Source organism: Chelonia mydas, chromosome 3 (assembly GCF_015237465.2).
Source record: "Chelonia mydas isolate rCheMyd1 chromosome 3, rCheMyd1.pri.v2, whole genome shotgun sequence".
In the NCBI taxonomy this organism is placed as follows: Eukaryota; Metazoa; Chordata; order Testudines; family Cheloniidae; genus Chelonia; species Chelonia mydas.
In genome coordinates, this window is record NC_057851.1 from 113,456,479 (window position 1) to 113,600,657 (window position 144,179).

General features: G+C 42.6%; 1 protein-coding gene across 4 annotated transcripts; it reads right to left on the reverse strand.

Annotated features, from left to right (window-relative positions):
- Window positions 1-1,166: 1,166 nt before the first annotated feature.
- Window positions 1,167-96,020, reverse strand: CNKSR3 (CNKSR family member 3). Of its 4 annotated transcripts, XM_037895016.2 has the most exons (15): window positions 95,749-95,990; window positions 63,420-63,497; window positions 51,447-51,610; window positions 38,355-38,557; window positions 36,896-36,983; window positions 28,554-28,595; window positions 26,555-26,674; window positions 24,782-24,841; window positions 17,792-17,860; window positions 16,851-16,997; window positions 7,887-8,011; window positions 6,259-6,282; window positions 5,197-5,405; window positions 4,645-4,734; window positions 1,167-2,756 (listed from the first exon to the last, which is right to left on the reverse strand). In XM_037895016.2, the coding sequence occupies exons 1-15, from the start codon at window positions 95,798-95,800 to the stop codon at window positions 2,458-2,460; spliced, it is 1,770 nt and encodes a 589-aa protein (XP_037750944.1). In that variant the 5' UTR covers window positions 95,801-95,990; the 3' UTR covers window positions 1,167-2,457. The 4 variants fall into 4 exon arrangements, with proteins under 4 accessions (XP_037750944.1, XP_037750946.1, XP_037750945.1 ...); XM_037895018.2 differs by lacking the exon at window positions 63,420-63,497 and having other exon boundaries at window positions 95,749-96,020; XM_037895017.2 differs by lacking the exon at window positions 6,259-6,282 and having other exon boundaries at window positions 95,749-95,988.
- Window positions 96,021-144,179: the final 48,159 nt, after the last annotated feature.

The window sequence follows — 144,179 nt, forward strand, 5'->3', positions numbered from 1 at the left end:
CAATATCATTTGTTTTTTATTAAAAAGTCTGAAGCTATGTTTTATATGTAGTAAAGGGCAAGATCAAAAGTTTAGTTTTGCTTTGCAGCCTAACTTTAAAGAAAAGGCAGAGAGGAGGAAGAGGGAATAGCTGGGAGACAGATTTTTAGATTTCTAACATGGTTTGTTGGACAGGTGTGGAAGTGACCAAAGACTTGTTATAACAGTGTTCAAAATATAGGGATGCTAACTGGCCATATCAGATCAGCACAAAAGCTGCAACAGAGTAAACTAAACTTAAGATCCAAACTAGGGTTAAGAACCATTCTCAAGCACAATTTAAAGCCAGTGTAGATTAAGCTGTAATGACTACCGAAGTTTTAAACTACTTTGGCTAAATTAGAGCAAGCTTTTCTCACTATTCTTGTTAGACCGAGTGTGGCTTCCAGAGAATCAGACTGGATGAGCTATCACTGCTAGACCCAGGAGGGGTCAAGTGTTCTCGGGAGGCAAAAAGCAGTACATATCTCTGATTCCACCCATCTGAACACATGTACAACCCTGTTCACAAATGTGTGCTTCTACAGACATCTTTAAGCCTATCAAAGGCAAGCAGAACTTGTATACTATGAATTACACTGAATTTAACAGCAGTTGTTGAATTGGACCACAGTTCAACAGCAGCCAGCCTAGCCTGTGTGCACAGGGCTGGACTATGTTGTCAGTGGCTTCTGACACACAGTGTTCATTGCCTAGATCTATTTATACCAGAGCAGTTTCTGCACTCGGCTCCGCCCCATCCACACAGATGGAACTCAGTTGGCCTTGTCTGCACTACCAATTCTGTCATGCTGGAGGAGAGTAGTGCCATAGTGCACTCACTATTATAATGTGGTATGGTCATATCTATGAAGATGGGGCCAAACTGTGTTATAACCGTGTTATAGAATGGGGTTACAGCTCTAGGGACAAATTCCACCCTCGTACAAATCACCATTGAAGTCAGAGTTGCACTAGCTTACCAGAGAGCTAAATTTAACCACCTGGTCTCTAGAGGGCCATAACAGAGTTCCATAACATTTTCGTAACATCAGCTTGGTCACATCTACATAGGCAAAACCATGCTATGTCATAACATAGTCAGGGCAGTGCCCCAACATGCTAAAATCCACAGTACAGACAAAGACTTTAAAAACTGTTAAACTGTTTTTCTTTTCTTTAATGTAGATGGAACACAGGAGACTGTCATTACTGCAAGATCACCCAATGCAGCATTTGGCAGTTGATGGAATGGAGAACATGACAGTATTTGTTTTTTGGCACTGGTTAATTAGTGCACAGTGCTGTAGATAGGAATGTACAAACTACATCTGGTTAAGAATAAAAAAAATATACAGCTATATTTAACACTTAAATTAAACACTTTTTTGCATACTAACAACCTCTTGTACATTCAGTTTTAAACAAAGATTCTTTAATAACCATAATTTTACAAGCTTTTTCCCCCTTCCCAAAAACCAGCTGCTGCTTGAGACTTTTAAAGGTGAAAAACTGGAGCTACATTTAAAAATAGCCAGGTGTCTTACTACTGTAATGTATCACAGCATATTTTTCTTTCTGAAAACACAGATCTATCCGTTCAAAAATTGAACCACTGTAGAGGTTCCATAAAACCAGCAGGGTTTGTTTTTATATGGATACTTTGGTTAACAGCAAATCATTCTTAAACAATGAAGGAAAGAAATCATTTCTTTTACCACCTCTAGAGATGCACTTCCTTGGCATGTTGTAGCAATCCACATCTTTATGGATGAGCACTGCAGCAAGTCAGAGAACACTAGTTTGCCTGTACTGAGATCTCAATAACTGGATTATAAACCAGGTTTAATATATTCCTAACACAGTTCTCTGGTTATCACAGAGAAGAAGCTACCTTTATTCCTTACAAAGTTAAAGCTGCAGCAGTACTTGCCACAACCCCACATTATTATACAAAATAGATGTTTCCCCTCTTGCCTTTCTGGTCAGGAGAACAGCTCTGGATTTTTGCTGAGCCCTACGTTTTCGGCAACCCAGTAGGTTGCGCAGCATCAGAGCATTTTAGCAAATGAAGTGCCACTGGACCTCATTGTAATGCAACGATTGCTTCTGCACAGGTCATACGGATTTCAGATCAGACGTGACCTCTGATTCATTGGAGCCTTACTTGTTTCCAGAGGAATGAATTCCCTCAACTTTGGGGCAGGAAAAAGAAACTAGATCTTTATCCCACTTCCATCTCACGTTATCCAATCCTCTCTGTTCCAGTACATTAGAGCCATCAAAAAATCACACACAAAAAAGGGCAGGTGTGTACAACTCTCCAGGAATAGATCAACACACCAGTCACTATGTAATACTGTAGCTGAAAAGCAAGAAGTCTGACTGAGAAACAAAGGCACTTGGTAACAGAAGATGAGAACACATTCCATTAAACGATCAGTGAGTCAACAGTTTAAGTCTTGTGATCCAACTGACCAGTAGTGAGGGCTCTGTGGAGGAAGATTTTGTGGGTGATGTAACAGAGAGTTTTTTAGCTCCTTCCTCCTGGAAAGGGATGGTTGCACTGTTATGAAGATCTGTATTCACAAAGCACCTGCTGCCTCTAATGTAGTCTGCGCCCCTCACTAACTGCCTGTCAGCCACTGGCCTTGCAAAATGCTGCTGCGAGGAGGAACTTTCTTCAATGATTGGGGGTATCCTCTCATTACTGAAGTACCTGCAGAGGACATCTTCACCTGCAGTAAAACAGAAGGTGGAAATCATGTAGTTTTTGCCTCTACAATTCATTATTAAGTAACCATCTTGCTTTTTTATACCTATTGAGAGGATCTCAAGGCATGATACAAATACCAATTAAGGCACAAAGTGTGCTTATGGGGTGAATAATTATTATTTGCATTTTACAGATGGGTAAATTGCGGTCCATAGAGGTTTCAAGTGACTTTCCCATGTTTAGACATGAAGTCAGTGACAGAACCTAGGAGTGCTGGCATCCAACCACCTGCCCTATCTGCGCACACTTAGCCAATAAAAGTGTGGCAAGGTTATTCAATACCCAAAACAAAATAAAATTGATAAGCACGGAACAGTGTTTGAAGGTTAAGTGGAAGACTCAAACACGACAAACCTGCTGTAAAGCAACATTTCACATGAGTTAAAACCATGATGATGCATGTTTGGTGAATGAAAACATTGTTTTCATACTGTTGAACGACAAGTTGAACACGCACCTACTCCTGTCTTGCTGTAACCCTCTTAAAGCCACAATATTCTGTCTGGACACTGGAAATCAAGTATTTTGAAAATATAAATTTAAGCTCTTTATTTCTGATTGCACATTTATATTGTACTAACAGTTCAGGTACATTTAAAAACCTCCTAAAATCTAAACAAAAAGCAGCCCTGCCACCTGCTGATCATTCTGTTGGATTGGCTAATTAGTCAGTTTTCAGCATTTTGCAAACCTCAAAGGAGCTTCTCTATATTGCAATGACCTTTCTCGGAAATGCACATAGTCTTCTGTAACTGACTTCAAGAACACGCAACAATAGTCATCCTGTCTGCTTTCCTATTCTGCACAGGTTCTTATACAACCCCATCACTTTAGTACCTGAACTTCAGAGAAACAATATGAACCAGAAGCTAGTATCCAACACCATCATACTAAGTTTCTCTGCCATTCTGTGCATGCTGCTCTAGAATCCCTCACCTCCTAATTGACCTCCAAATTGCCACGCAGGTCAAGCGCTCATGCATAATCGCTAATCAGTTTTGCCAGCACGAGTACATGTTAAAAGAAATTTGATTTTCTCCTGGCTTCATTTAAAAAAAAAAAAATTGTTCAAATGGGACCATGTCCCATTAGCAACAAAAAACCTGGGTCCAAAATTTTAGAAGAGTGATGACCCAATTTTGTTTTGGATTTCTTACCTTCACGTTTGCTGAAGCTTAAATTGGCACTTCTGGAGGAAGTGCTTCTTGTCTGTCTGACAATGATGCACTGTCTCTCGTGAGATAAGCATTGTCTATAGCATTCCTGGTTTTCTCTCCCTTTCCTTTCGCCTGGTCTCCTCTCCCTGCAATCACTTGGCTAAATCGTGCCCCTCATCCCAACCACTTTCTAAGAGCGTCAAGCTTCTAGTGCTGGACACTAGCAGTAGTTGTAGTGGGGATAATTCCTGGAAAGCTCTGCTTCGAGCTTGCTTCAAAACCAGTCCCTACTTCAGATTGAACAAACATAAAAGCTCCGATCAAGAAACAGCTTAGTCCTCAACATTCACGGGACAGATGTGGGAGGGACGCGAAGGGTTTGTGGGAAATGGAACAGCCGTTAGTAGAAAGCAGAAACAAATACAAGTACAGATCTGCCCTAATCAGTCCAACCCATCTCAGATGCTTAAGTCAACTGCAAGACAGAACAACAAAGGTTTTGGTCTCAATGCAAACTAAGCCTGAGTTGTCCAACCACGACCTCGTGTTATTAATACTTAAAGCATAAAACAGTGACATCAGCGCTGAACATCTGATCTGCAAACAGCAATCCTTTATTCCTAAATTTAAGATTTTCTTCTCCCAATTCATCTCCTGATTGAAGGAAGTTTTTGTTTGTTTTAATAGTCTTGCCTTTTCTTCCTTGTGCTCGGGGCCTCAAGAAAGGATCTGCAGCTCCCAGCCAGCTCCCATCTGCAGGCATTGACAGAGGGCGAGGTTTTCCTAAGGGCAACATGGAGAAGGTTATAAGAGGAATGTACTGTTAAGTTTAGGAGAACATTATCTCATCTCCATTTATCTCATCACAGTGTTGTGGGAACAAATTATTTCAAGATAATTTTTGCTTTTAAAACAAGGAAGCATTATGAGGAGATCTGACAGCCACACAAAATGCTTATCTCCAACTCTACTAAAACTGACCACCAAAAGTTACAACCAATGCACAAACGGTAAACCAAAATCTGATCTCATCCAGCTGGGCTTTGATGCCAGTCATTAAAATAATGAACAGGGTTTAATTTTTAGTGAAATGAATAAGTGGATTCAAACTTAGAATTTTGTTGTTTGTTTTCCTCAGATTACCTTTAAAATTCAGCGAGCAGTTCTCACACTCTCACAAAAAATCCACACCCACCCAAGAATTTAAATCTTGAATAGCAACAATAAAAAGAGGCATGAACTCACCATAAGACTGTGTTTTTTCTCTCATCTTTGTTGGCAGTATATTTGCTTCCATGGGATATCCAGGCAACTGATCAGAATCAGCAATAGTAAACCTTCGCCTTCGGCTTTCCTGATCGAGGAAAGAATTAGGAGACTCTGCGCCCTTGGAGCCAGGTAATGGCTGCTTAGGTTTATTACCTCCTCCATAAACGAGACACTCCTTCTCATCCCTGAAAGGACATTTGCCTCAATTAGCAATGTGAAAGGTAATTTATACTGCAGTCATGAGCCCAGAATGATCATTCTAGCTCAGAGGTGGGCAAACTACGGCCCGCGTGCCACATCCGGCCCGAGGGACCATCCTGCCCAGCCCCTGAGCTCCTGGCCGGGGAGGCTAGTCCCCGGCCCCTCCGCCAGTGTCCCCCCTCCCCCGCAGCCTGAGCGTGCTGCGCCACGCCGCCAGCACAGCAGTGTGGCTGGCTCCGGCATGGTAAGGGGGCGGAGAGTCCCAGGGCGGCAGTCAGGGGCCAGGGAGCGGCGGGGTTGGATAGGCATAGGAGTCCCAGGGGGCCTCTCAGGGGTGTGGATAGGGGTTGGGGCAGTCAGGGGACAGGGAGAAGGGGGGGTTGGAAAGAGGTTGGGGTCCCGGGGGGCAAGAAAGAGGTTGGGGTCCCGGGGGGCAGTCGGGGGCAGGGGTCCCAGGAGGGGGCAGTCAGGGGACAAGGAGCGGGGGCTTGGATGGGTCAAGGATTCTGAGGGGGGCAGTCAGGCGGCGGGAAGTGGGAGGGGGCAGATAGGGGGTGGGGGCCAGGCTGTTTGGGGAAGCACAGCCTTCCCTACCTGGCCCTCCATATAGTTTTGCAACCCCGATGTGGCCCTCAGGGTTGCAAAGTACTTTGGATACTGTGGTTCTCTAGTGAATGCATTAAAAATTCTTTGAAGGGAAAAGTGCAGGTTAAAATAATGATGTTCTTAATTTTTTTTCAGTTTTGGGTGCATATCCCTATTTGGGAGGTTTGGCATTTCAGTCATTACAAATGATATTAGCCAAATGGGAATATATCACCTTCCCTGCCCACTTACCAAAGTATGATTCTCTTAGAGTTTCTAATTATAAAAAAAAAAAAAAAAATACTCCAATTAGATTTTCACATGTTCTAGGGTGGTTTCTGCATGAACTTCCCTTCCTAGAGTGACCATATGTTCATGAAAACCAGAAGCACCTGTTTAATTCTAAAAAAACACACACACACCACCCCACAACCGTGATCTGACCCACTTTTTACACCCACTATAATATGATTATCTGAAGGAGCTGGCAACCAGCTGAGCCATGAAACGGACAGCAGGCTCTGAGTATATATGCACCTTAGGGCCCCCCCCCATCCTCACTCATATAATTCCAGGCCTATCCAGGCCTCTATGAGGCCCAAGAGACACATGTACAGTCATATCTATGGGAATTCAGAGACAGAGCCACACAGAACTGAAGCGAGTGTCTAGCCTACAAGAGCTCAGGTATGTCACCACCATATGCAAGAGGCAACTGAGACAGGCTGGGCAAATGCCCATGGTTCTCTTCACGCTAAGGGTGGGAGGAGAGAAATGACAACGGCAGACAAAATATAAAAGGAAGCGGGCACCCTCTCTCCTGCTTCCAGCTGCCAAAAGCTTCCCACGTTTACTTCCTTCAGGGAACAAAACCAACATACAACTATCTACTGCCTTTCCCTGCCCCGTCCAGGAGGGGTGTCCAAGTTTTATAAACCCCCACCCCCTAACTCCAACTCTATCCCTACACACACTTATTCAAGGTGCACACAGTTGGGCATAGATTTGCTATTCTGGTCCTAAAAAACCTTAAAAGGGCTTTTTAAAAGCACTGCAGAGCCTCATAGTAAAAACTGTTTAAAAATGCTAGTTAAAGCATATCTAGTCTGACAAATTTTAGCACTGAAGACCAATGTTTTAAAAACCTGAGTATCTCAGTTAGGTTGCTAAATACATATTTATTTACATTTATGTTTCGTATTTATGGACAAGTCACCTGACTTTCAGAAGTGCTCAGCACCCAGCACCTTCTCAGAAGTATTACCATGGGAGGGGAGACTAGGTAGGTCAGATCACCAATGATTTGGGAACAGCCTAAAGCTAGCATGATCTCAACCACCTGATATCTCTCTCTCTCTCCCCTCATGTGACTAAGTCTGAATTTTATTATGGATTGAGATCCTCAAAGACAAAGACACAGCCTGCCAACTGATTCTTTTACTCTGCCTAGAGTACTCCTGAGTTTTAGGGTTCTTTGTGTCTAACAAATTTAAAACCGGTTGTGTTCAATCATAAAATTCTTCCAAGTAGTTATTGAAGCTGATCAGAACAGAACATCGGAAAAAAGTATGTCATGAAAAGGATTAAGTATGGCTATTTTTGCTACTCAGTGGTTTTTCATATGCCAGAATAACACCCATTAAAGTTTTCTGGGCAACTCTGCTCTATGTAGCACACAGTGATTTTCTAAAACTGTACACAACTGTTTTCTCCAACAATAAGAAGTACTTAGTGGCTTATGCATTTACTAAGCCCAGAGAAAATCTGCAAGATCTGCAATTTCCTCAAGATAATTTGCACTGAGTTTTGCAGGCAAGCCAGCATAGAGAAGTCTGATAAAAAGGAACTTTTTGTTCAGTAGTGCATGCTTATCTGCATACCGAGGAGAATATGGAACAGCTGGTGGTGGAGGTATATAGAGGTCCAGGATGGCTGGCTTCTCTTTCTTCATCGAGGTATCCATGGTGCTTTCTGGTGACTGAGTTGTAGTTGGTGGAGGACTGGTCTGAAATTAAAGCAATATAATACCTGTAAGATATTTTTGAAATTATCTTCTCCAGCATCTCCTACCACCCACCAGAAGAAGCCAATCCTATAATCAGAGAGTTACCATATTTTACACTGTGGAACTCACTGTCGAAATAGACTATTCAATGTGTATATGAGACTATAGAAGTTATTGCTGATGTAGGGACCGTGACGGATGTCTTCAGTATGCTGAAGAAATATAATTTCATTCAACCCATTGGCATGGTTGAACAATTTACTTTATGTCTAAAGGGCATGGATGAGAACAAGATATCAGACAATGTAGGTAACACTGTTAGGGTAGAGGAAGAAAAGCATGGAATATTTTTGCCCCACTATTTGGAAGGTTTGCCCTGCCACCTCTTACTCAGTTTCACAACCTCCTAGTTCAGCAGAGAATATAAGGAGTGTTTTTATCTTTCCTTAGCAAGGAGATTGTGTCCTTTACTTTCGAATGAAGATCTTTCCACAGCTATCCATTGTTTTGTCACCTTGTGGGTAGATCACTAGTACCCAGTTTACATAAAGCTACAGCTTGAAACCCATTTGGAAGTTGCTCGTGCACCAAGCGCTTGCTCATTTATCAGGTTGTATTTCCCAAAGGGATAAATATAAAAGCTGCACCAATTGATTTCTCTGAAGTTTCAGATTGATCTAGAAAGCCAACAAATGGTTTGACTTCTGACTACCACAGAGATCACCTCTCCTTCTTTGTGATACCACAGCAAGAAAAGGTTACTTACTGTAACTGAGTTTTTGAGATGTGATGCAGACATCTATTCCATGTAAGCAAGTGCGCACCCAGCATGCTGGAGACAGACACTCTTGCCTAGCAGTACCCATAAAGGGGTGGGACTTGAGCCTCATGACTGTGGCCCCAAGCCTGGCTTTGTGAGGCAGCACCACCCTAGCCCCCCTCAGTTCCTTCATACCAAAAGCCCATGAGGAGATGCAGATGCAGATTGGACAGAGGGAGGGTTGTGGAATACATATCTGCATCATGAAAAATCAGTTGCCATAAGTAACCGTTTCTTCTTCTTCGAGTAGATGCCAACATGTAATCTACATAGGCAGCTCACAAGCAGTACCCCAATCTGGAGGCGGGCTCGAAGTCTACTGAAATAGGGATCGCAGGACTGCCCTTCTGAGGTGTGCATCCGCTCCGGAAGATGTGATAATAGCATAATGGTCTGTAAACATACCTATGAGTGACTACTAGGCTGCCCTACAAGTGTCCAGTCTGGAAAATGGTCACTGAGGAACGCTATCGATGTCACTTGCGCTCTCGTGGAGAGAGCCCGTACCTGCTGAGATGGCATCGGCTTTGCTTCGTCAGACAGTGTTGATACAGGATATTATCAGTCTAGAGATGGTTTGTGCAGAACTACTTTCCCCTTCATGCGGTGCGCATATGACATAAAATGGTTTAGTCCTGTCTAGATAAAAGGCTAGACATCACCTGATGTCCAGACTATGGAGGCGCTGTTCCTCGGGGGAAGAGTGCAGTTTAGGGAAAAAACACAGGTAAATACCATCGGCTGATTCAGATGAAAGAGACCACCTTGGATAAAAAAAAAACTTTGGGCGTGGTCACAGCGTTACCTTGCCCTTCAAGAACTGAGCATAAGGCAACTCCGCTATTAGGGCCTGCGACTCTCACGTCCTTCTTGCGAAGCGAAGGCTAACGGGAACACAGTTTTCTGAGACAGGAGGGGAAGTGGGTATGGTGCAAGGGGCTCAAATGGAGAGCCCATCAGAGCCGAATGAACCATGTTTAGGTCCAACAAGGGAATTGGCTCTTGGACCAAAGGACGCAAGTGGAGAAGCCCCTCAGAAATCTCATTACCATGGCATTAGAAGAAAAAAAAAATTCCCTTGAATAGGGAGGATGAAACACTGATATTGCTGCCAAATGCATTCTTAGTGAACTGAGCACAGGGACGATTTCTGAAGATGTAACGGGTACTCTAAGTAGTCCTGGATGAAAGCCCCTGTTGTTCAAGTTCCATGGGCCAAGGACCACACCAAGAACCTCTTCCATTTCGCTAAGTAGGCCGTCCGAGTGCAGGACTTCCTCCTACTTTTGAGTAGATTTGTTGGACAGCCTCCGAACACTGCTCTTCCTCTTCATTCATCCATGCCACAGCCATTGCATAATATGCAGGAAGCTGATCACAGGATGCAGGGTCTAGCTGTGGTTCTGAGTGACAAGGGTCAGGATGGAGACAGTGTGGAAGTTGAACAACAGAGCAAGGAGATCTGAGAACCAGCACGGTCTCAGCTGTGCTGGAGCAATGAGGATGAACTTGGCCCAATCCACCTTAAGCTTGAGGATGGACCTGAGGAATGACCAGAATAGGTGTAATGGCGTACAGAAGAGTTGACCACCAGCTGCAGTGGAAGATATTTGTGAGAGTGCCTCTGCTGAGGACCTGTCAAGAGCAGAATAGTAGACACTTTCTGTTTTCCCTTCTCACAAAACAGGTAGATCACGGGGATGCCCCATGTTGCAAAGATGACCTGGAAGACACTCTCCTTCAGAGATCACTCATGACTCAGGGAAAAAACCCTGTTGAGGTGGTCCACAAGACAACAACAACTTTGCACCCCCAACAAGTGGACTGCTACCGTAGTGATGTCTCCAATACAAAATTGTCACAAGTTGATCCCTAGAGGAAGAGTAACACGGAATGCACTTCCCCTTATTTGTTCACATATTACATCGCGATGGTTTCGTCGGTGAGTATGTGAACCACTGAGTTTCTGATGTGGTCCTGGAAGTCACAACATGTATTGTAGATGGCCCAAAATTTCCAACATGTTATGGAGTGAGACTTCCTATCCTGACCACAGACCCTGCACCCTCAATGAGTCCAGATGTCCATCCCTTCCTCCCCAAATCCAGAAGGGAACCACTGACTTGGTTGGCAATGGCCGAGTGAAGGAGACTCCTTAGCACACATGGTGTGGGGACTCCCACCAGCACAAGGAATCTAGGACTACTGAAAGACAGCAAACCAACCTATCCAGAGTATGAAAAGCAGGGCAGTAAACCATCCTGAGCCACATCTGAAGAGGGCGAAGGCACAGCCTGACAAACTGGACCACTTGCATGCAAGCGGACACATGACCCAACAGGCTCAGACACAAGCGGACTGTCATGGAGGGCTGAGATTTTAGACTAAGTCAGAGCCGTTGAAATGCCTGGAAGCAGTTGGCTGGCAGGAACACCCTCGACCTCATAAAATCTAACTTGATTTCTTGAGTAGAACCAAGGTTGACTTTGTGGTGTTTAAAATGAGTCCCAGACGGTCAAGCAAACACTATGTGGTGTCGATGTGGGCTAGAACCTCCTCTCTGGAGCCACCCATCAGTAACCAGTCATCGAGGTACAGGAAATTGTGGATTCCCTTTCTCCTGAGATATGCCATGATCACCACCATGCATTTGGTGAAGACTCAAGGGGAAGAAGAGACCCCAAACGGGAAAACCATATACAGAAAGTAACATTCTCCTACCACAAAACAGAGAAACCTCCTGTGGCTCCATAGAATTACCACATGAACATAAGCGTCCTGAAGATCCAAAGCAGCGTACCAGTTGTTTTGAGACAGCACGGGAAGGATAGCCAATAGAATGGCCATGTGGAATCTCATGTACTTGATTAATTTGTTGAGGCCGCGAAGGTCAAAAATAGGTCTCTCATCCTGCCCTTCGGTTTCAGCATCAGGAAATACTGGGAGAAAGAGCTGTGGCCCAGTGTTTCTGCAGAACTTCCTCTATTGCTCCTAATGTCAACAGAGCTGACCTACTTGATGAGCAGTGTCTTGTGAGAGGGATCCCTGAAGAGGGATGGAGGGTTTGGGGATGAAGGTGGGGGTGGAAAGAGAGCAAGGAGAGGAACAGGATTGTAGCCTGATCTGACCGTGTCTAGGACCCTGCTGTCGGAGGTAATCGAGTCCCAAGAGAGGGCAGAGTAATGACTGGGCCATTGCTCTGGACTAAGGAGTCAAAATAGGTGCTTAGCCAGCACCAAGGGAGTGTGTGTGGACTGTCCAAAGCCTGAGACCAACTGCTTCCTCTGCGTCCCACTGTTTCAGAGGGAAAGGTTGCAAAAAGGATTGCTGCAGGCGATAATGTTGTTGTTGCTGCTGCACCCCTATAGTGGTGTTTTTGTGCAAACAGCATGTAAACTCCCAAGGACCGCAAGGTAGCCCTGGAAACCTTAAAGGAGTGTAGAGTGTCATTGTCTTATCCAAGAACAAAACAAGACTCGGCTGTCAAAAAGCAAGTCCTTGATGGTCTGCTGGACTTCCAAACCAATCCCAGAGTTCTGCACCCAGGAAGCCCATCTCATAGTTACTGCCGAGGCCATGACCAGGTGTCCATAATGTCAAAGGCAGACTGCAAAGACATTTTGGCCACCAAGCAGCCTTCCACAACAAACGCACGAACTTCCTCATGCAAGACATTGGGCAACTGGTCTTTGACTTTAGATATGGCTGTTCAACTGAGGAATCATACTTGGACAGCAAAGCTTGTTGATTAGCAATCCTCATCTGTAGGGATGAGGAGGTATAGATCTTACTGCCCAAAAGATCCAACCGCTCCGAGTCTCTGCCATTGAGTGTTGTGACAAAGATCCTGCTCTACCTTGGTGGGTCTTGTGCTTACTGGCAGATTTGCTCGCCTTGGAGCTTCACAGCAGTCCTCAGCCTGGCCGTTTTTCTGAACCCACAGTCCAGGTCAAGTCCTCCTATGTCTGACCAGGAGTTGGGAGGTTTGGGGGGAACCCGGGCCTGCCCTCTACTCTGGGTTCCAGCCCAGGGCCCTGTGGAATGCAGATGTCTAGAGTGCCTCCTGGAACAGCTGTGTGACAGCTACAACTCCCTGGGCTACTTCCCCATAGCCTCCTCCCAACACCTTCTTTATCCTTACCATAGGACCTTCCTCCTGGTGTCTGATAATGCTTGTACACCTCAGTCCTCCAACAGTCCGTGTTCTCACTCTCAGCTCCTAGTGCCTCTTGCTCCCAGATCCTCACACGCACACCACAAACTGAAGTAAGCTCCTTTTTAAAACCCAGATGCCCTGATTAGCCTGCCTTAATTGAGTCTAGCAGCTTCTTGATTGGCTGCAGGTGTTCTAATCAGCCTGTCTTAATCGTCTCCAGAAGGTTCCTGATTGTTCTGGAACTTTCCCTGTTACCTTACCCAGGGAAAAGGGACCTACTTAGCCTGGGGCTAATATATTTGCCTTCTATTACTCTCCTATAGCCATTTGGCCCGACCCTGTCACAGTGTAGACTTAAACCTACCCTGCCTGGCCCAGTTGTTTACTGCCATTATGATCAGGGAATTCAGGGCCAGGCGGAAACAGAACCCCTCAAATCATGGGAACAAAATAGCACTTTTCCATATACTAAGCCACCAGCAGTACCAAGGCCGGTGTACTCCAGAGGTCGCTGGCTCGAGGAGTGCATCATTAATTGGGAGGGCCACTCTCACAGGGACATTGGGCTATAGAATATCTACTAGTTTGTGTGTGTTCTCTTTGAGAAACTCTGCTTGTATGTCAAGGGATTCGGCTACACAGCATAAAAGGTCCCAATGCACATTAAAGTCCTCCAGAACCAAACAGCACAGCATAGTCCGGCAATGAGAATGAGGGTCTTGGCTGAGTGCAAACCAGCTCTTACTCCCAGGAAGGCATACCCGAGAGGGAGGACTTTGGAGATTCTACTGGGAGGAAGACTGCCAATGCCTAGGCTTGCAGCTGATCCGCCGTCACCATTGTTGACCTGGCAGGGGATTTCGGCTTTGAACAGGACAAGGAATGGGATCACTGGGAATGAGGAGCATCCCGCTGAGTCCAAGGAGGTCACTGATATGGATAGGACATTGGTGGCCAGTAGGAGCACGGACAGGGAAATTCTTCCCAGCCTGGGAACATGCCAACTCTGAGAACCATACTGGTCCACTGGCGGACCTCGGAGCTCATCACATGATGCAGAACAAGAAGATGACGACACTTCCTCAGAATCAGAAAAGCCGCAAGATCTCAGAGACATGGGAGAAGCGATGCTCAAGGGAGCCAACAGGCAGTCCGATTCATCCATCACCCAGAACGAGATGGAATTCGTGCCCTCGATGAAGGCCGAGCATGTTGGTGCTGCAGGCAGTGTTGGTCCCGGTGCAAACACTGGTACCGGAGCACCCAAGCGTGTCAACATTGAGGGTGATGAGAGCCACTATGGGAGCATCTGTAGTGTTGAATGTAGCAGGGCCGAAGATGGTCCCAGTGCCAAGGTCCCCCGTACCGATTCTGATCGGGGTGCTGGAACAATTTGCGTAATGAAAGTGCTGAGAGCCATTGAACCAAACTGCAAACTCTCGAAATAATGGAAACTTCAAGCCGAGGTGTGTGGCAGCACCCCTAGTTCCAGCACCAGCTCTCTCCCCATCATGGGGAGGGGAGGGTCTGGATGTGGTTCTGACAGACATGAGGATTCAGAGGGGATATAGGTGATGCAGCCCTGGGAGGTCCTGGACCAAAAGGCAGAATAGGTCCACAGCTGCCTGGTATGCCTACGAAATGGACACTGTGGGTACCAGCACTCCCTCGTCAGTACTGGCCTCAATGGACACCCAGAGGCCGGAACCAGACCAGATGGTACAGGGTTTCTGCCCTTCCCTCTTGGTACCAGAGAAGGGTCAGAGGCACCAATGCCATCCCACATGACAGAAATGATGCCGGGCCAGACTGCTCTTTTCTGGGGGAGGCAGAAGAGTCGCCCCGCAACCTAGAGCTGTCCCAATTGGTCTTATGAGATCTCTTCGTTGGCACTGATGATGGAGAAAGGCTCCTCTGCCTCTTCGGAGAGGCACTTGCCCTGTAACAAGAGGTGGCAGTACTTTCCACACCCAAGAATGATCTTCAGCCCAAGGAGGGCCTCAGTACCGGAACAGGCTACATGGCCTGTTTGTGGAGGTGCTGCTTGATGTGAAAGTCCCACGCCACTTGAGTCCACTTCTTGAATGATCTACAGATTGCACAATGCTCTTTTGCTGAGACAAAGCAAAACGCTTCATGTAGGGGGCATTGCTGGGGATCACCCCTCCACACAAAGGACAGTGTTCAAACCTCGGTAAGGGCTTCACCAGGGACACAATTGAGCAATTAACACCATCTACTGACTAACTAAAATAAACTAGGCTAAGACTTAATGCGAGGTTGAGAGTCTACAACCACACAGAGCTCTGACTCCAGCCAATGGCAATGAGAAGGAACTGAGCGGGGAGTGGAGGAGGTCAGAGGGGCAGCACCTCATACAGCTGGGGAGGAACCACAGACATGACCACCACCCCTCTACAGGTACTTCTAGGCAAAAGTCTCCAGCTCCAGCGTGCTGGGCACAGACACACCTAAATGGAATAAACGTCTGCATCTATACAAGAAGAACTGTGATCAGCTGATGCACTCAAGCTAACAAGCCCTGGTTTAACAAGACAGGCTGCGGGAGGGGCCAGACAGTCTCAGAATCTCCTAAGCTTTGAAGAAAACTTCTCTCCCTGTGGTCTGCCAGACCCTGGATTTGATGTCCTTCAGGGGAAGCTTCAAATTCTCTTTTTTCTCTTGCAGGGGAGAGGGAGTATGAGGAGGAAGACTATCTTCTTATAACCTGTCATCATAGCACTCAAGTTCCTGGAATGGAGGGTGTGTCCAAGAGAAAATGGTGTGTGTGGATGCAGGAGGGTTAGTTTTGGACACTGGGGCAGAGTTTTTATATTGGATAGATTTATTAGTATTTTGTATATGCACCCAGATCTTTGGATGGTCACATTTTAAATGACTCTGTACTATAAATAGTGTCCACATTGTAAACCATGTAAAATAATGATGCTCAAAGAGCACAGGTGTAAGATGATAGTCTCATTCATAAGTAGCAAGGAATTCAGATTTACAGCTTTCTGGAGCATGCATGCACATACACACACCCCTCAAGCACTCCAGATAGCCATCTGTACACTTTGCTGAGAAAAAAGTACCCCCATAGCTATAGAGATCTTGTGCCAGAACAGAGGCTGGAACAAAGGACAAAATGGTACCTGTAGTCATAGGTAATTTATTAGATTAGAATGTAATTAATTGTATCTTCCTGGAGCTGTTAAACAAATTGCTTTCTGCTATAACATGCTGTCTTCCAAAACTAGTCTTTGAAGTTATTAGAACCCCTGTTCCTCCCCTACCCGTTACCCCTCCTCTGGCTTTCCCAACGTCCAAATTATGCTTACATATGTCATTTGACCACGTACACAAAACAAACAAGAAGCTCACACCCTTTTCTTTCAGTGCTTGAACTACTTTTCCCTCTCCAGACTAAAATGGAAGCATACATTGGATAACATTGGTTTGGAGAACTTATACGAGATTATCTTTGCTGAATAAACTAATCTCGGTATTTATTGTTTATTTACAAAATTCATCAGGGCAGATTATCAGCCTTTCAGCCTCAAATGGCCTTTTTTCTAAAATCAGTGCCTTGAAAACTTGGATTATGAAAGCCAACATTAAATACTCTTATTCTTTTGGAATGTTAGATGAGATTTGGCTAAAGAAAGGACCCCTTCTCATTTTAATTTTGATCCAAAAGGGACAGCCACTGCACAACGAACACCCCCAAAACTCCACAGATATATGGTCACATTGGCTGTTGATGTCAGATATTAAAATAATAAATTATCTTGGGGGGGATTGCGAAGTAATTCATATCCAACTATTAACGTATGAACACAACTCTTCCAACAGCGTATCACCTGTACAAGCGGTGGTTTCCAGCGTAGGTTCTTCAGTGGGGCCGGAGTAAAATTAAAAGAGCCTGTAGGACGTTTCTTAAGTAGCAGTTTAACTCCAGCAGGATTCTCTCGCAACTTTCCCACAAGGTTTTTTAGTTGCCATCCCACCTTAAAAAGAAGAAAAGGTACCTCTTGCATGCATTCAGAATGAATGGAATATAACTAGGTCAGACTGTTTCTCTCAAACAAAACAAACAATAGAAGAAACCCACTGAAGCAGCTGTAAAGGGTACAAAACTTGAAACGCTAAATTTTTTTCTTTTTTAGTAGGTCTCTCAAAAATGTATCACAATTATTTCAAGTGCATGTCCATTTGTGATAGGTCAGGCTCCGGAGTTCAGCATGGGCTTATGCATTTGCTCAACTCTGAACACATGAGTAGTCACACTGAATTACTCCAATATAATTATACCTGATATTTAATACCACTGAGTTCTAGGGGTCTGCTCTTGTGTGTGAAGTTAAATGCAAACGTGACTGTTTATGGGACAGGGAACTAAAATGAGGGGGGAGAGGGAGAATCCCTCAACTCTCCGAGGGGCAAAAAGGTATTTGCCAAAAAAATTTCTTTAAAAAATACCAACTTTTTATTAACGTAACATACACAAATTCAACATTTCACTTTGAACATAGGCCCTAAGTAAGAAATCATTTTATCCAAAAATATTGCAAGGATTTATTGAAAAACAATGTGTGATAAAAATCAAATCTTTCAAGTATTTCAGTAGAAGAAATTACTTCTACATTAAAGTGAAACCATTTTTACACACATTGCAATAAGGACACACAAAAAAACCCCCTAAATATAACAAAACTTGTTACCCAGTTATCATCTAGGAGGGAAAAGTCTTGCAGAACAAGCAAGGCTTAGGAAAAGGTTGATAGGGTTTTTGATTACTTACTACAGTCTGATGATTAACCTGGATCACCTCATCACCAGCATGAATCTTTTGAGATCGATCAGCGGGGGACTACAGAGAAATAAATAACAGGCATGTGTTTCAATAGGCTTTCCCTTTTTCTAAAAAGAAAAAAAAAAAACACCACAGAAAACCAAAAACAACCCTGCTCTTTTATGCCAAAACTCAGATTGTGAAAGTAATATTTAAAGCAGCAGCAGAGCTAATATGTGTATATATAAACTATATTTATACACAGAACTGTCAAGTGTGTATTATGTCCCCAGTACCCATGTGGTTTGAAAACTCATAGCGATCAGGGGAGGTCCCGGAAGACTCGGAAAAGGCTAATGTAGTGCCCATCTTTAAAAAAGGAAACGAGGAGGATGTGGGGAACTACAGACCAGTCAGCCTCACCTCAGTCCTTGGAAAAATCATGGAGCAGGTCCTCAAGGAATCAATTCTGAAGCACTTAGAGGAGAGGAAAGTGATCAGGAACAGTCAGCATGGATTCACCAAGGGCAAGTCATGCCTGACTAACCTAATTGCCTTCTGTGATGAGATAACTGGCTTTGTGCATGAAGGGAAAGCAGTGGATGTATTATTCCTTGACTTTAGCAAAGCTTTTGATACAGTCTCCCACAGTATTCTTGCTAGCAAGTTAAAGAAGTATGGGCTGGATGAATGGACTATAAGGTGGATAGAAAGCTGGCTAGATCAGGGGTCAGCAACCGGCGGCATGCGAGCTGATTTTTAGTGGCACTCTGCTGTCAGCCAGGGTCCTGGCCGCCAGCCCCGCTCAGCCCACTGCTGGCCTGGATGGACGGAACCCCGGGCCGGCAGCGGGCTGAGTGGTGCCGGCGGCCGGCACCCTGGTTGGCAGGGGCCGGAGGAGGGAACCCCAGACTGGCAGCGGGCTGAATGGCTCAGCACACTGCCGGTCTGGGGTTCCATCTGCCACCTGTACTGCCAGTCTGGGGTTCTGTCCGCCAGCCCCGCTCAGCCTGCTGCCGGCCCAGGGTTCCCTCCATCCAAGCTGGCAGCAGGACCCCAGACTGGCAGCGCGGGCAGCAGACAGAACCCCAGACCAGCAGGGAACCGAGCCCCGGCCGGCCGGAATCCCGTCTGCCACCTGGAGGGAATTTTCTGACAAAATGGTTTTTCATTGGAAAATATCAATTAATCAAAACGGAACTTTTTTGCAGGACTTCATCAGTTTTGTCAGAACTGTCACCGGGAACAGTTTCTCAGGTCTAGGATGTAATTCCTGGTCTAAATCAGAACTTCAAGTCCCTGCTCTGCCTGATTCGGACCAGACACTTGAAATAAATCAGTCTCCCACATCTCAGCATATGGCCGTTTTGTGATCTCAGTCTCTCCTGTTGGATCTGTTCAGCTTTGTATAAATAAATACTCAGCTTCAACAATTTAGCAATTGAGACATTCCCCCTCCCCACCTCCCAGACTCCAGAATAGCCCATGGGTTAGGGCACTCAGCTGGGATGTGGCAGACTGACGTTCAAGTGTCAGGTCCAAATTGGGCAGAGCAGGGACTTGAATTTGTTTGTCCCATGTTCCAAGTGAGTGCCCTAACCAGTGGGCTATTCAAGGAGAAGCACACAGACATGCTCTCTCTTTTTGGGAAAATCCTTGAAAAAAAGATCTCAGTTTGGTCCCAATGTGGATCAGGAACACATCTGAAACCTCTAAATTTTTCACAAGACAGGAAAACACCAAGCTTTAATTAATATACACCCATCTGTGCCAGTTCCTTATCCTAGCCTCACACCCAGAACACCCCCAAGACACACCAGTCATCTCAGATACTTCAATTTGGATGTTCTAGAGTCTGTGTTAGCTAACAGCAGATCAGATAGTTATCATCAATAGCAACATAAACCTAAGTAAAGAAAAAGTGGCAATTAATAAGTGCTAAGAAAATCCAGGAACAGGAGCTAAAATGAGCATCACAAATTGTTTGGTTCTACAGGGATGGAATAGTCAGCTGCATTGCAAAGAGTTTTTAACTTTGTGCTATTTTAAATTTGGTTTAAAAACAAAATGTTTACACAAACTACACTGAATAAAAGGTTTTAGAAGAGAAAACAGCTTTGAAGTGGATAATAAAAGATTAAACATATCCTATTAAGAAACAATATGGGCACTGTTAGTTATTTATGTTGCTACTTGTTATAACTGAATCTAAACACAATAACGTGGTTTCATTTAGTGTGTTCACTAAAAGCCTTAAGTCTCAAAGACTGAAGATATATGACAGAAAAGTAACGAGTACAGCTGGGGCCATTTCATTTTTCCCCTCACTGCTTACTAATCTAAATGAAAGCTGCAAGTTTTAATTTAAGTCCCTAATTTAGTCATTTAATCCAAATGTCTGCATCAAGAAAATAAGAAAATTATATTTAAGTAACAGGACAACATTATGTGTGCGCATGATGTGTACTGAGAGATATAGGTGTTAAAAAACAGCAACATTTAAAAATTAATTTCCTCCCAAAACAGACAACATGCTCAGCTAGACATTAACAAGCAGCTGTTAAACATGTAAATATTTACTCTGAGTTATCTAAAGCTGGTGCCATGCACAGGTTACTGCTACAGTTATTTAAAAAATATTCCTGCTACCATAACAACATATCAACTCTGATGAAGCCTTGGCAACACTGGCAGAACAGAGATACACTAACAGACGTGTCCACAGCGCAATTCACACAGGGAGGGCTACTCACCATAGCAAAAGCCTCACTCTCTCCCCACAAACAACAATATGGATAGGAGGACAATATCCCTGAGCTACTGAAGAACTGAAAGCCTGGATGGAAGTTTCTCTCTCATCACCACCAGACCTTCAAAACTCAAGTAATATCTTGTAATAGTGGGACACTATAGGAGTAAATTGTGCAATGAGGAAGATGCTGTACATGTGACAGAGGCTCCAGCTACTATGAGTAACCACATTTCTTTGCAAAAAGAAAAGGAGTACTTGTGGCACCTTAAGGTGCCACAAGTACTTCTTTTCTTTTTGCGAATACAGACTAACACGGCTGCTACTCTGACACATTCCTTTGCTATCCTCTTGCTTCTTCATCAAGGAAATGCCTGTTTGGAGGGGTGAATACTGTCCAAACCAAGGCTAACGGCATCTTTTGGGCTGTGATTATGCTTGCAGAAAACATTCTGGGGGGGCCCACACAGGTCAGTTCTGGATCTGACACTATTCAATATCTTCATTCATGACTTGGATAATGGAGTGGACAGCAGACTTACAAAACCTGTGGAAGATATTAAGGGGTTGCAAGCACTTTGGAAAACAGGATTATATTTCAAAACTACCTTGACAAATTAGAGAATTGGTCTGACACTGAATTCAATTAGATGAAATTCAAAAAAAATTGCAAAGTACTATATTTAGGAAGGAAAGAAATCAAATGAACACCTACAAAATGGGGAATAACTGGCTAGGTGCAGTACTGCTGAAAAGGATCCGGAGTTATAGTGGATCACAAAATGGAATGAGTGTCAATAATGAGATGCAGTAGGGAAAAAGAACATCTCAGAATATTAGCCTAACAGGAGCATCACATGTAAGAGTCAGGCGGTAATTATCTCACTCTACTCAGCACTGGAGAGGCCTCAGCTGGAGTACTGTGTCCAGTTCTGGGTGCCACACTTCAGGAAAGATGTGGATAAACGGGAGGGAGTCCAGACAAGAGCAACAAAAATAAGAGATTTAGAAAACCTGACCAGTAAGGAAAGGTTAAAAAACTATGCCTGCTTAGTCTTGAGAAAAGAATACTGACGGGGGACCGGATAACAGTCTCCAATATGTTACGGGCTGTTATAAAAAGGATGGGGATCAATTGTTCTCCAAATCCACTGCAGGTAGGACAAGTAATGGGCTTAATCTGCAGCCAGGAAGATTTCATTTTTTTTTTTCTAATAGCTAATCTAACTGTAAGGGAAATTAAGTTCTGGAACAGACTTCCAAGGGAGGTTGTGGAATCCCCATCACTGGAGATTTTTAAGAACAGGTTAGACAAAAGAGGTGTCAGGTATGGCCTAGGTTTTTGCTTGGTTCTGCCTCAGTGCAGGGGGCTGGACTTGATGACCTCTCAAAGTCCTTTCCAGCCCTATATTTCTGTGATTCCTGATTCATTAAGCAGTGAGCACTGAATTCAGAGTATCCTACAGGATGATCAACAGTCTGCTTGAGAGATCTCAGATAGTACATATATAGCCAGTTTCAGCTCACAAGGCAGCTATTCCACTCCTATGGAGAGCATGGAAGAAAGTGGAAAGTTTTGTTTTGGCCAGTGTGTTCTCATGCAACACAGGAAATCACGAACAGGCAGGAAGATCTTGGAAATCCTGTCAACTGACTGAAATTAGACAGTGTATTGCTTTCCTGGAACCATTCAGTGTGGTTGGTGCAGTACTAGAGTTCTGATAACAGCCACCTGGCAAAGGTTTCATTCACATATGTTAAAAGTAATTTTTTGAGAGCTAAATAAAATGCAGATACTACTACTTTTGTCAGAAAGGTAGTTTGTAGCCGAATATAAACTAGATCTTTTGTCATCAGAAAGAAGGGGGAAAAGAGTCTAATTATTGCTAGTAGATCTCTCACTTTCATCTCCTAGTTGATGTTATTTCTCCAAGGAGAATGCGGTTTCCCTAAGAGAAGAACTGATACTTACAGATTCACCTGGGTTCAGAGTTTTGGTTTATGGTTGCAGCAGAGTCTCACTCAGAGCTTTCAGCCTGTGTTTCAACTACCTATACAACTTAATGGTGACCAAAGTTACAATCTTTCACATCTATCAAATGTTGACATTGCTGCACAGTAGACTCAGTCTTTCAGCCTATGGTGAACAAGTTATGCCAAATAACCCAGTAAGATTAAGAGTTGGCAGATATAAAAGATTACAGTTTTCATGATAAATGGTAAGTACAGATTTCCACCCACTCCTCCCTAATCACTATAACTTAGCAAGGGTTCAGAAGGAATCACCAGTCCTTTTTCTAACTAGAAAAGATCACACAAGCTGCACTTCACAGGTTCTTCCTTTCAGCAACCACACCATCCACGTAGATATAGTCCTACTATTATTATCTATTTGGATTATAGTAGCACCTAGGAGCCACAGTCATTTACCAAAACCCTATTGTGTTAGGCACTGTACAAGCACACAATAAATAGGCAGCAGTCTCAGCACACCAGAGGACTAGTATCTAGACGGCAACATCCTAAACCCAAGAGAGGAAAAAAAAAAAAAAAAAAACTTTTTGTGAACTTAGCTGCTGTTACTTTGCCACTGAGAAGCACATAGTTTATTCCTGGTCTAAACTACCCTCTCTGATCTCCTTTGGTAAAGAGAAGTTGTCCTAATAAGAGCAAAGTATGGAAGAGCATATTTGTTCAGCAAGCATTTGTTTACACAAGACACCATAAAAACTTTGTAACTGAACAATAATTTCTAGTAATTCCGTAAGGCAAATATTCTAAAGCCAATGGTATTTTGAACATCGACCTCAACTCCTGTTTTCCGACAGTGGCCAATGCCATGTGCCCCAGAGGGAACGAACAGAACAGGTAATCACCAAGTGATCCATCCCCTGTCGCCCATTCTCAGCTTCTGGCTTTCCTGCTTGAGCGAGTGGAATCTAGGTTCTGCTAGATGAGAGTGATGGGCAAAAGCTACGTGGAGTTCAGTGATTCCAGGAGTTGAAGCAGCAGGGTCACCAGTTATCCAGTACTCCTTTAGGAATGCCTCACTGTCTGTCAACCAACAAGAACTGTGGCTTTCCTGTAGCTGTGTGTGGGGGGGGCGGGGGGGGGGGATGTTCCATTTTGTGCCCTCTTTAAGAAGGCTGATGAACCTGATGTTTGCAGGTATCCTGTGAACCACTTTTCCTGTGGTTTCTGAGTAGCTGTTCGCATAGGCCTTCCTCAAGTTCCAACACAGCCTTGGTAGCAATGTGATTAGGGGGACTTGGAGAGCAACGTCTATGACAACAGGAGGGTGCTCGCTATGCATAAAATTGTCAAGGACAGTTCGTTCCACAACTAGAGGCCATGTGTTCTGGCCACAGAACACAAACCACATGTCCAGCAAGTAGACTTGCCTCCGTCCGGCAAAACAGAAGGTTTCTTGCTACTTGGAATTGAACAGTAGATGCCTGTCTTGATTCGAAGCCCATTCAAAAAGTTGTTCATCTTAAGTATCATTGTCTCGTAACCCCAAGATTTATGATGGCTCTTGAGGTCTCCAACACATATTAAAGAGTGGTGGTGATTCAGTAAAACCTGCGTGGTACAGGAGACATTTGGTGGCTTATAGATGTTGGGGATGTCACAACGAGAGTCGGTGAGTTTGCGGACATATGGTGAAGAGTTCAAGACCATGCAGCAGATTTTCCAGAGCTTGTCTCACAAATGTTGCCAGTTCGTGTTTTGGAGGGTGTTGGCTCCCCACTAAATGTTATTCTGTAATGTTACATGTTTTGATGCTTTTTCATTATACAATAAGTCTCTCTCTTGTTAAGTGCTTTGGCATAACCAACACTGTCAACATGGCAACCGAACAGCAGTCCATGGCCTCACAGTCTAAAAAGCAACTCAAGTGACAATCCAGTGAAATGGCCCTTCTTAGGACCATCACCGAAAGAGAAACATAGGATCATACCTAGATGTATGCCACCACAATGTAGAAGGCTGCCTCCTACAAAATGTGACTATTTGACCAAGCTATTATATCAACAGAAGATCGATACCCTTGTGTTATTCTATTAAAACATACATATATGCATAATCTTTATAAATCCAGGATAAACCAATGGTGTATCACACAAAAGTTGCTCGCAATAGGATTTTGCGATCCATACATGGCAGAAACAAAAAGCCTCAACATACTTTCATCCAGAATAGTTTAAATTAAAAATACATCTACTTCAAATTGAATTAGACGTACTCACATTTTCTGTAGTTCCAGTAATTACATGCAATCCATCATAAGTTGATTTGATATACATTCCCTAATGTGGGGGGAGGGAAGGGGAGAAGAAATTGAAAATAGGTCAAATTTAAGAAAGGCAGTGCCAAGAATAAAAACTTGCATACTAATTATGTAACAGGTTAAGCAACATCTTACAACAAACTTAAAACTCATTCTGTGCAAAAAACATCAAATATATGAAAATTCATGGACTCACATTTGTAACTAGTGTGATCTAGTATCAAAGTACTAAATGTTCCTCTTTTCCTGAATTCTTGGGCACTCAGTACATATAAGTTAAAGAGATCGGAATTTTATACTTGACCCTTTGCAGATGATCTTTAAAATATTTATTTTTAAATCATGTAACTTAACTTCTTTATAGCCTTGACTATCCTGGAGAATTTTAGATAAGTCATTTAGAGTCCCTTGCATGCCAAGCACCTCCTCACAAGTTTGCTACAAATATTCTACAGACAAGCAAGCTCAAATAATCCCTGTTCTTAATGCTAGCCATCTTGTAACATTACAGTGTTGGCGTAAACCAGGAGCACAGGCAAACCATGCGCTAGCACCACTTTACTATACTACTGGGTGTGGATGCAAGGATAAATGCTAATGAAATAGGTCTGAGCGTGTGGATTCTTAACATACCATCTACAAATGGGCTAATACTCACATTTTAATTACACATAGTAGACTTCTGTATCAATTTCCATATAGATAACATAGGTAGTTTTCCTTCCTGATACGCTGTTTTGAAGCTTACTTACCATGCTGTGCTTTTCAGCTATGCAGTGCCATTCAAGTGCTAAGTGCAATTTATGTGCCAGAAATTACTATCCACCACTTAGAAGCGTGAACACAACATTTTTCTTTCTTGATTTTCTTCTCCATTTGCAAAGATTTATCCTCCCTTCCCTCCTCCTCCTCCTCCGCTGTCCCCCCATTTCTTGCAGAGCACAAGCTATCATTCAGCGAATTCCCTTATTTGATACCCAAACCGCACTGAAGAAGTTGCCATAGTTCTGGAACATGGTTAGTTCATTTGTGTCCCTTCCGTTAGCCCTGCAATAATGTAGCTCAAAACACTGTAGGTTCTCATAACAGCACCCATGTTTTTTAAAAACTGATCAACAAAAGATATTTCTCACTTCTTCATAGTTTTAAGAGTAAGTTAAATAATTTCAGATAAATATTTCAGTTTCCTTTAAGGCATTTAAATGTGAACCACCTCCACTCCAGCCAGAAAGGTCCCATCTCCAATTTTTTGTAAACACCATTCAATGGAACATCCAACCCGACCAACCATATTCAGCCCATGGTCAAAGGTTTACCACAGACCCCTGCTAAAAACAAACGTCAAATACGCCCCACATCCAACCAAAACTACAGATCAAAAAAAAAAAAAAGTCACAAAAAACAGTATAGATAAAAAAAATCCTTCAGAAACTCTCTATGTACAGTTGATTTAGGTGACCAGCGAAGGTAAGGGACCACTTTGTTCACCTCCATCGAGGAATCCCACCAATAGCCAGGTGTACTCAGCATACTACCACCTCAAAAATGCCTTAAACACAGACAAGGGACTGATCCTGCAGACAGTTTTGCCCATGAGTCTAGTTAGTCCCACGCTGAATCCTTACTGATTTTAATGGGAGTAAACAATGCACGTAGGCGTAACAGCTTGCAGGGCCAGGCACTAACAATGCAGACATAGTAACCACAGAAGCAGACACAGCTGAGTTCTTACCAGGCCTTCCCCAGGTTTAATGTTGGTTAAATGAACCTCCTCCAGACATGCACTCTGGCTCATCAACGGATCTGTAGTTGATCTGATCATCTTGTCACAAATTCCATTTAAAATCTTGGACTGAAAATGAACAAAAATTCATTAGGAAAGCCACATTCTAGAATTCCTCCCCACACTAATTTCTCAATAAAGCAGAAGTTATTTAATTATAAAATCTGGCCCACTAAGAAAGCTTGATAGAACTGGTAGCAGAATACGAGACCATTCAGACAATTCTCCTTTATGGCCTTGTCTACCCTAGGCTTCTGGGGTAAAAATCTGCCACTTCTGCTACCACCAGTGACAAGGCATGTTGGGACAAGATGCCGCTACAGTTGCCTGGAAAAAAAGGCAACAACGACACCACCACACTCTTGCAAAAATTTAGTCTATATTTTTTTGGAATTTTTATTTTTAAATCCCAAACATTTGACTACCTTTAGTGCCAACAGCTGCCAACAGTTATTTAGATCTGCTTTAAGAAGGGTTATGCAGGATGGTGCTAAAGAAGCCAATGGCAACTGGTGAGTACTCTACACCAAGCTTTTCAGTAGGTAGGCATTTAACAAGTAAGTATTTTAGCAGTTATCTCCTTTGTGCCAGTTGCTGGAATCCTTACAAACTTAAATTTCCTTGTTACAAAAATATATCCAATCCCAACCCAATACCATTTCTAAGGACACATTCTGACCTTAAACACATGTAACTCGGACTAAGGAAGCCAGTGAAAGTCAGGCTTATGTATCAGAAGGGAGTAATTTGTCTTTTACGTTCTAAAAGTTTCGAACAGGCAAAATGACTGTTTAATCAGAGAAAACGTGATGGTCAAAACATCTATTTTCTTCCCACACACTCAAATTTACATTACACACCTCATTGTTTAAATTCATATCAAGACACAAAATACAATGTATTTAAGTTAAAGTTGTTTTCAACAGTTAAGAAAAAAAAAAAGAGGCCCTAAAATCTTCAGGATAGCATTTATTTGTAATTGGCTGCGAAACTGGAAGGTAGCTCACCTGAGAAAGTAAATATCTCCAAGTGCCCTTGGGACTTCTCACTCAGTGGAGACATATGTAATTAAGGGGCTGCAGCCTTGTATAAAGATACCTCTATCTAATTTACCGTGGGCACACGGTAAATTATTCTCAAGGTTTTTTATTCTAAACCAGATTTATAGAACTGAAGTAATGTAATTTAAATAAAATCGAAACAATGCCCAAGTATGAATACGAGGAACTGCTAAAACAAGGGAATTCCAAACAACAGTACGTATATGGAATGGGGTGTGGAAAAATGAGAAACTGAAAACTCCTATTTGCTTGGTTTCCTTATTTATGGACACAATTATTTTTAGCTATTGTGCTACTGAATGCCTAAGCATCTATCAGCAAACGGAAGGCCTTATCAAAGAACACAGCCTGGCTCATGTCAAAAGCAGGAAGCGATGATTAACTGTTACAAAATATTAAAAGTATTTCATTACATCCCACTGTTGGTCACAAGGTTGCTTCAAAATGATTTTGAAAACTTAGAGCTTTCAGAATGAAGTATAATTAGACATAGATCTTTCTAGTTCCATAGGCAGGACAGTGTCTTTACAGGGACCACAGCAAAGTACATTATCTATTAAATAAAGTGCTATATCCCACGCTGCGGATCATGGACATTTTGCTTTACATTCCTTCCCCTCCCCTAAAAACTGAGCCAGACATTGGACTTGAAGAAATACCTATGGAATAAAACCTTAAGGATCATCTACTGTATATAGCAGTGCTAATTTATACATCATTAAAAATTCACCATTATCCCTTCTGAAAGAATAATGAATGATAAAAACAGCCTGCAATGGGGTTTTGCTTACATGGTATATTTCAGCTTTGTCAGTCTGAGTAATCAAGAAGTCATTGAAATAAATGGGAATACAAATAACTAGGTCGTAACTGAAATGCATACTTACTACATGTAGAACTTTATCTTCCATTTCAGCCACAGTGCAATCCTAAAAAGAGAAAACAAGCACTAAATTAACAGAACTGTGTAAACAGACTAGGTTGCAAAATACTGAAATGCAGCTACCTCTGACCTCAAGCAAAAAGGGTAGTATCTTTGGAGCAGGGATTAATCAGACATCTGCTTCGCCTTCTAGGCATGAAATGTACCATTGAACAACAATTTTCTGACACCTGATCTAAAAGGCAATACAGACCTTCAAAATGTTAAAAGAATACAAGCCTTCAGTTACTGCAGAAGAATTTTCCAGGAAAAATGAGTTATGCACAAATAAAGATGGACTTTGTTAAGGTAAACCATACAAGCTTGTTTTAGATACTACAAATACTGAGCCAGCTATTACTGTATTCATCATTTCAAAATGGATAAAAAAAACCACGGGTTAAAAATAGCTTCAGAAGTGCTTTTAAAATATGCTATTGATGACATTCACAAAGGCAAGGGAATGGCACACAAAGCATTATTTACACAGCTCAGGTACAAAAGACTTTGAACTGAAAAGAGTTCATTTAGTAGATTACAGAAGAGACCATTGTTCTCTGAAAAAAAACAGCAAAACTGGAACACACCAATACATTCCCAGGTAAAAAGAAGGAGGTGGGGAAGGGAGGGTAAACTACAGGTACGGTTGTAAATATTTATTAATTACTTAAGAAACCCCCACTAAGACTTTTCTCAAAAATAACAAAACGTTAGAAAATACAAAGTTAAGGTTATATTTGGGGGAAAAAACCTAAACATTACAAAGATCACTTTAACAATATTAACTTTGACCCATATCGCACCAGAGTTCCAAGCTGCACAACTGTCACACCTCATCGTAAAAGATTGAGACATTTTAACGAAGAGATTTCATGAAGAAGGATTTGCTGAACACAAAGTATTCACAGTCTGCATAAATCTTTAAGTCTACTTACTTTATATAGTTTGCCAAAGAACTTAGCACACAACTTGGGTTTTGTACATAAACGTACATGTTATGGAAGCGTGAGCTCAATATCCTGAGTCCTTAGCATTAAGTTTATTTTTGGCCTGGTTCTTAAGGGAGTTAGAGCCACTGCATATGTATCTATACCAAGTCTGACCACACTTTTACATTTGATGCTCCATATGCTTTTGAGACGTGTCCTGAAAATTGCTCCAAAGGCAGTCACTTTTAGCGAACAGACAGTAACCTCACTTTTTCTGGTGACAGTGTAGTCGTATGAGGAAAAAAAGAAGAGTAGCTTGCTATACTAATGTAAAGAGAGATGTACTTTGCTTTAAGTGCTCCAATAGAAAATAATATATCAACAAGAGTAAGGTACTAGAAGACCTTTTAGATCACTTCTCAATTTTCAGTCACTGAAGTAATGACAACGTTTCCACGTAGGATTGTCTTTTTGTTGTTCTCTGGACAGCCATACAAGGACAGAATAGTGTGGTGACTAAAGCCATGTCTACACTACAAAACTCATGTTGACTCAAGTTATGTTAGCATACAGATGCCACGGTTGGTACATCGCTTGTGCCCATGCATACTTGGCTCCTTGTGTCAGCAGTTTACGTGCTCACCAGGAGCGCTTGTATTGATGCAGAGTGCGGTGCACCACGGGTAGGTATCTCACTGCGCAACTCGCCACCATCCAGCACACTATCTTTTGGGAAGTTTTGGCAATGCATGATGGGGCTGAAATGAGTCACGCAGGGGTGACTGGAAGCATGGGGTGAATGTCCCATTTTGCAACTGTCTCCATCCCATGATGTTATCTGTATCCCATAATGTTCATGCTTTTTTTTTTTTTAAAGAAAAAAAATCCCACAAACACACATGGCCTCCTCTCTCCACCATTCCCGAAAGAAGCATGGAGCCTGCACTATTATCACAAGCATTGCAAGTACAGCTTGCACGATCCTGAAACATTTCCAGAGCTACAAGAACCACCAAATGAAGTGGGGAAACACGACAATTCCTTAGAGGACAGACTGCTGTGGGACATAGTAAGAATCAATTCAAGGTTGTTAGCAGCATTCAGGGACCACCTGCAGACGGTGGAGTGTTGCTTCTGGGCCCGAGAAACAAGCACTGACTTGTGGAATAGCATCATAATGCAGGTTTGGTATGATGAACAATGGCTGCAGAACTTTCAGATGAGCAAGGCCACATTGCCTACAGACAGCCCCCCAACCTGAAGCAAATACTCACCAACAACCACATACCACACAACAGAACCACTAACCCAGGAACCTGTCCTTGCAACAAAGCCCGTTGCCAACTGTGCCCACATATCTATTCAGGGGACACCATCACAGGGCCTAATAACATCAGCCACACTATCAGAGGCTCGTTCACCTGCACATCCACCAATGTGATATATGCCATCATGTGCCAGCAATGCCCCTCTGCCATGTACATTGGCCAAACTGGACAGTCTCTACGTAAAAGAATAAATGGACACAAATCAGATGTCAAGAATTATAACATTCATAAACCAGTCGGAGAACACTTCAGTCTCTCTGGTCACGCAATCACAGACATGAAGGTCGCTATCTTACAACAAAAAAACTTCAAATCCAGACTCCAGCGAGAAACTGCTGAATTGGAATTCATTTGCAAATTGGATACTATTAATTTAGGCTTAAATAGAGACTGGGAGTGGCTAAGTCATTATGCAAGGTAGCCTATTTCCCCTTGTTTTTTCCTACTCCCCCCCCCCCCCCCCCCCGACGTTCTGGTTAAACTTGCATTTATGCTGGAAATGGCCCACCTTGATTGTCATGCACATTGTGGGGAGAGTGGTCAGTTTGGATGAGCTATTGCCAGCAGGAGAGTGAGTTTGTGTGTGTGTGTGGGGGGGGGGGGTGAGAAAACCTGGATTTGTGCTGGAAATGGCCCACCTTGATTATCATACACATTATAGGGAGAGTGGTTACTTTGGATGGGCTATTACCAGCAGGAGAGTGAGTTTGTGGGGGGGGGGGGGGGGGGGGCGGCGGAGGGTGAGAAAACCTGGATTTGTGCTGGAAATGGCCCAACTTGATGATCACTTTAGATAAGCTATTACCAGCAGGAGAGTGGGGTGGGAGGAGGTATTGTTTCATGGTCTCTGTGTGTATATAATGTCTTCTGCAGTTTCCACAGTATGCATCCGATGAAGTGAGCTGTAGCTCATGAAAGCTCATGCTCAAATAAATTGGTTAGTCTCTAAGGTGCCACAAGTACTCCTTTTCTTTTTGCGAATACAGACTAACTCTGTTACTCTGATTCCTGGATCTGTGCAGTGATCTTTATCCAGCCCTCCTGCACAGGGATACCAAAATGAGAGCTGCACGGACAGTGCAGAAGTGAGTGGCAATTGCACTGTGGAAACTTGCAATGCCAGATTGCTACCGGTCAGTCAGCAATCAATTTGGAGTAAGGAAATTCACCATGAGGGCTGTTGTGAGGCAAGTATGCAGGGCCAGTGTGTAGGACTGTGACGACTCTCAGCAACGTACAGGACATAGCAGATAGATTTGCAGCAGTGCTGCTCCTGAATTGCAGTGCGATAGATGGCTTGCATCTCTCTGTTTTGGCATCAGACCACTTTGCCATTCAGTACACCGAACAGGAAGGGCTACTTTTCTGTAGTTATGCAAGCACAGGTGAATCACCGGGGACGCTTCACTGACATCAGTGTGAGCTCGTCAGGGAAGATGCATGACACTCACATCTTTAAGAACACAGGACTGTTGTGAAAGCTACAAGATTTTCTTTCCTGATCAGCAGTTTACCATTGGAAATGTTGAAATGCCAAAACATGATCCTGGGGGACCCAGCCTACCCTTTGCTCCCCTGGCTCATGAAGGCATATACGTCCACCTTGACAGCACCAAGGAACAATTCAACCACTGGCTCAGCAGATGCAGAATGACAGTTGAATTAACTTTTGGTGGTTTGAAGGGTCGCTGGCATTATTTACTTACAAGATTGGACCTCAGTGAGAAAAACATCTCAATGATTATAGCTGCCTGCTGTGTGCTGCATAATATACGTGAAGCAAAGAGGGGAAGTTTCCATCAGGCTGCAGGGCAGAGGTGGAGGAGCTGTCATCTGAATTTGAACAGTCAGACACAAGGGCTATTAGAAGAGCTCAGTGCAGAGCTATATTGCTCTGGGAGGCTTTGAAAGACCATTTTAACACTGAGCAAGAACAGGGTGTCTTGTTGTAGTGTGTTCTACCTGGCTCTGCAGGAGTCGTGTGGTGATCACTGTACATGTAGGAATACAACATTGTCAATGCACCTATTAATTTTGTTTTTGAATCATCTCATGAGTTATGTGGCACTTAGCAATAATAGGTAACTGGTTGCTATCAGAACTGCTGATCACTTGGCAGCATACGTTGTGAACTAATAAAGATGAATTGTGTTCCAAAAATCACAATCAGTGCAAAAAAAAAAACCTCACAATTTTAAAACAATACATTAAAAAACTTAAAATTTAATAAACAGAATGTATGAAGGGGAAAGAACACTGATGCCCATTTCAGCTACACATACACCAACCGTGGCTGTCACAGGAATGTTTAGCTATGATTCTCTTTAATGTCCCTTGGGTGGCATGGCAGGGGTAGTGCAGTGGCCCCTGATGCCACACGGAATGTTGGGGGAATGGGAGGGGTATAGGGAGGTCCGGATATTGAGTTCTCAGTGGGCTGCAGAGGGAGGTGAGCCCAGGACTGTTGAACCTGCAGGTCCACCACAGTCTGCAGCCTCTGTGTTTGCTGCCTGAGAAGCCTCATTATGTCTTTGTGCATCTCCCTCTCCTTTTCCCGCTGGAGCTCTCTCTTCTCCACTCTTTCCTTCTCCAGGCTGGCCACAATATTCATCCTCCAGGCCTTGTGCTCGCAGTCTGATGCGGCAGTGGCTTGCAGGATCTCACTGAACATGTCATCCTGAGTCCTCTTCTTTCTCCGCTTTATCTGGCTCAGGCATTCTGCACGTGTGGAAGGCGGTGTGAAGGCCGCAATGGCAACAGCTGAAGATAAAAACACTGAGGTACCTTTGTCAGCGTATTCACAACAGAAAGGGAAACTTGCTCCCTTGCAGTTGTAAACACAACATTCTCACTTCTGCTTGGGATAGTTTGTGCACGGCGCTAGTCACAGCACCAGCCATGGTGAGTATGGCCCGCCAGGGGTTGGGGGAAATGGAGCGAATTGCTTGGTTGCATGATTCCAGTCGTGTAGAGCAATGGCACTGAATATTCGCACCATTTTCCATAGGTAGTGGTGATTCATATGTAAGCTGATCTCTCACTCCTGAGGGTTACAAAGGCAGAGACCCCACAGTTGCTGCGGTGTCCTAAAGCTGCCCGAGTCCATACGCTGCTAGCCTGTTATCGCTCAGCATCATAGGAAAGTGCCCTACCACAGAGGACGAAATAAGGCTGCCAACCCTAAAAACCTTCAGGAGGGGATTGCCGAGTACTTCAATGAAAGTTTCATGGAGATCTCTCAGGAAGATTCAAGGGACACCCCTGTATACATAAACAAACTACTCTGTGAGGCCCCTGCCTAACTCCAGAGAGGAATGAAAAGCAAATAGCAACTCTACGTCTCATGGTTGTACCACTACCTCTTCTAGCATGAGTAAATTAATGAAAAAAGTCAAAAGATGTGTTCTGCCATCCCTGTAATTGAAAATTTATCTAAACACTTACCTGAGGTTCCTTTCCCTGCACTGGACTCGCCGGTGATCCACTGGTGAGACTGTGGCATCACCAAAAAGAGGTCTGACTTGCTGCGCAACTGGATTCCAGGTTGTCTGACCCCATACTCCTCCCCCTCATCCACCTCCTTGCTGTTCACAGCAGGGGCCTGTGACTTGGTGGGCTCCTCAGAGGTATCCACAATGCTGTGGGGAGCTGGGGGTCCTCCACCGACTATGGCTTCCATCTCTTTGTAAAAGTGGCACATCTGCAAGTCAGCACCAGATCGATTGTTGGCCTCCCTGGTCTTCTGGTACACCTGCTGCAGTTCCTGGACTTTCACACTGCATGGCTGCTGGTCCCCATCATACCGGTTCTTCTGCATCCCCTGAGCCATCTGCTCATAGACATCAACATTTCTAGGCTGGTTCAGAGCTGTGCCTGGACAGCCTCTTCTTCCCACAGGCCCAGGAGATCCAGTATCTCCTGTCTACTCCAAGCCAGAGTGCTTCTGGAGCATGTAGCCAGCACGGGCAGCTGCACTCAACAGTGGAGAGCTGCTAGGTGTGCTCATCAAGTTGGACAATCGAGAAAAGGAATTTCAAAAATGCACTGGGCTTTAAAGAGAAGGGGGCTTCCAGTCTCGGTCTCTGTGATGCCTGCAAAGTAGAGTTCATAATGGTGACCTGAGAGGTCAGCGTGGGGCATTGTAGATAGCTGCTGGAGGACACTTAGGCTCAACGTAAGTAATTCAGTGTCTACACTTGCTCTGTGTCACTCAGGGAGGTAGTGTTACTATGTTGGCATAACAGGGTGCTTATGTAAGTGGGAAACCAATTTAAAGTGAAGACACATGCACAACTAGGTTGATGTAAACTGTCTTGTGTCAACCTAACTTTCTAATGTAGACCAGGCCTAACTAAGCCCTTCCTTATTTGGTTTTGTTTTAAGTGTAACTTAAGTTAGAAAGTTTGGAAAAAACTTAGTTGTGAGAGGTTTTTTGAGAAAACTACCAGGTGCTCCGAAGGGCTGTCTCTTAAGTAATTGATAGAAATATACAACTTTGACTCCAGTATAAAGTTGCTTGTTTTTTTAATAAGAATTTCCTTTGGGTATTTGAACAACATATAATAACTAATCAGTGAGTCCCTGTGAACCATGCAAGCTGTGTAGGAATTAAGTCTTGTCAGTGACTAATCTTGCTTTAACCATGTTACTAAAATTCATGTTCTAAACATGACCCTCAAACTGCAGATTTGATAGGGCAGATGGACCCATGTCTCCATCCCTTCCTCCCCCACCAAACACAACCACAATCCCAATTCCCAATTATTTCAATTTGAGTTGGCCTGCTTAGTACACATGATCCAACACTGATTGCTCCCATGGTTAGAAACAATTCTAAAAGCAGCAGCATCTCATTAATTTCCATACACTGGTTAAAAAGGGAGGCTTGTGAACATGTCGGGGAGCAGAGGTAGATTGAGAAGCCTTGAATGGTCATCTGCAAATGCACTGTTAAAAGTTAGCTAGCTACAGGGTTATGTGCAGAATGCCCCACAGCAAGGATAAGAAGGGTGTGGAGCAATTAAGCAATAAATCCTGTTTGGGTCCCTGTTTCCTGCTTTTAATAGGACACTCCAGCATGAATCATTTGAGGTCACCTGCAAGAGCACAGAGTTACCCCAAAAGGGGAGAAGCAATTAACTCATTTTCTTTCAATATACTGTATATATGGTTTTGAGAAGTTTCTGAAAATGACATAGCTTTTTCCTCACACACGAAGTGCACAAGTTCATGCCACAGATTTCATCCCACCTACAAAAAAACCCCCACAATAAAATCCCCAACACACACCACTTACCTGACCACCTTCTACAAGGGAGTTCCATGCTCCAGCAGGCATCAGTGGGAGCTGCATATCACAGTATGGTACGTACTGAGGCATCGAAGGAGAGTGGGAGCCAGCCACTCTGACCCCAGCTATACCCAAAGCATGAAATGAGTTGGTCTGCTGAAAGTCACTTACATGCCAAATGACCCTCTAGCCATTACAATTTTGGCCAACCACAGCTAATAGTTAATTTTTAATAAAACATTGTGGAAGTCAGCCTGGTGGAAACAGAAATGTGAGGGAAAGGCAGCTCTTCCAGTCACCTGTTGCAGTCCACACCCAGCAGCTACTGCTCTCTTCCAGGGTATAAATTTGAGTTGCTATTGTATTTATTAAAACAAGTTACCAACGTTGATTCTAACTGGAGTTAAAAAAACAGCTTTCAGGTTTTCAAATTCAAAGCAGCTATTCCAGGGCCAAACCCAACTCTTAAAGTTAGTGAAAACACTAATGGACTTTAAAATGGGAGACACCTAGCTCAACACTGCTGAAAAGTTTTGAAATTAACTAAACAAAAATCTCAACTGCAGGAGAACAGAGTGACCAAAGTTGGTAGCAGACAGCATGCACCTGCTCATTATCACGTGTATGATACTCCAGCATATGTTTTCCTCATTAACAAGTTGCACATAACTAGCACACAGTTACTTCCCCAGCCACCCACCTTCCTTCCTTTTTGGAGAGGTGAGAAGAAAAGCGGGGAGGAGGGAAAAAGTCAACTGACCTTCTGAACTGTGGTAGTGAGATCCAAGCAGAGCTGAATGATTCTGTTCTTTGTCGCTGAAAAGTCAGCAATCCCTGTAAATGGGGCCCTGTAACAAGACAAAATCCCCTTAGAATGAAAAGCCCTCTCGGCTTCCAACTCTGGCTGTTAATGGGCACAGCACATAGATTTACACAGTTGCAGGTCAGATAGCAAACCTGAGACGTGCTGGAACTATCACGTTAACACAGTAAAAATGTAATCTGAATAACCGTAGCTGCAGTAAATAGACTAAAGTGCCTTTTAACACAAGTGCACCAATATGGTGAGCAACAAACTACCCTTATAACAAGTGTATTCTTTATCATAAAAAATATCTCAGCCAACATCAGCCTCTGTAATGGCTTGCTTTCCTCTAAGAGGTAAATCTGAACAGCTGCTAACCTTTCAGCACTGTTTACAAAGGACTCAAGTCTAGCTCAGTGATTATACCCTCCCTTAAAGGAGACCGCTTTAGAGAGCTGTTGAGGGGGCACCTCAGCCCCACCTGCTACTTTATGAGGGGCAGGGAGAGAAGGGAAAGAGTTCCAAAACACTGACTGGGCTCAAAGTTCGATAAGTCAGCCATCTTGCTGCTGGGGCTAGCAGACAGGAAAGTTGGTGGGGGCTGGCAGTGACGGGAGGAAAGGACCAAGCAAGAAGAGCAAGCTACTGCCAGGGAACACCACCTGACAGTGACAGGAGGGCCATTCATGGGATAACAGCTCTTCCTCCCCATGATCTCCTTCTGACTTCCCTCCCCACAAGCTGGGTCCCTAGGAAAGCTGGCAACATGCGAGAGAATTTACAGTCATCTCTTATCCTGTCCCAGCATCACTGCTTGGACACTATCTGCTCAGCTGCCTGTCTGTTTCCGCAGCAGCTGTCACAGAGCAACCCTAGCCCGTGTAAGGAAAAGCAAAGGAGTCTTTCTTGCTGCCTGTCTTTTTCCAGGCCCCTGAAGCACACATTTGGGAAAGGAGCAAATTCAGTCAAAAATTAAAGCCACGTTAACAAATGCCTGTTTTTTAGACAATCATTTTGTGTGAGGGGGTGGAGCAGAAAGTTGCATCTGTATAAGGGGGCGGGGAGAATGGGGAATTTTCTTTAAAGCCCTGTCTGAACTAGGGAAATTTGAGGGAGGGTGGGGGGGGGGGGGAGAGAGAGTTTCCCATCACTGTAAACACTGGTCAAATCCATTGGATTTTAGCAGTATCATCACCCCATGCCCTGCAGCCACCAACAGCCTGGCAATTCAACTTGCTAATTACCGACATCCTAAGATTTAAATAAAGTGGTGGTCTGGGTGGGAACAGAGACATTTACATCCAGACTTCACTCTAGAAGCTGCCTTTGGAAGCCGAAAACATTCATTTCACTAACACAAGTGACCATATGGATTTTTTTTTTTTTTTTTTAAATGAGAGTACCAATCTCATACCTGTCCAACCATGCTAGCAAGGCCTTAGCAGCGCCAATGAGCTCCACCACTGAGGTGAGGAATTCATTGGGGGGTTTGTGTGAGGTTTTTCCATCATAATTCGAATTTTTCCTCCGGCTGCTGATGTAATTCTGCAGGTTGTTGGAAGAAGATCGCAGTTTGAGAACCAAGTTCTTCATATTGTCTGTTTCAAGGCCATAATTCTACAAAAAAAAGATTTTTTTTAAATAGTTTTGTAAGTCAATATAGAGATCCCATCTAAGTCTGTTTTGTGGTGCAATCAGCTATTTGGGATGGAAGATCCAGAGTACTGCTTATAATTACTCTCTCAACAAAAGAAAAATTGTTTGGGAAAAAAAAGCAACTTGATTGAACCAGACACCATTGGACAACCTGCTATGTGAAATGCAGTCTCTGATCTATATTAGGCATTTGAAAGTATGCTATTAATCCCAGTTATCCTCAGTGCTCTTAACTCCTAGACAATGCAGGAAGTCCCCAAATCCTGTTGTGGGTGTGTAGGTAACTGGTTTGGAAAGCAGGTGTAGGTGCTGTCCCAGATGCAAGGACTTGAAAAGCAGTCCATAGATTTCTGAACATTCAGATGCAGCAGGGTTCCACTTCCAGCTGCAGAACGCCACGGAGACAAAAGCTACCTGACTGAAGGCCTGACTTTACTATGTGACAAACCTCATCAATTTCCACTAAAGTCACTGGGAGTTGAGGGAACTCAGAATCTCAGAATATTAGGGCCCAAAATCCCATCACATCACTTGATTCTTAATGGAACACAGCAGCGTTGATTTCACTTTTCTCCCATTAAAGAGAATGGAAGTCTGGCTGCTCCCAGTACTATGGTGGAAAACCAGAAGCAGCATAGCTATGTTCCACTCACAACAAAAAAGAGGGGGAAGTTTGAACCTGCTGAGGGACAAAAGCTGAACTACCAGGCAACAGATAGGATTAAATATTTACACTAGGGTTTTGACTGTGAAATTATAACACTTCTGAGGTAAGTGTTCCCCTACTAGGAAAGGGCATTTATTTGCAAGTGTATGGACAGCATCAACACTATGCATAGCAGTGAAAATTGCCTTTGAAGTCCCTTCCCCCCATCCCAAAAAGGTAAAACCTATGGAATACTAGATCACTCAGGAGAGTGATAATACACAGAGAACCTGTAACATCTAGGTCGCGAGTTCAAATGCACCCAAGTCACTAGTAACAAAAATTAGAATCCAGTTGGCTTACGCAAAATCAGTTTGTCTCAGTCCAAATGTCAGTCACAAAACCCATGCTGTATCTGTTCTGTAGACAACAGAGGTTAAGGCCAACATTTTCAAATGTGATTAATAATTTGGGATGCCTCACTGGAGACATCTTAAAGAAGCTTGATTTTCAGAGGGCAGATAGGTCCCTCAGCACTTTCTGAAAAATAAAGTCCCTTTTTCAGGCTGAGCACCGAAAAACAGGGGTACCCAAAATCACTAGTCATGTTTGAAAAAGCTTGGCCCTAGTCTTTAGGGTCTTATCTGTACTTGAGATCTTTGTGAAATTCTCCCATCACTGCTATTGCCCAGATGAATTTCCACCATCCCTAGCAATGGCAGAAGCCCTAGCACAGACTAGCTATGCTCGGAGTTGGAGCTACACTAATGCCAGGGCAACACTGGAATTTACAAAAACCTCTGTTTAGACATAGCCCAAGGGCACCACTCTAGCACAAAGATCACTTAGAAAGAAAAACAAAACAAAACAAAAAAAACTACACTGCAATTCAAGAAATTATTACAGAGACATGATGGGCTAGAACACGTGCTAGGAATGGGGAAAGCCTTCTGATGATTTTCAACTGCACTTTGTATCTATACTGATTTGTAAGAGATGAGAGACAACAAACCACTTGTCCCCATACAAATCTCATGCCGCCGCCGCCTCCTTCCCCTCCCCTCAATCACAGCATTTCTCCCGGAAGCCCCCTTATGGCCTTCAAAAACACCTCTTCCCACTCCATTAAGCTTACATGATCCGTGACCCAGCTTTACTGGCAATATTCCTGATGTAGGATCTCTTATGCAGATTGTTGTGCTCCACTCTACTCAAGTTTCATGTACTCCCTGGCTTTCCTGGTCAAATGTGCATAATGAAGTCTGGGATACCTTGGACTGAAAAAGCTGTAGCACAAGTGACAGGGAACTTTTTATTTATTTATTTTATTTTAAAAGAACCCCCCCCCCCCCCCAAAAAAAAAAAAAAAAAAAAAAAAAGCCTATAGAACTCCCCCCAAGAATCCACGAAGCTAAAACATACTGGCATTTTTCAGCCACCAAATTGCCTTTAAAACTACCTCCCAGTTCTGGCCACAGTCCAGCGGGTATACACTGCAAAAGTCTACTAGAGCACTTGACAAGGGAGCACATGGTATCTAGAGTACAGCTAGAGAGGTGTTGCTGAGATGAGAGAGGATGTGGTCTAAGAAACAACACCCTTCCAACAGCAGAGGATATCCTTAAGTTTTCAGTCATCCTAGAGCAGGAAAATTTCTGGCTTTAATAATAAAAGTCTGAGCATTACATTCTGTAGCCATATAAAAACTTGCCACCTTTCGATTTAAAGTAAAACAAAAACAAGAGACGATCATTTTGATGAGTTTCTTGCAGCCAAGTTTTTTCATCCTCTTACACGATGCTGCAATATTATTTGTTTTTGGTGTGCTGCTTCCTTACCACCAGCTCTGAGTGCCAAGCCAGTTCCTGCAGCCACAAGAACGTGAAAATAGCAGCGTGCTAGAAGAGTATAAAAGCCTAATTACTCTGGCAAGGGGAGAGGGCAAACAGAATATCCCTTCACTCGGGACTGAAAACATTATAGGTCCTTTTAACCCACAAGGAGAGCAACTTACTCAAACAAGTTATTAGAACCACTCGATAAAGAGCTGTGATCCTTTCAGATGAGGCAGGGTGAGGGACAACTGCAGAATTCCCAAGGCCTGAGTTTCAAGCACTCAGGCATGCACTCATATGCATAAAAATGAGAATGCAACTGCATGCCTAATTAGTGCAAGCAATTATCACCATTGCATGCGAAGAAGTTACTCACTTTGTGCAGCAACAATGGTTCTTCGAGATGTGCAACCCTACTAGTGCCCCATTGTAGGCGTGTCTGCTTCCCTGCGCTGCTTATCGGAGAACTTTGGTATCAGTGTCTGTTGGGCCTATGCTGCGCCATGAAACTAGTTAGTGCGTGTGGGCTAACTGTCCTCACTGCCTTCTCTACCACAGTTAAAGAAGTACTCCAAAGTAGAGGGGAGGAGGGCGGGTTGTGGAACACTCACAGGGACACACATCTTGAACCACCATCATTACTGAACAAGGTGAGTAATAACTTCTTAGGGACACTCCTCGATGGATGCTCCATTGTAGGTGACTACCAAGCTGCACCCCTTTTGGAGGGTTGGGACTTCGGAGTTGAGTCAGTCACAGATGACAGTACAGTGAAGCCAAAGATGGCATCAGAGGTGGAGTCCCCAGTGACCTCTGAAAGTGTGAGCGGACACCCACATCACCACTCTGCAGATCTCTGCAATAGGGACATCCTTAAAGAAGGTGACAGATGAGGAGATCAATCTTGTGGAATGTGTATGGAGAGAGTCTGGAGGGGGTCATGTTACGAATTTGGTAGCACTGTCTGATGCAATTCGAGACCCACTTAGAGTGTCTTTGGGCTGATATTGCTGAACCCTTTGATCTTTCCGCCATGGAGAGGAATAGTTTAGGGGACTTCCTGAAGCTTTGTGTCCTATTGAGGTAGAATGCAAGGGCTCTCCTAACATCTAAGGTATGCAGTATGGCTTCCCTATTGTCTCGGTGAGGCTTGGAGTAGAAGATGGAAAGGTGGATAGACTGATTCATATGAAATGAGGATGTTATCTTAGGAATGAACTTTGGATGCGACCCGAGCGTAACCTTGCCTGGGAAGAATACTGTGTAAGGGCGATGCACCATCAAAGCTGCTATCTCCCCTATTCTTCTAGCCGAGGTGATTGCTATCAGAAAGGCCGTTTTCACCGATAGGTATGTCAGTGAACCGGTAGCCATAGGCTCAAAGGGGGGCCTGGTCAGCCTTTTCAGTACCAGGTCTAGGTTCCATGAGGGGTAGAAAGTCAAAGTTGAGGGAAGAGGTTAGTTATACCCTTAACGAACCTTTTGGTCATTGGATGCGATAGTACTGAGTATCCCTCTATGGGTCGGAGAAACATTGTGATGGCTGCTAAGTGGACCCTGAGAGAGCTCAGGGATAACCCCAATTTTTAAGGGTCAGAGCATATTCCAGAATATGTGGAAGAGTTGCTGACACTGGAAAGATTTGTTAAGACATGCACCAAATCTGAAACCACCTTCGCAGGTAACTGCTTTGCGTGAAGGACTTTCTACTGTGTTACAGAACTTCTTGCACTTCCCTTCAGCATGACCTTTCTAGGTGCTGGAACCATGTAGGAGCCATGCTTTGGAGGCAGAGAATCCCCAAGTTGGGATGTATGCTTTGTCCTGTGAGAGGAGGTGCAGAGAGTTCAGAAGGGAGATCAGCAAGCACATTATGAGCTGCATCAGGTAAGGGTACCGGGTCTGTCTTGGCCAAGTAGGAGCAAATCAGGATTATGTGAGCTCCATCCCTCTACCTTTAGCAGGATCTTCAGCAGAAGGGGAAATGGAAGGAAAGCGTAAAGAAGGTCCTTGTCCCAGGGAGAAGGAGAGGATCTCACAGAGAGTGCTGTCCCATCTCCACCCTGGAGTAGTATCTTGGATACTTCTTGTTCTGGTAAGTGGCAAACAGGTCTGTGAACTGTGTTCCCCACTGTGAGAACAAGTTGTGAAGAACTGACAGATGCATCTCTAATTTGTGATCATGCAGAAATTTGCCAGTGAGGTTTGTCCGCTATCGAGTTCTGCGAGCCCGGGAGGTAAGCTGCGGCAAGGTGACATGAGAGCTACACCAGTTCCATAGCCTCATCGTGTCCGTGCATAGAGGGGGTGACCTCGCCCCTTCCTGGCGGTTCACATAATACATGCAGGCTATGTTGTCCATTAGGATCTTCATATGTGATCCTGCTCTCAGCGGGAGGAAATGGGCGCAGGCGTTCCTGACAACTCTCAATTCAAGGAGATTGATATGTAAGAATATCTCCACAGGTGACCATTTGCTTTGCATTGCATGGCTGTTTAGATCCGCGCTCCATCCTCTGAGCAATACATCGGTGATAAGGAGCGACGATGGTGACACCTGTAAGAAGGGAATCCCTTTGCATGCATTGGCTGGGTTCTTCCACCAGGCCAGGCAGTTTTTGATCCTGGTAGGTAGTGACAGGGTTTGTTCATACTGTCTCTATTCAGCCTGTAAACTGAACTGAACCATAGCTGTAGGCATCGCATGTGGAGTCGGGCATCCGGTATCACAGCTGTGCTCGCACCAGATGCCCCGGGAGTTGGAGGCAGAGTCTGGCTGGTATTTGAGGTTTGTACTGAGCTGGATCTATGAGTAACACCAGGGACAGGAACCTGTCTTGAGGTAGGAAGGCTTTGGTGTTGAGCTGAAGGCCCAGACCTGTGAACAAGCATATCATGAAGTCGGTGGCTTGACAAGCCTCCTGGAGCAACTAGGCTCTGAGGAGACAATCATCCAGATAAGTGTAGATCATTATCTCTTGTAAGTGTAGATGAGTGGCTACCACTGAAAGAACTGTGAAAAATACTCTCAGGGCTAATCAAAGTCTGAAGGGGAGGACTCTGTATTAGTAATGGTCATGTTCCAGAATAAATCTGAGAAATCGTCTGTAAGCCAGTAATATTGAAATATGAAAGTAGGCATCCTGCAGGCTGAAAACCAGTCTCCCTGTTCCAATGATGGACTAATCATTGATAAACTGACCATCTTGAACTTCTGATCCTCAAAAAACTTGTTGAGAGCTCTGATGCCCAGGATAGGTCTCCAACCTCCCTTCCTTTTGTGTATTGGGAAGTAAAGACAGCAGAACTCCTTGCCTTGTAGATGCTGAGGTACCTGTTCTATAGCTCCTAACTGTAGGAGTTGACCTACCTCCTGACATAGTAGACTCTTATGAAAAGGGTTCCTGAAGAGGCAGGGGAAGGGTGTTGTGGGGGTGTAGAAAGGTGAACTGGATGGAGTACCTGGAACTGATACTCTCTAGGACCTATCTGTCCCACATTATTTACTGTGGAACGCTGCCAAACAGTGGTCAAATGGGTGCATGGTCAGAGACAGTAGTAGGGAGTGGTCTTGTGATGCCTCGACCCGCCTGTCAAAAGTGGTATTTAGGGCAGGTGGTTGGACGAACACTGAAGAGCAGAAGGTTTAAGGCAGCCTAGGAATACAATTTCCTATCAAGGACATCGAGGCACTTCCAGTCTCTGTCATAGGGTGCTCCCCCTAGAACGATGTTGTTGTTATCACAGCATCCACCACAATGGAACTGGGTGGTGGGTAGGAGAAAAAACTGATTCCTTTGTGGGGATATAATATTTCTTCTCTACCCACTTGCACATTGGGGCTATTGATGCCAGGGTTTGGCACACCGTTTTAGCCAGTTCTAAGATCGCCTTATTGATGGGGAGGCTGATTTTTTTAAGAGGACAAAAAGTGGAGGATGACAATGAGCTGGTGGTGCATGTCTGATCTCCTCCAATGGTACGTGGAGGGTATCTGCTACTCTTTTCCCCTGCTCCTGAAACAGGTGGAAGTCATCTGCCATGGATGGTGATGCAGGCATGACCACTTCATCCAGAAAGAGGAGATATGGCTTTCGGTGTTATCTCCTCCTCCTCCATATCCCCTTCTTGCTCCTCTGTCTCTTGAGGCTCTGAAACCTTCGATGCTGTGGCTGAGGGAGCGTGCCTGGAGGGTTGTAGGTGATGCTTGAAGCTCATGAGGCAGGCTGTCAGTGTGCCACCCAGCAGTCCCAGTATGGCCACTGTGGTGCCATAGGGCCTGATGGACTTGCCCACTGGTGGCTGTACCAAGATGGTGGTGGTGCCATCTGCTGGTACATTCCCAGACCCTACTGACAGTAGGTCCATATGGCACTCGAGAGGAGTACTGCAATATGCCGTCCGGTTCACTATCCAATCCCTCACTTGATAGTGGGGGAGGGCATGGCATGATTGAAGAGACATACCCGTGCCCAGCAATGGCTTGGTGCCATGAACTCAGTATCGAGGGGCAGAGAGTTGGGTGCCTCCATCATGCCTAGATCACCAGCTTGATGGAATTCTACTGGTACCGAGTGTCCCGGTATTGGGCGAGATGGAGACCTTGCCTGTACTGGTCTCTCCAGTGCCTGGTAGGCTATTATCGCTGGCATTACCAATGTCAGCACACATACCAGGAGCATTTTAGGGCATTTGCCCTTATTTCTCAGTATCGAAGATTCGGTGTCCATGCCCAGAGGGTCCATGGGCCTACAGCAGTACCAGATACCGATGGTCACTGTGAGGCATGGGTGCTGAATTGTAGTCTCGGTGTTGGCAGTGCCGAGGATACCAAGTGAGATGGCAATCACTTTCAGCTATCCCGGTTCTCGCTGAGGGAACTCCTCTCAGAGGTTTAAAAAAAAGTGGGGAGTCCCTGGACCATTTCTTAGACCCCCTATCCTTCAAAGTCTAAGATTGAGGGGAAGACTCATGCTCATCGGAGAGCTGCTTCCATAAAGATGATTTTTGGAGGTGCTCTCTGTCCTAGTGGGATCTCAGGTGGAGCTGATGGCAGAGGGAACACTTCTGCTGGATGTGGCCCTCGCCGAGGCAGTAGATGCACTGGGATTGCTTGTCCATGCCTGGGATTGCCTTGTTGCAAGTGCGGCACTTCTCGAAGCCCAGAGAGCCAGGCATAACCTTGTGTGGGAAATGTCTTCCCCCTCCCCCTTGCAACAGAGGTTGACAAAAGAACAGAGTCCTTTCTTCTTTTCAGTTTGGTTTGTTGTTTTTTAAAAAGGCATGGCCAAATAAAATGGAACAAGGAAAGAAACAAAAGAGGCTTCAAGGGAAGCTAAATTTTAGCAAAATAAGAATGTTAACGATCCACAAACATACAGCAATGGCTCCATCTCTAGCTAGGGGTGGAGCTAGCTTGAAAAGCAACTGAGTACAACGACAGTGCATGTGTGAGCCCGATGGACGCTGCTACCAAAGTTCTCTGATCAGCAGCGCAGGGACACAGCCATACCTACAGTGCAGCACCCACAGAGACTCAACTCGAAGAACCACCAGCTACTGCACAACTGTTTGAAAGAAAATCACCCTCTCATACAGGTTTTATGGGAAAATGAGTGTTTCCAAATTGGATTTAATTCTGTTCCATGCTATCCGAGTTCCCATTCTGCACCTAATACCATGGGATCTGAACACCTACGTTATTTTGATGCTTGATCTCCCTCCAATTACTTCTTTGATTTAATCAGACCTTCTTTCATGTGAATTAATGTTTTTAATCTTCAAAATGTTTTACAAATATCAGTCAGTCAATCTTCAACACCGCCAGGAGCTGGCTAAATATAATCCACTTCATTTTAGTTTCTCCATCTTTAAGAACAGATTAAGTGACTCACCAGAGGCCACCAAAGGAGTTAGAGTCAGGATTAGAATCCAGGAATTGCTGGTTCCCAGTCCCATGCTCCAGTCATGCCTCCCCTCCCTATTTATACCAAGTATCAGTCGCTGATGTTTGGCAGGTAGCTGAAGCCCCAAAAATTTAGCTTTTTGCTTTAAAAAAAAGAAGTTTAATACAACCCGACATTAATGTTTTAACTGTTTATTATTTCAAGAAAAAAGTTGTGTTGCTTATGTATATGGAAACTGTTTTCTAGTTCAATACATCAACAAACTTCATTTTTCATCAACACACACAAAGAAGTGGGCCCTTGGGAGCACATTATGTCAAACATACCTATCTGATTATTCATTAATTTGGGAAGACACATGTAAGGGTACAGTTTAAATAACACACCTCAAAGTGCGTCTACTTCCCCCACTCCGCCACCAAACCACGTTATAGTTTACAGAGACAACAGTCTGCTAAACACTACACTGATCTGACAACTACTTGAGTTAAGGTAACTGATATAGAAGTAGATGACATTTAAAAAAATATTTTCAACTGGAGACTTCTTAATAAAGTGGTGGGGGGGGGAGGGAAAGAGGGCAAAAGATCCAAAGAAGTATAAATTCTGAATATACATTGATTCCAATTTCCTTCAGCCTCAAAATGGTAAAGTGAATATAGTGCTGGGGTAAGTTGCGGGCTTGAAACCTCCACAAACTTAAGTTATAAATTTATATACATGGACAGTTACAGCACAAGCACAGCAGCGTACACTTAACCTAAAACAAAGATTGCTATTCATCCTGGTATTTTTGGTTCATAGAATCATAGAATATCAGGGTTGGAAGGGACCTCAGGAGGTCATCTAGTACAACCCCCTGCTCAAAGTAGGACCAATCCCCAACTAAATCTTCCCAGCCAGGGCTTTGTCAAGCCTGACCTTCATCTTTAATTTTTCAGGTCAATTCTGCAAGAACTACTTATATGTTGTCACTTTGCATTGGAATCCTCTAAAATGCCATCGTGATACAACTTGATCTGGTGGTCTTGTGAAAAACTGATCAGATCATGCATGTCACATGATGCTGAAGACGACGACACGCCAAATATAGTTACATTGTACTGCACCACACTGGTACAACATCACAAGCATTGCTACAGCATGAGGGAGGAGTTTGCCCTATCAGGCAAAACTAACAAAGGCAGATCCACCACACCGAGATCCCTCAACTCTAAGGTAGAGAAAAAAAACCAGCTGCATCTTTCTACCATGGTTGAAGATCTAGTCTGCACTGTAACATATATAGGAGTATTATAAGCTACAGGAGAATTTGGGACCTAATCCCAAGAGCAAACTAAAGATGAAGCTATTATTTCCCATTAATGCCTGCACTGTTCTTCATTCACTGAACCTATGCCAAAGTCTAGTCATATCCTCGGCAAGATGTTCCACAAGTTTACCACCTTTCCAGGTGATTTTTGCACAATTCTCCTTCATGGTGACATCTTAACTTTTAAATTTGTGCCACCGTTTCTGTGGTTTAACTGGAATTTAAAAAGCAACTGTATGTCCCTTTAAAATTTCAATCAACTAAAGTGTCTGCTCCCCACTTTAATGTATGGAAAGCCAGAGATACTCAATTTGATTTTTTTAAAATCATTTTCTGACAGAACACCCTTTTAATCCAAGGTTTAAAAAAAAAAGTTTTTTCTGCCCCATCTACCTGTTGAGAAGGGTATTTTAGGCAGGCTCAAAAGCAACAGACATACATGCTCAGAGGGGAGCCCCTCACCCTTTTCCTCAGAGCACACACTTGCCTGTTGTCTCTTCAGTTACAGTACTGCTGCAGGTGTTCTTGATAAACACCCGTCTGAAAAGGCTAGGGGGAGGATATACAATCAAAACACAAAAAACTGATTTTGCACAATGAACTGTCAAATGAACAACGTAAACAAACAGAAAAAATAGATCTACTCTAATTTTCACTTATACTATCTTAGGGGTGGTGTACTACAGCAACAGACAACATTTACAGATGGAAGTTATTTTCAAGTTGACAGTGTCCTTTTAATATCATTAGATCTCATCCTTCAATGTGGTCCTCCTTTAGATTTTCTTTGATGTCCTTTCCAAAATGACATCTTAGCCTCAGACTCTCCTGTATTCAGTGGCTGGATGGGCCTAGAAAAATCTCAGAGATTGACAATCTGGCGACCATTTAAGGAGAAAGATGCTTCAAAGGCAACTTTCCTTTCTTTCTTTTGGGGTCACAGGAGTTCTTGTGGTATGCAGTGGAACCAGAGGACACTCTTGAAAGAGGTCGAGAAAAAAAAACCATGCTAGGCAGGACTGGGGGAAAAGAGCAATCTTTTATAAAGGCTCAGAATGGGAAAAAAAGCACCAAGATCCTGACAAGGCCATGTTGTGGGGTATAAGCCCAGTTGCATTTACTATGTGCCAGGTCACGTAGGAGTAGATCGTGGGAGGTGGAAGAAGTCTTCATAAACGTATGCTTCTAACAGTAATTATGGATTGTTTTTTGGCTTTTTAATTCGGGGGTTAGGGGGGAAAAAAGTCACTTCAACACAAAATACCAGAATGCATTAATGCATAAAACTGTATCTGAAGGACCTTGGGATGGTAAGGGGGGGGGGGGGGAGGAGGAGGAAGAGGAGGAGACCTTCTCCCTCATATGAAAAGTGAAAGCGCTAGCAAAGCCATGAAAAGCTGACTTACATCCAAACATGAAGCAGAAACATTGGAGCACAAAATTAAGGCTGATTTGATACAATAATGCCTTTCCTAAAACTCAAAAAAGAAATTAAGGTGACGACAAAAGACACAGCTAAAACACAGGAACACCTCCCCCCAAAACTCCCTCTACCCAAAAAAAGAACAAGGACATTTTAGTTACAGCATATGAACTCTGTCTAATGCATTAACTTGAACTGTACTACACAAAAGTATTTCCAGAAATGGGTCTGAGGTCAAAACTTTTGTCTACAAAGGAAATTAGGAGGAAATTGTAGGAGATAAAACAGCTTTAGGTTCTGGCAGTCATCCAGCTTTGTTTTATTCTCATATTATAATAGTAAGGAAAAAATGCCTTAGGGTGGCTGCCACATCCATTATTTCACTCAGGCCAATATACAGTACATTTGTTAATTCACCAGACTCTCTCCCTTGCCTGACACACTATACCCCACCCCCACAGCATGAGTTATGTTTCAGTTCTTCCGTTAAGTGAAGATTAACGTTAAAAAATATTGATATACAAAAATATTTAGGAAAAAAGCCTTTGCTATTGTACAAATGTTTTGGCTGAAGTATTTGAACAAAATATTTATAAATTCTGTTGATGAAACACAGTTGCTTTGTTATAGGATATCCCGTTTGTCGTTGGTTTAATCGAGTACAAATGATCTCTGTACCATCTTTCTGAAACAAGAATAGCACATTTCACATGGAGTAAAAGCTCTGTCCATTTTAAGAAGAATACACTCAGTGCAGCAAACGTTACATAATGAATGGAATGTAGGCCAGTAATGGCAAAAGAATTGCTGAGCATTCTTTCCCACCATTCTCAGTGATGTAATTGTATATATTTCTGGCTCTAGCTCATAGCATTACATCAAACACGTACTCAAAGTGTGTCCAAATCATGGCTTTTAAATAAACTGTATCTGTAATACTGTACCACCAATACAGACAGCAATTTATGCATTCATTCCAGAGCAGGTCTACATTTAAAACCCATACATACAATAATACAAAGGGAAGGAGGGAAACAGCTGAAATTTCAGATACAATGATTTTTTTTTTTTTTAATAGTCCTACCATCAAAATATTCCTTAAATCATTTTTAAAAGGTCTTTTTATAAATTATCTACAAGAGTACAGAGTTCTATAGTTTTGCTAGTTTATGGAGAAGAGATGTGGCTAGCCTAATCCAGTTTGTATCAACAATTATTAACAACTGCCATTTCCACAATGTCATTTTTTATGACCAATGCACTGTACTTGACAGTTATTTTCTCGGTAATGTGTACAGTGACAGGAACCATGTGATTTTACCTTAGTGCCACTCAAATAACTTCATTCTTCAAATGTAACCCATAATTTAGTACAGGGGTTCTCAAACTGGGGGTTGGGACCCCTTAGCGGGTCGTGAAGTTATTACATGGGGGAGGTCGCGAGCTGTCAGCCTCTACCCCAAACCTCACTTTGCATCCAGCATTTATAATGGTGTTAAATATGTAAAAAAAAAAATTAGTTTATAATGGGGGTCGCACTCAGGCTTGCTGTGTGAAAGGGATTACCAGTAAAAAAGTTTGAGAACCAGGGATTTAGTATGTTAACAGGCGGGAAAAATATGCAAACACTTCTGAGATGGCACTGATTTGAATTAAAGAATCTGCTACTGTTTCATTTTCAACACAGTAAGTTTCTTAAACCACCTGTATGTTCACTGAATAACTGACCAGTGCACAGAGAAGATCCACCGCCTCCAGAACCAGTTCCTGGTGTCCAATTCGTGAGATACCCAACTCTTCAAGATCTTGATGTGAAATCTGTAACAGCTGTTCACCATTTATCTTCTCCCGTTCAAATTTGGGGACATACTGCTGCAGGCAATCATCCAAGCCTACCAAGAGCGTGAAAGACAAGCCAATTAGATTTTTTGTTTTATTGTAAACAGCACAAAGAAATGCTGTCACCAATATATGTAGCATTAGATTATCAAGCAAACACCACCTTACATCAGGTTGCATATTGGCAAAAATGGGAACAGGTGCACCAAACAGTCTGGTCTGCAAAACAGATACATGTCTAACTTGGAACATACTCTCAATTGAGTGCACGCTCCAGGAGTGTGCCCAAGTAGATATACTCCCCTTCATTTCAGATTAGTGGAGGACTGCACTCCTTATTGGGGTATTTTCAGCTGGGGAACAAGGCCTGCTGCAACTGGTGTTCCGTCCACCCTGAATCGGTTATTAGGATTGACCCAAGACCCTTACAGAAGAACACAGCAAGTAACAATCTATACTATTTAGCAGCCAAGATAAGCTATGTGCTTTATAGGAAGCAAGAAAAATCAAGGCCTGTCATACTTTGAAAAAAGTTCAGTTTAAAAAACAGAAACACCATGCTGAAAGGAAGGGAAGCAATATAAAGTCAAAGTAATCAAGATGTTTGACATGTCTCAATATTTCCATGATTTATAGGAGACAAATTGCATTTACTATCATTCCCTGAATCATCCATTCCCCATTGCAAAAGTTGAAGGCCCAAAGTCAACACGAAATCTAGTTAGCTTTGTTTTTATATTTAAAAAGAAAATATTTAAAAGTAGTTCCAGGTACAACACCTGCTATCTGAGTTCCCTTGTTGATTTTTACAATTATAATTTTCCTAGTTTTACAAAAATAAATAAATTCCATCTCTTGTTGCTACATGCAAGATCTTTAAAAACAGAGGAAACTGACTATGACAAGGAACTAATGAAAATCAACTATACATCGTGGAATCAAATGAAGAAAAAAAATCTCTTCTCTAATGCCTTACAATTATAACAATCTTAGATGCTAGTTGTAAGAATAGAAGGTAAAAAAAATATTCGAACAGAAGTGTTTTTAAAGTTGATGGGGTCCTCTTAATGTCCTTCTCCAATTTGTAGACATAATTAAACAGAATAAAGGAAAACAAATCACCCTGATTCAGTCAGCTTTATATAGATGCATTGGTGTGACTGACAAAATACACGGCTAGACACATGAGAACTACATATTTGAAATATAGCCCATATATATGACAATTGTATAACATATACTGTAACTGTTGACAAGAATGTATCAATATGTTTTCAAGAGTTTAGTGTTAATATTTATTTTTCCTTCTTCATGGAGATTGGCGTGGGGGTTCCACACATCACCAATGGAAACAGTAATAATATCCTGAACTAAAAGGAACGAGGAAAGATGAGAGTACGGAGTACACTCATCAACTTGCGACAGGTGACAAAAAACCAAGTGTTCCAGACACATTGGCTTGCCACACCCATATCTGTGAGAAAATGAAAGATGACTTTGCAAGTCAAATGCAATGTGTTCATACAACAGCAGCAAAGTGTAAAGTGACTACTGCCGTACAATTTCTAGCCACAGGATCCTTGCAGATTGCAAGCTCTTGTGGGCTGGAACTTGTTTAATGCACTCAACGTGCTCTGATGGCACCCTACCAGCAATGAACAGCAGCAATGGGCACCACTGAGATTAGGCAGTCTGTCCCCTTCCAAGAACTGTGCATGCTTAGTTGTTGTGATATGTCAAACCTTGAGTGGATGTACTCACACACATGACTATTGACATACATATGCTTAAAAAAAAAAAATCAAGCTGTTTTGTGCTGCCAACACTGCATTAGTGCCCAGATGCAAGTTGGCTGAGCACAAATTTCCCAGTGCTCTGTCTCCTATTAAAATTGCCGTCTATTTTGGCGAGTTCTTGAGGGTTCTGAAAATTGAGTCCAGTGTTTGCTTTCTCCCGTGTGTGCCAAATTCCCCTTTGGGGTATGCAAACTATTTTCCCAGAAAATCTGGCTTTCATTGTTTAAAATATTCAAATCTAGATTTAAACAAATCTAAACCAAGGCTAATATACAGTACACATATTTGGCATTCCCCATTTTTAATGCTTGTCCTGTAGACCACTGTTTCCCATCACTTCCCATTGGAAGCCCATAGTTTCCATTACAAATTGTACAGACACCTCAAGCAACTAAATTTTACTTGGATTGCTAAAAAATTTTCTTCAAAATTTCTTGGACACAATATTCGTGTTCCTAGTATCTGTCCTGGGTGCTGACCCAGTTTTCTTGACGGATTCTTTGGCTTTATAATATAAATGAACTCTACACAAAGACACCAGACACATTAATGTGCACATCCCCATGAGAAATAGAATTGTGCCTTTCAGTTTCCTTAGGGCTTTTCCTTATTCACATTTTCCTCCTCTTGAATATATATCATCACTCAACATCTATTTCTGAAAATACGTATTTAAAAGAAAGATCCTGTGCTTTTCACAATAACCCTTAAGAACAATACTTTCATGGTCACTACACGAGAATATTTGTAAACTGAAATAATGCTACCAAGTTATATGGCTATTAATCCAAAACAGTGAACCCCAAGGCACAAGGATTGTTCATGGAGGGAAACACGCTTAAGACCCAAGTCATGAAAAGGTAATAATTTTTATGAAAAATCAGAAAACGAAGACCTTGAAACCCAAACACTTTTATAGCAAGTTTTCACACTGATTTTTTTTTTTTCCTTTTTTGCACTAAGGAACATGTGTGAGATTTTTTATATTTTAATTGAGATTGCAAGCAGATTTATAGTCTATTGTTTAATTTTCCATAGTGTGAATGAAATATTTATGTATGGTATGTAAGCCAAAAGAGCTCATGTTCCCATAATAGGGCAAAAGAAATTTCAGACAAACTCATGTAAATCTGGTTAACAAAAGAATTTGGAAAACATCTTCAAAAACAGCACTCAGATGCATCATGTGATGGGAATCTTGCTATATCAGCAACATTCCATCTCCTCCAACCATCTGAAATGTTCCAGATTCTATCAGCTTTATATACGTAGTTTGTGCAATGCAGAGATTCTCTTATACACTTCAGTTTTCTCCATCTGCAGAACCTGGATGCTTCAGAGAACTTGGATTTTTCAGAAAGCTTAGTTCTTCAGATATTTTTTCGATGCAGGGCACTTCAAAATGAATACAATATTCTATCTCCTGCTTTCCAGTTCAGTTTCAGCAGATTTACACAATGGACAGTAGCATCAAAGCTACACAGAATACACGTGGTTCTAGAAGGAAGGGCAAAACATTACCTGTACGGTATGTGGCAAGGCAACTTTATAAAAAAAAGGTAGACTAGCTTATGGCAAATTAATGAATCATTCAGTATCACATCCAGGGCCAGATTCTGATCTCAGTCACACTAAATAGTTAACTCCATTGATTTCAATGAGTTACTCTAAATGTACACCCCTGTAATCTAGAAAAAATGTAGCCCATTTGGAAAAGCAAGCTAGTTTTCTTCAGTGTAACTAGACCTCCTCTTGCATCTCATAAAATCCAATTCAGAATATGAAGTTGGAAAGAGTCTATATTCAATGTTATAAACCCACTTCAAATATGTCTCTAGAACAGTGGTCCCTAAACTGTGGGGCGCACCACCATGGGGGGGCGGGGAAATGGAGAAACATTCAGGGGGCACGCAGTAGGGTCTGGTTCAGCTACCATGGGGGACAAGGGGGCACGTGATGGGGTGTCAGCCTCCATAGGAAGTGGGGCGCATGCAACAGGGCCCAGGTTAGCCCCAGCCCAACTCTGGGCCAGGGCACAACTCCACCCCCAGCTACAGTTCCACTCTACCCACTGCTCCAACAGCTGGCCAGTTCTGTCGTCATCCCCAGTTCAGCCCCCAGCTCTACCTTCAGCCCAAGCTCCTCTGCTGAGCCAGCTGTGCATTAATGGAGAGGGGCAGACAGCTTCCATTATTGGGCAGAGGGGGGGAATGAGACAGGAAAAGTATGGGCACCACTGCTCTAGAACCTCAAGTAGCACTCAGCGAGGTAGGGATATGGAAAAAGGGATTATAATAGATAATGATTATATGTGATATAGCTTTATAATGTGTACTAAAAACCAAAGAGGCTACACATAAGAGCTAACCTCTTTTCCAGTTATTTAAAAAAAAAAAATCCTAGTCAGGTTCATGTTACTAATATCCTGAAAACCCTCCAAGGAATCCTAAAGTATCTATTTAAAATGTACAAATCTTTCCCCTTACTTTTGGGAGGTGTGGGGATGTGCAACAGATGCTCAGAACAGTCTAGACTCTCTTGTCTACAATAGCCCTTCATCACCACTCAAACCATCCCAGGAGTTACTTGATATTCTGTATCCATGCAAGAAAATTAGGACAATATTTGAGTCTACAGATTCATACTGATACCAGTCATTAGACGATTATAGCTAGTTTCCAGTCTCAATTTGTCATGATTAAGGAGATCATTCTGAATCATAAAAAGAAACCTAGAGAACTATTAAAAGGAAAATATAAAGTTGGGTCCCAGCCTTAGCCAACAGTTCACTGTGCACAGGGAATTAAAATTTCCACTATTTAAAAGACCAGACACTCAGCAATGAAATGATAAATTTGATTCTAGGAATATTGGAGGACAAAAAGGTTTATCAACACAACATAAACACATATATATGCAACAGTGATTTGTTTTGCTTAATCTGTATGCTGGGCCGATATCAGACAATTTAATTAGGACATAGCATGGAAACGGACTGAAAACTTAGAAACTTGTACCTAGTTTCCCTTCTGTAAAACAAATTATCTGATATGCTAAAGCTGTTAACATTAATATAGCATCTGGCTGTAAAAGAATAGCTGAACTCTAGTGCTAACTGGAGAAACCAATTAAGCGGACACCTAACACTTTGAATAGCATTTTAGGTCTCATGTTGACTGCCAAAGCCTTATCTGTTTCCTTGTCACTTTCAAGCAAACATTCTGAGGTTGTAAAAATCTGACCTTCATAACTGAGGATATTACAGTCTTACTCTGCTCCATTACTTCAGCATTTACTGCAGCACTGACACCTACCATTGGGAAACCACCCCTGGAGGGGGAAGAATCTCTCTCAATCCAATCCTCTACTGGTTTTAAAGAAGGTCACTCCTTGGCTAAGAGCCTCACTTATCCCATGTTTTGGTGATACCGTAGTGTTGGTTTCTTATATTTGATATTATGTTTTCATTAATCATCATCATTTAACCCCATTAATTCATTTTAACAACTCCAGGACTGAAAGGAATGGAAGTTGTAGAGGTTATAGGGACCATGTGGCATCATTAAGATAGGTGGGGGTGACAGAGTAGGGAAGCAGCAAGTAGGCTTAGGGGCACCATAGCAGGTAGATGGAAAAGGGAACAGGACCTAGAAAAGCTGCAAGCCAGCTCTGTGAAGCTACAGAAGCAGCTCAAACTGAAGTAGCTGAGTGCCATAGGGTTGAAGAGATATATTAGAGGGAGGTACAACAGAGCCAGCTCAGAAGAGAGTCAGCTGGCTCTAACAGAGGCAGGCTGCAGCACAGTGGAAGTGCTATGTTAGGGCCCTACCAAATTCATGATTGGATTTTAGTCAATTTCATGGCAATAGGATTTTAAAAAACATAAATTTCATGGATTTCAACTATTTATATCTGAAATTTCACAGTGTTGTAATTGTAGTGGTTCTGACCCAAAAGGAAGTTGTGGCGGAGGGGTGGGGGTGTCCCTCAAGGTTATTGTGTGGGGGAGGGGGGTGCGATACTGCTACCCTTACTTCTGCCTTGCTGTTGGTGGCAGGGCTGCCTTCAGAGATGAGCAGCTAGAGAGCGGCGGCTGCTGGCCGGAAGCCCAGCTCTGAAGGCGGCGCTGCCAGCAGCAGCAGCAGCACAGAAGAAAGGATGGCACGGTATGGTATTGCCACCCTTACTTCTGTGCTGGTGCAGGCAATGCACTGCCTTCAGAGCTGGGCGCCTGGCCACTAACCGCTGCTCTCTGGCCAGTCAGCTCTGAAGTCAGTGAAGAAGTAAGGGTGGCAATACTGTGATCCCTGCCCCTCCCCGCTACTTCCTTTTGGGTCAGGACTCCCAATTTGAGAAATGCTGTATAGAGTAGGGTAAAAGCACAAAAAAGACCAGATTTCATGGTCCATGACGCATTTTTCATGGTCATGAATTTGGTAGGACCCTAGTTATGGAGTGATATCACTGACACCATTAGCCCCATGCAACCCAGGGAATGATGCAGCCACAGAGGTCTTCAGCAAACCAAAAAGTTCCTTTGACAGGATTTTTGTTTTGTTTTTGAAGGAGCAAGATAAAATTAATTTCAGTGTTAATTCATGTTCCCTCCCCATCCCACCCCACCCGCAAATCACAGTTAGCAATAGGTATTCAGCACCTGCTTCTGGGTATTTCTAAATTGTTATATTTGATTTTCCATTCATCTTGAATTATCTAAAATATTCTCTCTCACTTTGAGTATCATCAGATTATACCATTTCTTAGAGGGCTTCTTGGATTTGCTAAAAGAAGATACAAGCTTCCAGGAGATCTTTGAAAAAATTTCTAGCACAGGGGTCAGCAACCTTCGGCATGTGGCCGCTCAGGGTAATCCGCTGGCGGGCCGCGACACATTTTGTTTACATTGTCCGTCCGCAGGCACAGCCCCCCCGCAGCTCCCAGTAGCCGCGGTTCGCTGTTCCCGGCTAATGGAGGCTGTGGGAAGCAGCGACCAGCACAGCCCTGCAGCCCGCGCCGCTTCTTGTGGCTCCCATTGGCTGTGAACTGTGAATTGCAGCCACTGGGAGCTGCAACGGGCTATGCCTGTAGAAGGTCAACATAAACAAAATGTCTCACGGCCCGCCAGCGGATTACCCTGATGGGCCGCATGCTGAAGGTTGCCGACCCTTGTTCTAGCATATCAGGCAGAATAAACAAACCTCTTTCAATGTGTGCTTCGGCCGTACATGTAAATTGCCCCACTGTCAGTCATGGCACAGTCATTATCTCATCCTAAGTATCACATTACAAAAAAGCCAGGAAAAAAAGAATCCATAATAGACTCTCTGCTGCATAAAAATAACTTTTATAAAACTCCTACACCTTACATGGTCAAGTTTACTTATGGGCATATTAGCTCCTCCAAATTTTTGTCAAATCATTTAAGTAGGTCTTGGTGATGCAAACAAAGGTCTGGTGCTGTATGATTACGTCTGGGTTTACCGGCTACTGACATTGCAGAGAACAGCATGACCTGGTGTATGGGTTCTTTCTTCTCTCTCCTTGTCATTCAGAGATGGGATTGGAAGGATTGCCAGTGTTTGCCTGCCAGTTTGGCCACACCTAGGAGAATGCCTCCCTTCTCATTTCCTCAAGCAGATCACAACAGGGATAGGAGAGGTATCCAATCTTCAGCTTTGCTAATGGACACCTACTGTGCCACTAGATCCCAGTGCACACCTTGTGCAACCATCGTTTTCCCTGTATATGATGGATATTGTATTGTACATAAAAATATTTGACCTGAAAATACACCAGACCCTCGCTAGAACTCGGGATTTGGGATCCATGCACGGTACCGCGTTATAGCAGGGACCGCGTTAAAATGAATTGCAATTAAAGTAATTAAATTTGGGATCCATGGCCGCTGCTGTATTATTTGCGAATTTGCACTATATAGACACGTGTTCTAGCGAGGGTCTGGTGTACTATTTATTAAAGTTTGCCCAGAAATTAAATCCATATAGTTCACATTCACCCATAACTCTATTACAAGGTAAAACCAAAAGCTTTATATATAACAGGGTGGCCAAATTTACCGACCCTCTGAGCCGCATGCGACAATCTTCAGAAATTCAAGAGCCAGAGCACGCCTGCCGGGGGTCCAGCCCCATTGCAGCTGGAGCCCCGAGACAGCCCCCATCCCCACTGGCAAAAGCCAGAAGCGACGTGGGGGGGGGGGGAGGAGGAAGGTGAGCAGGGGGTCACGTGCCTCCCCCAGATTTTTGTCAGGGTTTGCTGGCCCCGCTTAGTTAAAGGATACCACCGGGCCCCCTCCTTGCATGGCAGCTCCAGCAGCTGGCAAGCTGGGAGCTGCAGCAGTAGGGAGAGGTACTGCTTTTGCTGCTGCCTCTCCCCATGGAGCTAAAGCAGTGGCCCCTCCTTACAGCTGCCAGCTGTTTGCCGATGTGTCTCCACACAGAGCTAACACCTGGGAGCTGCAGGGAGGGGTCACTGGGGGGGGGAGGGGCTCAAGCTGTTGGGGGGGGTGAGCCTTTAAATTGTGCCCCCCACCCCCACCACACACACACTCAGCAGGCACAGTCATCTCTGGCAGAAGCCCCTAGCCCCACCAGCCTGCTGCAGGGTAGAAGCCCTGAGTCTCCCCCTCCCCGCAGTCTGGTAAGCGAAGAATTGGGGGGGGGGGGGGGAACACGGTATGTGGGGCTCCGCAAGCCGCACTTTAACTGTAAAAGAGCCGCAAGCAGCTTGCGGTTTGGCCACCCCTGAAAACTTACCACCTTGACCAGCACTGGCATACTTGTCATTTTGAATTAATTGAATGGCTATCCAGACTGAATTACCCCTCACCCCTTAGACTGCATCTATACCAAGCAGGTTTAGCCACCACCGTAGCAAGAATGCATGGGCCCTGTCTACACTGGTGCTCCAACCACTGCTACAACTGGTGGAGCAGCATCTGTGGTAGTGAAACAGTTAGAGGCAGTCTTTCTGGATAGTATGCATTAGCAGGGAAACTGCCATTCCTATGTCCCATGCTGTACCTATAGGGCTGATTTACAGGTTTGACGATGCAGAGCCTTAGGCAAATATCAACTTTTTTGTTGTTGTAAAAAAGAAACTATTTACCCTTGTCATAGCTTTGTTATTTAAAAGAACTAAATACATGAATATTTACCACCACAGAGGCATAAGATCCTTCCATAATCTCAAATAATTTATTAAAAAATGAAAAGGGCTAAAGGTTTAATATTGAACTGTAGCATGACAATTTAAATGAGAAAAATACAGCCACAGTTTCATACTCCAGTGAAAAAGGCTAGCTAACATCAGGCCCTGTAAATAATGCTACGAAAACCAGACAGGGGTGAACTGCACAGCTGTTCATGCAGGTTTTAATCCAGGTTGCGATATAGACAGCAAGCAGCAATGCACTCTGGGATTTATAGGTCTAGATTGAAGCAGGATTTCTAAATGCAGGAGTTTTCACCAGCAAGACAAACATGTAATCAATAGAGGCAGACAGTATCAGAGCACAACATTGTACTGAGTGAAAGACATCCCATGGGAGAAATGATGATTTAAAGACCTGCGGCCCATTCCCAGGGAAATCTTGGCTAAAGCTCAACCAAAATTCATTTTTAAAATTGCTCACTTTCAGAGAAATCTTAGACATAACAAAAGAAAGATCCAGGGCTCCAATAATGTTATCTTCAGCTAGAGTTATAAGTCATTGCCATTATTTTCCATAGGGATTTTTCTGTTATTTATGGCCTAGGTTTAAGATTTAGAATTACAAGCAAAATAGAAAAACCACCAAAACCTGGAAAGCTATATAAATAGAAAAATGAACTGTACTGTCACATCAGTGTTTAAAAAAAAAAGGTAATGATGTAACTTAATTTGGCTTTAACCTGAATGACTTAATAAAAACATTTGGCACGAAGATATGGATTAAGAGCCAACCATGAACCTTCGTCACACCCGACACTGAAAAATAGGTTATAACACCTCCACAAATGTAATAGTACGAGATCTAAAGTGCAGCTGTGTACATTTGCAAGAAACCAAAATACAAACCAAAATATAAAAAAACAAAATATAACCATTGGCTATACACTGAAAATACAGACATTGCTAGCAGAGAGAGATTCATTGTAGTACACACCCATATATCTCAAGGGCTTCAGAAGCCAAAAAACCTGTCAATTGCATGCATCCTGCATAAAGATCATCCCCAATCATTATATCTGCACATGCTGGCTTGTTTTGGTTTTATTTAGCATGTGCATACACAGAGAAAGAGACATACATGCTTCCCAGTATGAGAAAGCAAGGACTTCTAAAAGCAATGCTATGCTATTCATCTTATTCCTCAGCCCAATCAGTTTAACACGTACTGTGGGTAACATTTGGACTTGATCCAGGAATTATTGGGTGAAATGGCCTGTATTATGCAGAAGATCAAACTAGATTATAATAATGAACCCTTCTGGCCTTAAAAATCTATTAATCTGTATTACACACATTTATAAGACTGTATTTACCTGTTTACAAGTTGTACACAGTGACACTGAAAGATGGCCAGAGTTACCTACATTAAATGGTCATTTTTCATGAGACAGGTCATTTGTTCACAATGCAACTTAGTCACATAAAAGCAAACAAAGCGGCACGACATATCATTGCGGTAGGAACATCAAGAGCATCAGACTTGTGCATTATGCAGGAAGAGAACCAAAGAAAACTCTACAAGTTGCTCAGTTCCTTCCCACCTCTCTCTCTCTCCCCCTCCTTTTGAGGTTTGAAGGCAGCTAGCAAGGATAGCATAATCTTGGGGATATGCATGATTTCCCTCACTACAGTAATTCGTTTAACACAAGTACAGACAAAATTGTCAAGGTTAGTTGAATAATATTAAGCACCTGAATGCACCATACTTTAGGTACCTATTATGTGGCCTAATTTTCAAAGCATCTGGTCACCCACCCATAGCCTTTGTCTCAGGAAAAGTGGATGCATTAGGTTGGGCTTAGTTAACACATGCTAACTAAAGCTGACCTAACTTCAACCTTTTTCCTAGTGCAGTTGTAGGAAAGTTTAGGTCAGGATTAGCTAGCACATATTAATTGACTTAAAGTTAGCCACTTTTCCTAGTCAAGACAAAACCACTGACTTCACCTTTGAATAGCAGGTCACTTCAATAGCTTTAGGCACCACGGTCGAAACTGGCTCAATGAGGTAGAAAAGATGAGCACACCCCTGTTTAAGGATTTACCACTCAAACTTTAGTACCCAGACTCTTCCCTGAGATACTGAACACTCAACTTGTAACAGGCAGAAGCACAGGAATTACAAACAAGGCCCACATCCAGGTCTCAGACTGCTGGCAGCTCTTCAATGCTAACTCCTCACTAATTCCAACCTCCACCAAAACCGGGGTAATTGACTAGAGCAGTGGTGCCCAAACTTTTCCTGTCGCACCCCTCCACCCCACCCGACTCCACCCTCCATTATTGCACAGCAGGGGAGGTTGGGCTGATGGCAGAGCTAGGAACTGAACTGGGGATGGGGGAGGAGCTGGGGTTAAAAGGTGGAGCTGTACTAGATGGCACTTCCTTCCCACCAACCCAGGCCCCACCACACGCCTCCCCTCCCCCCCAGTTTGGGGAACCACTGGACTAGATAGAGTCAGAAGCAATATCTAAGCATGTAGTAACACACACGTACACAAACACGTGCACATGACATGAGGAAACAAAATGCAAGTGTTTGCATCAAGGTTTAAATTTCACTGGACGAGGAGGAGGCGGCTTTATGAATATACATTCTTGGGCTGAGTCACTTAACAGCCAGCTCTGGCATTTGTCTGATCTGCTACATATGGCTAAATCTTAACCTTTCCACACATTAACAAGTTTAGTTCAGCAAACTTAATAAATCAGATGAAAGCAAAGTGTGTCCACATGTTCACGGCAGACACCTGGCATTTTTATTTTCAACAAAAACCACTTACAAAAGCCAACTTTCACCAAATACATTCAATATACATTAAAATAAAGTATACCTGCACTGCATAGACTGCCTGGGCTTGCCTCATAACCAACACCACAAAGCGGCATTGCTGACAGCATTATACATGGCTCTGTAGATTAAAAAACAAAAATAAAAAACAAAACCATATTTGTGGCAAGATACAATTCACCTGCATCCCTAACTAGTGTACAGAGTGAACGAGACAAAAATCAAATGAATGGGCACATATCCTAGCCCTAATAACGCATTTCCAGACTTTTTATTTAACTGACATACAATACTGTTTAGATAGCCGTGGGTGATATAAACCCAACTGCAGCACTGTTGGCAATACCCAAACATTTCTCCACAGAAAAGGCGGACGGTGGGGGGAGGCAGAGCTCAAGGGAAAGGGGAGACTATGTCTTCTAAAGAAAGAAGCATCCCTTTCCATTTTTTTGTAAACATAATTAAATGTAGTGTTTAAATAAGTCATCATAACCAGTGCCACTGACATGGATATACTGCCATCAAGTCAAAAATGTGACCCAGATCTGGTTACATTCTGTATCTTTCCCCAGTTCATTATCACTGTATTTAATAACAAGCCACTCATTTCCCCAGAAAAACAAAAACGAGAACTATCCATACACACATTCATTACACCCTACAAAATTTTCTGTATGCTGAATACCAGGTTTAGGAGAAGAACTTGTTAACAGTTTCAGCCAAGCTCTTCCAACAGTAATCATCTGAAGTAATTGTTGTGATGTAGCCTACTGTTTATCACAGCCTATTAGTGAAATCACCTGGCTGAACGAAAACACATGGCTGGGAAACTGTCCGCAAATAAATCGCTTTTAACATGGTGACAGAACAATTATCAAAAGCAATTTTATGCATGTGTGTTTTAAAGGGGAGGCAAAACAGAAATCTTCTATTAAAAGATATGCCAGAAGTAATATAGATAACAATCTTATAGATATATCTAACAAGACCTTACAGATTGTGCCATGACCAGCAACACCCAGTCAGAACAATTACCAAAATCCTGCTTCAAGACTGGTAACAGATCTCTTAAGAAAAGTTGCATTGATTTAACTATGGCCTTGTCTACACAGAAAAATTATACAAGTTTAACTAAAGAAAATTATTTTAGTCAACTCAGTGCAACTTGTGCATTTAGACTAAACCACACAGGAGTTCTCTCCAAACCCACATACCTCCTCAGTTTAATGTGGTATATAGACTGATTTTAACCTCAAAGGACCCTTCCAGTTTACCTTAAATACAAGGCACAGTCAACAAGGCTACAAGTCCCAGTGCACTACTTTCAACATGGCTGACAAGAGCATGATCTTCTCTACTGGCTTCAGCAACATAATGCATGATCTTGATTAACTACATTTGAGTTTTAGCTTTTTTACTCACTGAACCATTCAGTAACAGAGATCCCTTTTCGTAGATCTCCTCCTATATCAGGACCGCAACCCTATTCTCCAAGTTTTTTTTATTTTGGAAACTGCCAGGAAGAACTCTGCTCCACAGAGGGCTTGAAAACTCAGTTATCCAGGAAGAAGAGAAGTTTTCCCCAACTGAGTGGGGTCAAAGAGCCACTGGATCCTCCCCTAGCAGCTGGATGCAAAAAACAGAAGCTTGTGCACAGGAATAGAGTGGCATGAGCATCATTTCTGAGTTAAGGCTGAGTCTAGACTAGAAAAATAGCTTGCATTTTAAGACGTGTTAGTTAACACATTTTAACTAAGTTTTAAACTGACAATTACCCCTAGTCTACAGAGATGACAATCTCACTCTGAGAATTTTAAGGAAGTTTATGAAAAAAATAGGGAGGAATTAGGGAGGTTACTTGGAAATTGACCCCGCCCACCCCTGACTGTAGAGTGACTATCTGAAAGGAGGCAAGCCACAGGCTATGTTCTTAGTGCCCATGTGGACCCTGCTGGTGCACTCTAAGTACCTATAGCGCATTAACATAGTCCAAGTAGGCTAGGCTGGTTAATCCAGGAGCACCTCAACCCATTCATAATTACCACAGCTTGCCTCTTACATCCCCTCACTGCACAGTCTGCGCATGTGCAACAAGGGCAGTGGGGAAAGAATGTCCACCCCCACCCCCTTCCCCGGCTGTGGCGCTACTTGCTATATTCATCGGACACAAGCGGTAGTGAGCGACACCCATTTTTATACATATAAAAATGTGTGCATGCTTGCAAAATTTGTAGATTTAAAGCCTTAACTAGTCATATCATAATTACACGTAAAAATTGGGAGGATTATGTAAAGTTAGGGAGGACTGGCATTTGCGTACAGTGTAAAAAGGGTGAGCAGCGTTTAAAAAGTGTTAATTGGTCATAGGCAACCCTAGACTCTTCCCCGTGAAACAGGGATAATTTCCAATAGCGCAAATGGCAGCTCTGCCTAGCTACACTAGGGCTTTGTATAGGCGCTACTATAGTGGAGGCTGGCCATTGATGGCTGTAACTGGGGATAGCCCCTGGTATACACAAGGCCTTTGTTTCCCTTTTCATACCATTTAGGACTTTGTGGAGAGTGCATAGCATGCTTAACCACATGCGTTCTTCTGTATAATATCTAGTAACAATTAGCTGAGGCAGAGACCACCAGTGGGAAAATCATTCATTTCTTTTGCAGGTAGGTGGCAGCAACATGAGGTTAGACCAAGTTGTTGCTTCCAATTTCAGGTTGAGCATTCTGGTCAGTCAACTCACCCAAGACCTTCTAAGCACATATGAGCAGCTCATCCAGTTTCCCTCATCTGAACCAGGGTTTTTGGATCTCCTGGGCTGCTGAAGGTTCCAGGAAACTTACGAGGAATTTTCCTAGGCTATTCAGTGGTGCTGACTACCCCGACATCAGCTTAAAGCTCCATGGACAAATAGTTAGTGCAGTAACATTCACAATTTTTCTGAACTCTATAACCAGATTTCAAGTCCATCCCATATATATCCCTATATGTCAGAGTCCATTATACATAGCCCACGTTGTACAATATGAAGCACCTTGTCACTGAGTGAACATTTCCCAGAATTCTAAGCAGTGGATCCACAACAACTGGGGACGATAGTAGCCACCAGTGCCAAGCAAGCAAGATCCAACAACACTGGAAGACATTCCCTCAGCCACCAGCAGTCACTATGTCACAAAGAAATCTGTAAGAAGATGTCACTGCAACCACCAGATACGGAAGTTTGGCTAAACTAAAACCACACACAGAGAATTCAGTTTTCCTCAGATTTTGCCAGCTCACAACCATACTGAATTCAACCTTTTCACACCACTCAGTTTTATCATATGCACAAGGCTCAAAAGAGAACTCTCCCCCCTCAAGAGTGGTCTTGAAATATTTCATCATTTCACTTTCAAAAATGAGCTCAAAATACTGTTCCTACTTAGAAAGGTTTCAGAGGGGTAGCCGTGTTAGTCTGTATCAGCAAAAACAACGAAGAGTACTTGCGGCACACTAGAGATTAACAAATTTATTTGGGCATAAGCTTTCGTGGGCTAGAACCCACTTCATCAGATGCATGGAGTGAAAAATACAGTAAGCAGGTTTGTTCCAACTTAGAAAATTACTCCCATGGTTATGAAAACCAGAGCATTTTTTTTTTTTAATGGAAAACAGATTTCTACAAAACAAACAATAGGCTTTGGTTTCCTGTAGTGACTATCACATTGAAGCCTTATCCGCAGTAAGAACGGTAGGCCCTGTAATTCAAGTGGTGGAAAGTGCACACAGAGCTCAGGCCTTTTTAATCTCTGTGTTACCACCACCATAAGTGCTGTTGACAGAGTAGTGCCTAATTCAAGTCTACACTGTGGACTACACCATTGTCGCCATCACCTGAGGTGAATGCTAAGTCATACAACAGTGTCACATTCTTCAAGATAATATAAAACAATTGGCTAGATATCAGATGCATGTTATGCACTATATACAATCATGCAGCCTCATACCTTAGATTCCCAAGTTACTGGGAGAATAGGTCAGTCAGGACACTGAAGTGGCATTCAGCCTGCCTTTAGCTTGCACTAAAGAGAGATGGATCATCATTTTTATGCCTCATCATCAGAGAGAAGTTCTTCAAAAGAGCCCATCTCTCTCCCTGCTCCAAGTGCTCTGATTTTACACTGAAAAGGCAAAAAGACCAAGTGACATTTTAAACAAAACCTGCTAAGAGAGGCAATGAAAACACATTTAGCACCACCCTGCCCTATTTTAATTCTCCTAGCTCATCTTATTGTGAAAGTAAAGCTCTTGAGTAAATCACTATGGGCTTGGCTACACTTGCGAGTTACAGTGCAATAAAGGAGCCCCAGGCGCACTAGCTCACTACCTGTCCACACTGGCAAGGCACGGAGAGCGCTCTGACTCAGTGGCTACAGCGCTGCTGGTACTCCACCTCAGGGAGTACAATAACGTTTGCTGCGCCCCCGCTGGAGTGCCACAGCACCAGTGTGAACAAGGTGTTGCATTACTGCCCTCTGATCTCCGGAAACATCCCATAATCCCCTTAAGTCAAGTGGCCACTCTTGTCATTGTTTTGGAATTGCTCCAGGAATGCGGATATGCCCTTCGAAAGCTCCGTTTCTGACAGCCCGCTGCTGATCTGCTCCAAGACAAAGCAAGTCATTAGTGTGGAATGCTGTGAGAGAGAGAGAGAGAGAGAGAGGTGGGAGTCTCCTGCTGTCTGAACTTACAACACAGCATGTTGACATGCTCTCAGCTCCCCAAAAACCCACTCCCTCTCTCCCCACATACACACACACTCCCTGCCACACTCCACCCACCCCCCCGCATTTGAAAACCAAGTTGCAGCCACTCGCATGCTGGGATAGCTGCCCACAATGCACCGCTCCCAATGCCGCTGCAAGTGCGACAGATGTGGCCACACCAGTGCGCTTGAAGCGGTCAGTGTGGACAGACTGCAGCCCTTTCCCTACTGCACTCTACGAAGGCTGGTTTAACTCAAAGCGCTCTACATCTGCAAGTGTAGCCATGCCCTACAAATACAGCCACAGACTGAAACACTAGGAGCAGGAGAGGGGTGAATCTTCCTATACAGCTTAATGGTATGTTCTCATCAAAACACACAGTTGTAACAATGTAAGTGTTAATACTACCTTTTAAAACAACCTTGTAACACCTACTTTGAGTCATCACCATACTATTAATGCAAGGGAAGGCTTGCCACAGTTTTCAATCAATGCATGCATATTATATCTCTCTCTCTCTCACACAGAGTTGGTGTCTAGTCAGTTCCTTTGTGTCTCTGTACAGTCAGTCTGTTTTTCATCTGCTGAAGAGACCTTTATGCAAACAGGATTTTTTTAATCTTTATTTTAAAGGGGTGCTTTTTTAGAAACTGGAATTTTTTGTATAGTGATTTTAACATTTTAATTGGCAGTGTCTCTAAGATTTTGTGCAAACACAGAATTCTCAATTACACACATGTTCGAGGGGATACAGTATCCTATAAATGGTTGTTAGGATAATCCCGGGGGTGGAGGGCACGGCAGGCATTGTGTATTTTTGTGGTATACAATACCAAGTACAATGGGGCCCTGATCCTGACTGTAGTCACTTGCCACTACTGCAACCTCAACATTAAGTACGAATAATAATAGTTGTTCTGCTTATTCTAATGTTGCAGCAGTCACCAAAAGATCATCTATTAACTTAACAGAGACAAGGTGGGTGAGGTAGTATCTTTTATTGGACCAACTTCTGTGGGTGGGAGAGAAGCTTTCTATTAACTTAATCACTGCAGCAACAGGCAGCGTTTTCGTCGCTTTTCTCAAATCTAACTGCTCTCCTCAGTCTGCTTGACTTGTAATTTAATACAGAACCATCTTTTAAGGACCAATTATTGCTGGAAGCCCCTCCAGCTATTTAACTTTGAGGACATGGATAACTACCAATCAGAATATGGCTTAAGCACACAGAAGTTTTTACATAGTCATGTTTACACATCTGTTAATAGCATTAACAGAATTCTACATTTTCATATCTTAGTGCTATAATGTTAGAGAAAGAGTAAGGAGGAGGAGGGGCAGCACTGCACTGCACTGCACAGAAGTAGTTCATCCCAAAGGTAAGAACGAGACAGAGCTAGCATAGGCCAATCAGCACTGAAAACAAGAAAGGGGTCTGGTACTTCGCCAAGTTTTCTATCCAATCCTCCATCCTCTACCTATTTCTAGAGTCACTTAAAAGAAAAAACTTGTTTCTCTTTCCGTTTCTTATAAAATTGTTCTTCTAGTTGTTTAATGACTAGGGGTTTTTAGTGTCATTCATAATTTTCTATTTGATTTAGCCTTCTATTGGTGCTCAGAGGTCCTACATTGTCCATTAAGAGGTATCCCAAAATACTGAGTTGCATGTACAGTCCTAAGCAGAAGTGTGACTTGAGGGGAGCAGTACCCCAGCACAATGTAAGAACTACTGCAGGTTGTATAACAACGTTCTTTTATATAAAAAAAGATACACAATTCCATAAGAAATCCAATGCAGAGTGATCCTGGATCAAAAATAGCAAGACACAGGGAGAATGGAAGGTAGACAGGTGGGAAAAGGAGAACTATGTTGCATGTTTACTATTCTAAAACACTTATAGCTTTGTTAGTTCTCTTTTTTGTAACAAGCCTAGCTGCCTTTAACTCTCCCTAACAAAACAGTATTGTACCTCTAACACATTTTCTAGGTTGAAAACCATGTTGCTAGAATGATATATTAAGCTCTCCCCTTCCCCCAATCTTTTATAGGAGTAATATTCACGTCTATCACAGAGTGGTTTTATTAGTGCTACTAACTCAAAACAAGTAAAAGGCTATAAAATCCCTAGCAAAGTTAGAGTGTTGGTTTTGGGGGGTTTTAACCTTGCAAACTACACATCACTTTTTAAAAGGTTGCATCTGTTCTGGATAAAGTCTGTATAAAACTAAAAGGCATGGAAACTTATGGTGACTGATGTATCCGCTAATCAAAAGATATTAAGTTTGATCCAGAAATGTTGCGAACTTTGTGAATTCAAACAATATGGAAAGATTTAATTTTGACAACAAACTCACAGACTGGACGGTTTCCTCATTACCCATTTGTCTAAGCTAAGCATTGGAGGGCCTTATATTTTCAATCTACCCAAAAAGATGAAGAACCCAACATAACTAAAATCTAGGATTTATTTTTGGATGGTCACCTGTACGTAGGTGTGATCTATTAAAATTTCCAGCCTATGTTCATATTTTCAGTGTTCCAAATCATGCAAAATTGCTCATCATGCCAAATGGCGCGCATGTACCAATATAAACTCAAAGAAGTACTTTGGTGCAAGCATACATGTTATTTTGGGAGAGGAGAATTTAAAACCAAATAGAACTTCAAGGTTAGAGGACTAAAGTCACTTTGACATTTAGCAGGTTTCAAGACTCTTACTTCATATTTAGCACATGAATTACAAGATTATTGATTTTTATGTAATGATTTCTGGACACTGATCACTGAACAGCTTTGTTCTCCCATGCACTTACATGCCCTATAGTGGCCTTCTTTATATCAAGCTAATCTTTACCTTTATTTGTGAAAGGTCAGGATTTCTAGGGATTTTTAGTGGCAGTTTTAAAAAGACAGGAATATTTTTGCGAGATGCCAAACCGACAGCTCTGGAAAATGAAGCCTCTACCCACAGAACAGCAACAAAGCAGCAGTAACATATGCATCCCCAAGCTAGAGAGAGTGCCACTAGGAGCATCATTCAGTCGCCACTCCCACTTGGCCTCTCTTGGCCTCCTTCTGGCAGGTTCAGTAAGGGTATCAGTTGCGATGCTGGTTTCTGCAAAGTGGATCCCATTCATTAGAAAGGTGACATAGTACTAACTGGTTTAATAGTTGTCATCATAACAGCTACACATAATAATGAATTTGGCCACTCCCGACTGGGGGATGATGAAAAACTCAGTCCATACCAGGAGTTCCCAAACCAGGTTCACTCCATGAACCACTGCTGCTCCACAGAGCACTTGCTGGCCACGTGGTATTCATCCTCCCTTGTTCTTTCTACACTGTCTGGGTTCTTCACTGCGAAGAGCTTTGAAAACAACCAGGATGCAGCCAAGCTGGCTCCTAACTATGTAAGAGCAAAGGAGAGAGGGAACAGGAACTACTGCTTCAATGACAGGAATGCCAGTAGACAAGGAAATAAGATAACTGGGCAGTTTATTCAATAGAACAGGGGGAAAAGATGAAAGCTAGATATCTAGAGGGAAGCATAGGGAAGAGGGTGAGGATGAGGACAAAAGGGAAGCACGTGAGGAAAAAGAGGATTAGTAGACAGATGTATGCAGGAACAAGGCGGAACGACATTAAGAGCAAAAGTAGGCTGTGTAAGACTTTCAAAAATCATATTGCATTGAAGTTTGATAAAATGCATTACTTCCCTCATCTTATTTTTCCTCATTAGCAATTGATTTGATTGCCAGACATAGCATGATCAGGAATGGAAAAAGAAGCTGCCCACAAGACAAAATGAAAATTTGTATAACATATTGCCAGATCACTCTATCCATGTACAATCCCTTTAACTCATTGTTTTCTCCCTCAATGGAAATCCTACCTCTCCCACATCAAACAAGTATGAAATTTTCCCCCCATCCCAGAAGTTTACAATTCTAAGTTTAATGGCATTAGAATCAACCAGTACTTGTGAGTATGCAGGAATTAAATCTCTCCAATTACCATTTTTCCTCTCTCAACTTCCATCCTGCACCTTCTTTGCATGTGTGAATTTAGTGCTTGTAAAAGACACTGGACTGACAGCCCAAGCAAACCAAAGTCTTCCATTTACTCACATACAGTGGGGCAGTGCACGCTTCACTATACTCTAACCCGAAGGGACCGATTCTAGGATGGAGAAGATAGGTCAGCTTCCAACCCATTCAAATCCTTCACTGCTTACTCCTGGGGGAATTCTGTGTCAAAAAATTAAAAATTCTGTGCACAGTATTTTAAAATTCTGCATATTTTATTTGACAAAACAACACAATATAATCACTCTGGTTTCAAGTATTTCGGTAATTTATTTAAACTACAATACAATGGATGGAGAAACGGAGTGGGGATCAAACCCCTTGCCTAACGGTAATGTAGCTAAGTTTGACCCTTTATTTCTAGTTATTAGTCAACAAATATATGCAGCCCTATGCTCAGTGTTACAATATAGGCAACTGAAGAGCAAATGAGGGCTGGGGGATCAAACTCACAATTTATACTGGCTACTAACCATCTCCAGAAAGGTCAGTAGCAAACAGTTCAGAGAGTACATTTTAAGGGGAAATTTTTTCAGTCCAAAAATCTAGACCAGTTCTAATCACTAAAGCACTATAAGCATTTATAAGCCCATACTTTCTTTTACACTTGTTTTATAGTCCTGGGGGAATTCACAAAAATAATGGGAATAATTCACTAAGCAGGCAGGCTGCTACATTCTGCTCTACCTGAGGGGACAGAGCCTGCCCCCCACTTAACTGCTCAGAAACACTCTGAAGCCCTGCCCCTTCACACCGAGCATGCTGCCATAGCAAGCGAGAGGGACAGAGTGTCTGTCTGTCTGTCTGTCTCTCACACACACACACAACTGCCCAGCCCTCCCCACCCCAGCGGTGATTTACGTCTCTACCAGCTAAGCCAGGTGCTCAAACCAACATGCCTGCACTGCCAGGGAGGGGCGCGTGACCGCTCTTGTAGCTTTCCTTTGCTTCTCTGTCAAAAGTCATTTTTCTGTGGGGAAGCAAAAAAAATCTGCAGGGGACATGAATTTTGCGCATGAACAGTGATGCAAAATTCCCCCAGGAGTAACCGCTTTGCTGAGACGCCCAACAAGTGAGCAATTAATGCCAACTGTGGCAATGGCTTTTGTGATATGAATACCTGGTCACGGACAAATGGACTGAAACCAACCAACCAATTCCACTTAGGTCAGTCAGAAAGACATCTGTGACAGCTTCTAGTCACAGATTATGCATCCTATTTACACAACCTCTAGCCATCTAGTCGTCCTTTCTTACCATTGCTAATAGGAGAACTTTTACTCAAGACAGAGTCATTAATTTCCTTTAAGAAAGGGAAAAAAAAAAAAAAAAGAGACGAAGTGTGCAATTCAGTCGCTTACAGTGTCAGTACTCTTTGGTATAAAAACATATGGGTTATTGAAAAACAAAAACAAAAGTTCCCTTTGAAGCACGCTTCTGAGGGATTTACCTTCATGGCTGGTCAACAAATACTTTAATATTTTAGGCTCCAGTTACACGGCCCAGAGAAATTAGGTCAACCCCTTTCTTCCAGAAAGGGACATGTTTATTGATACACATTGGCAAACGTAGCTAGGGACCTTGCTGATCTTTAAAAAAATAAATAAATAGTAAGTTTATACAGGTCAAGCCCAAATTTATTTTGTTTTAAAACTGTGTTAGTATACTGTGTGTTACTTGTTTGTATTTCTCATACATCAGGTTTGTGTGCTCGGTAACTTAATGTGGTTACTGCGGTGCAGCAAACCCTGCTCTAAGGCCTTCACCTAAAACATGCAATTAAGAGCTCACTCTGTTCAAAAGGGTACGGATTTTTGTGGTTTAAGGAGTAGTTCATTAGTCACAACAGCTCCTTTCCCGAACTCCAGTAATTAAGGCTCTGATGTCTTGTTCCCACAGTGGAAGCAGGAGGCAGTTTTGCAACATTTACTCTTTGCCCCATTTCTTCTTGGGAGCCATCTCCTCTCATGCTACCATGTGGAACTGATCTAGTTGATGCAACAAGGTCTATTACTTTGTGTATGCACAGATGAATAAAGTACATATGTGGGAATCCGCCACAACTATTGTTACATCCATGAGCTAGTCAAAGAATAATACGCAGTAAGCCAAAAGCCGCTAAAGTTGACAGATAACCAGCCTTTGAGATAGTAATCTAGGAGATTACTACAAAACGTCATGAAACATTTATGAGTAGCAAGCCTAGAATCTAGTTGTCACCAGATGTTTTGTTTATGCCGCTCCTATGAAGGATCACTAGCTATCAACAGTTGCTAATCACTTAAATATGGCAGAGCAAGACTTATGAAAACAAAATTAAAATACTGTTTGAACTCCCAAATTAAAAACAAATTGTGGATACATTCCTTACGACAAAGAGACAAAGGTTTTCACTTACTAAGACCAGCATTCTGACTCCAGTGGAGGGTTATTATTTGTATTACCGTAATGTCTAGGAATCCCACTCATGGACCAAGACCCATTGTGCAAGGTTCTGTACAGACACAGAACAAGAAGATGGTACCTGCTGTCCCAAAGAGGTTACTATCGAAGGCTACGTCTACACTAGAAACTTCAAAGCACTGCCGCAGGAGCGCTCCTGCAGCAGCGCTTTGAAGTATGAGTGTGGTCATGCGCGAGAGCGCTCTCCCAGCGCTCGTGGTAATCCATCTCAACAAGGGGAATAGCTCCAAGCGCTGGGACAGGGCTCCCAGCGCTCGGAGCCTGTCCACACGAGCGCTTTAAAGCGCTCAAAATTGCTGCGCTCAGTGGGGTGATATTTCACACCCCTGAGCCAGAAAGTTAGAGCGCTATAAAATGTAAGCATAGACAAGACCAAAGCAGAAGACAAGAGACAACAGGTGGAGATAGACTGAGGAGTACAAGGAAACAAAGGCAACATTGGTCAGCAACAAAGGCAGTGGTCTCAACACACCAGTGGCCTAACCATTGTCAAGTTATTTGTAGGCATCACAGCAGGAGAGTTTTAAGGAGATTTTTGGAGAACGAGTTAGTTTTGCAGCTATTTATGAGGCACTTCTCCTAAGCATGAGGGGCAGCGCACGGCAGAAAGCACCAAGGACTTCTTGCTTGTTTTTAAAAAAAAAAAAAAAAAAAAAAAAAAATTGAGCAACAGTGGCTGGCATCATTGGCTGATCAGACAAAGGAGTCAACATCTCAATAATGAAAGACAGATAAGGAGGGAGGGAATAGGCTGTAAAGGGCCTTGAAAAAAATGGAGAAGTAGCTCCTGTTTGATGTGATAGAGAAGGGGAGCCAGGGATGCACGAAAGGGGTGACATGGTCAAAGCGATGGGCTAGGAAAATGATCTTTGCAGCAAAGCACGTTTTTCCTGCACAGGTGATATCACAAACCCTATACTAATTAACACAGAAACCAGTCTTCAGTCATCCCACTACTACAGACTCTCTCGTTTTGCAAAACCTGGTTAAAACATGGTTCACAGTTTTCAGTTTAGTCTTGTGGCACAGATTGAACCAAACTGTGTTCCCAGATTATGCTAGAAACTTAAATCTCAGCAGGGAAGTAAGAGGAACTGAAGTGTTTGAGTATCAGAGGGGTAGCCGTGTTAGTCTGGATCTGTAAAAGTGGCAAAGAGTCCTGTGGCACCTTACAGACTAACAGACGTATTGGAGCATAAGCTTTCGTGGGTGAAGTGTTTGAGTATTTTGCTTTGAAGTGTATTTGCAGTTTTAAGTCTACAGAGACACAATATGATTTTGGATATTGAAGTGTACTTTTATTTTAAGCATTTTAGCTTATTTTTAAAAACTGTACTTAAAAAGAAATAATGTCAAAGGGAAGTCATGAGTCTCTGTGCTGTGGAGTTTTGACAACTACCATCCCTCTGTAGAATCCAGGTCTGCACTTCCAAAGCTATTTCTTCAAAACATCCCTTTATGTAGATGCTTAATGCATGGAATAGCTATAAAACTGGACCTTTACAAATCATAAATAAGTTATAGCCACAAGCAACTCCTTCCTTAGGGGCCCTGTGAAGCACAGAGCCCCCACTCTGCCCTCAACACAGAACAGGTTATTATTCCAAGTTCATCTCTTTTCTGGGGGTTGCCTTTAGTGTTAACTTGAACAACAAAACAATCATGAGCCTAAATTTCTTCCTGAGTCAGGCTTGTTCCTAGGATTTCTCCCTGCAGGACCCCTCTGTCAAGCTCCCTAAATCCTCTGCAGCAGAGACAGACCTCAACTTCAGCCAAATTTGAGATTTAACAAGAGCCACCTGCCACTGGGTCAACAAAAATTGCTCTGTAGCTGACTCCAAGCCCTCCATCAATGAGTCCAAGCCCTCCATCAATATGCAAGGTTCTAGAACCTGCCATGCTGTTACCGGTCTATTTACATTTTACCATGCTGGAAAAGCATATTAAACCACACCACAACACTGCAATAGTTTATGTCGACAAAAGCAAAATGGCATGGTGCAATATAGTATATTGATAAGTTTGAGATGCTAAAACATGTAGTATGTGATGTTACACCCCATATTCTTAATAGAAATATGGTTATGATATGAATACGGCATAACTAAGATATACTTTATGCAAGATGGCTCATGTAAGGTATCACTGGAAAGGTTATGATTTACTGAATGTGATTATCCAATTCGTATGCATGTATCATTTCTGTATCTAAAAAGTTAGGAATATTGACTATGTAACAACTACAACTGTGTGTGTACTTGCAGAAACACCCATCAGACAGTAGGACAATAGAACTCTGAAGATACTAATCTCCCACCTTCTCAAGGTGCTTCCTGGAATGCTGCATTGACACTACAAGGTCAGGTGATAACGTCACCTGATGAAAAATACCCCCTTGGATTCTGCTGGTATTTTCCCACTCTACGGGGGATGGGGATCAAACAAAGGATTTCCGCCTTTTCCTTTTTAAGGGCTGGGGAGGGGGCTGATCTGGATTCTTATGCATTGCATATCCAAGAAGGAGGACTGCTGAAAGCAACTGAAAGGAAAGGTAGGGGTGAGTCCAGACTGAGACAGGGGTCCAGTCTGTTTGAAGAAATAACTGGAATATTAAGCTACTGAAACTCTGAAACTTACCTAAAATAATATTTAGGGTGAGAAAATACATTTTGTAACCTGTTTCTTTGGTGAATCAAGCTTAGTTTGTGTGTTTTGTTTTATTTGCTTGGTAATCTGCTTTACTCTGTTTGCTATCCCTTATAATCACTTAAAATCTGTCTTTTGTAGTTAAACAAATGTATTTCTTGTTTATAACATAACCCAGTTTGTGTAATCCATATCGGATAGCGGGGCGGGGGGGCCAAGAAGCTGTGCATCTCTCTCTTCACATCGAGGGAGAGGGTGAATTTTTATGCGTTTACGCTGTGCAGATCTTTCTAAACAGCGCAATACAATATACCTTTGGGTCTGCACTCCAAGGGAGGTGGGCACCTGAGTGCTGGAGCAAGTCCCTTAAGTGGAGTCTTCCCAGAGCTGATCTCAGTGTCGGTGTCTTTCTGCAGCTGGGTGTAGCCCTGCCTGTGTGTGTGCTAGAGAAGGCTTAAGAGCCTGGGTCATCAACATAGGGTAAAAGCGGCCCAGGATGGCAGAACAGGTGAGCTCAATGGTATCCCAGTACATCAGGAGGCACCTTAAAGGGGGACAACCCCTCACAGTATGATTTAGCATCTACAGCATTAGAAATTTGATTTACTAGAATGCCGTGTTTGATTCTGAGATCAAACACGATCTGTACAAATCTTTCCTCATTCCCATATTTTTATAGTTGCTTTAAAGAATTACCTACCTATCCTTTAATTATTCCATGTCATAAAGCCAAGGTGAGGCACACACTGATTGTTACTTCCCAATATGGCCAAAGAACTTGCCTGCATACAAGCACATGTGCAATGCTGTTAACTGTAAGAAAGTTGACTAGTAGCATTGTGACTTTTATATGTTTAAAACACCAATTCATATCAAATATTTGGAAGCCTGGTCAATTTTACTTATGTGATCTGTACTTACTGTTGTACTCAAACATTCTGTAGCACCAGTTCATGCTTAAACATGTTATTTTGGCAACATTTATCATAAGAGTATTTTTTTTAGTGGTGTGTGTTCTAGAGTCAGTGGGAGGCCAAAGTTTGCAGAAAATAGTCACTCAAACACACACAAGGCAATCTGAAAAGGGCCAATCCTGCAAGATGCTGAGCACCTCTTGGGAATGCTCTCAAGGTAAGTGGAGGTTTCAGAAGTTAGCAATTTTGTATGAGAGCACAGCGGTTTTAAGCAATTTATACTGAAAAGCAGAATTAATTTTGGTAAAGCTGCAGCAGGTGTTTAGCAGAATTTACCAACTGTTAATATGCCGTAATTTCAACACATTTAATCCTTGGAAACCTGACAGTGATACTGACCAAGAAGAATTTAGTTGAATGTACAACATATACAGATAGGTCTGAGACACATGGACAGTCAATTCATCATCCAGCATTTCCTGCAGTAACCAAGTTCTATTAACTAAAGTATAACTAAGTTATCAGAAAAGTTCAGGATCTGGAAAGTAAATATTTATGTGAATGACTACTGAACAAAAGGCCCCGAGCATGTCAGGCATGTGACTTGTCTACCGAGAGCTGGAATTCCTCTCCAATTAGACTGACTTGGGATTTGTGCAGGACAAATTCTTACTGAGCTAAAACCTCTGCCATTTAAAAAAGAGTGGCCAATGTTACTACAATCACTATCTGATGCTTAGATACCAAGTTGAGAAGAGCCTTAGAAATTAGAAATACAAGATTTGCATCACTTTTAAAACAGGTGGATTAAGAATATAAGAGTGTTCTCTAATAGGATACATTTTAAAACTACTTTTTAAAGCATACAACTGAAGGTATTTCACTGACTATATGTTTTTATCATGTCCAGGGATAACCATGTTGCAACTAGTTCCACTTCTATGGCCAATTCTGTAGAACAAGCATGATTTTAGATATATCAGGGATTAAAATTAAACTCTGAAGGGGGTCCAAAGAATACCATCAAGGTGAAATGGAAAGCATTCAGAAAGTACACTAATACACTTTAGAATTAACAGAAACTTGATAGCACAAGATACCTGACATCATCTCTGTATAGTAGGTCACCCTTGAATCTATTCAGCAGCTGCTTTCCTGCCTTCTTACAGGCCAACTTGAGGTCTATCAATTAGTAATATTTCATCAGTCCTACGCGCAGTCAGGCTAAGTTCTTTCCACTCAACATTACCTGGTTGGCTTGGACAAAATGTCACTCCTTATATACAGTATTATGGCAGCACCTAGAGGTCTAACACAAAGAAGAAGGAGGGTCCAGTGGTTAGGATGGTAGCCAGAGACTTAGGAGAGCCAGGTTCCACTTCCTCCTTTGCCAAAGCTGCTATAGGCACCAACTCCGTGGGTGCTCCAGGGCAGGAGCACCCACGGGGAAAAATTGGTGGGTGCTCTGCACCCACCGGCAGCTCCCCGCCCCGCCCGAGCTCACCTCCACTTCTCCTCCTCCCCTGAGCACTTGCAGCTCCACTTTTCCCCCTAGCTCCCAGCACTTGCTGCGCGAAACAGTTGTTTCGCAGCAGCAAGTGCTGGGAGGGAGTGGGGAGGAGGGGGAACGCAGCGCACGGGGAAGAGGCGGGGCCAGGGCAGGAATTTGGGGGAAGGGGTCAGGATGGGGGGCAGGGGCAAGCACCCACTGGCGCCTGGAAAAGTTGGCACCTGTGCCTAGAGCAAGTTGCTTAGTTTCTCTGTCCCTCAGTTCCCTAGCTCTAAAATGAGGGCAATAGTCTTTCCCCAACTCACAGGGATATTGTCAGGATAAATACATTAAAGATTGTGAGGTGCTCACATGCTATAGTAATGAGGGACCATATAAATACCTACAATAGGATCTTGGCACTGTGCAAACACACAGATGACAGACACTGGCCCTGCCCCCAAGGAGTTTGTTTGCAGAGTCTTTTTAAATCGTTACCTACTTTTTGGTGGGTTTACACACACACACACACACACTAAACAATATGCCTCATATGCCAGCATCTCACCATTCACAGACAGATCATGCACATGCATATGCTCTAGTGGGTTACCACTGATTTCTGTGATGTCCTAACCACTTTCCCAGACAAGACAGTAACAAGTATGAAAACCTCTCTCAAATATGACTAACAACAGGTCCTCACATCTTAGTGGCCTTAAGGTCAAAGGGCATACGCTATGCCACCACAGGCACCACCCACCACCCCCCTCTCCCTGCCAGGCGAGTATCTGTGCCATACTCAGAGCAGGGGCCTTTTATGTACTTGGCATTACTGTGGCCCTCCTCTCCCCCCCCACCCGCACTTATTTGCTTCCCCCACCCCCAACAATGGATGAGCCTCATCACCCAGGACAGAATGACATCATATGCACTCTTAAATACAGTCAGATTACAGTTGATCATTAATCAGTGCCAGAAAGGAGAGGGGGGAAATTAAAAATATTCTTTTAGCTTTATTCATGTGTAGGTACCACCGAGGGAAGCTTCACTTCAGTGAGTCGCACAAAATACCTTCCAAAGATTAACCTGTGGACTTGGTTTTCAAAATTATTATATTTTGATTATATACGGAGTTTGTTAATTTTTTTATATATATTTACATATACTTAATTCATTATTTCATCCAATGTTAATTAGATCTCATTAAAAGATACCCAATTGTTATTAAACACAAATATTTTAAGTCAGTCTTTTTACATCTAGCTGAGCATTCATCACAGGTGAAAGTATGCATCTGAGGGGGAGAGAGAATATATGCGTGTGAGTGAGCAGACTACAACAATACATCATGTCTTATTTCTTCTTTCCTCTAAAGTCCCTCTCTTATTTTCTTTAGGAATTTTTAAAAGTTCTGTTTGTGGTTTGTTATTATCACTTTAAAATTGACTTTTAACTACTACTATCTAGAGATTGAGCAACAGAAATTTTGTACTGGGGGTTTGGGAGGGGAAAGAGGGAAGTTAAGCAGTCAACAGATACAGTTCCTTAAAATCATTCTGAAAAAAGTTACCAGGTGAGCAAACTAATGGGTCAGTAGCACTGGTGAGCTCTTAAGTCACCTTTGAAAATTCCATCTTTCATGTGTTTCATATTGTTGGTAAATGTATTAGCAATGCAGTTTTTTGATCTTTATGTTGTTAGTTTGGGGCAGACAACAATTTTTTCAAATTTTATATCTTAACATTTTATAGTTAAGGTAATGGTTTGGGGAAAGCGTAACTCCTTTTTCTCCTGAATATTTTTGGTAACAATCTCACATCAGAATTCAGATTTGTGCTTTTCACTGTGCTCTCGCTTGCTCTCCCCAGTTCATAAGCTGCCTCAGCCAAGCACCATCCTCTCATCTTCCAAAAGGGGTCTCCCTGTATTGTTCCCACATTCTTAAGGCATGTCTGAACTTGTTCCTTCTTGCCTTCTGGAGTTTCTCGGGGGGGAGTCCTATACAGAAATCTTATAGTTCCATGTGCCAAAGTAAATACTTTAAAATGAGGATATTATTGAGCAGACATTGTCAAGTTATCCATTCAGATATGCACTCCACCACAGTACCTCTTTTTGGGCAACGTGACAGTAGCCAACTTTCAAACTAACTTTTCAAGATGCTGGCTGATGCTGCAATACTACCTCTCTCCAGAAACAGACTAATTTAACAAAAGGTCCATACCAGCCACTCAAGAGTGGTGATTAGCAAACGAGAAGAGAGAATGCTAATCTGATATGTTTAAAATGGGAGTAAAATGTTATGTCTGTGAGTCACAACATATGCACACACTGAACAACAATGGCAGCAACAGGAGTATCTTGGACAAGTGTTTAGCAGTGGAGGGCAGAGACCCTTTTGGGCTCCATAACCAACTGCCCTGTGCCCCAACTAACAGTGCCCCCAGACTGCTAATGCAACTTCAATCATCTAATGAGAGCCCTCTCTTGAAGGAGCCGCCTCACTGGCCTACTGTTGTCACAAGACAGTAGGGATGGGATGGGGGGTCAGCCACACTCTTAGGCCTGCCCCTGCAGACCCAAGCTGGCTGGGAAAGCGGAGCTGACATGTCCTTTAAACAAGCACAAGCTTCTGTCCTCGCAGGGCAAGATTTACCCTCATGCAAGAAGGGGAGGGGATGCATTGTGGAGCTGTTATATAAAAGGCTGATTGAAGTGAAGAAAATTTCACTCCTGTAGCATGGAGGTGGGTTTTCTGGGTGGCACAGCAGGAGGAGAATACAGGAACAAAATCCTATCCATTAATATTAGTGGTATGGCAACCCAGTCGTTACCCATTTTGTGCATGAAAGAGACAGAGGAATCAGGATCACGCTAGCATGGGTGCATGTTCTGCAATCTAATTCAATGGGAGGATCTGCCCCGTACCCTTGATGTACACCAAATTAAGAGTTTTTAATGGGATTCTTTCCATTGATCAAGCAGCAACTGTAACGATGCTCGTTCTGGTAGGACCCAACTGAGGGGGCCAATTCAGGACAAATTGCTTAAAGCAGGGCAGTTACAGCCCAAGGCTGGGGTTTCTATGCACACCAAGGCAAACCAAACCAGCCAAACACAGAAGACTTTGGTTTTACCCCTCTGGCTAACTACAAGTCACACAACCAATTCCCTTAGACACTCCAGTTTCCCAGTATCACCACCAGTGCCACTCGTTATGGGGACAAATGGTTGTGAAAACCAATACCCCAGTAAAAGAAAAAATGGTTCTCTTGATCCCAAAGGACCAAGCCCCAGACCCAGGTCAATATACAAGTTAGATCTTACCCATAAATCACGCTGTTGCCAATCCTTTAGAATCTAAAGGTTTAGTCATAAAAGGAAAAAGATATAGATGAGAGCTAGAATTGGTTAAATGGAATCAATTACATACAGTAATGGCAAAGTTCTTGGATCAGGCTTGCAGCAGTGACAGAATAAACTGCAGGTTCAAATTAAGTCTCTGGAGTACATCCACAGCTGGGATGGGTCCTTCCATCCTTGGTTCAAAGCTTCAGTGTAGCAAAGTTCTTCCAGAGGTATGAAGCAGGATTGAAGACAAGATGGAGGAGCCGCAGCAGCTTTTTAATAGTCTCTTGCCATGTAGTCTCTGCTTTCTTTGTTCCAAAGATAAGCTGTCCATCACATGGCATGGAAAAACCTCAGAGTTCTGTCCATAGGCATGTCCCTGCATATCTTGCTGAGTCACAAGGCGTGTCCGCCTTCTCTCAATGGGTCAGTTGTATAGCTGATGGTCCTTAATGGTTCATCAAACTGAGAGCTGACATCAACTTGTCTGGGGTGTCACCCAGAAGCATAGCATAAGTTTGAAATACAGGCAGTATAGAGCCAATATTCATAACTTCAACTACAAAAATGATACACACATATAGCATAATCATAATCAGCAAACCATAACGTTGTCTCAGACACCTCATTTGATCCCCTTTATATAAGATTTGGTGCCACTACAGGACCTTGGTTGCAACAATGATCTATACGGTCCCAGGTTATGTCAATAATGTCACACCCCCAATGCAAAATTGATGCAGGAAGGGATGACACAAACATCACTGACTGCATCCCAAGAGCTCCCCATCCTTGTTTCTGTCTTACTACGGCTAGTATTGGGTTAGAAGCCGTATCAGTGTATAACAGAAATGGTTTATCAAAGTCATGTTCAATAACATGAGTGAATCTCTTTACAAACTCAAGGTAAAACTTGGTTAGAACAATAGTGGATTGGATCTGCTTTTGCAGCATGGTTCCTGTATGTCTCATGTGATCTTGCCAAGAGCTAAAGAACTTAGCTACTTTATTCATACAAGCTCTGGCAAACGTGTGGAACCTAAGTAACATCAAGTCAATGTAGATATTAATGTTGTCCATAGTATAGGAACCTTGGCAGTTAGCCATAAAAGCAATATGGCAGTGTGCCTCAGTTTCCCTTTTCATACAGCACATCAGGTCTGGAGTGTCTTTTCCCTTTGAAGATGCACTGATAGCAACAGTGCTTTCAGGCACCAGTTTAGGTCCAGCTAACTGCAGGTATAAACAAAGCACTAAGAAGGATCAATCACTGATGTGCCAATGGGAGAAAACCATCTTCATGTAAAGGGATTTATGAGTAATTACACTGACACATACCCTGCTGTTTGGTGCAGTAGGATAGTACACATTACTCCACAGCCTGATTCAGTACACAGCTAAGTGAACCATACAAGTGTAGTTTTAGCCATTGTCAAATCACTAACTCATAGCTTCCAAGTTTTGTCCAGCATTGTGCGTGACATTTAATGCAAGTTAGCTCATTTACGCGTGTGCAAATAGCTTGCCTATAATCATAAACATCAGTTTTGAAAACATTGTTGATTTAGTGCCAGGGCAAGGAGTCAAGATGACACCAGATTTCCCTTGCAATGCTCCTCCACCTGGGCAGGGAGCACATGTGGGCATCCCACTTAAGAGATGGGCAGGGGAAGGTCTATGGGAAGCCTCAGCTAATCAGAGGATTGGACAGGGAACAGTTGCTGGATGGGAGGGAAGCATGGCCCAGCATTAAGAGTGCTAACCTGGGAATCAGGAGACTCATTCAATTCTCTGCTTTTTCAAAGACTTCCTCTGTCACCTCAGGCAGGTTACTTAGGCTACGTCTACACTAGCTCTTTTGTCAGTATAACTTATGTCACTAAGGGGTGTGAAGAAGAAAAAAAAAAAAAAAAAAAAAAAAAACACACTCCTGAGCAATATAAGTTACACAGAAAGAAGCACTGGTGTGAACAGTGCTATGTCTGTGGAAGACACTCTCTCATTGACATCGCTCATCACTCATTGGGGGTGGTATAATTATGTCGATGGGAGAGCTTTCTCCCATCAGCATAAAGCGGCTACAGTTGCATCAGTACAGCTGTGCCACACTATAAGCTCTTTAGTGTGGACATGGCCTTAGTCTCTATGAGCCTCAATTCCCCATTTGTAAAATGGGGATAACACCATTGCCCTACTTCACAGGGATGATGAGAATAACTACATTAGAAAAATCATGTAGTCCAACTGCAGAGAAATGGTTCAAAAAGTATGGGAGGTGGTGGTTATGGAAAAATGGAACCCACCAATTACATACCCAGCAAATTCAATACTCAAGGTAAATTCATCTAAAAAAAAAAAAAAAACCACCAGCACGCTGTCCCATTATTTTGACTAGTATGTTAAGAGATCTATCAGAGATTTCACTCAATTTAATAAAAATCATAGGCATAGTTTGACTTCTATATTTGGGAAGGCAAGGGGCTTAATACTATTAATAATAGGCATAGGTCTAACTTCTGGATTTACTGATTGTTAGTGGTACTTAAATTACAGTGTACTTGAAATCACAAATACAGTTTACGTTCATTATTTAATCACCCTTTTTTTGTTTTAACTTAATTATTTGCCATGTCTACCAGCTGCCACTTAAAAATCAACACTAGCATAAAAACAAATTCTTGAATAAACGGAACCGAGCACTTTCATGTAACTATAAATAATGTCTCCCTGGTTTTAGATATACATAAACGTGCAATGCACACAAACAAATCCATCGCTAAAGTCTGTCCCCTTTGCCCATCTGCCTAAGCACACTGCATTCACATTTAACCTTCTCTGTCACTGTTAGTCTCTAAGGTGCCACAAGTACTCCTTTTCTTTTTGCGGATACAGACTAACACGGCTGCTACTCTGAAATCTGTTCACTCTGTCACTCTCCTGGGCTTGACGCAGTCAATGCTGTACACTATTCAGATGCTTGGGAGCAGCTCAGATCTATGTTCACTTTCTTACAATGTTACCGGTGCTGATTAGAATGTCTAGATGCCTGTGTTTCTGGGGCAAGTCTCTTACTTTATAGGCTAGTAAAACTGAAATGGCCCCAAGCTGGAGCTCTGCTGTGAGCATCAGGTGCTGCTCTCCTGCCTTCCCCTTAGCAACCCAGGTGGGGAAACTGACCTGGACACACACAGCCCCTGGCAACATCACTGCTCACAACCCACCCCCTGAATATTCCTCTGCAGGAAGAAAACAGGGCCAAATAGAAGGGAGAAATCTGCCTCCACCCCCATGAGTCATATCCATTTGGGGGAGGGGGCGATGCCCCTGCATAAGCCTCACAATCGCTGCCAGTGATAAAAATCACTACAGATGACATCACAGGTGTTGAAAGGATACACACTCTGTAACGGGGTAATGCCTGTTCTATGGAAAGAACTGATGAGTTACTATATAATGTCTCTACACAAAAGCTCACTGTTGTAATTACTGTTTTGTTTCTGATATTTACATACCAAGGATTTGTGAATCTCAGTACTTCCTAAACAAACAGTTTAAAAAAGAAAAAAAAAATCATGAGGAGCTCAGATACTATGACAATTAGGGCCATGTAAGTACTTTAGATGGATAATGGGTTGCTTCAAGGCAGCCTATTTTAGCCCCTGGTCCCATAACTGCTTCCCATTTCTCCTGTCTAAGCCAACTCCTTGCCACCCCACTGCTCCATGTAGCTGGGATCAGCAGGGGGAGAACAGTCAGAGAAGGAGACGGAGAAGCTGACTTCTCAGCAAGAAGAATAGTACCCTTAGTGGTGAGCAAGCTGACCTGCAACCCATATTCTCCTGCTTGCCTACAGCCCAGGAAAGCATAACATCTAAGATGTGGGAAATAGTGAGGGGTGGCCTGGAGGACAGGCCTTCAAATCAGGTCAGATAACACCATTATGAATATTAAATACAAGAATTATTGATTCATTAAGTCAGTGAACAGGGCCATTATTTGGATTAATTCATTAATACTTGTAACCTGTGATGTTTCCTTATCTATGTAAGTTTTGTTCAACAAGAAAATGCAACAGACAAAGAAAACTGAGTGGCTGCCTGATATTTTGGGAGAGGAATTGAGGTCAAGTCACTTCTTTTGAACTTTGCTGAAGTTTAGGATTATTGGTTACTAGTAGTCGTCTGTTTTTGTTTCCTGGGGGCAGCACACCTGCAAGTAAACAGCTCACTCCAGACAGGCCCAGGGACTGTGATATTTTAAGGTGTTTTTTTTTTAAACATGATTACAAAACTGTAGGAATTCTCTATATACATGTACACACACCCCTCCCATAAATGCAGTTCAAAAGGGTGTCATCTGTTGCAGTAAAAGAGCTAAAAGTAGAGACTCTTGTTTTCAGCCAAGATTGTGACAACATTGACAGCATGTTATCCAGTACACACTATGGGTTTTCAGTAGCCCATGCAATGTGCCAGGCACTGTACAAGCATAAGGAAGTATGGTCCTTGCCCTAGAAAGATTTACATTCTAAAAGTGACCAGCTTTCTTCTACTCTGAAAAAAACATCAGGTAAAAACATAAAGCAAGAGCCCATCACTAACTAGCAAGCACCCGTTTTTAAAACAGGAACAAGGCTTCCCTTACGTCAACTCCAGATAAAATAATAGATACAGAAGATTTCCTGTCACTGAAAAGCTTTTCAGAGGGAAAAGCTATGACTTGGGTTTATTTACCTATCTCTGCTTTTGGGCAATTTACAGGGGTCTCTCTCAATTAAGACACTTGACATCTCCAGTAAGCTAAAATTGAGCACACATCTTTGGATCCCAAAACACTTAAACACACTGTCATCACTCCGCATATTTCCATCCACAAGTAGTATTTACATTGTTTCTTTTTAAAAGTTTATAATCAACTTTCTAATAAGTCACTGTTGCTTTAAAGTTTAACAGGTTTTTAAAGTAACCTGATGGAATATTGTCTGTAGGCTTCTGATCCTTGGTTAAAATAGTTTGATCAGCCATGTAATGTAAAAGTAAACAGACAGAACTGACTGTGTACACTCACATAAAAAAAAACACACCTCATTCATGGAACTCCTGAGCTGTTCAAGAAATTGCAACACAGCAAAATCTGAAAATATGAGCTAAACATACTAACGTTTACTTCATACTTCAGTTGTTTTTTGGTACACATTCACTGATCTCGATGGATGTAAATGAATAAAACTTAAAAAAAAAACAGTAATAGAAACTGGTTGTGCAACTTTAAAAAAAAAAAAAAAGTCAGTTTCAATCCAGATAAGTGATTGTCATAAATATAAAGGAAAGGGAAACCACCTTTCTGTATACAGTGCTATAAAATCCCTCCTGGCCAGAGGCAAAATCCTTTCACCTGTAAAGGGTTACGAAGCTAAGGTAACCCTGCTGGCACCTGACCCAAAATGGCCAATGAGGGGACAAGATTCTTTCAAATCTGGAGGGGGGAGGAACAAAGGGTTTGGTCTGTCTGTGTGATGCTTTTGCCAGGAACAGATCAGGAATGCAAGCCTTACAGCTCCTGTAAAGTTAGTAAAAGTAATCTAGCTAGAAAATGCATTAGATTTTCTTTTGTTTAATGGCTTGTAAAATAAACTGTGCTGGAGGGAATGTGTATTCCTGTTTTTGTGTCTTTCTGTAACTTAAGGTTTTGCCTAGAGGGATTCTCTAGGTTTTGAATCTGATTACCCTGTAAGGTATTTACCATCCTGATTTTACAGAGGTGATTCTTTTATCTTTTCTTTAATTAAAATTCTTTTTTTAAGAACCTGATTGATTTTTCATTGTTCTTAAGATCCAAGGGTTTGGGTCTGTGTTCACCTGTACCAATTGGTGAGGATCATCATCAAGCCTTCCCCAGGAAAGAGGGTGTAGGGCTGGGGGGTGGGGGAAGAAGACGTCTCCAAGTGGGCTCTTTCCCTATTCTTTGTTTAAAACGCTTAGTGGTGGCAGCATACTGTTCAAGGACAAGACAAAGCTTGTACCTTGGGGAAGTTTTTAACCTATGCTGGTAAGAATAAGCTTAAGGGGGTCTTTCATGCAAGTCCCCACATCTGTACCCTAGAGTTCAGAGTGGGAAGGAAACTTGACAGTGATCTGTTAAATATTTTCAACTGTCGCTAACAGAGCATTTACTGGCTGGCTCTATTCATAATTTCAATAGACAGAAAAAGCATCCATTCAAAGCCATTTCCTGGTCTATTACGCAAAACATCTTTACAATTATTTCTAAACATGAAAAACAAAAATTCTTCTGCAGCCCAATTAGAGGTAACTTTCAAGTCAGAAGAATAAAGATGCAAGTACTTATCTATAATCCCCACAATATTGTGCTTAAAATTATTTGGTGCCTTACAACATTATTCAGTTTTCCCAAAAGAGCATTACAAAAAGTGAGGACTTAGAGCAGTTGGGTGCCCATGTGCCATTCATAGTTGTTCCAGCTATGGTTTTCAACTGAATAGCATAAACTATTGTGATGCAATTGACCTTTTCCAAGTTGTATAAGTTAAGCAACATAAAACACAAAGAGCTTTAAATAGTCAAGAAGAGCCTCTCAAGATGAATTGCTGCTAACTAGTAAGAAAATAGAAAAAAAAATGGGGAAATGCATTAAGACATATTTAGCACAACTGTATTTACAGGCACCATGAACAAAAATCAGAGTAGTTTATGACATACCAGAGGGCAGAAGCCAATGATACCCATGAGTAGATGCACAGAGTAACTAAACCTGAAGCGGCAGTAAAAGAATGAAATGTCATCTTGGTTCAGGGCTACCTGAGTCCAGAATTGTAACACAGAATCTATTTTGTAATATAACAGAGATACACAATGAAAAAAGTGTGAAATTATACTGGAGTGTAGACCATCTTTGCTGTATGCAGTTTGGTTTGAAGTCACAACTAATATAGACATGTCAACAGCTAGACAAGAACATGGCTATAGAGAACAAAAGAAATATAGATGAAATTCCTTTCTGTTTCAGGAAGACGTAATGGCAACTATGCTGCTTTTACACAAAAGAGAATCACACCATTAAAAAAAAAAAGTCAGAAAAGAACAAAGCTACATTCTTCCCTATCAACATTTTTTCTGAAGAATGAACACAAAATGGCTAAGGTCGGATCAGAGGCCTCCGGGAACTTGTCTACAGAGGGAAATTTACTAGAATAAAATCATACTGCTATAGTTGTACCGTATAACTCCCCACATGAACAGTCTTATTCCAGAATAAGTGTCCACACAAGCGCCATTCTAGTGTAACTATAGTGGTATGATTATGCCAGTGAACTCTCCTGGTAACTAGGTGGAATCTATCCCGGATTGGCAGAGACTAAGGGTATGCCTTCACTGCACAGCTACCTCAGTCATCAGTACCCAGGTTGACCTACCTTGAGTGACAGCAACCACACTGCAAAGCTATAGCCACGTGCTTCCACGCAGGTGCTGCACTCACTCACCTGAGGGCGCTAGGACTCCTGGCATCATTTCCCACAGTTTTTAGGGCTGCAATTGAATCATGCTAGGATTCTTTCACAGTGAATAGTGGTAGAACTTGGCCGTCCTTCTGAGCACACGGGGAAATTGCAGGAAGGCACTGGAGGACTATCGGCACTTGAGTGGTTCAGCCTGTGCCCACACTGCAAAGTGAGCAGGTTACAGTTGGAGCATAAGCAGTACTTTGAATACCCTATGACAGACCAACTACCCTTGGTATAAAAGCAACAACACACTTGGGTGAGAGGATGTGTTTACCAACAGGACTCAGGTTAAGGACAATACCTAAGAGCATGAAATGGATTCTGCAGTGAAGCCCCCTGGGAGTGAAATCCTCAGTTCCTTGAAGTCAATGGTTAAACTCCCATCAACTTCAATGGAACCAGAATTCACTCTTATCTAATGGCTGGTCAGACATCATATGTAAGATAGGTTGTTGACCTCAGTACAATCAGTCAGTTTCCAGTAAACAGGTGACCACACGACAACTGGCATGACTCTTCCTAGCGGTCTCTATAGTGATTCAAAGGGCCTAGTGACCTAGACAATGAAGTATGCTCTCACTGCTAAAGGTGGGCCCCAGAATGGGGTTGAGGTAAATTTGTGGGTCAGTGCAGAAAAGCTTGCCAGCCACTCTGGACTTTTTCCTGTAAGCAGAGGAGAGCAGTCCGAAGTACTGTTCTCACTGGGGCCAGTAAGCATGTTCCAAACAGTTTTCAGACACTATAAGAAAACACAAAAGTAACATGGTTTTCACCTCTCATTACAAATACTCAGAAACAGCACTACAGACTTGTCAGAGGGTAGTCTGGAGCACAGCTCAGAGAAAAATTCTGTGCACATTGAACAATGAAGCCATGACAAAGACATGTATCAAACATTGTTATTTTCAAACAAGTTTAGCTAGCTAGCATGGTTCTGCTTTTACTGCATGCAGTGTCCAGTAATGTCAATTCAGCCCACTTTAATCACAAAAACGTATTTATATTAATACACTTGTCCAGGAAAATCATGGAGTACTAGTCTGAATCAACAAGAGGCAGCAAGTGACAGTAACTAGTCTATATCAGTTGTTAGACTTTAATGACCAACAATAAGGCCCTACACAAAAACTGTGTATGCCTAAAGCCCATATTCAAATTAAATTTAAACCCTGTAATATAAGCTTCTATATCATTATCTCTTAGGCCAACAGTTAGCTTGTCAATAAATCCAAGTACAAAAGCCAGAAAACATACGCTAGCCACACTTCCTGCCCCCCCGAAAAAAGAGAGTCAAATTTGCTTAAACTAAGTGCCTCTACTGATACTTCTACTAAAAGCTTTGTTTGGTTGTTTTGTTGAATTTCTTTTAAAAGGAGAAAGGAACTCCAGAAGTTCTGCTCTAGAAGAATTGGAAGCTGATGAGGCTTTAGTAGTAAAGAAAACCTCTTTTACAATCTCCTGTTGAGCTTCCAAATGGGGTTAGCCAGATCCAAATGGTTATTCCCCACATTTTCTAAAAAGTGTATTAATCCTTGTCTAACAGGAATGCATCAGTATCTGCAAACCTGAATCCTCCACTCAGAACTGTCATCCCCCATTGCATCTATTTATACCATTTTGTCAGGATTCATCTCAATGCCATCACAGTTCTGAGTACAGGTAGAACAGAAGCACCAACACACAGGCAGTTTTTCCCTCAGAAAGCACGGTCTGTTCAGCTATGCTGAAGATTATCTTAGCTATTGCTCAGGGCACACATACACTCAAACAAATGCTACAGGGTATTCCGTTTATAGTTTCGATGGGTATCATTGCTGTTTATTTGTAAGCATTTTTTATTTTTATCAATTTTAATTTCCCACAACTGTGAAAGTTTTGGCAAGTCAGACAATTATTTAATGAGAACAGACATGGTGATTCAAAACATTTAACCTTTATAACCATTAACACACAAACTGTCAACACCACATGTCAAAATATATAAAGTATACTTAAATCAAATGCTAATAAGTTCTCAGGCAAAGTAAGAAAAATGTTGCTTATCTATACATTTTGATTGACAGAAATATTTTTCATCAGTTTGAGCGTACAGTGAAGTTGATGTTTACTGACATTTACTGATAAAAATCTAATCCTTCCAAACCTAGTTATAGGCTTGGAGGGTTTTTTGTGTGCATGCTGTAATTAGAAAACAGTCCTAGAAAACTAAGCTTTTTTAGCTATAGTAGTCACAGGATAAAACTTAAAATATTGATCTTTGGTCAGAAATAAAATCTGACAGTGGTGGGCTGAAAGGCAGACTTATTCTGGATTAAAAATTAAACATGAAACATTGTGCCAACATGGCTATTACCCAGTTATTTACAGGCTTTTAAGTTACAATTCTGACATTCAGATGCAATGACAGAAGTTAAAGTGTACCCATAAAGAAACACTTTTTCCCTGCCTATTTCCTTATTACAAAATTGTCATGCATGGAGTGGTACTAGAAGGAGATTTCTGTTGTGAAGCTAAGAGGTCAAATTCACACTGTGAAATTGGAAATCAACGACAGAGTCTTTAATTTATTCACTCCTATGAGCCTCTTCGTTTCAAAGCACACATGTCTTAGTGTCAATCAGATGATTAAACTGCAACCAGGCCTTGATTATTCTGTGTCATACTAATTAAGTGAGAGCCCAAGTAAAGAGTGACCTGTTAAAAGGAATAGACAAGCTAAAATAAATTATGCAAGAAAACAAACCAAGTTTACGAAAGGCATACAATAAAACCTTTTCAAATGATTAGCAGATTTATCCCTTTATCAAGTAAGGCAATAAATTTGAACGCTAAGATAAAATGCAGGAGAGACAGACTAGTAAGAGGAAAGAATGTGTTAGGTAAATATTCCATGTGACAAAGCAAGATATATTTCCTTTTAAATCAACACCACTGAAAGAAACAGATCTTTCTATGGAAGTTATTTGTGTTGTGAAGTTATGCATTACATCACATTTCTACAGCATTCTCTTTCATAGAGGCTGCTTGCATGCCCTGTCATCATAAGTGCTGTAGCATTCTTACATGAGTTCAGACTTACAAATGCTGAAATTACCCATGTCATCCTATAACAAAACAGTAGCATGGCTTCCAAATCTGCCTGCTCTTCAGACAAAGTTGCCAAGAACTGACCACAGCTATGCAGCTCAATCAGCATTAAGATGCTTAAGTGAGGGCTTCTGATCAATGGGAAACTTTCTTTTCACAGGGACAGTAATCATAGCTTCAAGTCAGCGTGATGCCAACAGAACATTTTGATCCATCTTACTATATCCAATTCCATCTAACAAGTGAACCCTGCAATAAAATGTATAAACTCTCAAAAAGATGCCAACGATAGGATGCAGGAAATGAAGCTCTCACCCAATTCTTAATCATTTTCCTCTCTGTGTAGCATATTGCAACGTAGAACAGCAGCTCGTAAAATACTCTATGGTGTGACAAAATTTCTGTCTTTAATAAATGGATCATAAAGTAAGTCAAACTAGAGCTACCAGGATTTGACTATTAAAAAAAAAAAAAAAACAACAACAAACAGATATTAATACTCTAAAGCTGCCTTTCCAAAACAGCATTGCCAGGAGGTTAGAGACGATCACACATAAAAATCCAGAGTGATCACAAAGTTATGGCATCCTGCATCTGCAAACACATATTGCAACCGGACAGCTCTGACCTCCCCAGGTGCCTGCCTCCCCATCCTCCAGAAAAAAAAACTTGCCCATTTGTTCAGCTTTGAAGATGCTCTGCACTCTTTTCAGATGCAACAGCTACACTGAAGCTTCCCACAGCTATGTCAACACGCTGATGAAGCCTCAAAATGGGGTGGGAAACTTTGGTGGATAAATGAGAGAGATGGGTGCTATAGTCACAGAATCTGGAGCTCAGCGTTCCAATCCCAGCTCTAACACTAACTCCGTTAGTTTCTCCATCTGTAAAATGGGGTTAATAATTCTTGCTTACTAGAGCTGGTTGCAGTTTTCCAACAAAATTATACAAACGCCATGCCTTTTTGGAGAGTAACTGGCTTTGTTTAGAACTCTGCAGAATGAGTCACATAATACTCGTAATATTCTTTGAAAATAACTGCTTTACTGATTATGCAAATAGACTGGGCAATATGACCACAAGTGAAATGGACAAAGGGACTGAGCATTGGACAGAATTCAATTAAAGAAGAACACACACACACTAAGTACCATGGAGCTCTCAATCCCAACCCAAAGCAAAGTTATCCAGGTCAAAAATCTACTCCTCTCCAAAAGGTAATACTATAACTTTGCTGGTTTCTGAACTATGGAGCTAGGAGACCAAAGTCACCTAAGTGGATGGGAAATCTCCCAGCAAACTGCCAGGTTTCCAGCAGGATTCTGGAAATCCTAAACAAGCAATGCCAAGCTTACACGCACTCATGGAAAATAACTTTTCCTGCCCAGGAGACTGACTGACTTGGAATCAACATCAAATACATCCTTCAAGTTGTAACGTTGGGACATTTTATCAGCTCCTCTCCTCCCTTGGGGGGTTGAATGGCTCAAAGCAGGACTGCTACTGTTTAGCCAGGCATTCAGGAGCCCTACGATTCCAGAGTGTGTTATTTAATGAGCATTTCAGGGATCTTCAAAAGGATCACAGGAGGGTCACGGTACGCCCCTGACGGCCGAGCACCAACAACGGGCGCGTTGCACAGAGACCAGCAGGAGGCCAGAGCTGTGCAGCACGAGCACTTGTATATACAAAAGCAAGAGGCGGCGAGATCTACTAACATTAACTCCACAGCCGCGGCTCCCCCCGCAAGCCGCAAAACAACATGTCCGGAGGCGCGGCGTTCGCTTGCGGCGAGTCCCGGGAAGGGGACGGCACAGAGCTGGGGAGTCAGCAGGCGGCCGAGCTCCGCAAAGCGCGTGGAAGAGGAAGAGTGGGAGCTTGTTCGGCAGCGCCCCACGTCCCCGGCAGAAACAGGGGGGTGGCGGGACACGGCGAGTCCCCTCCAGGCAGCTGTTCCCTGACACAGAAAGTTTGTGCCCACCACAGGGGGCGCGCGGGGGACCCCCGGCTGCGAGCCCCGGCGGCTCCCCTGAGCGGGACGAGCCCGGCTGAGTCGCCCTCTTACCTTTGGTCCAGTCCACGACTTGCTTTGGGCTCCACTTGGTAACGGGCTCCATGCTGGCCGCTCTCCCGCCGGGCTGAGCCGCGCCACAAAGGTCCCTGCCGGGAAGCCTGCGCCAGCGGGGCACGCTCACCCCAGCCACTTGTCCCGCTCTCCCTCCTCCGGCCACAGGCTCCCCTTTCAAGCGCCCATCCCCGCTCCCCGGCTGGGCGGGCTGCCCCAGCTCCAGCAGCTCCGCCCGCCTCCTGCGGGCTCCTCCCCCACGTGCTTCCCCCGTCTCTGCCGCGTCCCGGCCCCGCCCTCTGCCTGGCCGCGCACCACCCCCCGGCGCTCGGCTCTGCCCCTTCTCCTCTCCCGGCTTCGCAGGCTGCGCCCAGCGGAGGCGGGCCGGGAGCGGCTCAGCGGCTCAGGTTGCGTGTGCAGCTGTTTCCAGCCCAAGCGGGGGCTGAAGCGAAACTCCTGAGCAGGGCCGGGCCGGCGCTGTCTGCTCCCCGCCCGCCGGCGCCCACGCGCTCTCCGCAGCCGCTTTGGGCCTCTGCCCGGATGGGTTTTCAGAGCGGGGGTTATGGCCTCCCCCGGGGAGCGGGCGCAGGGGCTGTGGCATGGACCCGTCCCCGGGAATGGCTTCGTTCCATTTGTACAGTGGCAGCGCTGAGAGCCAACTGTAAACCCTGCATATAATGGAAACCACTTCAAGCGGGGGGGCTGCAGCACCCCTAGTTCCAGCACGTATGCCAGCATGGACATTTTCTTCTTTAACCATTCTCCCCTGGGGTTTTTCTTTCCTTTTCCTGGGTCTCATTTTCCCTTAGAGGGCCTGAGTAGGGCTTAATTGTTTGGCAGGGCTGTGTGGCTGAGCCCTGCTGGCACTTCTAGGGTTGGCCCCAGCAACCTCAGGGTTTATTGCCTCAGTTACGAAAATAAAACAATTGCTTGAGCACCTCTTCCATTACGAATTAAGCGCTGGCCAGGATCCTGCAAGGAGTTGGGGGAGGACCCCCACATGGAACTCAAATACCCAACCCGAGAGCCAGGGCTTAAATTCAGTCAGAGCTATCTGGAGCAGAGTTCCAGTAAATATTTTCAAACTCATAGGAGTCCCAGCATGCCCTGTGGGGCAAAAGTCCCAAGCTCCAGGAAATAATCTGTGAGAATTTAAGTGCCACCTAGGCCCCAAACAGGCAAAGACCTAACCCACGTGCCTAACTGTATGCATTGGGAGTAGCACTATCAAAGTGGGACTGCCCAAAGTGAAGCACATTAAGTCTTTGCCAAAGCAGGGCCCTAGAATGCACATCTCTCTCACGAATGGGCTCAGATGTGCTTCCAGGGGAGAAGAGACTCTTTAGTAAAATAAGATTTATGGTCTTGATTCTCAAAAAGAAAAGGAGTACTTGTGGCACCTTAGCGACTAACCAATTTATCTGAGCATAAGCTTTCGTGAGCTACAGCTCACTTCGTCAGATGCATAAAGTGGAAAATACAGTGAGGAGATTTATATACACACAGACCATGAAAAAATGGGTGTTTATCATACACATTGTAAGGAGAGTGATCGCTTAAGATGAGCTATTACCAGCAGGAGAGTGGTGTGGGGGGGGAGAGAAAACCTTTTGAATGATAATCAAGGTGGGCCATTTCCAGCACATTTCCAGGAGTTAACAAGAACGTCTGAGAAACAGTTGCGGGGGGAGGAATAAACAAGGGGAAATAGTTTTACTTTGTATAATGACTCAACCACTCCCAGTCTCTATTCAAGCCTAAGTTAATTGTATCCAATTTGCAAATTAATTCCAATTCAGCAGTCTCTCGTTGGAGACTGTTTCTGAAGTTTTTTTGTTGAAGAACAGTCACTTTTAGGTCAGAAATCGAGTGACCAGAGAGATTGAAGTGTTCTCCGACTGGTTTATGAATTTTATAATTCTTGACATCTGATTTGTGTCCATTTATTCTTTTACGTAGAGACTGTCCAGTTTGACCAATGTACATGGCAGAGGGGCATTGCTGGCACATGATGGCATATATCACATTGGTAGATGTGCAGGTGAACGAGCCTCTGATAGTGTGGCTGATGTGATTAGGCCCTATGATAGTGTCCCCTGAATAGATATGTGGGCACAGTTGGCAACGGGCTTTGTTGCAAGGATAGATTCCTGGGTTAGTGGTTCTGTTGTGTGGTGTGTGGTTGCTGGTGAGTATTTGCTTCAGGTAGGGGGGCTGTCTGTAGGCAAGGACTGGCCTGTCTCCCAAGATCTGTGAGAGTGATGGGTCGTCCTTCAGGATAGGTTGTAGATCCTTGATAATGCGTTGGAGAGGTTTTAGTTGGGGCTGAAGGTGACGGCTGGTGGCGTTCTGTTATTTTCTTTGTTGGGCCTGTCCTGTAGTAGGTGACTTCTGGCTCTGTCAATCTGTTTCTTCACTTCAGCAGGTGGGTATTGTAGTTGTAAGAATGCTTGATAGAGATCTTGTAGGTGTTTGTCTTTGTCTGAGGGGTTGGAGCAAATGCGGTTGTATCGTAGAGCTTAGCTGTAGACAATGGATCGTGTGGTCTGGTTGCGAATACAGACTAACACGGCTGCTACTCTGAAACCGGTCTTGATTCTGCGAACACTTATGCACATGCTCAACTTGAACAGAGTAGAGCTGTGTGGAACATTTTCCAATCAGTCACAGTTTCAACAACAACAAAAAGGAGGAAAAATAATTCTATGGGTTTTTTCACAGATTTCAAACCTCCTTCTCTCACCCCCCCATTTTCCCCCCTAGGTCTACTAACAAAAGTTATGCACCCATGTTCAACATTCTGGGGTAATCTACACTTACACCACTGTAAGTGCTGCTTAGTGAAGACGCTACCTACACCAATGGGAGAGCTTCTCCCATTGGCGTAGGTACTCTACCTCCACAAGATGTGGTAGCTATGTTGATAGGAGAAGCCCTACCTTCAACATAGCGCTGTCTATGCCAGGAGTTAAGTCAGTAAAACTACATCGCTCAGGGGTGTGGACGTTCCATAACCCTGAGTAACATAGTTATGCTAGCATAAAACGATAGCATAAAAAGTCTCCCTTTTTCTGAAGGTTAGCATTTACAGAAGGAAGAGCCCTATTTTATGGCCCATTGAATAAGAATTATACAGTAGAACCTCAGAACGACAAACACCAGAATTACGAACTGACCAGTCAACCAGACACCTCATTTGGAACTGGAAGTACACAATCAGGCAGCAGCAGAGACCAAAAAAGAAAAAGAAAAGCAAATACAGTACAGTACTGAGTTAAATGTAAGCTTCTACAAAATAAAGGGAAAGTTTAAAAAAAAATTTTCACAAGGTAAGGAAACTGTTTCTGTGCTTGTTTCATTTAAATTACAATGGTTAAAAGTAGCATTTTTCTTCTGCATAGCAAAGTGTCAAAGCTGTATTAAGTCAATGTTCAGCTGTAAATTTTTGAAAGAACAACCATAATGTTTTGTTCAGAGTTAAGAACATTTCAGAGTTACGAACAACCTCTATTCCCTAGGTGTTCGTAACTCTGAGGTTCTACTGTATTACAGCTGGTCAGAAACTGGAATTCCCATTCCATGGAAAATTCTGAAATTTCAAAAAACTTCCATTCCAAAATGGAACGAAAAATTAAATTTTCCCATGGAACAGGAATTCCAAATATTTTTTTTAGAAAAAAATCAAAAGGGCATTTCATTTTGTATTTCTCTAAACACTTCTGAGGTTCCCCAAGCTGCTCAGAGTTCCAGGATCCTGCTTTATTGGGAAGCCAGACAGCTTGGGAGCTAAGGTTTTTAGGCTGCCAAGGAGCCAGGACCCTGAAAGACCTAAAACCCCTGACAGGCTGACCAGAGCCAGATGGCCTCAGAGGTGAGAATGATTTTCCAATGGAAAATCTAAATTGTCTAGCAAAATTGAAAATTTTTTGTGGAAAATTTTGATTAGTCAGAAAGTGATTTTTCCTTTGGAAAATAATTCTAACAGAAGATTGTCCCAACCAGCTCTACATTGTGTACTGCCACAGAACCTGGAAACCTGGACAAATCTAAACAGTCAGTTTCTCCAGCAAGGAGAAAATGTACAGGTAATGATTTTAGGCTCGAGAGAGAGTGCAGCTGCAGCACACTTTTGCACTCTCCCAGCCCTGGTCTACACTGGGGGTGGGGAGGAGACACACACACCGATCTAAGTTACGCAATTTCAGCTATGTGAATATCGTAGCTGAAGTCGACGTACTTAGATCGACTTACCGTGGTATCTTCACCGCGATGAGTCAACTGCTGCCGCTCCCCCGTCGACTCCACCTGCACCTCTCGCGGCGGTGGAGTACAGGAGTCGACGGGCGAGCACTCGGGGGTCGATTTATCGCGTCTAGACCCCTGCTGGATCGATCTCTGCCCACCGATCTGGCGGGTAGTGTAGACATACCCTCAGAAGCTGATTATGGGGTGGGGCTGCAATACAGGAAAAGTCTGACTGCTGCAGAACGCTCACATTAGAAAAAAGGTCACCCAGTATTAAACCATAAAAACTTTTAGGAACCCACTCAATAATTTGGGAAATGAACCCTTGGCATAGGAAATTACGGCCCATTCCTAAAAGAAAAATAAATGGTTGACTATGTCAATAAGAGGGAGTATGGTCTAGTGGTTAAAGCTGGAGATCTAAATTCTGCTTCTGGTCCTGTCATAGACTAACTTAGTTCCTGATGTTGCGTGAGTTACTTCATCATCTTTGCTTCAGTTCTCCCATCAATGATAACATCAAAACAGCTTTACTGGGGCATTGTGTGGTTTAATTCATTCACATTTTAAAGCATTTTGAATCCTTGTATGGAAGGAATTGTAGAGATGCAAAAAACTATTATAATCTAACATGTTCTGTCAGGTAGTTCCTTTAAATGCTTTAGACTGAGACTATTCCAGCAAAACAGTTAATCTTTAAAATTTAATCCTTTTACATTAAGTGGAATAGCAATCCTCTGATGCAGTGGGATCAGAGAACATAGAATGGGACTAGAGATGGAAATGGTTGATTCCTTTTCCATCCACAAAGTATTTGGATATTGTGTTTTAAACTGAAATTTCTTGCACAGGGCCTCCAAAATGGGTACAACATATATCATCAAGCAAGGATTTGCTCCATAGGGATTTTTACAGGGGCATAATTTGAGGAAATGGAGGAATTTAATTCCAAGCCATGCAAGATCAGTAGTTGCAGTTGCAGTAAACATTTTAAGGAATGCCATACACTCCACCCACACTGTAACTGGGGAACTCACACGGGTTAGCAATTGGGGGGAGATTATTTTTCATTTTTGGAAAAAATTATTTCTTTTTATGTTTGCTGTCTCTCTCTACCCCTATCTCTACTTCTTGGTTGATGGCAGAAATTGGGGACATTGATGGTATGTGGGGAAGAGCATCCCTAACCACCTGGCAGTATTATTAATTAATTATTATTATTTATTATTTAACTAACATTTATATTGCAGTAGTGCCTAAGCCACAACCTGGTTGGGCCCAGTCATGCAAGGCAATTACTGTGGTGGCTGATGTCCACGCTACCCTCCTTCTGTTGGTGGTATGCGTCCTGAGCAGGAGCACTTCCACTGAATGAAGAGGGGCAGTGTGGGGATCTCTCAGTGGGGGCCAGGGCTCTAAGCTCCATAGAGCTCTCTGCCCGGAGCCCAGCTGCAACCCAGGCTTCTTGCTCCCCCCATTCTCAGCTGGGAATGGGGGGAAGCTGCCCAGGGCGTCTTGCCTCCAGCAGGGAGATCCATACCTGGAGTCCAGCCGGCTGCTGTGCTCCTGGCGAGGAGCCAGGACCTGGGGCGGGAGGGGGAAGGGACAGTAGGGCTCCCAGTGGGGAGCCCAGAGGGCAGCCCTGCTTGGAGCAGAGACCCGGCAGCAACCGGGCTGGGAGCTGGGAGCTGGCAGCTGGCTTTCTTGTCAATTTCACGGATCCAGCAGAGCCATGAAATTGACAAGACAGCCAGCAGCCAATGTAGGGAAGACAGTATCTACACAGACACTGCGCCACCCTAACTACACCGACATAAGCCCTACGCGTCTCACGGAGATGGAGTTATTATGTCGGTGTAGTAGGAGCACTTACATCAGTGGGAACAAGGCTGTAGCATAGACAGTACGCCATATTGACATAAGTCAGGTCAACATACACTGCCTTATGTCGACCTAACTCTCTAGTGTAGACCAAGCCTGAGACCATGCTAGGATATTGTCTATGTGTTAGGGCTTGTCTACATTACCCGCTGGATCGACGGGCAGTGATCGATCCAACGGTAAATCGACCACCGAGCGCTCTCCCATCAACTCTGGTGTTCCACCAGGGCGAGAGGCACAGGCCGAGTCGACGGAAGAGCATCAGCTGTCGACTTACCGCAGTGAAGACACCATGGTAAGTAGATCTAAGTACGTTGACTTCAGCTACGTTATTCACATAGCTGAAGTTGCGTAACTTAGATTGACACCCGTCCCACGCCCAGTGTACACCAGGCCTTAGAGAAATGCTTTCCCTCTCCATTCTCACTTTAATTCTGGTTTTGGGTGGCCAGAGTCCTACTACTGAGTGGGAGCCACTGACTGCACGGAGGAGCACCACAAAGACCAGGATTGGAGCAAGAAACACTCCGCAGTGTTGCCAACTCATAAGATTTTATCACAACTCTTATGGTGTTTTTCTTAAAGTCCTGGCTCTTAGAGTCATGTGATTACATGAAATCTCAGATTTCATAAAAACAAAGCAATCACTCTGTATCTAACCTATCAGACCTGATCCTCAAAGGAAACCTGCAAAACACTTGCAAAAGACAAGCCTAGGAGCTTAAATTTATAACTTTGCTAGACGCTAAAAACCATGGACTGAATAGAGACACTGGATTTATGGCCTATTACAACAATCTACAACCCCTCTCCCGCAGCTGCTTTCCCACCCACTCACCCCCTTTATTTCCTCCCTATGATAGGAGCGATGTTAACGGGCCACTTCACCTTGAATGGTCCCTTGAAATATTTGTTAACTACTTATGCTGAACAATCTGTTCCACCTTGTGACACTCTGGGTAAGGGCATGTCTACACCACAAAATTAAGTCGACATAATTTATGTCGGTTTTCAGACACTGCAGTAATTACATCACTTGTACGTGTCTACACTTTGCTCCTTTTGTCAGCGGTGCACGTCCTCATCAGGAGCGCTTGCACCAACTGAACAGTCGACGTAGGCAACACAGTGTCTACACTGAGACAGCATTGACTTAACTACCTCACCGTTGACTCTACATCTCTCATGGAGGTGGAGTTAAGTTGATGTAGTGGATGAATTACATAGGTGGGAGCGAAATTTTAGTGTAGACACTTACGTAGTTAGGTCGACGTAAGGTGCCTTGCGTCGACCTAACTCTGTAGTGTAGAACAGGCCTAAGTTTCCCAGACCCGAAGAAGAGCTCTATGTGTCTCAAAAGCTTGTCAATCTCAAGAAGTTGGTCCAGTAAAAGATATTACCTCACCCACTTTGTCTTCACAATGGTTAGGCAGCTGACATGCTGGGCCCACTGTCTATCATGCTGTCCAATAATGTCTCGTTGTTTCCTTGTGCTCCCCCCACCCCACATCTATCTTACTGTATCCATCTGTTGTCTCTTGTCAGATACTTACCCTGTAAGCTGTTTGGGACAGGGACTGTCTCTTTGTTCTGTGTTTATGTAGCACCTAGTATATAGGGTTGTGGTCCATGACTGCGGCTTTCAGACACTGCTGCAACAGCATGCAAGTGAACAGATACATATACATACACCCTGAGGCAGAGTCTGTTGAGGCTTATAGCTGGATAAAGCATTTTAGAAATATAGTTTTAAAAAACAGAAACAACATGAAGTTAAGACTTTTGAGTGAGAGGAAGAAAAAAATATATATATATATACACACAGACACATACACAAACAAACACATGAAAACCTTCTCAATATTAATTATTTTTCACTTATCGGAGAACCATCATTTTGCTCAGTTTTTTGGTTAGGTTCTGGTTCATTTATTTGCTATTCAGTTTGTGAACCATGTGCCTGTCAGTTAGTCTCCAAACACTTTGGAAAGACTACAGTGCAATTAGTTAAAATCCACATTGTACACATTTAACTGGTACAAAAGCCAGAAGTTTACAGATTTCCCATAGTACCTATGTCATTCAAATTTAAACAACAACAAAAAAGCAACTCCCTCCTAACCAACCCACCTCAGGCAAATGACTGAATAAACAGATGGGGCTTGCAGTGCCCATTTAGCAGTTTAACAATGGTTAACGTAACAATGATTTTGTATTGTCTACACAGGTGCTGAGCTCCCCAGATTGTAAGAAGAAAAGCAAATGATTCTCCCTGTTGGCTTTAGAGCATTCATCTGGTGAGCAGCATCTCCTTTGTCATCAATGTTGGGCCCAATCCCACTTGGATAATCCCCCTCCCCGGTTTAAGGCATACAAATCAGGTCCTTTGTCAGCAGACTAGCAAGGTGGTACATTCCTGTGTGGTTCTTAATTATTCCTCACTGGTATATCTGACAGTTTTTTAAAATGGCTGATTTAGCGTTCTTAGACAAGATGGGATTGTGTTGACTCTGTCTGTATGACGTACTGTACCCACTTACCCTCAGGTTACTGAAGGAGGTCTTTAGGACCTCATTTGGGGCAGAGGCAGAGAGTCAATGGATCCATTTCTGAGTTGCTTACCTGTGTTTCTTCAGTTTAAACCCAGACAGGAACTGTGTATTAAACTGCTTTTTCTCCAGCTGCATCATCTCACTCTCTTCTCCCCTTAAAACAAGGTTCACTGTAAATGACTGTCATGATGTAATTAGCTGGCATGATTAGATGAACTGCTATTTGTTTAATCATGGCTCTGTTTAAAATACTTGCTGCAACAGGAGAAGGGAAAAATCAGTTTTACCAGCTTTCTTTATTTCCATCAATGCCTACTTGAAAAACAGCATTGCCCCTTGGCATGACTTCAGATGCTGCATATTTTACTGGACATCTTTAATGCCAATATGTTGTCTGACATGACTGTGGTGTCAGTAAACATGGTAGTGCTCTTTCTTTGCTTACATCTGGTGTATTCATGGAGGATGGAGTTCAATCCTCTGCTGATGGCCAGAACAAGGGCCGTCCAATTATATGAATTTCACTCAAAATGCATCGCACTGATTTCATTCAGACAAACATGACGATAAATAGTTTGCTGTCTCCCTCCAGTCCTCATTCGTAAAAGTTTTTCCACAGTGACAGATGAGTATTTGAAGGCCACGTTTCCCAGAGGCATCAACCCAGTGACTATATTTGAAAATTTGGTCTTGCAAAAATTAGCATGTATAAGTGTGGGTACAGATCAGATAACCATAGAGAACTAATTACCCAATTGGTATGCTCTGCTATTGTGCGTGAAAATATGGGGATTTTGAACATGCAGTTAATCACACTTGCAAATTTACACCATTTACAATTTACAATTTTTTGAAAATGTGCCCTCCTTGTTTATATAATTAATTTAAAAGTTATGTTTAATCTCAGTCCAGTAAGGTTTAATTTTAACTGTATTCTCTCAACAGGTACATTATTTGCTTAATTATAATCATTAGTATTTATAGCACTTTTAGGGCTAGACTGACTCTAGCCCTAAGGTGAGTATGAGGGAATAAGTACTTCCTTATAGCCATGCAGCTGCATTATGGCTTCTGGACTGGAGCTCCAGGTGTAGGAGGGAGTCATATGGGAGTGACACCATTGTAGACTGTGTGCCCACAGAGTTTTTGAATGCCTGCTGTAACTCAGGCTGCTGTGATGCACAGCAGTCTCACAAGTCCTGAGGGGTCCCCTTACCGTGAATGGGTCTGGAATCTTGAGTCCCAGCCATCGAATGCCTAACACTCCCACCCACAAACACGTGTGCAGGAAGGGTCTCGGGAGTACAGAGCCATGGCTCCATTCCCTCCTCCACACAGCCAGCAAACTGATCAAGTGCACCCTGAAAAGGGGTGAAATAATGTCATACACCCCCAGTCACAGTGAGGGAGGAGCAGGGGAGGAATTGTGTGAATGTCTGAATCACGATCCTTCACAGTGCTGTTCTGGAGGTGATACAGCTATGTCTGCCCTATACTCAGGGCTGAGACTGAATCTAGTCCTAATCTGCAGATCCCTGATGCTGGAAATCAGATCCCTGCAGGTGGATCCCAACAAAATCAGTAAAAAGAAAAGGAGTACTTGTGGCACCTTAGAGACTAACCAATTTATTTGAGCATAAGCTTTCGTGAGCTACAGCTCACTTCATCACAGCTCACGAAAGCTTATGCTCAAATAAATTGGTTAGTCTCTAAGGTGCCACAAGTACTCCTTTTCTTTTTGCGAATACAGACTAACACGGCTGTTACTCTGAAACCTAACAAAATCAGTGAGGTTCTACATGGGCGTAAGATTTTGTCTGCACAGATCCAATTGCAGAATCGGGGCTTAGATCTCAAAATCCTTTTTCAAAGGTAGGTAAGCATTATTATCCCTATTTAGAGCTGTGGAAAACTGTTTTATTGCAGTGTAGACACACTTAACCTTAAGGGTTAAGTGACGAGCCAAGCATCACACACGAAATTAAAAAAGCGTAAATGGTTTCAGTTCAGGGCACAGGAAAGTTATTCTTACTGGACATTTTTTTTTTTAAAGGTCAGCATATTACAATGTATATCTTTGCACGTAGGAGTTGTTTGACTTTATCCTGTTTGTTCCTTCAGCAAATCTTTGGCTTAGAGAGCTTCATTGTATTTTACTGCGTGTGTCTAAAGGGTTTACGTATTTATTAATGTGGGATTTGCAGTGTACCAGAAATAGTGGCAAACTTCGAATAGTAGAAAAATAGAAATCCTGTGCCTCCCCTTGTCATCAGTGATTATCATCAGGGAATGATTTTCCTGACCATGTGCCATTCATACTGTAGCATGTCATTTATTACTCCTCCTCCCCATAACAACAGCAACAAAACAACAGTTTAGCATTTATATAGAGCTTTTCAAGCATTGCCATACTCATTCAGATAATCCCAGTGAAATCATGGGACCACTCACAGAATAAGAAAAGGATTTAACCCTAATTAACTAGCATTCACAAAGACTCTTTGAGGTAGGTAAGTATTTGAAACCTCACTTTACTGATTGGGAAAACTGAGAGAGAGAGATTAAGTGACTCACAGTGAATCAGCCTCAGAATTGGGATTGGTCCTTATGGAAAAACTAGCATGTGATCATGTCATTAATGACTGAATCATAATACATGCGCACAAGGGGGACAAATCAAGATTGCATGGGCATTTATATCCCACTCCCTACCTTGATATCTGAAATTGTCACATGCTCTGTATATGTGAAGAGTTTTGTATATGTGTTACAACATGAAGATGTTAACGTTCTACACTGTATACAATGCGTCTGTTTTGTCTGCACTTTGAATATGGAGTATTCCATTGGAATGATTTTCCTTTTGAGAGGTTCAAAAGAATATCCTGGACTGCTCTGTGGCTGGTTTGTGCTGTACCATGGGCTCCAGTAAAGGGAGTATGGCCATGTTTTCCCTATGCCCCAGAGATCCCAACCTACCGTTTCAGCCCTTTGGGGCTGTTGGGAGCAGGCATAATTTAGAGCAATTTGAGGGTTGTTAATCTAAACTGTACTGGGGGACTGGCCCATCCCACAGCCAGCCCCGCATTGGGAAGTGCAAAAGTCACCTTTGTGTCCTTTCTTCCCATGATGCAATTTCTACTACATGGCCACAACTGAGGATTTCAACTCATGGTGTTATGGGTGGGATGTTAACGGTGAAATGAAATTGACCAAAATGTATGCAGTCATTTCACTTTAAGTCCTGAATCTAAAATTATTTAGTTATAAAGCTATGAAATTTCTTTCTGTAAGACCAAAATATACATGTTAAATCAGAATGTTAATATAAAGGGTTTTTCCATAAGCAAAATATTGAATGCAATGAAGAGAAAGGAGGGGAGTCTATTAAACTGACCCTTTGGCTGGAAGCATCAGGATCTCTTGAGCTCTAATCCCAATTTTGACACTGATTCCATTGACAGACTGGTATAAATCACTTACCCTGTGCACTTCAATTTCCCTATGTCTGAAATGGGGTTAATAATACTGACCTCGGCTCACCTGCTTGATGTGAAATTAATTAGTTGATGTTTGTAAAATGCTCTGAAGAGGACTAGGTGCTAAGTGTTGTTATGATTTTAAAGTAGAGACGGGCCAGACTTTTTCTTGCCTTTGTTAAATTAGTTTCATTTTCTATGGGTTTACAGTTGATCATAAAACTATATTTATTACCATCAAGAGGAGAGTAATTATGAGTGTGCCAACAATAACCACAGCAATCTAGTGTGATGGTTATCAAAAGCTCTTGATGGAACTACCAGGCTCTTCAGTGAAAGGATTGTTTTTCATCAGCCTGTTTCATGCTACTTGTTCCCTATAGATTTCATTGCAGTCTGGATCAGGTAGGTCTTATAGGATCTTCCTAGTTTTCTTTAATAGAGGTTTCAGTCAGCAGGTTCACAACTAAATCTCCCATTTGTGAATTTTGGGACTTGCTTGCTGCTGTGCCTATTTGTAGGTACATTGGCTGCTGATACTTTGCAAAACACAGCTAAAAAATATGGAGGGGCTCCTCCTGCAGTTCTTACTCAAGGTGAAATCCCCTTGACTGTAATAGCAAATTGCCTCAGTAAAAGTGCAGAAATGGGCTCTGTCTTATAATCTATTTACATTGCTTAACTCCTTGAGTTATTTTAGAAAGTCAGTCTCAAATCACTGAACAGAAAACGTGTTCTTTCATAAGTTTTGTACTTACATAGCATTGTTCATGCAAGGATCTCAACATTGTTTACAACTAACTAAGCCTCCCAGCATCCCCCAGGGGTGGTTAAATACAAAGTATATTTTACAGCTTGGTAAGTGGCAGTACAGAATTTGCCAGCCTGTCAGTATCAGCCTTAAATAGAAGCCTAGGGTGAAATCCTGGCCGTACTGAAGTTAGTGAGTGTTGCCGTTGATTTGAGTGGAGCCAGGATTTCACCCTGAAGTCTTCACCCTCAGTCGCTTGACCAAGCTCTTGGACCACACATAAGAAGAGAGACACCTAGAGCAGACACTCCCATCATGGCCAGTTTCCTCAGCTCCAGAAGAATTATGCCCCTGGATGAAAAAGAGCTGGCAGAGACTTAAAACACAAGTGAAGTGATGGTTATGCTGGTAGAGAGGGAGAAACACCTTGAGAACATAGCAGAAGCCATGCCTACTCCCATCTGTCAGGGATGTCTGTCCAGTGATCATTTATCAGAGTGGTGCAGAAACATCGACTCACATTCAACTCTGTTCTCCGCTTAGACCCAGTGCCTCCAGGAGATGAAGCAGAGATGGAACAACACTGCGGGCAGAGAGGGAGGAATATCTTTAGGCCACTTTTGCACCTATCGGCTATTTCAGGGGCTGAAACAGCCTCCAGCGTAATTTAGGCAGCCCGGGGGGGCTACTCAAGCCATCTCTTGTTGTTGCCTGTAGCATGCCACACAAGCCAGAATGGCAACAGCAGCACGTGCTACATCCTAACCCTTACTGATGAACACCAGGGCTCCCACGTATTACAGCAGTGGCCAGAAATGCCTTCTGCCATCTCTGGCTGGTCTGTTTTCTTTCTTCACTCAGAGGAAGACCTCAGGAATAGGTCTCACTAACGGGAGAGCAGAGAAGACAATCTAACGGAGAGAGTGCTGACAGTTCTTTAATTCTGGTATTTGTGCCTAGATGGTCTGGTGATGGCAGCACTAGAAATAGATAGATTTTTAAAGTTATATAGGAGATCGCTTTCAAAAATACTGCAGAATTTTTCTCTTCATCCCCTCTTCCCCCACACTCCTCCGAGTATATATATTTCTTTTTCCTCTTCTTCTGGAGGGGAGAAACAAGCTAGGCAAGCAAACATTTTACTTCAGATGCCTGTCATTCTTTCTATTATACATTTGTTTCCAGACTCTAGTCTCTTGGAATACAAGATAGTTGTGAGGAAACTCTTAATTATTTCCACTGGGGCTTTACATGGAAATATAAAAGTTAGTTATGAGGATGAGGGGATTCAAACATAAGGGAAAGACAGGAAATATTTCTATTGCATATTTAAAACAAACCCCAAATAATCTGAGCAGATGTTTTGATGTTTTCCTGCACTGACTCACACCGTTTAATGCGTGTTTTAAGTGTAATCAAGATCGCAAGACACACATATTACAAACTGATTACTGCAGCCAAACAATGCAGTATCACCAGGAATAGAAGCCCCCACTACTTTATAAACAGTTTACCTAGACGTCAGTAAACATACTACAATGAAAGGCAAATCCACAGCTCTTATAATAATACTTTGTACTTCTACAGCGTCTCTCGAACCATGTTGCAAACATTAATGAATTGTCTCACTAATTACATGTGGCCCTGTGTGGGTAAGACATTGAACTGGGACTCAGTTCCTTGCCCTGTCAGTTATCCTCCAAGTCACTGGGCACGTTGCTAAGAGCCTGATTCTAAACCAACTTCCACACCTACTTAACTTTAGGTCTGAAAGTAGGTCCATTAATTTCAATGGGAAGCATGTGTCCAAGGGTATGTCTACATTGCAATTAGACACCCATGCCTGACCCATGCCAGTTGAGTCAAGCTAAAGGGCTCAGGCTAAGGGGCAGTTTATTTGAGGGATAGATATTCTCTCTGGGACCCTCCCACCTCGTAGGGTCTTACAGCACCGAAGCCAAAACATCTAGATTGCAATGGAACAGCCCCTTGGCCGGAGCCCTTCCAGCCTAAGTCAGCTGGCACAGACCAGCTGCAGGTTTTTAATTTCAGTGTAGACATACCCTAAGGGCAGGTCTACACTACAGCCTAAGTCAATATAACTTACGTCTCAGGGGTGTGAAGAATCCCCCCCTCCAAGCGATGCAAGTTTTGCACTGTCCACACCACTTCTCACCAAGGTGGAGTACTTATTGGCACAGCTGCACCGATGTAGCGCTGTCATGAAGACTTGCCCTAAGAGTTTCCAGAGTAAGGGCCTTAATCTCTCTATGCAGTTCCTCATCTATAATGAAGGGATATCACCAGGGGGTTGCAAGTTTAAATCTGATCACGCTTGTGAGGCGCTCTGATACTACAGCAATGGGGCCCTACGAGTATGTAGACATATAGGAAAATATTGTCCTCATTTTACAGATGAGAGAAAACTTGCAAAACTTAGAGGTTAAATGACTTGTTCAGGTCCCATATGAAGTCTTTAGCAAACCCTGGAGCTGCACTCCCTAGTCATGAGACTTGCATACCAGTCTTCATCAGCAATGCTGTTTGTGCTGTGAAAGTATCACTACCATAACACATTTGTCTTTTGCTTCAAATAGGAATTTTAAATTAAACTCATGTGTTTGTTTTGACTTTTATATATTAGTTCTTTTTTACTTATCATTGAGATGTTTAAACTTCTCTTTTGTTTAAATAAAATAATCAGAAGGGCAATAGTGAAATACAGTAATTTTACTGTATGTTTTACACAGATTTTTCCAGATTTTTCTTGCTTTTGCATAAGAGCCAGTTCTTTCCTTTTTCAAACCTAAAACTCAAAGTGAAACTCTGGCTGAGGAACTCCATGCAGACAGACAGGAAAAAAAGGTCTCACAATCTATCTGTGAACTGGAACTGGCTTGCACAGCTCTATGGATTTGGACCAAAGAGTAAAACTGTCAGTTGAATCAATGACTACCTTGAGGGCAATAAAAGTCACAAACAATTGTTGGTTCATTCTTTGGGAGTCCTTATTAATCATATAAGAAAGGGTAAAGCAATTATCTGAAGTACAATAGTCCCTCTTGAAATCTATCTACTCTTCAAAAATAGGTTTACTGTCTCCCCTCAGGACAGTAATTTTCATAACAGAAATCTGGCAAAAAAAAACTTTGGAAACTACTTCCAGTAAACATATATGTCTACAAGTCTTCCCTGTCTCCTATACAGCGATAATTATATTTCCTTTCCAGCTTAGAGGAATTGTTTCAAATATGATAATATAATTAAAAAGTTGAACAACAGGCAAGGAGTCCACCAGACAAGGAAAGAATTATACACTTGTGCAGGAATCGAGTTCATGCCAGGAGCTTTTCTCTTCCTTTGTGTAAAAACCACAGCAGTGACCTCCCTCTCAGTAACAGAATCCTCAGACCCAAACTGCATACAAGAAAGATGTAAAGGAAAACTCGCAGGACGTGAACACCAAAAACAACTTAATGATGGGAGATCCAATGGGCAGAAATTTCAGCATCAACATCAGCTGTGTGTGCATTGTTTATGCCTGAGGCCATAAGGAGACCAAGTTGTTTGAAGTCCTTGGCTTCTTGTGTGTGTAATATGTCTGTAGTATGTATTATCGCAGCACAAGCCAGACAAACACATTTATTCTTTCCAAAAGTCACCAGAGATTGGCAGAATTGTTTTAATATTTAAAACATTGGATGTCTGGCATCTCTAGTGTATCACTCCTTACACAAGTACTGCCGCGGTCAGCATTAGGCATGAGTCAAAGTTGCGGTTCCAACATATGAGTTTCTGACTCTTCCACATTAACAGAAGCACACAGACATTTATAAGTTGGGGGCTATTTTTGCATGTGTGATGTATTTTGTCACTTTTAAAAAAAGTGAATTTCATGTTCAGAAAATGGACAGAGTTCAAGACTTAAAAGCCTCTTTATATCCACAAAACTGGTACAGCATGGAGGTGAAGTCAACTGCAATGGGCTTTGGAACAGGCCCCAAAGTTTTTCCCGTGCTTCATTGCCAATGTGCCTCAACCACTTTCTGGAGGGACCACCTATTTGTGAGAGTATAGTGTTCCCTAATGTAGAGAGCACTGTAAAACAGAGAGGGTATTTTGTATTCGTCTTTGCATTCATTCCATCTGTGGCAGTTTCAGGAGATCAGCCAGCTCGGCCGGAGGATTCCTGATGGACATTTATCCACAGCACAACTCTATGAGAACAAATCAGCACAATTTTCCCTCTGCTTTGGATAGACACTTGTCTTTTGTAAAAGATGTTACATTAGCAGAGCTATTGGGGAATGGGTATCTTGTGCAGCTATTATATATCTTCTCTTTCATTAATACCTAATTCACTACGTTATTTAATTATATATCTTACACATGTGCACGCGGGCATACACACACACACACACACACTTTTAAGACTGGGACAGCCCTAGAGTGAGATTTTCAATAAGTGAGTGCAGAGCATCAGTTCTATTGAACATCAGCACGACTTAAGCTCCTAAATTCTTTAGGGCTTTTGAACATCATCCCCTTAATGTGGCATTGACTGTTTTGCTTTCTAATGCTGATATTACATGAGAAATGGCTAAGAAATGCAACAACTCTGCTGAGGCTCCTTAAGTGTTTTCCACATAACTTTACAGGAAGTCTAAGTTGGTTTTCTTTAGTTTTTCTATGTTTCTTTAAGATCTTTTCTGGAGCTTGCTCCCAAAAGACATATCAATAGTACATAAACAAGGGTCCAATTTTCAAAAGGTGCCATGACTTGAATTAGAGCTGTGGGTGCTCAGGAACTCTGCAAACCATGCCTCAAGGTTTTAATGTCAGATGTAAGAAAACTATGTGAACACAAGACCCCTTGCACGTGCAGATTTCTGGGGGTGACATCCCAGCACTATTGAAGTCAGTGAAAGTCAGGGTGGTCAGGATTTCACTGTTGGCCTCAAAAGGCCTGCCCCAAAGCCCACTGAAGTCAATGGGAGTCGACACTGACTTCAGTGGGCTTTGGATCAAGCCCTAACTCATCTTCACTCCTGGCAATTCTGCCGGCATTTTTGTGTCAAAACATAAACCTCTTCTCATTGAGAGCTTTGGTCAAATAGTTCAAATTAAAATGATGGCCAACGATTTCAGTACCTTTTGCCTTGAAAAAGCAGAGGGCTACCCAGACAATATTGTTAGTCCTTTGTTTATTTTCTGAAAGGAGAAAAACTCAATAGAAAAAAATACATATCCCGAAGGCTTCACAAGTCCCTGTTTCATTCAGTGTTATTGTACTGGAAAATCCTTTTCTATAGTAATATTTTCCTGTCTTTTGATAACGTTCTAGCTTTATGGTGCTCAATGTAATTTTTTTTTCACCTTTCTTTGTGATAGCATGTGCGTGGTAGAGAAGGCCATAGTTAAGGCTGCCAGTATAGTATTTGAACAAAACAAGTTTAAAAATGCATTACTTGCTTGGTGAGGCATGAGATGGTTTGGCACATCAAATCTTTGTGTCTTCTAAAATAATTACTTTCTAACAATGAGGACCCCATCATGCCTTATTTTACAATTCTCATCACAGTCACCTGTTCTTTTTCTCATTGACTTTATTTTGAACAAATGTACATTCAAAAATGTAAAGCAACCAGCCATGCTGTCGATTAAGGCCATGTCTACACTACCACTTACGTTGGCAAAATTCATGTAGCTCAGGGGTGTGAAAAAAACACCAACATAGCTATGGCCACTCTTTGAGGTGGTTTTATTATGTCAACAGGAGAGCTCTCTCCTGTCGGCATAGAGTGGCTACACGCAAGATCTTACAGCGGCGCAGCTGCAGCGGTATAGCTGTGCAACTGTAAACCCACTAGTGTAGACACAGCATAAGAAAGTTTGGGGATTTTGTTCAAGCAGGTGCTGATACAGCAAGGTATTTCAGCACATGAGCAGTCCCCATGAAACGGAACTGCTCCTATGTTTAAAGTTACGCATGTGCTTGAATACCTTGCTGAACCAAACCTTAATTTTGAGGAATTGCTCTCAACTGGAATATCTTATTTAGGGGAAAGTAATCATACATTTCCACTCACTGAGTCATTAAATGGTTGCTTTTGTTAAAAACCTAAGGTGAGCTGCTTTCAATTCACTGTATGTTGTAAATCTGCAAGAATGAACCTCCATAATATAATATTAAATGATGTAAGAGAACATAATCCCATAAAGCACTGATACCAGTGGCATGAGAGACCTTTTGTTAGGTTCTTAATGCAAAATACAGTAGAACAATCCATTTAGCCAGGCAAAGTGAAAACCAAATCTGAACATTTAAGCCCATGGTGTTAAGCAATACTAAAAGGTGAATCAATAACTGCTAGTGTGCCCATTTCCCTGCAAGTTGTGTGACAATGGCGTAGCATTGTGGTTAAGTGTTAAACATCCTATAGCCTTCATCAGCAGTTTATCTGAAGGCAAGTTTTCCAGATGGTCCTTTAAATGATCAGTTATGTTGTTTGGAATACCAAGCTCCTCTCCTTCATGTCTGCTTCCCTGCTGTTTCTGCGTGAAGAAAGGTAACGTCTTTAACCGGTGAACAGTTGGTATGGTTTATGTAAACAGTTACTAGTGCAGTATTTGAGAATCATTACACGATCAGACAGACCTGAAAATGCATTTTCCTTTCATATTTTAGTAATTTTCATACAGGAGAAAGTACAGTTTTCACATACAGAGCTATTGCCATGTAATATATATATTTTCTCCTTTCTGTGTGGAAAAAAACTAAATTAAAAATAGAAAAAATGCATTCTCAAGCCTTATTGATCATATATATTCATATACAATAGCTAGCTTTTCTAATGACAATATATATACGCACACAAACACAGAGACATACGCCAAAAATATAGATGAACACAAAAATAAGAGATATGTTTGAGTAATGCCTGTCTTCCTTTGCCAAATAAACCAAAGCCTCTTATGGCTGTAGTCTGTCTTAAAGATATAGAACGTGATCTTGCTCCCATTGAAGTCGACAAGAGTCCTACCACTGAATTCAAAGGGAGCAGTATCCACGCCACACATAATCAGCGGGGCAAATTAATCTTTGGTGTAATCTACTGAAGTTATTGAATTGCACTAACCGTCTGAGTGGCCCTATATCTGTAGCAATGCCTGCTTGTATCACTACGGTGCAGCGACTGTCAGATTTTTGAAATACAAACTGTTACTTTTATGAGGTTAGAAATTGGCCATGAAAAGTTAGAACTGTATTTAGGTATTTTTAAAAAAGCAAAACACACCCACTTAGTATTTTTAATTAAAGATGTATATTCTCTCTGGCACTTGGAAATCTTTAAAACGATTTTACCATTTAACACTATAATTTTTCAGGCCATTTATCCATAATAAGGAGTAACGCTTTTGAGGTATGCCATAGGGCATGCCCACCCTGTAGTGCCCTCCGCTGACCGAGCAAGTCTCTGCAAGCACACGCCCCTCAATTGCCTCAGGCAGGGGTTCTTGCAACACATTGTTTGGTGGCCTCACTGACACTTTTTTCCTAAAATACTTAATTAACTTTAGGAAAAACAATTAAATATGCACAGATTCACATCCAAATCCTTGTAATGTGTATTTGTAGGGTTTCCTGACGACTCAATAACAAAAATAATGCTGCCTCCCTCTTCAGCCCCCCTCCATCCAGGCTGAGTGGGTCCATGGGGCTTGCTGTGAAAAGTGATCTTTGTATCTTTGTTAATATCAGAGCACACTTCCTAGCCACCTGGGAGGCTATGAAAAGTGATAAGTGATATTAACAAACATACAAGTATCACTTTTCACAGATAGTGAGTAAGTCTGATGTGAAAAGTGATACTCTACTTGCCTGTTTGTTAATATCAGCAAGCCCCAGGACCTGTTAAGCCCTGGATAGGGGGCGGGGGGGGAAAGAGGGAGGCAGCAGGGGCCAGAGGCAATGGAGGGATGGATGCAGGCCAGAGGAGGTAGCAGGGGGGTCCGGAGTAATGGGCAGGGGTGTGGATGCGAGGCCAGGAAGGCAACAGGGTCTGGAGGGGGAGGGGCATGGATACTGGGCCACGGGGGCCAAGGATGCGATGGAGGTGAATGATGAGTACCACTGTTCCATGTCCAGAGCCAGGGCATGGTGTCTACTGCCATGTGGCCAGGGTCGGCTCAGTGCCCACGGCCAGAGCCCACAGCTAGGGACAGGAATGGTGTGGCTGGAACCAGGGATTGGAGCTCACTGCCAGAGCTGTGGGTCAGCGCCCAAGGCCAGTGCCGGAGCCTGGGAACAGAGTGTGGGTTGGCGCCTGTTGCCATGCAGCTGGGGCAAGGGATCAGCACATGGAGCTGGGGCTACGTGGCTGGAGCCAGGGGCCAGCGCCTGCCACCGCACGGCCAGAACTGGGGGCCAGAGGCCAACTGAAACTCCGCGGCAGAGCCGGGGTCAGCGCCAGTGGCTGGAGCCTGAGACTGAAGCCGGGGGGCAGCGCCTGCTGCCATGCAGCTGGAACCAGAGGCTGGAGGCTGAAGCCCCGCAGCTGGAGGCCACGGCCACATGGCCATAGCCGGGGGGGTCAATACCCACTGCCCCGCGGTTGGAGCCCGGGGCCACACGCCAGGCTCCTGAAGTTCCACCTCTGGAGCCTGCCGCCAAAACCCCCTCCCCGCAAGGTGGGTCAAGAACTCACCTTGCTCCTGCAGCATCGTGCCCCACCTCTCTCCAGAGGTGGTTCAGGAGATCCAGGAGCAGCCTAGGAGGCTGTTATGGCTGCATGAAACGCCCCTGGTGGCCGCATGCGGCCACGGTGGTCACATTTGAGAAATGTTGCTCCAGAGTCTTTAAACAATCTTCCCCTTCTTCGGGGTCTAATGTATTTAGTTCCTACACCTTCCTCAATACAGCTCCCTTTTAAATTCCGGGGTGTTAATGGCCCTTCCTTCCGTGGGGGTTTTAGTACTGGCCTTCCTGGCCCATAATGTTTTCCTCTCAGGTTTGGGAATTTTCCCAGGCCCTTAAAGAAACAGTGACAGGATTTCCTCCCAAGCACTACTTATTCCCTGGACAGCTTCCTCTCTATCAGTATCTCCTAGGTCCTTGTATATACATCAGCCCATTTCAAAATCTTAAAGGGCCACACCACATGAGGGAGGTGGGCTAACCCCTAGGTACCACTACCCACAAGGGAAAGACTATCCCATTACAGGGTATTTTCAATAAATCATTAAAAGGGCCCAGTTCTGCTCCCCATGAAGTGAATGGGAATAAGATCATGCCCAAAATGATTAATGTATTTGAATCTAACAAGTGGACTACTGCCTATATGCATTCATTATTGGAGCGTTGTGAACTTTTCACACTGGACTGCAAAACATGTGGAGTTCATACATATACCTGAAACCCACTGGGTATTGTGTAAACCTGTTCTTGGCATGTGGCCCTTTGCTGAAATTCAAAGCAAAATTATTTGCTCTCACTGAAAACTGAAAGTCATGGTTTAATTGTGGTTCATGACGCTTCTGATACTTGGTGATGTGGTATGTTCTTCTTTGTTCAACCCCTGCAAACCCTTCTGAAACCTCTGTTGCTAACAATATAGCCAATTGATTGACTACACTTGGGCTTTGTTATGAAAAATGTTCAAGAGACTGAATAACAAAATTTAGTCTTTGTCTAAGACAAAATAGTACAATGTGAAAGGCAGACGGACACCTCATCTTTTGGGAAGCAATTCTTATCTCACAGCATGTTCACGTTACATAGTAAATGTGCTTCAAAATGCACCCTCAAAACCACTTATATTTATATGACAGTAGCTTACAAGTTATAAAGCACTTTGTACAGCACTGAAGATCCAACTCACCAGTTTGTACCAGTTCCTTAACATGTTGTTTGGTACCTTTCCTTGTCTTTGTTTTGGATACTACATTTTAAACCGGTTGCCATGAAAGTGCCTGTACACAATAAATGTATTTTGCCTGTGACAGGCTTTAGATTTGCTAATGCCAAAAGCTATATTTAGCATTGCGGAGTCTTGTGGGATATCTCTCTCTTGAAATAAGTGAGCAAAGTGCAGGGCTGTCCCTAGCTATTCTGGGGCCCTACCCAGCCCCCCGCCCCGCAGGCCTCCATGGGGGAGGGGGTCTGGCTTGGGGGACAGGGGGGAACCACCCCCCAGCAGTCACCAGCCGTATGGCTAGGGCCAGGCCGCTGCTCTTCCTGCCACCGGTGAGCGCAGGCCCAGCCCTGCTGCAGTCCTCAAGGGAGTGGGGGTGGGGCTGGGGCAGAGCAGGGACAGAAAGAGGCGGGGCTGGGGCAGAGCAGGGGCGGGAAGAGGTGGGGCTGGGGCAGAGCAGGGATGGGGGCCATGGGGAAGAGGCGGAGCAGGGGCTGGAGCAGCATGCAGCTATTCAGAGAACCTGTGTACTTTGCGTATGGTTAAGGACGGCCCTGGCAAAGTGGATAGAATTATGGGAAAAACACAATATAATTTGGTTAACATATCTGCCCACGTGCTGGGTATAATACAGTATTAACATGATATGCTCTATACCTATGTATTCGCGACCACCCCAATAACCAATATGCAACATAAAGAACTTCTGTTCTGGGTCTTGTCTTTACCAAAGTGGATTCAAACCAAACCAACGAACCCCTATTGTGGCATTTGCCATACTGCTCCATTTTTTAGATAGAAGGGGTGGCATTTTCAACAGCACTTAATGCTGGCATAACTCCGCTCCCACTGAAGTCAACAGAAATTTTGCCATTGACTGCAATGGGAGAAAAATTAGACCCAGTTTTTTAATATCCTACCCAAGAGATATAGATAATCATCCAAGTTTTTAAGAGTTTATCTGAACAGAGCCAAAAATCTGATTCTTTTGGAAAACTTCCATTATCTGTCATCAGTTAATTATGGTCCTGCATTGCCCATCCATTCATGTTGTCCATTCCTTTGTAATCACTTAGGACCAGATTTTTAAAGGTATTTAGGCATCTAGTGGTATTTTGCAAAAGCACTGGGTGTTAGGCACCCAGAAGCTTTGGAAAATCCCACTAGGAACCTAACAGTCTTTACAAATCTAGTCCTTAGTCTACTCATGTTTGATATTAAAATCTTCGGAGTCTGTTAAGTTTTCTGGTTTTGTTTCAACACACTTGTATTGCCATCGTATTTTTACTTGCATTATACATTCACTTTTTATTTCCTGCAGAACAGGAAGAACTGACAATCTCCTCCAAATCTCCCTACTAGGCTGTATTTGAAACTTGGCAGTTCTTCTTTATGGAGGTTCAGATAGGAAACAGCATTTCTGAAGTTTTCTGTGGACAGATAATTCTTTGTACAATTCCATTATGTTCAGAATTATATCCAGATGCTTTAAAAGCATTGTTCTATTTTTATTTATCCAGCTAGCTGGTTATTTGCATACTTTGGGTGGGGGAGGAAGGAGGCCTAACCATTCAAGCTAATCAGAGGGCACTAACAGCATAAATTTTATCTGTATTCTGCTACGAGAAATTAGGTGATTATTTAAAAAAACACTTTTCTAAATAAATATTAATAAAGCTTTCATATGATTTCTTTATGTTGTTTCAATATGACTCACAATTGCTGAACTTGAGCATTGATTTTGAAAATATGTACCTTGAAGAGATCTTATCTTAAAAATTCCTGACTTTTGTGCCCATCCTTATTATTAGTTACATACTGACAGTGTGCTTGGCCTGGTACACAATATAGGGTAAGACATGAACTGTGCCTCAAGGAGCATACAGTCTAAGACAGCAATAGATACGAAACACAAAGCACTTACTTGAGCTGGACAGTGATGCAGTAGTCACTTTTTGTTGGGGAAAGAGGGGAGGGAAGTTTTATTTAGTTTTGGTGAACTGTAGATTTCAACCAGTAAAGATCTTGGGTCTTGCAGAACCAGTGTGTTTTAAAGGGGGAACTGAAAGAAAAAGGATGCAGCTTACTATACTAGGTTGGAGAAGATATTCCAGGAACAAGGGACAGTGTGAAAGAAGGAATGGAGAATAGAGTAGGGGAAGCATATAAAGGGGCCAGTGAGGCATGATGTGGTGGAGGAGTGAAGGATTGTAGTAGGAAATAAGATTGGAGATGTATATCAGGGGCCGGGGCAGAGTTGTCCAAGGCTTAAAGGTGAGGAAAAACAGCTTTTATATAATGCAGGTACAGAAAGGCCAATTGATAAATGCAGGTACAGTAATATAAGATAATGGGACAGTTATTCTGCTACATGCAGTGCCTGCCTGCTGGTGGATAGCTGGAACTCTTGCACTATGCCTCCTCAATGGACACATCCCTGGTTGTAAGGAGTTCAATAACTACTGTATATTCATCTAAAAGTATATTTGTGGAACGCTGTGTCCACACCAAGGCAGGCATGATTCTCATTTACACTAAAAAGTAGAATAATAGTTCATCCATCTTTAAGAATGAAAACTTTTCCCATTTTAATGTTTTGGTGACTTCTCCGCACCATCTCTAAACTCCATGCTGTTTCATGCTTCACCTTGTCCGTCAGGATTCCTAGTGGCCATGTGACATAGATTGTCCTTAGGTTTAGTTCTGGGTTTGCTCCAAGATTAAAATTTAAAAAGTACTGATTTTTATCAGTTATAGTACAGTATTAATTTTCTTCTCAAATGTTTCTGCAGCAGTGCAGATACAGGTCAAGGGTTATATTTTAAAAATTGATGCCTGGAGCTTTTTACACTAATGGAAATTGAACAGCCAAAGCACTACACATCAAGTTGAGAGTATACCATGTACCACATATATAATGCATATGGCTAAAGCAACTGCATTGCTATAATGTTGAAAATAGGTGGAGTTTACATTGTGAAAATATATGTTCACTGGCAAAGTTATAGTACATTTTTAATTACTTTCAGTTGGATGTGAGGAAATCATAACTGAAATCAGAACTTCTGCATAACTGCAAAACTAATTATGTCATAAAAAAAAGCTATAAAGCATAAAGAAAAGGAGTACTTGTGGCACCTTAGAGACAAGGTGCCACAAGTACTCCTTTTCTTTTTGCGAATACAGACTAACACGGCCGTTACTCTGAAACTATAAAGCAGACAATGTAAGATACAGAAACAAATTATCAAGCAAAGCACAAAGGGCATTTCCTGTTCACTGTCTCATGTCATGACATAGCATCTTTTATCCCAGGCTTTAATTAATTAAAACTCAAGTGAGACAGGTGTGGTCATAAACAATAACTGACTTGTCCACAGTCAGACAGAAGTAGAGTAAGGAACAGAGCTGAGGTCTCCTGACTCCAACTCCTATGTTCAACCCACTCAACCGCAGCTGAGGCCCTGATTCAGCAAAGCATCTAAGCACTCGAGTAGTCCCACTGAGTTCACTGAGACTACACAGACACTTAAAGTTACGCATATGCCTAAGTACCTTCCTGAATGGGGGCCTGAATGTGGAGACTCAACCTGAAAGGATGGTCTGGTAGCACAGGGAAGCAGACTGTATCTTCCGTATCTGTTCAGTGGGTAAGCAAAGAACTTCAACCTCTGGGCCTGCCTATTACAAACACAAAATTCGCTTTTGAAAACATTAGATCACGAGCCAGAGAAAATCATCCCACACACCAACAGATCGAGTGAAATGTATGACACCTCAGAGGTGCTGATTGTTGTCACGGCCAGGAGGGCCAGACTCCAGGCCATAGTGTACTCTGCAGGTATAACACCATTTTAAAAAAAGCTATAGAGTAAATCAGAGCAGATATCGTTTCACATTTTAAACAAAATGTTCCGAGACTTGCTGTCTTGAATGCACCACTCTAAAGTAACTACTGCTGCTCTATTTTTTTACTAAAAGAGGGTTTTAACAATGATGTATATAATGTAACAATTCATTTAAAAAACAAAAAGAAAAGGAGGACTTGTGGCACCTTAGAGACTGACAAATGTATTTGAGCATAAGCTTTCATGAACTACAGGTCACTTCATCGGATGCATGCAGTGGAAAATACAGTGGGGAGATTTATATACACAGAGAGCATGAAACAATGGGTGTTACCAGACACACTGTAACAAGAGGATCAGAGTAGCAGCCGTGTTAGTCTGTATCCGCAAAAAGAAAAGGAGGACTTGTGGCACGTTAGAGACTAACAAATTTATTTGAGCATAAGCTTTCGTGAGCTGTGAGATGCATCCGATGAAGTGAGCTGTAGCTCATGAAAGCTTATGCTCAAATACATTTGTTAGTCTCTAAGGTGCCACAAGTACTTCTTTTCTTTTTACTGTAACAAGAGTGATCAGGTAAGGTGAGCTATTACCAGCGGGAGAGCGGGGGGGGGGGGGGGGGGGAGGGGAGGAGGGGAGGGGAGGGAGCCTTTTTTAGTGATAATCAAAGTGGGCCATTTCCAGCAGTTGACAAGAACCTGTGAGGAACAGTGGGGGTGGGGGGGGGGAATAAACAAGGGGAAATAGTTTTACTTTGTGTAATGACACATCCACTCCCAGTCTTTATTCAAGCCTAAGTTAATTGTATCCAGTTTGCAAATTAATTCCAATTCAGCAGTCTCTCGTTGGAGTCTGGAACTTAAGTGGATTTACTTGTAGAATTGTCCAGTGATACAGGATCTCCAATGTTCTTCACTTCTTCTACAATAGGTTTTTGCACTAGAGTAATAAATTTATGTCATTTACAAAGGTTCTTTGCTGTCTTTGCCTATACTGCATTTTAAAACATCTGCCAGAAATCAGGATAACATAACCAGCATCTGGAGTGAATTCAGGCAGCTATCTGTTGCTCTGGCCCTAAATCATTGAATTGTAGTCATTAATAAAATATACATTCTTTTCAGCATTTTGCCACGTTCTCCTAGGGACTGCCTATTAAAGAAGGCAAGGTCATTTTATAAAGACAAAGATAGGTTTTGCATGTCATAGGAGACTGTTATCTTAGTACATACTTAGCTGAAAGGATCAGTTTCCCACTGTCTTTCATCAACAAAGATTCCTTCCTGGCTCAGATAATTACAAAAATATTCAGTCAGCAGATTTGTTCCAGATTTTTAACTCCTTTGGAAACAAAATTTCAAGGAAACAAAAGATTTAGAAATTAGTTAAGATAATGAACATCACTGAGCCAAGGATGCTTTTACTCTAGCCACAGATTTGGAAACTATGGGGAGGTGGTGGAAGGAAAAGACCCCTGCAGTAGATTTCACAACTAATTCAATCTAAATTATTTTCAGGGGTCTATAAAAAAGAATAGCTCAAGCTCAAGCCACACATGGATCCAAGTGGCTACTTTTCTATAAGGTCACTAAAAACAGCGTGTGCATATCAAACTACCCCACTTAAACAGATACTGTATTCACCCACCAGAGACCTTTACCCCTCCCACAGCACAAATAGCACACAACATGCCACTCAATACACACAAGCACAAACACACATTACAACATGTGCACACACAGAAAAGGAGAAAGAGTAAAAAGATCCATGAATAAACTAATCCAAAGATGGACAGTAAAAATATGTAGTGATTCATCTTGAAGCCCACAACATTTACACAAAAGGTACCTACACCAGCCTGGCATAAGAAATGCAGAGAACAGCTCTCTGCATAACAATGGATAGAAAGGGAGAGCTGAGTTGACATGGTAGTTTAGTGGATTAAAGCATTAGTCCGTTAGACCCTGATGCCACAGGTCAGGTCAGCTCTGTTTCTACTGTCAAGTCAAATCATGTCCATGTGATTTTTGTTTCTGGGAAGGAAGAAATACTTGCATTTAGATACTTTGTTTCCAGTGGAAAAAATAACCACTCCAAGCCCTGAATGACTTGCTGACTGTGTTTAGCCATGCAAATGCCTGGCTATGGAGTGGAGCTGATTGCATTACATAAACGAGTTTATTCTTCCAGGTTCACTTCCCATGTGTCATCACAAGTGGTGGACAAGACTCAAACATTTGGGAAGTGAATTTAGGCACAGTTAAGCACACACTAATTCTAGCATTGATCCAAATTTCATGGCATGGAAATCCCAACTGGTTTTAAACAGAGGTGGAAATAACTTAAGAACAGACTCCTCCATGGTTATCAGGTGTGTCTATTCTTGCTCCCAGTCAAAACCACCCGTAGGGATAAATGTTAAGACTCTATGCCCACATTCGGTGGTTGGCTTCTCTTCTGAGAAAGCTCTTGTGGAAATACTAATTGAAAATTTTCATCTGGTTCCAGTGCATACCTGGGTTTTGGAACCTAGCAATGTTTCTACTGGTCAGTTCGTCTATTGGTCAGTTGGTCAGAATTCAGTTAAAACCAGCAAAGAACAACAGAAACCAATACAGAGCAATAGAATTTCCACCAGGGTGCCAACAAAGATGTTACTAATGACAATTATGATGGAGATTTTTTTGATTTTCCAGTGGATATTTGTCCACTAGGGACAGAACTGACACCTCCAACTTATTTCACATAGACCACTGAAAAGGTGTGAAATGCTAATGATTTGGGGTCACTATTGGTCTGGGCCAGATTCAAATTGCTGGGCACCAGGGTGCAAGGCCTCTTACCCCATTATCAATTCCTTCAGCCATCCCGTCTCCAGTCTTTATTTTTTTTTATTAGTTACAATAAAAAACCCAAAGCATTTTAACTTGATGCCTTCCCTCCACCCCAAGATTTTTAAAGAACTAGTATCAAGTTTTGTATTTTTCTAAAAGTGCTTTGGATATAACCAGTATAAAATTAATTCAGAGTTGCAGACAGATTAAAGTAATTTCAGTTTTCAGCGTGATTTGAATATGTCTGGAGAGAATGTTCACCAGGCGGCAACCATAACAGACACAAGCTACAGCATTATAATCCATTCAGATACATTGTGTCATGTGATTTGATTTTTGAAACCTTACATTTCTATCCAGTAAGCTTAGATTTTCTTAACATTCTTCATAACACGTATCAACACACCCTGCTTTCCCTCCAGCACTATACAATTCCTTGGATACTTAGGAGAAATTAGGAGCAAGAGTCGCCTGCTTTTGCTATGGGATGTTGAAAGAGAGTTACATGAATTAATATAGTCACCAAGTCACACCACCCATTCAGAAGACAAGCCACACTGGGTCTGTGCTGTAGAGAGGAATGGAAAGGAGACAGGCAGGGCAGGGGGGAGATTCCAACCCATCATTTTACCATATTTGAATCTTTTTTATTTTTTCCCTTGTGCAAGTTGAGGCTTTGCATCTGTGGGGGGCTATTCCCCTCAGACATGTTTAGCATTCTTCTGAAACAGCTGGATCTCCCCAGAGTGGCTTGCCTTAGCTGAGCTTTTGTGCTGGGCTGCAGGGATTCTTCACGAGCTCACCATGGAGTACATGCATCCCTAATGAGGGTTAGGCCAGGGTTTTACCTGACAGCTGTTGCCATGAGATGAGCTGTATTTCTTTTTGTGGGAAAGAAAGGTCTGGCACTCTTACTCAGGGCAGGGATCTTATCTGTTTGAGCTCTGATGGGTGGGGGGGGGGCACGGAACAAGGCCAACCCCACTTTTCGAGTGTTTTATGGAAGTTGAAACTAAATCAATTGATGCACATACGGGAGTCAACTGCTATTTAGAAGGGCTGGTTTTGAAGTTAGTTAATAGCAGTTAAGGAAACAACTTGCAGTGAGTGATAATAAAAATAAGAACCAGGAAAAAACAAATAACCAAACAAACCAGCACCTGCCTGAACTCGAGGGTGAAAAAGAAATTACCCATAAGGAGACATTACCTGCCCTCCCAATTATATGAAAATTGATTGGGTGTTGGAACATAATTACCTGAAAATGACTAGGTGGTGAGGTTGAACCATATGTGGTCTAGTCAGTATTCAGTGCCACTGGTTTTTGTGGAAGCGTAGAAGAGGAAAAGGGGATACCACAGAAACACTGAGGAGAGAAAAAGGAGAGTATAGTTCAGCCCTGTTTATCTGAAGCAGTTGACTATATAGCCACTGCTGAATCAAGCTCATAATGCTTAGAGGTCAAATGAGACATTTGCATGTAAAGAGTTTAAGCTTAGAGCTGGTTGGGAACATTTTGTAGGGATAATTTTTCAATGGAAAATGCAGTTTCTGAAAAATCAAATGTTTTGTGAAATGTTTCAATATGCTGCGGGAAAAACCAAAAGGAAGTATTTCGTTTCAGGTGGGTTCAACCTGCATCAGAATATTTCAGATTTTTGAACTGACACCTGAAGTATTTCATTTCAGGTCAGTTCCACATTAAACTGCTTTTCCCTGTTGTGGTGCATTGGGAGTTGGAATTCAGGCCCCCATTCTGTCCTATTGGGGCCTATGGCTCTCCGGCAGGACTATTTCTCCTATGAAGCAATGCAGTCTTTGTTCTGACTGACCAGCCTGGTGCATCATGGGAGTCACATGATTGTAAGATGCATGACAGGAGATGTAGATTTATTCACCTAACCAGAAACATGCAAATACCAGCACACATGAGGACAGTGGTATTTATTCCTGATAAAAACACTGATAGAATTTTCGTGCGAACTAGGTGCAGACCTCTGCCTCCTGGGAAATTGCCATGGCAAATCTCAGTGCCACAGATTTTGGACAATGAGGGAATCTTAAAAATTACTTTATACATAAATTTGCGTGCCAGAGTGTTGTAAGTATCCAAGCATTGGATTTCAAGTATTTCAAACACAAAGTATGCTAAGATACAACTTTCAGTAAACATCTGATGATATGTGCCACTCAGTGTTAGGGCCTGATTCTGCCATCTGTATTCATGCCACCTAATACTTTCTCTCGCACATCGTACCATGTATAAAACTAGTTCATTCCTTGATGTACAGTATAATGCTTTAGCTGTTAAGGCAAGCAGTATGACTAGCAATGCACAGCTTGAAAGAACAGCAAGCCTTTCGTTCACTGGTGACTATATTTTTAGAAGTGGCATTTATTTCAGTCAATGCTCTGGAAATGGGTCAATTTTTCTTTCCATTGTGGCCAGCAACAGTTTCCTGCATTTTCAAGATGCAACTACAACTTACTTGGGAGCTACCATAGCTCTATATTCAGGAGTTTAATTACATAAGGAAAGGGTCACCCTTGCCCACCACATTTGTTTCCTCCTATGGAAAAAACTAAAATGTGAAGGCTGTGGCTGGAAAGGACTGGGTGAAACAGCTCCCCGAGATCCTGATTAGGGAAACAAGTTAAGTGTGTGCTTAAGTCCCATTGACTCCATTGCGTATGAATAAATGCTTTCCTTAACAAGAATGCTTTCAACTGCATATATTTCAGGTTAGTGGGATATCTGAAATTAACGCACAGGACTGATTTGATCTGTAAGCCGAGAGTTTAACAACCACTCCATAATAATGAGTTTTTCTAGGAAACCAATATCTTCAGCTATTACTGAGCAGTATTTGTAAAAATCCTATTGCTTCCGTTATGTCATGATACCGTGCAAGGACACAGTTAGAGAAAAACAAACAAACTGATGTTGCCAACTACTGGGAAATAGCCAAACCAGTCCCACGGTCTGCCAGTCCCACCCACTGATAAAATAAATTCCCTTCCTCCTGGCTACCTGCCCAAACCAGGGAATGTTAAATTATAGAAATATTTGGAGAGTCAAGGGATATGGCTTCTGATGGACTGTGAAAGAAAATGAACTATTGATTTAAGGACTTTCCACTGAGAACCTCCTGCCACCACCCCCAGTAGTTTAAACCCAGGGAGTGACTGTGAGATTATCTCAGCCAATTGTACTGGCCACTTCCGGTCAGATGGGGAGAGGAGACCTCAAAATCCCTGGCCTGACCCAGAAAGGGGTTGAGCACCTCCCAGAAGTTGCTAGTTGAAGTCCATTGCAGTTCAGAGGACTCAGCAACTTGTACAATTGAGTCCCCTGACATTAAGACAGATGTGTTGGCCCTGTAAATTAACCTGAGACTTTCTAATGGACATTTAAAAGTCTATATCCTCCCTACCCAATCCCTTTTTCACTTGCAGATTCACCTGCTGCAGATACAAGGGATGCACACTGCACCAAGGGTGCTGGAACAATTTGTATAGTGGGGGTGCTGAGAGCCATTGAACCAAACTGTAAACCCCATATATAATCGAAACCACTTCAAGCCAGGGGGTGCGGCTAATTCCAGCTAGCTCCCCTAGTTCCAGCACCTATGCACTGCACCCACCTGCACTTACAGGTACAGCTGCGTCAGAGTGGATGTACATTGGAGGAGAGCAGTTTTAAATCCTATCTGCTGGTCCACAAGAGCCCTCCCAGATGACCCTCCCCCCACAAATCAAGGTTATTCTTATTAGTTCTCTAGGTTTCTCTACAACAGTTGTCACAATGGCATTTGTAGGTTGTGCTGTTGGCCCCTTCCGTGGAATAAAGGGTGTGGGTGGCCAGGCAGACTTCCCACAGCTGGACACTACCACTTAGGTTTCACTAGGGCAAAATCCGTCCCTATAGCTATATCACTTAATCTTATTGCCATTCAGGTAAAAATAAATCCTTTGACTTAGAAAAGGAAAATTTGCCCTTACTTCATCATACACATCATCATTCCTGATTTACTCCCACGTGAGAGGAGAATCAAGTCCTACATTTGTATTTCTTGCATGAAAATGAACATTGAAAGATTCCAATCAATAACTAAAATCCTTAGCCATCAGCCTTAATTTTACTCAAAGCTGAGCAGCTCTAATTGTTACCAGGGATGTACGTCAAAGGGGAACATACCCAAAATAGCAGTGGATACAAAAAAAGACCATTTGAAATAGTTCCCATTCTAACTACACACCATGGCTGTGTAGTAATAAGGATTTGACAGTGGCAAGGGGCGCATGTTTTAACCCATCATAAAATGAATGTGATTATGGGACAAGTTCTTATCTCAGTTACACCAGTGTAAATCAGGAATAATGTTTTTGAAGTCATGGGAGTTACTCTGGACTTTTACAACTGTGAAATCAGAATCTGGCCCATTGTGTCTTTTGTGTTGAGATGAGATACACAATAAGAGGCAAGAAATTCAGAATTCAATGAATACAGCCAAATTTCCAGTGTAAGGCTGCATCTTTTTGTGTACAGAAAATGGAGTGAGTGCACATCACTGGTAGGTCTTGTGGGAGGATGACAATTCTGTTTTAAAACAACGTCTAAGATTTTCATTCTGTGCTGGAACAAAACCAAAACCTTTTGAATGTTTCACAAAAGGGAATGATATCAAAATGGGTATTTTCAGATCCAAAAGCCCAGGATTTCAATTAGAGTCTCTCTCTCTCTCTCTCTCATCAAAAGTGATCAGAGAGCCCTGGACTTCACCTTCTAGATGAAAACTTTTGCAAAATCGAGACATCTCCATGAAACATTTTGCTTTGATGAAACAGCATATTTTCATTTAGTTAAAAATGTTCTATCCAGCTCTAATCATTGGGTCTATGTTTCACATTACTAGACACTGTGTGAAGATAGTGTGTATAATAATAATAATACCACCTCTCTCTTATATAGCACTTTTCATCAGTAGATTTCAAAACGCTTCACAATCTTTAATGTAGTTTTCCTCACAACACCCCTGCATGGTAGGGAAGTATTAGCATTGCTCTTTACAGAGGGTGGTCTGAGGCACTGAGAGGCAAAGGCTCAGTCTACACTGCAATTAGACACCTGCGGCTGGCCCATGCCAGCTAACTTGGGCTCACAGGGCTCAGGCTAAGGGGCTGCTTAACTGCAGTGGTGACATTCGGGCTCGGGCTGCAGCCCAAGCTCTGGGACCCTCCCACCTTGTTGCTGGGGGAATTACTATATACAAGTTGACTTCCTTTATTTTCTGGAGCCAAGATGAGATAAATACATAAACTAGACAAAAGGCACAGATCATGACAAGTAATTTGGATTTTTGAATTTTGTTCTGTAGTAATAATATACCTATTATTATACAGCAATAACACCCTAAAGACGTGTTTACACCATATGCATTTTAAGTTGATGGTGTTCCTTGAAAAAAAATTTGGGGTCCGCTTTCCTGAACCGCTGCTTGGGCACCCACGCCACCATCTGAAGTCAATGGAACCTGGAAGTATGCGGTACCTCTAAAAGTCAGGCCCATTCTACCAAGGGTCGACAGAGCTACAGAATCAACTTTTCCACTCCGCAACTGTGCTTCACCCCAAGGCAACTATCGTCTCATTCAGCTTCCAGAGCAATAATTATAGAAATACAGTAGAAGAGACATTTTTACTTTTGCAACATTTTTACTGAATTACCACAAGAAGGATCTCTCAGCAACAGTATATAAAGGATCCTCCTCAGACACTTCCTTTCCCTCTTTTGCCTTTTGAAATCCCAGTGTATTTGGGTGGGCTTTTAAAAAAACCTTATTGTGGGTGCATGAAGACACATTTAAGTAATGGGAACATTTGCTCCAACAGCTGTCACATCCCCACATTCTGCCAGGAAGCTCTCTGCTTTTGGTGGAGACATTTGCTACTTTGGGGAAGCCATCCACAAAATGGTTATTGTTCTGAAAAGTTCTTATTTACGCTGTTCACATGGAACTGGCAACAACACTCACTGTTCATTAGGAAACATCTGTCTGCAGGTTTTCACTATGGCAAGCAGTTTACTGTACGGTTTAATGCTTCTGGAGGTAAATAGGTTACTTTATAGCAGTTCTATACACAGACATTTTACAAACCAAAATAAAGTCATGTGGAAAATCCATGTCACTAATAAAAGGCCAACATGTGGACGTACAGGAAGACACGGGAACATTTAGTTCAGTAATTGCTGAACTATAATACTTTGTATTTGTAGGGCACCTTTCATCCAAGGTTTTCCACTGCTCTAACCAAATCACCTATGCTTCATAAAATGCCATCATGGATGTACAAGGTGGTGTTTTTTAAAGCCGAGACCAGCTCTAATGATTGGTTCTATGCGTCACATTACCTAAACACTTCACAGACCTAAGCACTTCTTGGCCCACAACAATAAAGGCTATTAATAATATAACCAGACCATTTGCACATCATTTATATAACGTTTACATTTTCCTTCTGTAATGTACTGTTCAGTGGAAGCTTGTTTGTTGACAATACTGTGTCAGTCATGCTGAATAAGGACAAGTAAACTCTGTGTTCCCAAGTCAGAGAGAGCTTATATCAGACACTCCAAAAGCAGCCAAAACACAAACTTTAAGGACAGCTGTTTCTCGGGCTTATATGCAAGTGGCTGCAAAACTTGGTAAAAGTGAATAAAGAGAAATTCTAATCTTTCGGTGCCTCCTCCACACACAGGACAGTTATTAGCCAACTAGTTATCTGCCAACTGCTATCCAGACACTGACATTAGATTTAACCCATTAGCAGAACCCCCCATTTGATAGCTGTACTTAATGTTGAGACCTGCCACACTATCTTCTGCAGGCAACAGCCCTGCTACAAAGCAGGGCTCAATCCTGAAAGGTGCTGAACACTCATGTGAGATCCTGTGACTCCATCTGAAGTCAGGCAGAGTTGAGGGCACTCAGTATCTCACCAGACTGAGCCTTGTCCTGACTGCCCTGGTCAGTAGAAATTGGCCTTATTATCATACTACAAGACATTCTGATTAAAAAATTAGCTCTGCACAACACTAATAGAGCACATTAAGTGGATTAAGAACTGGCTACCTGACAGATCTCAAAAACTGGGAATCATAATCCCATGGGAGTGTTCCTACAGGGGTTCTGTAGATATTGGCACCAACCCCAGCATTAGTCAATATTTTTATCAGTGATCTGGAAGTAAATATGAAAGTCATGAAACTTAGAGATGATATAAAGATTGGTGGAGTGATAGATAATGATGAAGACAGGGCAGTCATACAGAGTGATCGGGACCATTTGGTAAGCTGGGCCCATTCAAACAAAATGTGTTTTAATGCAGCCAAATGCAAAGTCATTCATCTTGGTACAAGGAACGCAGGCCCTACCTACAGAATGGCTATCCTGGAAAGTACCAGTCACCGTGGGCAAGCAACTGAACATAAGCTCCCAGTGCAAAGAAGATTGAGAAGTGATGCAATTATGGTATATGAGTACCTTCATGGAGAGAAAATACCAGACACTTAAGGGCTCTTTAATATAGCAGAGAAAGACATAACAAAAACCGATGGCTGGAAGCTGAAGCCAGACAAATTCGAATAGAAAAGAAGGCACATATTTTTAACAGCGAGGATGATCAACCACTGGAACAAACTACTGAGGGAAGTGGTGGATTCTCCATCTCTTGATGTCTTCAAATCCAGACTGGATGCCTTTCTAGAAGATATGCCTTAGCCAAACACAAACTATTTGGTTCAATACAGGGGTAACTGGGTGCAATTTAATGTCCTGTGAGTTTCAGAGGTCAGACAAGATGATTCCTTCTGGCCTTAAATTCTACGGTTCTATGAATACTATAATTCTAGGAAGCACCGTACCTGGAACCAATCCTTATGGAAAAAAAGAGAATGATATCCCTGTTATAGAATTTTTAAAAATAAAGCCTATTATATTATTATTTGTATTAGGGTAACATCAAGAGGCCCAGCCAAGCTCTAGCCCCCTTGTGCTGGGCACTATACACACACATAGTAAGAGAAAGTCCCTGCCCTGATGGGCCTACATTTCTCTGTCAACAGAAAGTAAATTACAGCCCTGATCCTTCACTGGGCTCTATTACTGCGGATATTGGTTGCTCAGCACCAATGGTACACATCCTTCATCAGGTGCAAATCAGGTAATTCCACTGATAATGTCTCTTTCCTATCTGGTGATTGACACAGTCACAGAGGCTTATAATACAAACACTTAAATATTATCTTCAGTACGGAGTACCGATGTTATGAGTGAGATTGATGCATGCAGTAACTTACAAGCTGTCATAAATATAAATGGAAGGGTAAACACCTTTAAAATCCCTCCTGGCCAGAGGAAAAACCTTTTCACCTGTAAAGGGGTAAGAAGCTAGGATAACCTCGCTGGCACCTGACCAAAATGACCAATGAGGAGACAAGATATTTTCAAAGCTGGAGGGGGGGAGAATCAAAGGCTCTCTCTGTCTATGTGATGCTTTTGCCTGGAACAGAAAAGGAATGGAGTCTTAGAACTTAGTAAGTAATCTAGCTAGATATGTGTTAGATTCTATTTTGTTTAAATGGCTGATAAAATAGCTGTGCTGAATGGAATGTATATTCCTGTTCTTGTGTCTTTTTGTTACTTACAGTTTTGTCTAGAGGGATTCTCTATGTTTTGAATCTGATTACCCTGTAAGGTATTTACCATCCTGATTTTACAGAGGTGATTCTTTTACTTTTTTTCTTCAATTAAAATTCTTCTTTTAAGAACCTGATTGCTTTTTCATTGTTTTTAAGATCCAAGGGTTTGGGTCTGTGTTCACCTATGCAAATTGGTGAGGATTTTTATCAAGCCTTCCCCAGGAAAGGGGATGTAGGGTTTGGGGAGGGAAAGATGTTTCCATGCGGGCTCTTTCCCTGTTATATATCTGTTAGATACTTGGTGGTGGCAGCAATAAAGTCCAGGGGCAAAAGGTAAAATAGTTGGTACCTTGGGGAAGTTTTAACCTAAGCTGGTAAAAATAAGCTCAGGGGTTTTTCATGCAGGTCCCCACACTGTACCCTAGAGTTCAGAGTGGGGAAGGAACCTTGACACAAGCGTTTAATAAAGTCTAAACACTGACCACTTTTTATAATTCTAATACCTATTTTAACAATGCTAACACTCAGGTGAACCAGACTGATTCCAGCTGTGCATTTGTCAGTATGAGGCATGGAGACCTTGGCATAAGCTGGCACCTGGTTTGCCAGGGTCATAACATCTTTACAGAGAACTGATTTCTTGAAGAATTTTTAGACAAATGCACCACCAAAAAATGATATACCTGAGGTACATCAATGATGTTTTCATCCTCTTGCCATTGATCCTGCCTTGATTTCCTGAGGTCCCTTCCATCCCTATATTTCTATGAGTCTATGGACAGATGACCTAAACTGCCTCATACACTTCCACCACAACTTCAACCACTATCATCCATCCATCAAACTCTATCTAGAACACTCCCACACTAGCCTCAACTTCCTGGACACCATGATCAGGTTCAACAATGGAATCCTACAGACAATCGTACACAAGAAACGGATCACCACTCTTACCTTTGCAGATCCAGTAACCACCCAAACACATCAAGAAATCTGTTATCTACAGCCAGGCACTCAGATACCACAAAATATGCTCCAAGAAGAAAGTCTGGGATACACACCTTAACACACAGGTGCCGACTTTCCAAAGTGCCAGGGGGGTGCTCGACCCCCGGCTCTGCCCTGGACCCCACCCCCATCCATCCCTTCCTCCAAAGCCCCACCCCACCCTGCCTCTTCCTGCCCAGTTCTGCCCTCTCCCCCAAGCACGCCACATCCTCACTCCTCCCCTTCCCCCCAGAGCCTCCTGAACACCACGAAACAGCTGACTGGGACAGGTGGGAGGCACTGGGAGGGAGGGGACGGTGCTGGTCTGCGGAAGGCACTGCAGGTGGTGGAGGGGAGCTGATGGGGGGCTGCTGGTGGTTGCTCAGCACCCACCACTTTTTCCCCATGGGTGCTCCAGCTCCAGAGCACCAACTGAGTCGGCACCTATGCCTTAACACACTTAAAACCACCTTCATCAAACAAGGACATTCCACCAGAGAAATAGATCGCATCATGGAACAGCCCACCCAAATACCCTAGAGAACCTTCTTCAATACAGGAAAAAAACAACCCTCTGACCACACACCTCTAATTGTCCCCTACTATCCCATACTGGAACCCATATAGGGTATCTGTGCTGCTGACAGACCAGATGCCAGCTCATGCCAAGGTGCCTAGACCTCACTGAACACTGACAAATGCATAGCTGGAAACCAGTCTGGCGTACTTGTGTGTTAGTATTGTTAAAGTAAATATTAGAGTTATAAGAATGTGTTTAAACTTTATGACATGCTTGTAGGATGCTGCATGTATTAATCCTATTTATAATATCTGTGTCCCATGTTATACAGTTATATTTAAGTGTTTGCTTTGTAATTATAAAAGTGTTTGCTAAAACTGTCAAACCCCACAGCCACTGGAGAAGCATTACCAAGGGTGAAATTCTAATTTACTTCAAGGGGTGTCATTTTCTCCCCGACAAAAGAAGGTCTGTAGACATCAGACAAGCCAATGTGGAACTTCCCTGAACAAAAGACTTTGTTGATTGTTTCCCCCACACCCATGAAGAGGATAGTTGCCAAGCCCTGGTCCCATCACAGCTTGAACGCTAGAGGAAGGGCATAAAAATCCCTGTCAAGGAGGAAAGGAGTACTTGTGGCACCTTAGAGGCTAACCAGTCTCTAAGGTGCCACAAGTACTCCTTTTCTTTTTACGAATACAGACTAACACGGCTGTTACTCTGAAACCTGTCAAGGAGGAATTATCATCACTATTCTGCTTAGAATTCGGAGAGGGCAATATTTCTAGGCATAAGCAAGGGACCCCCAAGCTGCTTGGCTTGCGGTTTATTATAGCAGCTACTATCACCTTTTGGAACCTAAGATTGTATCTCGTTTGTGTGTATGTTTACCTGCTTTAACCTTGTAAATAACTCTATTATTTCCTTTTCGTAGCGAATACATCTTCTGTTAGTATTATAGGATTGGCTACAAGCATTGTGTTTGAGATATGAGGTACACTTGACAACAACACACATTTCAAGATCCAGGGGTCCTACATATGCCTATCAGAACAAGTGGGGTACGTCATCCAGTGCACGAAATCCCCCAATAACCACTATGTGGGTGAAAACGGACACTCAACAGGCTCTCAGATGAACTCACACAGAAAAATAATAAAAGATAAAAACACCCTAACATCCATGGGCAAACACTTTTCACAAAACAATCACTCCATATCTGACCTCTTAGTCTTCATCCTCAAAGGAAACCTGCACAGCTCCTTCAAAAGATACGCCTGGGGGCTTAATTTCATAACTTTCCTAGACAGCAAAAATCATGAACTCAGTAAAGACACTGGATTTATGACTCATTGCAACAATCTGTAAACCACTACCCCTCCTTTATCCTGTGACTGAAGAGGTATTAACTACCCACTTCACCTTGAATGGTCTCTTGCAACTTTTGTTAACTTTTGTTATTTAGCTGTGACATTCTGAGTACCTTTCTCAGACCTGAAGAAGAGCTCTGTGTAGCTCAAAAGCTTGTCTCTTTCACCAACAGAAGTTGGTCCAGTAAAAGATATTACCTCACCCACCTTGTCTCTCTAGTAAGAGATGGCACATAAGTAAGATGGTTCCCACAATATCTCAGTACCAGAATGTGAATTAACAGCATTATAATTCAAACATTTTTTAAAATGGAACAGATCAAACAGGTAAGCACCCTGAATTCATTCAGAAGTCAGTCACTTGCCAAGAAGAATCAATAACAATTTCCACTGTGATAGCATTTCTCATTCATTAACTCAAAAGGAAAAAAAACCACATTTCCAAAATGGAAGTCAAACCATTGTTTTAGGGTCCACCTCTAACAGACATTTATTCACAAACATCGGCTGATAGAGCTAGGGTTGCCACCTTTCTAATGACTGGTAACCAGACCCCAAGGCCACGCCCCCTGCTCAGCCTCTTACCCCAAGGCCCCATCCCTGTTCCACCTCTTCCCCCCCTTCCACCCCATTACTCGCTCCTCTCCCCCCTCTTTCCCCATTGCTTGCTGGATTGTCTCCACCTCCCTCCCCCCACCAGCTGGGCTCCCTCTGCTCCTGAGCTAGGCTGGGAGCTGCTGCAGCCTGACAAGGAGCCTGCCTGCAGGTTGGACGTAGCCCTGACTGAGCAGGGGCTGGCATGGGTTAATGACCCAGTGCCTCCCCCGCCCCGCAGTAACCAGACTTTTGGTGTCCCGGTCAGTACATCTGAACAGACGCTGCCTGGTCCCCTTTTCAACTGGACCTTCCGGCCAAAAACTGGGCACCTGGCAACCCTAAATGGCACCCAGACACAAAAGCCAAAACCTGGACAGGTGGCAACCCGAGGTAGAGAAGCTTGTGCAGAAAAAGAAATGCAGACCCACTACATCTAATTAAATCATATTTTAATTCTGTGTCATATCCTCAAGGAATATATTCGTATTCAATGTCCCTACTAATAGGCTGTGGAACTGATCTGAATCAACAGCAAATTGCTTCATGACATTAGAAGAGTCCAGGTTCAGACAACTAACTTCTGAATCTTCAGAAGAAATACATTGCAAGTTTAAACCACTATGGCCTAATTCCTCCAGAATCTTAGTCTCAGTAGCTTCATCCTCCCCTGGTCCTTTTGCAGGAGGGAAGGGAATGTATAGTGGCTGTCACACGGGAAATTTGGGTGACTGTTAATTATTTGTATTGCAGTCGTACCTAGGAGCCCCAGTCATAGACCAGGACCCCATTTGTGCTTAGTGTTGTACACACAGAGAACAAAAAGCAGTCCTTGCCCCCGAAGAGCTGATATTCTAAGCAGATGAGTGTCTAAACTCTGAAAAATGGTGGGGAGAGGAATCTTCAAGACTTTTTTAAGGAAACTGAGGATCTACCTCAAGCGGGACCATGATGCAGAGATAAGTACAGTAATTTGCCAAATATGCACTGACTTGCTAGGAATATGCCCACTAAGCATAAACAAAAATTTCATGTCTCAGTGCCTCTGCTCACAAATAGCACTTCATCCGCTACTACATGCTATGACTTCTTAGGAATTTTTCCATACAGTGTCCACCGCACAACCATAGACATTTGACCATTAATTCATTTACCATGGATTAAATTGACGTTGACCTTCCTCATCCTAGTACCCGACTGTTTTGTTAGCAAAGTAAAGCAAACTGAGAAGCCTTCACATTTTACATACTTATAGCACAGGGAGTCAGGAGAGTTGTGAGCTATACCTGGCACTGTCACATGACCTGGGGTAACTCACTTGATCTATGTGTCAGTTTCCTCCTCTGTAAAATGGAACACCACCACCGACCTACGTTACAGAGCTTCTGTGAAATGCTGATTCTCACAGACAAGGCTCTAAAGAAGCGCATAGTACTGTATCATTATAGCAACAGAGTTGTGCTCCTTAACAGAACCTGTCTAATCAGTGGACAGACAAAACATCAGCTGACCCAAACTTATGCCAAAAATGGCTCCAAATGTTTACAGGCTACAAGGAGGGGTGAGAGAGGATTATGCAAACAAGTCATCTCATCTGGTCCTTGCCCTTTTCAATTATGATTCGAGTAACAACTTGACTTAATGAATGAGTCAAGGAGGGGAGTGGCTGTCTATGAAAGTACTATGATAAACAAGTCCAACAGGAGAGCAGTCAGTTGGGTCCCTAAATTTCTGATGTATAAGATTGCCTCTTTATTATCCTGTACTGATTGGTCAGTCCAAGCTCCGAGAAGACGACTTGAATAACTGAACTTAAAAATACAATAATTGTTTGTGACTTACTCTTCTCTTCCAACTCTGCAGCACTGACTGGAGTATTTAGCCCACCATGGGAGGAACTGGTGTAGGAGAGCCTTGACTACTAATGAACTAAGGAAACAGTTTGCCAACTTTATTATGCTTCTAGAACATATGTAGCAACATGGCTCTCCATGATGACAAGTTCATGCATTCCTCTCATAATATTACTGTAGTCTGAGCCAAGTCCCATACATGAAAGTCTTTTATTATCTTTGAGCCAAACCTTGTTCCCTTGTTTTGTGGCTGCAGTGGGCCTTATCCATTAGAACCAAAGAGATACCTCTACCAAAAAGGGCACTAGGCAAGGTTGGGAACCCCATGCAAGGGTCCACAAATCCCGTGCCCCACAGAGCTCTTCTTGGTACTTCCTGCACTCCAGCTACAAGTTTATTGGAGATGGGAAACTTGGAATGAGTAGACCGACAACTACCATTCTCTGCTGCGGGGCAAACACAGGCAGTTAGGCCTATAACAGCAGAATGTACTGCAGCCCTGAGGCTTCCTCTTTGTGGCTCAGGAATCAAATTCCATTTCCTTGGCTCCTCCAGAGATCCCCAGCATGTAGCTTGGATGCTGAGACTGACTACTAGCTCCAGGGCTTGTTCCTTTGAAAATTATCTAATTTTATTTTTGTTAAAATCTGGTGCTTTTTTTAAGGGCAGTAAGGAGGATGCCTAAAGAAAGGCACTTTTGTAAGCCTGTTCTACATGTAATTTCTCACTTTTTGGGAGGCTTGAGGGGATGATCCCAGCCCAGGCCACAAGCCATGCCTTCAGGTAATGAGTGGATAGGGCCCTGGAGTGGCATTCGGGAGACCTGGATTCTATTCCAAGTTCTAACAACCTACTCTGTGACCTTTGGCGAGACTCTAACTCTCTGGTCCTTCTGCTTCCCATCTGTTTAGATTGTAAGTTCTTTGGAGGCCGGGACTGTTTTACTATACGTATGTACAGTGCTTAGCACAACAAAGTGTGATCTTGTTTGGGGTCTTTAGGAACTACTGTAATATAAACAATAAATCCTTTAATAGGAATTACCCCTAATCCCTATTTGAAGGCCTTGATAGTTGTTACATTAGCAGAAACAGAAGGAAGGTCAGAATGGAAAACTCTCCCCCAACAAAAATCCTCTACTGGGAACTTAATGAGGAGGACATTGATTGACCAGCTTTTGCTTTCCTTTTCTGGGAGGTCAGCAATAACTGCAGGGATCCTGCAGTATAGTCAGACTCAAGACGTGTGGTTGGTTTCCCTTGTAAAGGTGCAGTGTCAAGAGTAGTAATGCTGAGCTCTGTCAGTTGTGCACAGTTCTCACAGATGATATGATATCATTTAGATCCCCCATTCACTATAGCTCAGAGACAAACCTGGTGCTATATGGTTGTGCAGCAAGGTGGAGGCACCCAAAACTCAGCCTGTACTGTGAAAAGGGTTGACATCACCGCTCCTTTACTCCCTCCCCCCCTCACCTCCCACCCATTTGGAAAGAGCACAGAGCCATTCAGGTTCAGTGAACACTCAGAAGGTTGCAAACTATGTACTCTGTCAATTTCATCACTCTTGTTCCTCTGAAATAAATGAAGGTCTCTCCAAATAGCAGGATACTGCAAGTCCTTGTATAAGTGCAGACTTTAAGACCTACTATTCAAGTCTGTCTGGTCATATGTAGAAAGGAAGAAGTTGCAGGAGTTGAGGCAAGAAACAGTCATAGCCTGAATCAGGAGATTAGCTGTGAGAACAGATTTCGGAGATAGTATGAAGCTGCATGATTTGGCAAGATCCTGCAAGGAGCGGTGGAGTAAGAAAACTAGAAAAAATGTGCAGATGACACCAAGGAAAGCCTAGGTGACATGAAAGACATGGGAGAGGTCGGGGTAGATTTGTGAGTCATCATGACAAAGGTGGAAACTAAATCAATGGGAGCAGATAGAATAGCCTTCCTTGTTCTCCCCTCCCAACACACCCCTTTTTCTCGCTTCCTGGTTCTCACTGGGCCCACTGGTGAACTACTGGAATACTTTGAGACGCTATTCTTGAGAGACTGCTGACCCAGCTGGACTGATTCTCTTACCAAAAGTCTAGTGAGAAAGCCTCTTCCCATTTCCTTGCTGGATTTCTCTCTAGATCAAAGCAGATTGAGATTTTTAGATACGCATTCAAACCATACAGACAAATATTCGCCCATCACTAGTTGTGATTGCACATATTCGTACCTTGTCATGTAGAAAACTTTTTGAATAGCCGCTGATTCATGGCACTTTAAAACAAAAAATTCTTACTAGATTCGAAAGATCTAACATAATCCTGAGACTTTAAAATCTAAACCAGTTCACATCTGCCTTTTATAAGACAGTAATATACAGGTCTTAAAATCTAAAATCTATTTGTTAATATTAATATCAAAAGGATATATGAAACTTCATTATTTCTTTTCATTATTGATCTCAGACATCACAGTAGAGCATAACAGCGATGACACTCTGAGATCAGAATAGACTGCCAGGAGTTAACTCCACTCAACTTTTCCAGCGGTAGAGAAAAACAAATTTAATTTCATCTAGATTTGTTTTTTAACTAATACCATTAACAACCTGGGTACTAGTCTCTCCTAGGTGGGTATGGAACACTAAGTATGAGCATAAGAAATGCCATACTGGATCAGAACACTGGTGGTTCTTACACAATAACTTGCCTTTGCCTCTACCTGCTATTTTAAAAGAAAATAAACCCTCCCCACCTCTCCCTAATGTCAGTTATGCCTTGTTTTGCATTTGTGGTGGTGAATCCTTTCCTGACCTCCACAGACAATCAGCTTCTGATCCAAAGGCTTAGATCAAGCATTCTTTACTTGTTCTCTTACCCTTTTCTTCTCTATTTGGTCACTATCAGGCTGATGAAGACATCTAAATTGTGGCTGTCTATTTTTAAAAGCTTTCACATCCTCTCAGATACTATATTGAGATTATATTGTATCTTCATGGATTTACATATTTGGCAGTACTACTGTAGGTAAAAGCATTAAAAAAATACTACAGTTGATTCCATTTACTCAGGGTCTGGCTAATAGGGACATTTGCTTAATTGGGACATGGGGTTAGGAACTGATTTTATGTAATGTATTTAACCTGTAGGTTTTCACATTGTTTAACTGGGACACCTTTTGCTAGATAATTTCATTATTCACATCACATATTTAAAACGTGCCCATCAGAGTAATAGCCCAGTGCCAACAAGTACATTGGATGCCAGTTTTTTAAATTGCCATGTGCAGTGTGATAGAATTAAATTGCAATTTGTAAAGAAATCACTGTGATAAGAGCTATGAAATGCTTCTTCACATTAACTTCTCTAATATCTTTATGCAATCATTTGTTTTATGTTAACATTTTAAAATTATACCAGCAAAAATGAGTGCAATTAAGTGCATACCTGTAGATATACAATTTATCAGTCTGCCCTACATAATTCACTGTGTCTTTTATTTGTCCATTTATAAATACAATACGGCCTGTAGCATTTGCTATGAACATACTCTTTCTGGAAACAGAAGCTGAAGTTGTTTCTTCCCACATTTCACCATCCATGAACGGTTAATTTATTTTATATACTGTTCACAGTCAGCACCCCACTCCCTGTTGCCTTCCCTTTTCCCACAGACTCCCCAGTATCTGCCCATATAGAATGAACATGGAGTAAGACTAATAAATCAGGCTTTGCCCAATAAATTTGGCAGCTAGAGCTGCATTATTCATCATGTATTCATATCTCTATTACATTGACAAAAAGCAGAGGTACAATGGTCACAAATGTGCAGGCTCATATTTTTTGGTTTGTTTTTGTAAACTGTGCAGTTAAATATACATTCAAAAATAAATGCATCAAGTGGTGAATGTTGTCTGATTTATGGGGTTACTGCAGCCTGGGCTGCGAGATTCTGATCTGATGATAACACTCTTGTTCTCAGATGTCCTGCAGCTGCTTTCATTAAAAACATAATATTTACATTCTGAAAAGTGATTAAATGAACCCTGCTTAAAAGCAGCAGTTTAAACAGCATCACACCTCCTCTCAGAAGGAAGAATGTGCACACCTGTCTTTTTTGGAAATGTTTCAATTTGCTATTTTTTGTGTGTGTGAACACAGACATAGGTAAACAATTTTTTTGTGTGTGCACCAACTCCACCCTCTCTTTAATCCTAGCTTGCTCAAGGCAGTCACATAATAACAGACATGTTGGAAGACCTGGGGATATACTGAGTATTTGATATGCCCGACCTACTTCCGATATGGTTGCTGCTGCCATCTTAGACGTTAATAATAAGCGTTAGGCATACGACATGACACATTTTCCCTTCAACGTCTTGCTCCCACAAAAATTAATATCTCCCGCAAGTGTGTAAAATACTCCTGAGAGCTGTGAGTCTGGCATCTGCCAGACAGCAGTGAGTGTAACAAAGGGGTTAAGTCCTACAGATACAGCATAAGTCCTCCATACTTTACTGGAACAGGAAGTGCATCTGCCTTGGGGATTTTCGAGTGCACTGCTGTCTGGATGGTCCCTCTGGTATCTCCTGGCATTGGATTAATGCTCCCCATAGCCCATATTGCACCTTTGCAGTCATAATTGTTTCGTCTTTCCCTAAGATGTGAATACAAAACCTATAAGCTGGAAATAGGGGCGACTGAAAAGTTGTGTGGGGGGGAGGCAGTTCAGCATGCAGGGCTGATACATTAATCTCTCCCTATGTCTGAAGTAGAGCTGTTAAATGCAAACAGGTATCCACATATTACAGAAAACCCTTTATGGAAAGTTGTTTTCAGCAACTGATCTCACATTAATTTCAGTAAAAATTTAGGAAGTGCCAGGGATTTCCTTACATCCCCCCTGAATTTCCC

Coding starts and splice junctions, on each gene's coding strand:
- CNKSR3 (XM_037895016.2), bottom strand. CDS start 95,800: ATGGAGCCCGTTACCAAGTGGAGCCCAAAGCAAGTCGTGGACTGGACC. Junction 38,558..51,446: donor TGGATCTTCTCTGTGCACTG/GTCAGTTATTCA, acceptor TTTTTTTTGTAG/AATTATGGCCTTGAAACAGA. Junction 2,757..4,644: donor CCGAGCACAAGGAAGAAAAG/GCAAGACTATTA, acceptor GTTTTACTGCAG/GTGAAGATGTCCTCTGCAGG.